General features: G+C 27.5%; 4 protein-coding genes across 19 annotated transcripts; 1 reads left to right on the top strand and 3 right to left on the bottom strand.

Moving 5' to 3' along the window:
• Positions 1 to 1,232: 1,232 nt before the first annotated feature.
• Positions 1,233 to 33,318, bottom strand: Unc-115a (actin binding LIM protein Uncoordinated 115a). Of its 11 annotated transcripts, none has more exons than XM_015520375.2 (21): positions 25,031 to 25,182; positions 23,510 to 24,136; positions 11,464 to 11,562; positions 10,615 to 10,798; positions 10,422 to 10,549; positions 10,207 to 10,333; positions 9,811 to 9,904; positions 9,643 to 9,733; positions 9,330 to 9,395; positions 9,140 to 9,222; positions 8,670 to 8,750; positions 8,374 to 8,560; positions 8,056 to 8,313; positions 7,891 to 7,994; positions 7,637 to 7,823; positions 7,328 to 7,441; positions 5,894 to 5,997; positions 5,413 to 5,482; positions 4,041 to 4,081; positions 3,654 to 3,839; positions 1,233 to 3,379 (listed from the first exon to the last, which is right to left on the bottom strand). In XM_015520375.2, the coding sequence occupies exons 2-21, from the start codon at positions 23,970 to 23,972 to the stop codon at positions 3,266 to 3,268; spliced, it is 2,781 nt and encodes a 926-aa protein (XP_015375861.1). In that variant the 5' UTR covers positions 23,973 to 24,136; positions 25,031 to 25,182; the 3' UTR covers positions 1,233 to 3,265. The 11 variants fall into 11 exon arrangements, with proteins under 11 accessions (XP_015375861.1, XP_015375862.1, XP_015375863.1 ...); XM_015520376.2 differs by lacking the exon at positions 5,894 to 5,997 and adding an exon at positions 5,752 to 5,852; XM_015520377.2 differs by having other exon boundaries at positions 8,056 to 8,304.
• A 5,366-nt stretch (positions 33,319 to 38,684) lies between these two features.
• Positions 38,685 to 50,522, bottom strand: DCTN1-p150 (dynactin subunit 1). Of its 5 annotated transcripts, none has more exons than XM_015520387.2 (25): positions 50,249 to 50,522; positions 49,881 to 50,120; positions 49,603 to 49,736; positions 49,475 to 49,501; positions 49,156 to 49,414; positions 48,646 to 48,768; positions 45,571 to 45,739; positions 45,095 to 45,506; positions 44,851 to 45,010; positions 44,584 to 44,790; positions 44,340 to 44,522; positions 44,142 to 44,274; positions 43,288 to 43,478; positions 42,760 to 42,897; positions 42,518 to 42,703; positions 42,219 to 42,426; positions 41,963 to 42,162; positions 41,501 to 41,728; positions 41,247 to 41,424; positions 40,997 to 41,160; positions 40,302 to 40,376; positions 40,075 to 40,230; positions 39,909 to 39,998; positions 39,690 to 39,850; positions 38,685 to 39,460 (listed from the first exon to the last, which is right to left on the bottom strand). In XM_015520387.2, the coding sequence occupies exons 2-25, from the start codon at positions 50,064 to 50,066 to the stop codon at positions 39,415 to 39,417; spliced, it is 4,014 nt and encodes a 1,337-aa protein (XP_015375873.1). In that variant the 5' UTR covers positions 50,067 to 50,120; positions 50,249 to 50,522; the 3' UTR covers positions 38,685 to 39,414. The 5 variants fall into 5 exon arrangements, with proteins under 5 accessions (XP_015375873.1, XP_015375872.1, XP_015375875.1 ...); XM_015520386.2 differs by having other exon boundaries at positions 50,281 to 50,522; XM_015520389.2 differs by lacking the exon at positions 48,646 to 48,768 and having other exon boundaries at positions 50,281 to 50,522.
• A 3,241-nt stretch (positions 50,523 to 53,763) lies between these two features.
• trbd (ubiquitin thioesterase trabid) lies at positions 53,764 to 60,593 on the top strand. 2 transcript variants are annotated; one of them, XM_015520372.2, is made up of 11 exons: positions 53,764 to 53,984; positions 54,259 to 54,495; positions 54,562 to 54,780; positions 54,869 to 55,013; positions 55,983 to 56,201; positions 56,523 to 56,728; positions 56,798 to 57,074; positions 57,133 to 57,377; positions 57,613 to 57,803; positions 57,878 to 58,026; positions 58,091 to 60,593. In XM_015520372.2, the coding sequence occupies exons 2-11, from the start codon at positions 54,321 to 54,323 to the stop codon at positions 58,167 to 58,169; spliced, it is 1,905 nt and encodes a 634-aa protein (XP_015375858.2). In that variant the 5' UTR covers positions 53,764 to 53,984; positions 54,259 to 54,320; the 3' UTR covers positions 58,170 to 60,593. The 2 variants fall into 2 exon arrangements, with proteins under 2 accessions (XP_015375858.2, XP_015375859.2); XM_015520373.2 differs by lacking the exon at positions 53,764 to 53,984 and adding an exon at positions 54,049 to 54,070.
• Positions 60,594 to 62,386: 1,793 nt separating this feature from the next.
• Positions 62,387 to 85,256, bottom strand: LOC107170298 (clarin-3). Its single transcript, XM_089228635.1, has 5 exons — positions 84,948 to 85,256; positions 67,675 to 67,921; positions 64,239 to 64,427; positions 64,032 to 64,167; positions 62,387 to 62,604 (listed from the first exon to the last, which is right to left on the bottom strand). The coding sequence occupies exons 2-5, from the start codon at positions 67,892 to 67,894 to the stop codon at positions 62,472 to 62,474; spliced, it is 678 nt and encodes a 225-aa protein (XP_089084761.1). The 5' UTR covers positions 67,895 to 67,921; positions 84,948 to 85,256; the 3' UTR covers positions 62,387 to 62,471.
• Between the last annotated feature and the right edge of the window lie 36,640 nt (positions 85,257 to 121,896).

The following is a 121,896-nucleotide window of genomic DNA, read 5'->3' as shown; positions in this document are numbered from 1 at the left end:
ATGCTATTTAATGTGTTGTCGAAGAGCGGGGGGCCCCTATTGATCCATAATAACATCTATATTTATATGTAAAACTGTTAGTGAAAGTATTGGTAATTTAGTGACAGAATAAATTGGTAAATAATATGTATGTACTAAATACACTTATATAATTGTGGATATTAGAATATAAAATATTGATAACAATTTTGCAAATTGTACAAAAGTACCTATGGTATTGTTTGTTTAATATTTTTAGGGGGGCTTTAACTTCAAATTATTTATTTTGAGGGAGCTAAGCCCCCGTAAGCCCCCCCCCTCCCGGTCACCGCCGATGAACGTTTTAACAATTATTTCATACATTTTATTATTTTAGCTAATTCTATTTATGATGATTCTGAATATTCTGATAAAACTGTTAGTGAAAGCAGTGGCGGCCTGGGTTCATTTTTTTTAGTCGGCTAGAATTTAAAGAGGCCCCTGACCAATAAGACTAATAGCAAATGTGCAAATGCAAATGGCTATGGGCCTTTTTACAGTTTTACATTTTTAAAGATACCTAATCATTTTGAAGTCCTACTACCCCCCCTCTTCCAAAAAAATGTATAATATGTAACTATTTTTGTAAGTACCTTATTTAGGTTTCAATAAACTTTACCCCTTTGGCTAATACGACTATCTAACACGATTTAAGATAATATCTACAAACTAAGTTATTTATGAACATTTAAAATAATATAATCTCAATTGAGTAATGGCTCTGGCTGTAAGGGCCCATTTAGCCAAAGGCCTAGTCGGCGATCGCCGACTCGCCGACTTGGCCAGGCCGCCACTGAGTGAAAGTATTGGTAATTTAATGACAGAATCAATATTATAATGCAATTTATATTTATAATAAAGAAACAAACACTAAAAGTGTTGTTATATTTTAATAACAAGACACCAGTCACTGGGTGGTGGTGGGCCTTCGCATTTTATTTTTAGGTTTTTAAAAAAAAAATACAATCATTATTTATTTTGTATTGGTAACCTATAAAAAAATGTATACATAAGCCTCAGGGCCCCATACATTGACTGTGTCCGGGGCCCCAAGAATCCTAGTTGCGGCACTGGCAACAGTGCCATAGCCAGGACAGTAGCATGAGTTCTTGGATTTTTTATAGGTACTTAATATTATAACTTGAACTGGTTTATCTTATTTTTTAAATATTCGATTTCATTTTAAAATGTTTAAAATAAATAAAATGCCACCCTTCCTTTAACTTTTCTTTTCATTTATTAAGCCTGACAATAAAAGTATAATTAAAAAAATAAATGTTATAAATAATTAATAAACTTAAGTTTGCTTAATTGTTAAGACAAGCATTTTTGTTTTTAGTGATTTATCCTCGTCTGTGTTATCAATTAATATTACTAACTGCATGTACCATAATTAATTTATTCTTGAAATGAAATAGATAATCAAATCCACCATTGTATTTAAGCAATGAAAACTCAGATAAATCACTTTTGTGTTCGAATAAAATAAATAAAACTAAAGTTTACATGTATAATAGTACATTAGAATCATAAATATGTTTATCTATGTTATGTCCTTAGACTGTGACTCGATTAAAGACTAGCACCAATCACATTTAAACATTAAACTGAATTGATACATTAAAAAAATGTTTAATGAAAATGATTGTAATTTGTGTGTATAAAGAAAATTTAATAGAGTACATATTATAAAATAAATAATTTAAAAAAAAAATATTTAAATTGCATAGTGAATAATATGTAAAATGTCAATAACATTTTTTTTTTTTTTAATGCCATTACACTTTTACTCTTGAGTACTATAATAAAATATATATTATAAATATAAATGATTGTAACAAATTTTATTTGTACAAATATAGTTAATTTAACTTAAAAATTGTACGAATTCAGTGTTGTTGGCAAAAAATTTCCTTAAATATGTAATGCTACATCAAGCTTTAATATGCTTACAAAAATATAATAATATACACATACATAAATATAATTTTATATAGATTATAATTCATTATTACAATAGAAGTTTGAAATAATTTCCTAAATAAAAGTGCATATTGTATCAAATGCAAAATAATATTTACCTTGAATAAGGTAAAAGCAAATAAAGCTGCACTAGAGTAACAAAAGCTGGGCAAATTGGATATTTTTTTCACCAAGTAAAAATACTTTAATACAAAATGTAATTAAGTTTGGACATAAGTTGATTTTTGAAACTTCCAATTTTTCATAGTGTAAAATTTAAGTTTAAAATCAATTGGTTATTCGTGTAAAGTATTCTATTCTATTAAGAGAATGTGAGCGCAATGTTTTTTTTCCCTCCCGGGCCCAAGCGCAATATAGATAAAATGCTTTCACCATAAAACAAATAAAATATAACCACTAGCGCCGATATAGTGTGTGCACACCTTGCACTCCATTTAAACCGTTAAAAGCAAGAAATATAATATGATAAAAATGTATATATTATCTATTAACACAAAATAATATCTAACAACTATTATTTACTATATCCAGTATCTAGTTAACTATTTAGCAGTAACAAATGTTACAGACCATTGGGATTTTCACAGTTAAAAACTAATTTTTGTCTATAATATAGAATATATATTTTATGAATTAAAACCAACTTAAGTACTAAGGAAGTAACATTTCAGCTTAACTTAAAAATTAACTAGTGCCCAGCTTTGAGATTAGGGTAGGTTTAGTTTGCTGAATATTTTGAATGACAAACATTTTTACATAAAACGTTGGTTTAATGGTAGATTAAATTGTTATGTTTATATTTAGAATGAAAATGATAAATGTAGTTTACGGATTATATTGTATCAAGACAACAACATTTATGACAATCAAACAATTATACCAATTGGCTAGTTTAAATAATATAAATATATATTAAGTGTAAATAGTGTCTAATAATACTAAAATTATTACAAGTAAATCACAAAAACAATATAAGCCATTAAAGATATTTACAGTTACTAAGTATACACTTTTTTTTATTACTAAAATTTTAAAACTTTGAGGTGTCTATAAACAAAAAATTAAATATTGTCACAAATAAACTTTAAAATAAAATTAGGAATAAAGTAATTTTTTTTAAATTAAAATATAGAAAAATTTGGTACGTAACTGATATTACAATATAATTGTCATAATAATTTAGCTGTTAAAGATAAAGTTGATAACCAAGAAGCTTAATAATTGTTTGCCTTTTTCTAATACAAGGCAGCAAGTGAATGTAAAGTTAAAACAGGCGTGCCCTACGCTTCAATTCGTTGCGGCGCCATTTGGGCAGCTGATAGAACTCAGCTTGCGACATTTGGAAAACTGCTTCAAATTCTGTGGGCGATAAGTGACGCTGTGAACCAATATAAATTGATTATTCAAAATTATTTCTAGCCTTCTAGGATATTAAATATTTGTAATACACACACAACCAAATTGTTCGCTTATGGCGCTAATCAATACTCTTACACCATCACTGAATTAATATTTACATTTAATTTGCACAACTTAAACTATTTTACTGAGTACTGATTGTACAACCAATTTACTCAAAATATCACATTTAATTTTTATTTGATTATACAAGATCCAATCCAATTTAGAAACAATAATTTTAAACAACTTACATCAAGGTTACATCTATCAACGTCTGAGGGCAGCCTGTAATTTGTGATGAGTAACAAGTGATAGGGATAAATTTTAGGAGGTTCAGAACTGTGATGCGACGAAGACATGTTGGGTAGTGAACGATGAATATTGGTGACATAGCGCAATGATCCAGTAAATGTAGATGATGCTGGTATTTCAGAACACTACACATAATTATAAATAGTTAATTACATATTTTATATAAAATATTTTTTATAGGTTTCAAGATAATGAAACATACTTAGGGAAAAATAGCAAGCATTATTTGATAAGCTTAAGAATTCTAGTTTTTATAGTATCGATATAAATACATTTTTTTTTGAAAAACCCATTAAAATTTAAATCCACATTTTAAGTCTACGTACCGTGTTGCCTTGATCCACTTCAGATATAGATCCGGCAGAAACTACACCAAAACAGACAAGCAAGATTAGTATAAGCGCGCATTTATTTTTACCTAAAGGTCAACTGGCAGCATAATAATAAATCATTTACTGTTTGCTAATGCAATTTTAATAAGTATATTATATTAAAATGAAATAAAAAACAATCCACATATTTAGGAAACAAGTATATCTTTTACATATATTATATTGTATAATAATGGTTAAAATTAAACATTCAAAATGAAAATTACAATGTAATTTTAAAAAATCAATACATTCATCACTTCGTTCAGAATCTAAAAAATTAATAATTGTAGTTTTTTCAATTTATATTTTTTTAGTTAATAAAAAATAGAAATAAAATTAAGAAACAAATAATTGCTTTGCATGTAAATGGAATTTAACTTTTAAATCAATTATTTCTACAGTAGATAGTTCAAATATATTTTTTTTTCCAAAAATTGTAATCCAATATAACTACAATTAAAATTAAATTATTTGAGTACATGAAAAAAATAAGTATACAAAACGTCATTGAATATCTTATATACTAGATGTTGAAAATTATGATTTAGATATCAAATTATCAAAGAAACAATAAAATTATTTAGATATTTAATTAAAATTTCAAATGCAAACAGTAAGTTGTAATATTTGTATACATACTTATGGAATCATGTTAAATAAGGGGTAAAAGCTTTGTGTTTCATACTAATCAATGACATGGCGAAGAAGATATCTGAGTTGAATATATTTTGTTGTCTACCTCACATTTCTTTTATAACCATTTGTTTAAATGGATGTTTAAAAAATTTAAGGAATCAGATTTTACAATGGGTATAAATAAATCTCAATAGACATTTTTATTCGCCATACCATTACTACTAATAATTATATATTCCCTATTTCATTTAATATCACTAAACCTTCATGTATATATGTATATATTTTTTTTATTACATAAATAAAAGACGCAAAGATAATATTAAAGCCTAACCTTGACTAGCTTAGCTTATATTGTACCTATATTAAAATAAAATGTATATTTTGTAATGAACAAAATTATAATTTTAGCTTAAAGTGATATTATAAATATTGAAGGAAAAAGCTTTTACTAATATTATATGCTTTTGCTCACATGCACTGAGTTTTGCATAAGCTTATAGTAAGCCAGTAGATTTGGGAAAAAAAAAATACTTAAATGAAACATTTTCTAAAATTAAAAATTAAAAAGAAAATATCAAACAGTTGTCTAATACAATATCAAGTTATCACCTCAAATAACTATATACACCAAAATAATAAAAATCAAGTGTGAAATTAAATATTAATAAACTAATAAAGCACTTACCGTCAGACCTAGCGCAGTTAAAATCTGTGCTAAGTGTTTTATTGTCTAAGCCGTTTATGGAAAACCCATCCTAAAAATATAAAATAAAATTAGATAATGTTTGTTTAGAAATGAGAAAGTTAAATTTGAAATCTATATGATAAATATTTGATTGATAAATTGATTTCAAGATGAATAATGTAAATAGGTAAATGAAAATATTGTTATCTTGTAAACTTGATATTGAAAAAGTTGCAAATTTGGTAATAGCAATTTTGATCACATCACATTAGATGACTGGAAATTATTGAGTGTGACATCTGAGTCATAATACAAACTACAAAAAATTGCTCATCATACCGATGGGTTTTTGACGCAGTACGCAGAGCTGAAAGTGTTTGACCGTCGACTAGGCGCCAAGCCATAGCCAGGTTTGGGTACATGACGTAGTGCACTTACGACTGTGAACATAACAGAAAAACAATGGCTACGTATTACTTACCCTGATATAATTTCCAGGGCCACCGTGGAAGCCGGCCGGAAGAGTGCACGACTTGCGGGCGCCCCTTGTCATTATAGCCGACCCATGCTGACCATGATAGTATGCTACAAACAAATAACACACCATGCAACAAAACAAATACAAATTCCAAGCAACACATAATAAACTTATTAAAAAAAGTGAATTAAACGCAAGTGTTTTGTACAAATAAGACACACATTAAAAATGCAATATAAGTGAAGACAACTACAGAAGGTAAATACAATATATAAATATTATTTAGGTGCTTCTAAATAATCTAAAACGAGAAACATAAAATAAATTAAAACTGTACTTATAATTATAACTTTGTATACTTTTTACTTTTTTTATTATTATTCACATATAGATTAAGTAAGAATTTACTATTATGGACATGTAATTATCTTTTAGCTATTTTCTGAAGCAAATGAAATGTAAATAATTTGCTCCTCAATTAGAAACTCGTATACTGCAGAAGTACAATCCTATCATCTTGGCGGTGCCAGATAAATTTTGTCTTGATGCTCTTTTACTGCTGCCACTGCAGTGTGTGTAAATAATAAAATGTATCAGAAGTACTGTGATTAGCTAGAAATTTTCCAGTTGTACTATAGATATCTACTTTTTATAAGTGCAACAAATAATTAAACCCTTTAGATGATTTAATTTAATTATGATGTTATTAAGCATAACATAAATTAGTTCTAATTTAAAAATGTATTAATTCCTATAAATTGTTTCTATACAAATAATTTTTACTTTTTAGTTAAAGATTATAAATACTATCTAAATTATTTAGATAAAATTTTTTTGTTATAAACATCTTGAAATATTTAAGTGTTACAAGAAAATTTAAAATATTCAAAACTTCTAACACATAAAATAAAATATTCACTAACTATATAACAAATACAATACCAATGTACAAAAAAGCAAAACAAAAAATACTGCCAAGAACATGAATAATATTAGTAATAATTTTAAGGAAATAATAATAATAAATGTAACTGACATAACTCTAGGGGAAGCAAATAAGGAGCAAAATGAATAAAAATTAGAGATGACAAAATATTCAAGTTTATTACAAAATTTATTTTTAAAAAAAGGTATAGTTAATGTTAAGTACCAAAATTGAAATAAGAAATGGTTTACATTTGCATTTGAAATATAAATTAGACATTTGTATTTAATATTTTAATAAAAAAATAAAAAAAGGTGATAATAATAATAAAAAATAATAAAAGAACAAAAGTATAATAAATAAATTATAAAATAATATTGCTGTTTATTATAGTCAGAAGGTCGGCTTTAATTGAAAAAAATTATTATTATAAGTCAATAGATTTGATTAAATTTCCATAACTTTGGCTATGTAGATAGGAAAAAGTGAATATTTTCACAGTAAAAACTTACTGTTGTAACTGGGAATGGCACCAGTAGATTGTCCAACTGATGATCTATAACTCGAGTCTAAATAACCACCTTCTTCTTCCCACGGTCTTTGATGGTCCAAATTTCGGGATGGTGCTGTATATAATTAACAGTAAACACACATATTATATATTAATAAGTATTTGTCTATAACATAAAATAATATCTATACAAAAGTTTGAAAATAATACATAAATATAACATGGCATTATTTATACAAAAAATGCATATAGCAAAATGTATAAAAATGATGAACCATTTCCAAAAACAGACTAGTTACATTTTACTTACAAGCATTTATTGGTGATTGGTATCTAAGACGATAAGTTGGTTCCCGTGCAGCAGAAGGACATCTTGAAGCATTACGAGGATCCATATGTGAAACTTTCCACTTTTGATGTTTTTCGCGTTCACGAACTTCTTGCAAAAATACTTTTCCAATTCCTGATCCTAATTTACTTAGTTCTTCTTCTTCTTTCTATCAAATAAAATTTACAAGTAAAATTAACTCTTCACAAAGCTATATGGACTGATAAATAATATACCTTTAGTTTAGGATCTATTGCCTTATCACCACTAATTTTTTGATCAACTTCATCTTCGTCATCTGATATACCTTTATAATTTTCAAACCATGTTTTACGTTTTTCTAAGCAAAATAAAAATTGTTAAAACAGAACTTATTTGTATTGAGTAATAATTATATAAACCTGGATCAGTATATGGACAAGGAGGAGCAGGAAAATCATCCCTTTCGATTTTTGGTTTTTCACCAGGTGCTGGTGGTTTAGCAGCAGGGTAGTGAGCCAATTCTATAGGTTCTTCATTGTTCATACTATGAGGTGATTTTGGTCTAGGAGTCTCTGATCTAATACTGTCCACCAAAGCTTTCATACCAGAACGACTACCAGCTGAACGTAAAGTAGAACACTTACTACTTCCACGTACGCTACCACAAGCTGGAAAAACTATTCATATAAAACATAATATCTAAATAATTGTTTTTCAATATTATTAATGTATCTTACATGTTGGTCTATGGAAATGTGGCGATGTTGGCTGCTTATCATATGGATCAATTGGGCGTTTCAAATATCCTTGAGTAGGCTCTTCAGTCAAGTAGCTATAAGTGTAGATACGACTTATAGGCACATTGGGCGTTTTATATTCTCGCAGCAATAGCCCTGGACTCCCAGGTATATCACGATAATAGTGCTGTTAAAGTTTAAAAAATGTAAATATTTTAATATAATATATAATAAAAATTTGGTTCATGAAATATTTCTTCGTAATACATGTTGCAAATTAAGTTTACTGTACTAACCTTTCTACTCATGCTATTACATGAACCATTATAACATGAACCATTAAAGCTTGAAGCACGAGATCGAGATCGTAATGAAAACTGGAAATACACAAACTAAGTAAAAAGCATCTAAAAAATCTACTAAACAATAAATTAAATACAAAACATTACTTTGAAAAATTAAAATTTGAGGGTAATTAAAATAAAAAAAATAATATATCAAATAATATAAAGATCATAATGATAAATATCTGAAAATATATCAACAGATCAAATAATAATTTATAATATGCACTACTTAATTTAAGAACATATAATGCAAATGCATACAGATTAGAAAAATAAAATATAAGAGTGCAATTCAAAAAATTCATAATTGTTTAACTTGTACGATGAAAACTACAATAAAAATGTGTAGAATAAGTTGATAAAAAAAAACTCAGCTGCAAATAATAAATAATGCTCTTAAAAAAATATATATATAATACCTGTGTTTCACTAGCAGCTGAGCAACTGATTCGATCATACTCTTCAGGGTCATTGCAATGTCCGTTGAGCATGGCACTCGATCCTATGATAATATATACAACATATAGTGAGGAACATAATATTATACAATAGAAATACTGAATTTTTGATAGAAATAAGATATGATAATTGTTTATACTGAACAATTACCTCCATTTATTATGGTGCCATTTTCAGTTGGACTGGGCCCACAGCGTGGATGCCAAATTGCTCCACCTATAAAATATTTGAATTTAGTAGTCACATATTATAATATATTTGAGATATATAGCAGATACAAATTAAACTTTTTTTATATTAAAAGTATACATAGCTATATAAGTATTGGTACTTTGTGATATACCTACAAAATAATTTGAAATTTATACGTGTGAATTTATATTTAATTTTATTATAATATCAGTTTATATTTCATTTAATGTAAGATAATTAACTATTATAATTATCATTATCATTATATTACCTTGTAAATACATTTCTTCACCATCCCCAAATGGATCACCACACTTAGCACATCTTGCACATGTTGGATGAAAGTGATGATTATCACCAGCCTTACATAATTTTGATATTAATATAACATAGAATAGAAAATAAATAATTGAATTGCCTAGATAATAATAATTCATACTTGTAAGACTTTTCCAGATATAAATCTACTACAGTATGTACATTTGACCCCAAAGAGTTTCTGATAATCTTTTTCACAATAAGGAACACCATCCCTAAAGCATAACATTTTAAAAGTTCTTTATTATTTTACATTTTTTTTTCAAGTCTAAATGATTAAAAGAATAAATATTGACTTATTACTAGTACAATTAATTAATGTTTATACACTAATACTATAAACTGATAAATTAATATTACATTTATACCAATATTGTAATGTTATAATATTATTACAACTTTTAGTATTTAATTAAAGTACTTGGAATACTATTGGCGAAAAAAGTATTTCACTAGTTTGATGATGTTATGTTTTCAATAAAATTGAGGAATACACTTATAATAAATACATACATACCGTCCCATATATTCACCATGAAGCACAGCAGAACATTCATGGCATTTAAAGCAATAAATATGCCACTGTCTGTCTAAAGCATAAAGTGCTTGTCCATTCCTAAGGTCATCGCCACATTCAGCACAATCTAAATATTTAATTATAAACACCAATTTGTATTTTAATACCTTTTTAAGTATTCTTTTATTTACTTCATTAAATTTATTTAAACATACCTGTTTCATTAGTGCTATTTTGTTTAGATTGTGCAGATGCTGGCCGTTTAACAGGAATTTCCTTGCACTTAGAGCAAAGAATAGAATTTCCTACATATGTGACTAGATCTCCTTTTGGACAAGGTTGTCTGAAATAATAGTTTTCATTTTAGATACATGTATTACTATTAATATGATGTTAGAAAATTATTACCTGCAATGAGAACATGTGAAACACTGCTGATGATATGTTCGTTCCAATACAATAACCAATTCATCTTTAATATAATCATTGCAGACAGTGCATTTTTTACCAAATAGTTTTTGATAATCATCAGGACAATACCAGCTACCTTCTTCAGAAAAAAACAGCCCTTGCACTAATGAATGACAACAAACTAAAAAAACAATGAGTTAATAAGAGATTTTTAACCTGTTTTAAATTGTATAGATAAATACTCTGGTTTCATGATACAAATGGAATTTCATAACAATTCTGTATGCCTGACAACAATAAGCCTACTCGTGTCATTGTACCCTTCACTGATAGCAATAGTGGAATTATTGCAGTATGCATACATTGTGATGTGTCAGCCATAGCCAATTGCTTTAAAACTGACTTGATGACGTATTATTACATATCTATTATCCTATTATTCAATATAATACATTACATAAAGTAATAAATCATAAAAGAGAAAAATTATTTTGCTTAGAGGCATAAATACATCATCACATACAAATGGAAGGTGTTTTGATAATTTATTTATAAAGAATGTCTGGAGCCCAAGTAAAGTAATGTATCAAAATAATAAAACTTTGAAATTAATCATTAACAACAAAAAATGAAAATAAATATACATATACAGGAATAATAATGATAGTAAAATATATATGTTTAGGTGCAGAAATTGTTTTTGTATAAAGTGAACGTTTACTTTATAAATATTCAATGTCCAAACTTATAAGTCAATTTCATTTAGTGGATTTGTGAAATCATACATCATAGGTATCTATATAATATTAATTAATTATAGATTAAATTGTATTTGATCAAACTTACTTTTGCATTTGAAGCAGTCCTTGTGGAAGTATTTATCACCTTTTATTTTTAGTACTTCGCCAGAACATTTTTTCTTGCAACCGCTGCAGTAAGTTTTACCTATAAACCAACAATAAATCAATTTAGTTAGGTACTATTGGTACTAATAATTAATAGGTAATGAACTAATGAATAATGATATTTTTTTAATTTGTATCATATCAAAAAATTTCCCAAAACAATAAAAAAAATGTATTTAACTCTAATCATTCGACCAAATAGGTATACGACGTCATCTTTTGAAACATAGCCAACATTCCTAGCAGTAAGTATATTTGGAAAAATAAAATAAATTTTTATAATTTGGCTAGTGTAAAATGATTAGCATTCTATAGTATTTTGTTTGTAAGACATGTAAATTAAAACGAGAATATTAAAAATATAGGTATCTATTATATTATATAGTAATATATAATTCCATAATTAGTTTTTAAACATTCAACGGGATTAGAAGTATACACACGTAAATATTGTCGTGGAGCAATGAACTATGAAAGAGAATACGAGACTAATATTTAAATTTCACTAGCAGTGTTTTATTTTTAAAGAAGAAAAAGTGTAGTTAGTATTTAGTCGGTAGGATTCTCTCGCACTCATATTTAGGCAAACGCAATGATCTAAGATATCTTTAGCCTGTGCTTGGGTTGAGTTCCGGAGAGTAATTTTCCCCCTCACATTAGACGCTTACACATCTGATTCGTCGGTTTATAAATTTAATGCAGTTAATAGTGGAATTATTGTTAACTATATTATGCTTGATAAAATAATCAACAACGGAAGAACTATACAAACATTCTGTTGTTGTATATGCCGTTAACACCATAACATAATATATACTATATTATTAAGTAATTAATATTATTCTTGGGAGTAAAGAGTAGATACGTGATTGGTATAAATAAAATAATTACACGACTACACGAGTAAAAAAATGTATATATTTATACAATATAGTTGTAACCGTACGGGAGTAGAAGTGTCACATTCATATAACAGTAATTCAACCGTTGAATGAAGAAAAAATAAATACAAACGTTGCATATTAGTATTATGTACACAAATCCGGATAACAACCTTGAAACGTAATTGCTAAAATAAATAAATCACATCCAATTTGAACACCGGAAGTGGCACTTTTTAATAGCTTCCAGGTGTGGAAGTTTATTATTAAAAAAAAAAAAACAATAGCTAATTAAAATAAAAAATATCTACTGCTCAATAGTTGATAAACCGATTGGATATTAATAATAAGTAATAACTTATTCTAAAGACGTTTAAATTATAGAGAAAACTGGATAATATTCGTATTCTATTCACAAATCTTAAAATCTTAAGTTCCATAAGCCATATCTAAATCTAATATATATTTATAAAGTAAATTTAAATAATTCCTATTTAAAGTATTCGTGTCACATAGAAGAGGATATCTTAAAAGTGGTCAAATATTTTAATGGCTCCTTTCAAATATTTAAGTTTTTCTTAAATACGTTTAATGGAAACCGTATTACATATATTGTTCACATAATTTAAACATTTACCAGTAATAAACATAAATGATATAGCAAAATTAAATTGGATAATCATAAATATTCATTATTCAAATCATAAAAAATGTTAGCACCGAGAATATCTATACCTAACAAAAACTTTCACATCAACCGATATCTGCCTTATTATAACTATGACTCATAGTAGTAGGAAATGCGTACAATATAACTTTATATTGTGTAATTTATGAATAAAACTAGACATCTGGAATCTAGATAGTACAAAATCATTTCAAATGTTCAAAACAAACAACCAATTATCAAATATTTTTTGACCATTTTTAAGCTTCTAAACAACTTATTTGAAAATTGTGTAAATAATAATTATTATGTTAATTACTAATTCAAAATGTAAATATTTTAAAATATTACAATTTGTACAACGAATATCTCAAATATATATTTTATGTTAATTAGTAATTACTAAACGTGATATTATTTTTAATGTCTAATGGTAATAGGTAAAACTAAAAATCTTATCTGACGAACGAAACTACTATCATATTATTTAAACATTTAACTAAAAAACATTAAATGCATTAAAAATTAAAATATTATAAATAGGATTAAATCCAATAAAATCTAGAGCTCTAGAAAATATACAAACGTATTCCATGATTCATTTTAATGTTTGCCATTAATGGCTTAATGTTTTCATTATTTTTAAATGCGATGTGGTGAAAAAAAAATATTTAGCATTCCTTTTTTTAAATGTCACAGAAATACTGAATCTATCAGCAACTGAAATAAAATAGTAATTGTAATTTATTGAAATGCAACGAAGTCATTGAACACGTTTATTATTTTGCCTTTCTCGACGATTAGGAGTTAGGACCCGTCACCCGTATGGCATATAATACAAATATTATATTATGGTACGTTGCGTACCCACATCGATCGCATTGCTGCTGCCACAATTAAGAAAGTAGAAAAACGAAATAATTATAACTCGTTCGCGTGTAAGTGTAATATGTAATAACGGTACACGTTATAATCAGGCCATAGCCGACTTAGGGACAGGGGAATGTTTATCATAATAACATACAACAGACTCACAGATATTCCTGTATTACAAATTTACAACGTACAAGAGTGCATTTTAAACGCATCCAAACACAATAATGTACACCCAAGCGTCGTTGCCCTGTCGTTGAACGGCCGTCTAGATAGATAATCGCGACGGAGGACGGCACGTCGCCTCCTCGGCGAGGCAATTATTGTTAGTCCACGGCGAGCCGACCAGTCGGTCGGCCGTGACCGAAACACACAGTTTAGAAGAAAAATAAGAAAAAAACACTATTACTAATATATACCTGTAATACATATAATATCCTGTTGCGTTCAGTATAATATATACTATGTATACAGAGTGTAACAGAAATAAGAGATAGACGACGTAGTTATAACTAACTATAATATAGGTATTAACATTTATTCTAAAAAATTAAAATCATTTTAAAATATTTATAAGAAAAAATTTGTTACAAAAATATTATACCTAGTATACCTAGGTCAATTATATTTTTCAATATTACTTCTGTTACACTCTGTACAGAACCTCCAATATAGGGTGTTTCAGGTGAGAGTGCCTTCTTACATAATATATATTTTCCCCTACATATACTAAGGAGGTTAGGTTAGGTATCTAAACACGACTACCAAAGTCCAATTTTTTTTATCTAATAACACAATACAAATACTAAAATAGCGTATAATTGATTAAATGATTTTAAAATAGTAAAAAAATCGTTCCAATATTTAGTACAACTTATAAATACTAATTAATACCTATAAATATTTTTTGGGGGCTTTGGGAATTATTTGAGAAGGATACACTCAGCCAGCTCTATGAGCTCTATCAAGACTTAATGCAATTCAGACTTTTAAGCAACTCATAAATAAATATTTTAATTCTCTTATTTGGAGTTTGAGTAAAAATAAAAGGTGTGATTTAAAGTATAAACTACATATTATAATAGGTATAACGATTGTGAGATATGCTTTTCTCTAATTGCCTAAAATTTTACATCTTCAAATAAATCAGAAAATAAAGGTATTGACCGTGGGTTCAAGCGTAGTGATAAAACACTCTGTATGTAGTTTCAAGTGCAACGGTCAGTGAACATAATATTATAAGTATTAGTACGCTGTGTCCGTTTTATACGCATACCATAAATTTATAAATAATACCACACTACTAATACCTATATAATACGAAATACATAATATTGTCGACGATATTCTATGTATTGTACTCCGGCAAACGATCCGGTTTTTGGACGTCTCACAGTAGACTAGTAGAAATTATTCATATGCATAATACAAATACAATACGCGGTTTTGGCCTTAACACACTGCTGCAACATTGTTTATTACGTTACGATACGATAGCGTGGGGAGCGGTAAAGGGAGGTTGGGGTGGGGCGCCGTAGAGTCATTTGTTCGGTCTGCACAAGTCGTGCATAACGACTCTGTGTACCTATATACAAATACCGTGTAATACGTATACCGCAACTGACCTTCACAGCCACACTCAAAAAATCGTTGTAGATGGCATCAGGCGCAACTGCAGAGATTGGGGAAAATTGTACGTCACCGTAAAAAATCGTTCATAATACATGGGTAGGTAAACGTTTCACGAACGACGATAAAATAATATAACTATGGATTCGTCAATTCGTGCACTATATTGCCGGAATGATACACAAGTGCAGAACGTGCATCGTACCACGACTGTTATTATTTATTATAATAAAAGAACGTTATTTTTCCTACCCGCCATCGGTAAAATACTGAAAACAATGCCAATCATCGTACAGGGCAGATATCGAAAAACCTACTAGACGTAGTCCGGTAGTCGTGATATATTATACACCGATTGGCGATTATACTACTAATGTAGTAAGTATAATTCCACGGTGGGCAATAAATCAAAATCAGTTCAAAGAAAAAAGACTGACGGGTTGGGCGTAAACTTCATGTGCGCGATATGGGCCAGGAAGAACAGGTCATCATCGTTTTCAGATTCATTTGGCAAATTGCCTTGCCGACTGTTTCAGTTACTTTTTTTTGTTCAACGGTTCCCAAGGTGATTAATGCCGTTTATTTTTTAGGGAAAAACATGCATATTTTAAATACAAGCAATATCTGACGGTCGGCGATACTGTTTTTGTTCTGCCATTATATCGTCGGCTCGTCGCATCTGGCTTTCATGCCGCGTCGATTAGTTATTATTACGTGTGGAAGCATCGACGGCAGCGGACACAGCTTAAATGCGTTTAATGAAACGCGCCAATGAGGATAATTGCTACGGACTTAGGGGTCTCTAAAGTGACCTCGTTTATAATCAGTAGTAACTATCGTAATCGTAATCGTCACTTCGTCAGAATTGTATAACCTACGGAACGTTCACGAGAATACATTTTTGACTATTATTGTATACACAACTGCAACCTACATAATATAATTTAGTACAATTACCAAATTTTACCCACGCAGTATTAACAATATATATAATTAAATAACTCTAGTTTCAAACAGTATTTTTGTATATTATGTAAGAATACCTTCGTATATTCAATTTTTTTAAATGTGATTATTTATTAGTTATTATTAATAAGATAGGTATAGCCGGTATAGGTACCTACCTAATAATTGATACTAAAATTTACTGTAATATCAGCGATATATTATAGTAAGATTTACAATCTATTTTATAAACACTTCACCGTCCTTGACACAAACACTATAAAATATACCGATAGTGCACGAAACTATTTTTTTAGTAGCCTTAATAATTTAATTTAACTTTATTATTGTACTTAATGTTAACTAAAATGTAAATGTATTGTAAAATACTAAACCTATTATTTTAATTAAAAACTGATGACTGTTAAGGAATTTGGATAAAATATAAGGGTATTTTATCAACAAATATGCACGTTTTAATAATTTATGTGACTTGTAAACTTGAATTCAGTGTTTAAAAGTCAGCTTAAAAACATTAAGTATTTAATCAATGATATTGTTATAATATTAAGTCAATGTTTAAAAAATAACCACTTAAATAGATTTATAAGTTTAACAAGTTAAGTTGAAAAATGAAATATATGTAGCAAATAATTGATAGTTATTCAATTGTATGTGCATAATATTAAAAATATTATTAGAGCAGGTATGCAGTATACCACGATGTATATATGTACATAATTATATATATGTATTATAATTATTTAATCGTTTAAATAGTGTATATTATATACAGAAAATTAACAGTCATTAAAACAACGTCCATATTAAATTATATTTTAGTATGATTGCGTTTAAAACTATGAAATATTAATAATTCATGAAAGAAGTTTAAGGTACTCCACCGTAATTGCCACATTATATTCATTATATTAGTACTAATTTTTAATATTTCGTATTGAAAATAAGCGTGGGTAGAACACTAAATGTTCAAGACTAATTGTATATGTTTTGTTGAACACATCTCATTTCTTGCCGTAAAAAACTTAAATCACAAAACTTGATACTGATCGTCAATTGATAATATTTGGTTTGGCACTATAGTGGGCTATGACCAATGTCTAATACCTATAAGTGTCGTCACTCATTAATACAATGTGTTAAAACTGGCTATAGATACGTGACTATTTAGCAACTTAAATGAATAGTGAATACACAATAGTGGCAGGATATCCGTTAACTTGCATAATAAAATCCGTACGAAGTCCTGTCGGCTGTTCGGACCCCGTTTGGTACACACTGTCGCCATTACCTATATATTTATAGAAGAGACAACAACACAAACAAACACAGGATGGTCGAGGGGTGTATTATTTTTAGAGAAGGCGTCGACCACAGCCTACAGCGACGACGCAACACCGTATACTTGAGCCAAATTTTATTTCGAAGCCAAGTACGAAACAATTTGTACGCCATAATAAAACATAATATGCTGCAGAAACGATTTTCCCCAGGTATTTAACACTCCTATTAAAATTACGTTAATATAAAATATATTTATTTATTTATTGTTAAGAAAAATGTTTTCTTGTTTACAATTTAGAAAGCTATAAGGCATTTGAACTTTTACTGACAACCTCCATAAATATTGAAAAACCAATTCTAAATATTTATTATTATATACCATTGGCTTCATGTATTTAATACCCACAAAAGTACAAACAATCAATTATAAATATTATACGTACACTCAGAATATGCAAACACTACTATCAGTATGCATATGCATACCAATATTTTTATTGTACATTAAAAAGAATGTGATATACATAAAAAATACATAATATTTAATACCGGTTATAAGTCGTATAACAATTGATATGTCTCACTTAAAAAAAATCGTTAAATAAATAGCATATTATTAAGATTATATTAACACAATATAGGTCACGAAAAGTATTGCCGGGAAATTTATTTAGCCAAACTTCAACACGATGTACATAAAAACTCTAGACTTTTTCGTCTATATTATTTCATGCTTTGCAGGAATAAAAGTACCGATAATAGAAATTCAATATGGGTCAAAATGTACGTAAAAAATAACTTATGAGACACACAAATACGTACAAATATAAAGATATACCTATAGTATAATATATAGGTAATCTAGTAATGGTATGAAAATATATTAACAACAAATTACTTGATAGACCTATTTTAAAATTCAAGTATTTCTTCCTAAATTATTGGCAGATATAGCATACTAACGTAATAAAATAGATGATGTTATATTTTAGCAATAACTCATTTGTCTACAACATTATTACATCAGAATAATATATGTGCAAACTCACTGATGTTGCATATGTGTAAGTTGCCTGGTACATCCACACTAGCATGACGTAATTACCAATGGTTGATCACTATGTAAATGTACGTTGTACACACAAAAGTAAAATAGCAATGCATCCAACTTAAAATATTAGCATCAGTTCAATAATAATATGTTTATTATTTTATAGATTTCTATAAACTGTAGAGACAAATAATGTAACCTTGGAAAAAAGAAATCTTAAAAATTAAAAATGTCATGAATAGGTACTACTAAATACTAATACTAGTTTAATGTCAAACATTACTACCTACTAAATTATTATTACACTATTCGTTTGCATTAATCGATTATTAATATAATTTATAAATATAAATTAATTTTAATAAGACTACTTAACGATTCACTCAGATATTAAGTTTTTCAATAATGAAAATTAAAAAGTAATAACATAAGTTATTACTTATTATATATTTTAAGATACATCGTATTTTGTATCAGATAATAGTTATATACGAGTCTATAGTTAGCTTATTATAATTGGAAGTAAAATATAATAACTATTAATGCATTAAGTAAATTTACGATAGTTATATTTATATCCGTTTACATATCAATATAAAAAATAATGAATGAATAAGTTGGTAAAGAAAATATACTACATAAATACTACGTTTGACCCATATATACTAATGTTATAATCTTAAACAACAAAAGATAACCTAAACAAATCATGATTTATTGAACCTTTTTAAAATATTTTTTTACCGCATGTATTTAATAAAACTTATAAATTAACAGTAATTGATTCAATTTTAAAATAATTAAACGTAAAAATTGCTACTTATCAGTTATTAATGACAAAACAAATAACAGATTTAAGAATTATAGTTGAAATTAATCAAACGTCTAATTGCCTGTCAATATTAATGAACGGATTTACGGATTTATAGTTTATACATAACCATTAAAATTATAAACGACGATAAATTAGCTTAAAATTAAAAATATCATATAATACGTTTATTTTTTAAATACATTATTACATAATCCTTAAAAACTATAAAAATGCTGCAAAAACCAAATTTAAAATGTTTAAATATAATACATTCTGTTAATACTTTATCATTATCAAAAATTGTTATGTAGGTAGTTTGTAATATGTTTGAATCTATCTGGGTAAGTGATACTTATGAGTATGATGTTATGTAGTATATTGTATTATATAAATAGCGGGCCTACTAATTATTTATCAAGATAATGAAATATCGTATCAAGTGATACGTTTTACAAGTAATTGTTATTAAATATTTTATTAAACTTCTTTAACACAGATTAAATGTAATTTTAATACAAGAACAGAACAATTTAAATGTATATAATTATTTTAAATAAAAAAATTAACAACTTGCAACATAATTAGTAAAAAAAATACTGAATTGTGATTTAAATTTAAATGTTTGATAAGATAAATTTCAATAGCGACGACCTTGTTCATTATGAGAATGAGAGGTGCACTACAGGTGAAACGCAAACACAAAAATGCCGCCCATTATTAACATTATGCGATACATGTAATGATAACAAATAATTTGACCTCATAAAATAAAAATAATTTTAATCCATTTGGTACGTTATTCACGTTTTCATTCAGTGAGTACAAATGCATAATAATAATAAAAATATTAGAAAATATTTCTAGAAAGGTATTTAAGTAATAGCTGGATAATAACTGATTATAAACAAGTTAACTTTTTTTTTTCGAGAAAAAACACAATAAAATTATGATATTACAAAAGTAAAATACATATCTAATCTGTAACTTAAAATTATTATTATTTATTATCATTAATCAATATTCAATATTGAAATATAACCATGATATAGTTAACATTAACCTAGAATATTTTTCATAATATTATCGTTATTTTGAATGCATACAATTCACAAGCTTAAAAGTTTAATATAAAAGATATTTTATTAATATTATAGGTAAACTAAAATAATTGATTTCATTCAAACATTATTAAATTTTAACTTATTTAACACTAACAATAAAGACAATAATTAATCGGTAAAAAATCATAGATTAATATCATAGAATAATATGATGGAGTTAATAAGTTATATTATTGCATTGTATTACCTGAATAAACTTTTATTTTTATTAATAATACACAAACAACGGTCGAGTAATCCATATTTTATAGTAAGTTTTTAACAATTGCAATATTGTACATAATAATAATATGTAATACTGCGGGTTTTCAAATGTTGATTAAATATAATATTTATAAAGTTGGAGGATTTCAATTAGGTAATAAATTGAATACGATTTAATTTTATATATTATATTATTTTGTTTAAACATGTGAAAATTTTCTCAATAATATAACTATAAAAAAACATTGCTCCGTAACAAATTATTTTTATTCGACATAATATTGTCCTTGACACAAACTAGGCATATATCATACCTATATACAAGCTAATTATTTACAAAAAATAATATAGACTAGAGAATTAAGTGCGAGTTAAATTTTAAAAAATGTCCTTCAGACACAAAGAAAATCTTAAAACTAAACAAAACTAAGAACCACAACAAAAACATTTTTCAATCATTATTGTAATATTTAAAGATTAAAATATTTCATTCAAAACAAATAAAACCAATTAGGTATATATAGGTAGATTTTTAGAATTTTTTGGTATTAATCACTATATTAATAGTTATCTAAATATAAAGTATTTTAATGATTAACATATTATCATATTCATGATATTACCTAAATAAATAAATCGTATCTATATAATTGTACCTATAAATTGCATTGTAAAATTTATTGAATTTTAGTTAACTATTTTCACTGATACAACAAGGGAATACATTGACTAAGATAACATTACTCGGCACCTCCCTAAAAGGAACGAAGAACACTACCTATACAAACAACTTTCACTCCGGAAATCCGAATATTAGGTATGGTTAATATTCAATAAGGTGGGAAAAACACCAAGGGATCATTTTTGAAACCAAACAAGTACATAATGTAAATTAATACTGAACAATACATACAACACATTTAATCTGATAATATACAAGAATAATGAAAAAATGATAATTCTAGAATACATTTCCAAGTAGCAGTTGACTATTAAACTCCACAAAAATTTAAAAACTAAAATAGTAATTCATTATTTTAAGGAATATGTTGATGTTAACAAAAGTGAAATCTATAATATTTTACATTTCTAGCAAATCATTAAATAAAATACATGTACCTTAATGTAATATAATATATATTTAGTCAACGCAATAGAATCGAAAGCTATTAACTGAACTCATTTAATTTAATTCTTTATTTATAATTTTTTTCAACTTGAGTATAATAATTATAATTATTTAAAAAAAGCCATTAAGTAGTCCGCCATTTTAGCGTTATAATTAATAACTATCGTGAACGATCGAGAAGCCATGTGTTTTCGTTTAATTTAAAACACGTCTTTATTCCACTGTTATCGAATAATTCAATAAAATCCCATACTAAATAGAAAATTGTATACATTAAGAATTAAAAGTACATACATTTTATTATAATATATTAGTTCCTGAAACCAAGTTTACTTCATCAAATACATTACTTCTACTACTAATTTAGTACTACTGCATGTGTATAAATTATCATACTATTTTTTTAAAATTCATTTGGAAATAAAATATATTCAAAATATGAGTGTATTATTGTCGGCTTTTTCTGAAACGATTGCATTTCATACGTAAGGAACCGTTTAAAGTTTTAAATACTCTAATATGAATATCAATGGATTCATTGTTTTGAAATCATCTATTCATAATTAGGTATCATCTGACATCACACGCGTTAAGATATTTATGTCTAAGTTTATTAGATTATGTTATTGTTCGCGGTTTAGAGCATGTGCGATGTGCAACGCATTAACATTTTACTATAGCGTTATTGCCGATTAAATATCGACAGAATACAATAAGACTATCACTACTACGAGGTTCGTTCAACTTATGAGCTCAGCAATTGGGTTTAGTGATGGTGAAATACTCAAATGCTCTGTAATTTAGTTATTGCATTGGGTAAAATATCTCTAAGACTACGACGTCTTAGACATACGTTTAAACATTACAATATTTAGTATACAAATAAATCATTTATTCAAATTTTTAATAAATAAAAAACAAAAATATATATAGATAGGTTAGTAAGAACAATTAATTATATTTAATAATATTATATTCACTTATGTTTCTATTAGTAAAATTAATTAATGTTCGACTATCACTATACCGACCAGAGGCGACGTATATGTAATATATTATTTTTAAATTTGTTAAGCGATTTATTATTATTTTAATATACATAAAATTAATGATCTAAAACGAGTAAAACGTGAGATTAAGGTATTTATGTATTGTGAAATGGATAAAAAACCATTCATAAGTTAATAAGAACAAAATACCGTTTCGTAACAAGACGATGTCATTAAATAAAATGAAAAATACTAACTATTACGACATAATATAGGTCGGACCTATAAATTGCTTTCCCGTTCAATAATACAAAACACATATAATGTAATGATGAGGGGATTGTTCAAATCAAAATAAATCAATGGAAAATTCAGTTACCTCTTTTTGTCACGGCTTTTTTCTTGTCGTCCGCCGCAGTTTTCTTGTCGTCCGCTGCCGTTTTCTTCTTGTCGGTTTGTTGTTGTTTACTTTCCACGACCTTCGGTTGTTGGACTGCCACCGGGGGTCCTTTTTTTATGTCCACTGCGGACTCTTTTTTTTGCAACGGTGGCTTTTTATCGTTCACGGCGTGTTGCAGTTCAGCGACGGCGATACTTTTACCGTTTTCGATAGCCTTTCCACTATCCGTAACACTGACGCCGTTCTTGTTGTTACCGTTGAATACCACGTTTTCGTTAATAATTATAGTGTCATTGATTTTTATGTCGGATGTCCGGCGACGGCGAAACGAACCGCTGAAGAAACCGCGCTTTTTGGAAGTCGGCGTCTGGGCTACGACGTTCCCGTCCATTTTGTTGCCGCCGTGTTCGACGAGCACCGGCGACAAACCACCTTTTGTCATTTTCTCCGAGTAAAACGAAAAACAGAGGGCGACGACTTTATTGATGATTTTCTTGGCGTTAATGTAAACTGAGGCAGCACGTTATTTCAATCCACTTCTAATTCTTAAGTAATTATATGTCTACGATTCGAATAATATTATAGAATATCAACAAACCGCCATACCTATATAGCAAATTAGAACACACCACGACCATCATGAACAAATTTAAAACATAAATAAAAATAATAAATAATAATCAAGACCTATCCAAAAACTAAATAATATGGACAAGCACAGTTTATGCAGATATAAGATATTAATTGGTTTAAGTTATAGTTGTTATTACAAATCTGAATGCTATAAGATAATTATGTAATAAAATATATTCTCATCACTCAGACGCGATTTTAACAATTTTTACTTCGAAAATACACTATAAAATCCAATGTTGGGTAGGTAGGAATAATATTATAAATTTATGTAGGTATATGATGGTATATAATGGCCTTGGTAATTCTTCTATTAGAGCTGTTAATAAATGTACTTTTTTAAATGATCATTCTTTTTTATCGATATTAGGTATTTAACGACATATTTTAACACTTTAAGATTTTAATGGTGATCGTATCACATCAGGTAATAATAATTAACAATATAGCACCGTTTATAACATTTTATGTAGCAACATAAAACTAAGTAAATATTAACAAGAGAATCTTGTCCCGTAAAGAAAATTATAAAAACAGACAAACACGGTGAAGTGTAAATTTTAAAAATTATTAATTAATCACGTCTTTAATTTGCGTACCAAATGTATAATTAAGTTCTCGCTAAGTTTGAAACTTAAAATTACAATTTATAATCATTAATCAATTAAATTAATTGGTTTGCCTATGCACATATTTATTATATATAGCCATATAAGTATATAATAATAATTGAGTTTTTTCATAAAAACAAATGTTTAAGAAATATTTAATTTAATATTTATACATCAAATAGTAAATGTTTTTGGACAGATCAAAAAAATTATTATTTTCTTATTGTTTCATATACGCATAGACTATAACACATACCGATTTTAAAACGAATCACGACAAATGCACAAGCGTTAACTAAACATCGACCGACCGCGGTTACTCGACGATTGAAAGAAGAGCCTATTCCTATAGCATCGGCGCCGATGTTCAGACGGGAGTGGGATCGCGTAGTTTAATAGCTTTGAATATACACTATAGATAGATGGTGGGAAGTAGGCAGGGAATAATATGCCGGCTCTGGTGCAGCTGACGGGGGAATAACATTAGTATGAGTGTACGCTAAAAGTATTCACTTTTTGGTTTCTATAACGATGTATGGCCCTGTTAAACAAACGTAATGGTCACATGCACAAAGTCAAACATTATAGTATTTTTGTATTAAAAATTGCATCAATATTATAATACTATAATGATTGCAGTATTTGATATTTATATTTATACTCATATAACTTATATTATATTTATTTTATTTTACTAGATAAATTTATTATTTAGTTTAAATAAATTTAAGCTAACCAAACAATAAAAAAACTTCTTTACAGAATATCATCTTAATCGTAAGGTTAGGTCCTTAATGGACTCAAGTAGGATTGCAAATATTTCTTCAAGGTGTTATTAAACCACTTATAAAAAAAACCAGGGTAGAAATAGTTATTTAAAGAATATGACTTGACAGCCCTAGTTTATAGATTTGCTGTATTTACCAATTTAGTAAAAAGATCCGGACAGTGAAATAACACAGTTCTTTTCAAAAATATATATGCGAATACCAAATTAATATTTATATGTAAATGTAATAAATAATAATTGAGATGAGTGAAAATTTTAAATGCATGATCATAGTGAATGTGTATACTGCAATACCCAATACAACTCAACTCAAGTACACAATAGTATTAATAACAAGAGTTGTGGCTTATATTACCGTTATATATGTGCAGCAGATCGGAAACAATTTTAAGCGGTTTATTTCTCTTACCATACTGCAGTGAATAGAAAATTTTCTTTACACATTCAAACATGTAATCATTTTCTTCTACTTGAGTGTTTAATACTTAAATTAGAAAATAGTTTAGGACCAACAATTATTGAATTGTTATATATTAAATGATTAAGAACAGAAAAATCATCTGTATTTGAACAAATGTCAACTGGTTTATCTTACGACCGAAAAACAAATTGAGTTACAACACTAAACACTAATAGGTACGTTGTACAATTATGCTATACACTATGTGCACTCATATTTATTAGTATTATTAACGGTCTATATATATAGGCTATATAATATAGCTTACAGTATTAAAGTATATAGTATACTATATAGGCTAAAATTTAGAACATTTTAAACAATACATAGTATTTCATATGATGCCACAGGGTTTGTACAAATGCATGGAAAAAATGGGAAGATTGGGTATGATTTAAAAACTTACGAAGGTGACAGAGCGTTAAATCTACATGTGTCGTCTGCGTCTTACTAAAGCATGATGTACAAAATGTACGTATAGTGATTACAATTTTATGTTGTTAACCATGACTAAACAGATCTATTTAATTATTATGTTAACATTAGATTTAAAAATTTGAGTGTATTGACTTATTATTGAATCAAAATACAAACTACAGAAAAGGAGTGATTATCATTTAAAAATATGAAATTATTATTGCTTCAGGAATATATACTCCATAAATAATATAAAAATTAAGTACAAATTTGAAAATATGAAATTCAAGCTATATGTATACTGTATACACCAATTTAAAAGTTCTAAAAATCAGTTTATAAATTCTTAATTCAAAGAAAAATTGGGAGTTAGCATGATTTGTGAATTATTCTGTATGCTATACAAAATATTATATAGATTATATTAATTACAATAAGGACTGAAATGTATCAGGTACTAGATAGTAAATTTTAGCATCAGACATTTGAAAAAAATTATTTATTGATACCTAATGGCTAATAGTTAATAGTCTTAATACACAGATACACAGTCAATGTGATTTCGACCTAATCGATCAATAATTAACATCATTAGGTCACTTTAGCATTAATCATAGACTAACATATAATACTACTTATCTAATTGTAAACGATAAAATATCACATACCTGCATACATATTATTTTACGGTTAAAGTGATCAATAAATAACGAATCCATACATTTAAAACACTTAAAGATCTTAAAATACATTCTCCCAATAAATTCTTATTTTAACAAGAATTATTAATTGCTAACTATATTATACGAATTCTATACATATATGCCTTGATTTATTAACACTTAGATGATAGATATAGTCTCATTTTTTAAATCAACACTTGAATCATGTGACGTATTATCAAATCGATTGAATTTGTATAACTTACTAAAAATAATTGTTATGAATTATAAGGTAATTATGATAGAAAAAATAAAAAAATAAACATAATATACATATGTACATTGTACATACATATATGTTTTTAAAACTATAAATTATTTGATAAGTACATCATTATAATTTTTATATGAATTGCGCTATTACGTACTTCATTTTTTTTTTAATATGTGTGTTGTGTGTATAAATTCAAAAAGCTTTACCGGAACAATATTTTTTTCACAATGCATTACGTAAATCAGAATGGTAAAGAAATATTTTAAATGAAAGTTCCATATCCCATATGTTAACAGATTCACTTTTTAAATCAGAAATAATAATAATTTATAAAACGCAAACAATCATATTTTATTCATTTCATAGTGTGAAGAATTATTTTGATATGGCGGAATTTTTATTTGGGCAGTCATACCGTAGGTTTCTCTTATCCCCAGTTTGGGATTCAAACTTCAAAGTAGTGAAGATGACGATGCGCATATTGGAACCACACTACATAAAGGCGACTTACCTAGCACTAGTGCACCACTCATGTCTGTAATTGCCTACTCAATCACCATAATAAAGTGCATTGTAATTTTTATTATCATCGATTATAAATAATATATATATTTATTATCAATGATATTACACTATTACACAAAATAATTTTTCAATGAAATTAAATAGACAAAAAAATATTAAAAGTGTATACAGTAGAACCTCGATTATCCGTGTTTGCGATTAACCGTGCTCACTCTTCCAAAAATTTAAAAATAAGTATGGACTGTAGATATATATGTAGTTATAATCGAACATTTTATATTACATAATACACGATATCGACAATTATTATATTAATGACATTTTTGACGATATTAATATGAAGATAAGCAATATTGTACATCGATTATTATATTTATCCTATATTTCATTATTATAAAATTGTACCTATGTATTTCTAATTAAAATTAAATAAAAAATTTCATTATTATAAAAAGTCTCGATTAACCGTGATTTTCATTTATCCGTGTGACCCCCTCCCCATCATTACCCCGGATAATCGAGGTTCCACTGTACTGTTTAAACTGAAAAATTATACGTCATAAACTCGTAGATGACTATTTGTTTTTACAATTAATACATTAGGTTATATACAATCCGAGATAAACAGACTAATACAAAATAACCAATAATAACACATACAAAATAAATACAATAGTCAATATTAGGTACAAGGTATACTTACAACTTATTTTTTTGTTTTATAAAAATACGAGTATAATAAAAGTCTAAAATATATACAGTATATACACAGAAAAGTGTCATAAGTATTATAATATTGTTATTATTTAATGTATTTATTTTATAGATACGTCTTCAAATATATCTAGATTGTATAATTTGCGTGACTTGATATAATAATCATAATAATTAATTTTATGAAACGAATAAACCTAACCATGAACTAAGTGATAATTGATTGCAAATCAATTATCACGCAATAAAATACAGTAGGTACCTATCGCAAACATTTAACTTTTTTTGTGTAAATTAAAAGTGAATTCCAAAAAATCTAAGCTAAACCATTTAAGTCTAAATTAATAAATATGTACCGATATATACCAATCAAAATTTAAATAATTTGAAATTATGTTATAAATAGATAAGTAAGTAGATACTAAAAGTAACATTATGAAATACAGTAAAAGTAATAGGTACCTATCGTATCTGAGAGTGAATATATACATTTATATACATACTTATGATTTATAGCTTAATCCTAATGCCTACAAATGGTTTAGTAAATATAATATACCGTAATATACAAAATAAATTTTATTTCGTCAGGTAAATCATTTATAATAATTATAGTTCTAATTCGATTTTTGATTGTGTATCACTACGTATTGTTCCTATTATCTAATTATATGTACCGAATTTTTTCACCGTGGATTCTTTATGCCTTGAACTTATTAACCACGAATTTTTTGGTACCTAGTCTAGCGCAACCCAGAAATTTAGTATTCATTAAATAACTGTTTATAAGTGATCATTACACCTACAAACCTAACATAATATTAAAAATGACAGTGTTAGAGGTATTAAAATTATTTATAAGGTAACCAAGGAATTGTTTTCTATACAAAAAGTATACCAAAGTATCGTAACACGGAATAGCTCGCAGAATAATTTTATAATGTTTTATTGCAGAACTTTCTCCGATATTTCAGTTCAATGGCATCCTAATGGATGAGGAAATGCAGTAGTCTAACATCAAAAAAGGACAATCTGGTATTGAACTTGTTCATAGGTTTGTCATCCATTGCCTATTAATTATAAAGTGTACATAGAACATACCTACGTACAATATAATACACTATGGGCAATAAATTATATTAAATAGGTATATGCATGTATAGCATATACAATTTTCAATCACGTTCCCATTTCTCATAAAATCGAGGACAGTGTTCAACATTAATGTTCATAGATATGAATACGATCAGTGGCGCCGATCTTAATTTTACCAGAGATTTTACTTATATATCTATATACCTAACCTACACCAAAATATTTCGGGGTAGGTCACCAATATGTAACATGTAAACGTAAACGTAAAAAATAACAAAACAATTAGGTAACTGTAATAATGGATGTTCTATTTTTACGGTATTGAGTAGGTATTATAAATATATAAATATATATATAATATTAATAGACGTTCAGTGGTTAGGCCTGCTTCACACTACTAGGGCTGGGGGCAGTCAGCATCGATTCACCAATTGTTCAAGATTATTTCACTGATAAAGTAACGAATGAGACCCGCATAAATATTATACAATTTGTAGAGGTCCCTTCCCTCAAATAAAAAAAAACACGGGGAGGCCTACAGTATAAAGATAGATAAATACATTTTAGAATATTTGAGACATTTCAAGGTTATGTGTTATAATTTATAATAGGTAATTATTATTATTTTAAATTATTTAGAAAGACAACTTTTTACAGTGTAAAATAATTACTAATAAAATATGATCACGTGAACGTACATGATAAGTAATGTTGGCTGACTATTAATTATTTACATGATTATATCAAATGTAATTTGCCACAATCTTTTTAACCTCGTTTTTAGTGCATAAGTAGGTATTAATAATAATTATTTACAAATAAATAATAATAGTCATAAGGGGTCGAGTAAAAAATAAGTCGCAAAATTTAACAGATAATATAGGTACCTCATTGGATGAAAAAAAATTGGTAATGATACCAAGTGATCAAAATAAATGTTCGTCAAAATATTTACTAATAATTAACCAGCTTAGGATAGTGGTAGGTTGTAATTTAAAGCCATGTAAGACAAATGACGAATATGATTAAAAAAAACAATCTCAAAAAGTAGTGTTACAAATACATAACATTTATAAACACTTTTTATAATTTTATATCAATAAATTCCTGTGCACTGTGACACAAAACTAGTTTATTTAATATAAATCATACATTTTAGGATTTTGTGAAAGCCTAGCTGTTGTTGATCTCTATGTAATATAACTTATAAGTACTCATGAAGACAATAAGTCAATAACACATGAATAGTCAAAACATTCAGGATTTCTATTCTATGGAGTTATGTGAAAAGTAGTATAATAAACTATAAAGCTAATATGTATAAAATTATAACTTGCAACATACTTAACTCATAAGTATAAATATGTAAAAGGTTAGTGGTCAAATAGTCACAATATTATTTATATAATATTAATATTTTATATTTACCAACATTATTATCTATACTTTGGTCAGTCTAAAGACTTTACATGTACCTATGCCGAAGAATATTAGATACTTATTTAAAATATGATATAATAATAATATAGAAGCAAAAGGTATTATTATGACTTTATGAGTAATAATTAATATATTAACATATTTTTTTATAAATAATTAAAAATAATCTACCTAGAGATACTAGTAACTATTATTAGTGATTATTGTAGTAATAATTAAGAAATAAATTATACTTGCATTTGTCCAATTACATATTCTAAACAGCGAGTAATCAGAATTTTTTAGGAATTGTTGACTTACATAATTTGAATATTCTTATTTGGTAGAGTAAAACAAGGTATACATTTAAAAATAACAATATTTTAGGAATCTACCTATAGGTATATAATGGTTTTTTTTTTAATTTACCCTAGTTGATCTAAAATTAATCATTTTTAATCTTCAGATTTGTTGATTAAAAATGTTTAACATATTATGTATTAAATATATATAATTTTTATAATGATACATTATTAAATGTTTAGGTGATTTGTTTCGATCATTCTAAAGTTCAAATATATATAGTGCATCTCTTTAGGTCAAAATCTACATATTAAAAATAAAATAATAGATTGATATTAGATAACTGATTTAAGTCATGTCTGACAATAGAATAATATATATTTTAATAGATACTTATATAATCTTAAACCAGTTTATCAATCAATTCACTACTATCAAGTGTCAAGACTGATCAGCTGTTTAAAAGAATATCATTTTTAAATTAACTGAAAAAACACTGATAGACGATAGTGTTACCTAACCATTAGTGTTCATATTTTAATTATAGGTACCTACCTAAATTTTTTACGATTTTTTACTTGTATTATTGAAGAACATAATTTTATTTTATTATAAAATTTATATAGGTAGGTACTTTAGTTTTACAATAAGCATATAAGTAGCCATATTATAGGTATTGTACTAGAATAAAATTGTATTATAGACAATTGAAAAATACATCTTAGCCTTTAGGTAGATCAGATTTTAATATTTGGTTAGCACTTATCCTTATATTTATACTTTTATCTTAGAGATACTTAAAATAATAAATTTAACACGAATACCTACTAAAATATTTAACCTAACCGAGTAGGTAATTAAAAAAACAGAATTTATAGAAAGTTGAATAACTTGAAAGCAACTATATCTTGCAAGTACATCTAGGTATATCTAAATTTAAAAAAAAAATGTGCCTGTAAATATTATTGAGATTATAAATTACTTTGAATAAAATTAATAGATAACATGATTTTTTAGTATTTAAATGAAAAAAATTCTATTTGAGACTCAGATTTCTAATTAGTAGTAGATATCAAAATCTAACACAATTTATGGGATATTGTTGATCAAACATTTGAACATAGAATTTGTACTGTCACACTGAACAATGTAATTGGAAGTAAATCTAGTTAAATAGCAGGACAATATCAAATCTAATGTAGACAACCTATTAATACTACACACTTAAAATTCATCATCAATAATCAAATCATCAGTTCAGATTGTAAATTACTGCTAGTGCAACATGAAATAGGTTCTTAATAATTTATATATTCCAGTCCTCAGACAGTAAACAAGGCAAGTCTCGTTTAACACCTAAGAATAAGATAATACATATCAGTGGCCAACAAGAAAGTAGGTATCAAAAATTATTTGCGTTGGCATATCAAAGGGGACTAGTGCTGATCTCTATAGAGGTTGCGAAATCGTTTTTCGACAACACGACCTTTGGCAACTTATATGTTCTTTACTTGTACGTTTGGCCGACAAAATATAACAGTCGAAATCATCCCCCCAACTGCTAAATGCTTAATACTTAACATTGACGAAATCCAAAGTCTGCCTACCTTTATCCTTCGTTTCCATGGCACGTACAAGGTATCCACTTTCAACTTCAACCGGCAGCGGTTCGTGTTCGTTTGACGGATGTGAACGCAAAAAGTTTTATCACTTTTGCAGAACGATATACGGCACAAGTTGGAGACGTAAAACGAATAAACAAGCAAAACGCGACGTTTTTAGATTTGTCGCGTCAACACTCAAACCTCCCTCTTTTGGCGACTGACGAGACTAATTTAGTGGCGATATTAGGAACGGTGACGACTGGCGAGTGGCGACTGGCGAGATGATAATGCCAATGGGGAAACCCTCCTGGTGGACGGGATGTCTAGTCGTCCGCGGTGGGCAAGGGGTTGTAAATACGCAGTGCAGCAAACGTGACGGCGGCATATCGCAAAACGCCACCGGGGGAAGAGCGAAATCGAATACACCCGCGCAACGATAAACTGTGTGTTGACGCCGCGGTGGTGGTGCCGTCGCGGCGATGACCTTCGGACGGTAATATATTATAATATTATACATCGTTCCTTGTCTAATGTCTACAGAAACTAATACGTCATGCGAAGGGTAACTCTTATTCGATATTATTAGAATATAATATTATGTGATTTGCGCGCGCAGCAGCACCGTACACAATATTATAAGCGGATTATTATATTAGCCAGTTAACCCGATGCGGGTTACAACACTGACCTTGTTTTTACTGTTGCACAAATTAAACGGAATCGCAACAAACATCACAGCTTAATAATAGCATGAGCCCAGAAGTGTGAGCACCGGAACTGGATTAGTCAATTAGTGGATTGGTTAAATCCGTTCACTTTTTTTCGTATGAACGACACGAAAGACGAAAGTGTTTTAAATCCTCCTGTAGTCCTACATGCATTACTATATATACTTTACCTATGAAAAATAATATATTAACTATGTAGGTAAATTGCTTTTATCACGATCTATGAAATAAATTGGAAATTCAATGTGATATTTACTTAGTATCTTTACCTCATACCTAAACTATTATTATATACTAGGGCTATGAATTAAATGCGCTAAAAAACCTTCAAAATCCATTTAAAATGTCAACAATTATAATGAATAATCCTCTAAAAATGGTTTTTAATTAACCATTTATATTTATATTGATATAAGTATATAATATGCAAAAAAACGTATTTATTTAATAAAGAAAAAAATTATAAAATATTGATTGAATTTAAAAATTATTTAGCAATTACCTTATTTTATTTACCTTTTTTTATTATTTTAAAGTGTTTCTGACATACAAGGTCATCGAACTTATTGATATAATAAAAATATTTTTAACATCATGAAGTTGTTAAGCGTAAATCAATTATATTTTTATTTACCTAACTCAACCCATACAACACAGCTTGTGTAAAATAATTAATTTATAAAGACGTAAAACAAAAAATAGGTTTTCAAATAATTCAATTGATAGAATTTAATAAAGAAAAAATACCGGAAATGAACTAAAATAGAAACGTCTAAAAATTCAAAACAAAAAATTTTATAATATGTTGCCTTAATAAGGTTTAAGCCCAATGGCCCATAATGTTGCCAAGGGTACATTATATAAAATTAAAAAGAAAAAAGTTATATAAATGGATTTTTTGTTACATAATTCAAATTATGTACTTACAAAGTTTTACAATCACCAAAAAATATAGTTTTCTACAAATATCTCAGCCGTAATTATAACTAACCGTTCAACAACTGTTCATGTTTCGTTGATTGAAATTTGAGCTATATAGTATTGATATCCATTCTGAAAGAGCAGACACATATAGTCAGGATTTTTTTAAGGAACATGTTTTAATTTTATATTAAAATATAACTTGTGGAAAGAGCGCTTATTACACACTATATTGTAGTTATCAATCTTCATATTTTTTTTTATTTAACTCTCGGCCCTCGAGGTTTTGGGCATTATTTTTTTCTATAATTATTAATCTTTATAGGTTATATGTTTAGTATAAATATATTTATATATGGGTAAAATAATATTTATAATGTAGAAATTTGAGGCATATAACAAATATATATTTTTCATAAATACAATATTGAAATGGTAAGGGGTGTTTCAACTTCTAAAACACTGACTGTTACCACGACTCGACTGTTCGAAACAGATTATTTTAATCTCTAAATCGATGTGGCGTTACGACGAATAATATACATACCTACATATTATTATATTACCTATATGTAGGTACGGTACCTACTAAGTATATTTTATATTATGAATGTGATAAATTGAAATTTACTCACAAATATGTACAAACGCATGCACATCGACATCATACTTACAAAATTAGGTACCTACCTATATTATAGTCAACAGTCATAACTCATAAGATAATATAACTTGTATGTTATAAGGTATGCATATAATACTATACTACATAGCATAGGTATAATGTATAGGTATCTAGTATAATATAATTGATACATACAATCAGTGGCGTACCCAGCGGAGGGGCTTAGGGGGGTTCAGCCCCTCCCATTGGCCATGTTTTGGAATACATTTTATATTATAAAAGACAAAGTACAAACCATGATATTTCTAAAAAACGGTATTGAATACAACGTATTATCTTTAGTAACAATGACCTAGTCTAAGCAAAGCATAAACGTTATGTTTATTATGGTACCGAATACCGATATAGATTTAGCCCCCCCCCCATTCGAAAATCCTGGGTACGCCACTGCATACAATCAAATATTATATTACATTATAGTCATTACTCATTATTATAGGTAGTAAGTAGGTACTAAGAAAATTGTACTGAAAATTAAAATAATATATTAATGCAAATAAGTAAAATAACCATTAGTTATATTTTCATAAATAAGGATCAACGATGTCAGTCTTACGTACAACCTAACAACCAACGTCATATCATATTAGTATTTAGTAAATACTATTTACATTACCTATATCTATGTATGACTAAATAGCATATGCATACGGAGATATGCTGCAACAGCGCATTACACTATGTAATTTAATATTAAATATTAATATATATATATAGGTTAGCATGATCCCCCTTCCTCTATAACATAATTATTAAGCCACCTCTCCCATAAATATCTATTTTTTTAATTTTCTAGTTAAATACTAACGATTTATAAAACTAAAAAAAAAAATGTTAAATAGGGATTTTTTTGTTTATTATTTATTGCGAAATAGAAAACATATACGATAAATGGATCATAAATAATTAAAACATTGATATTTGAAATACTAAGATAGTAGGATATCACCTAAACAAGTAGGTGCGAGGTGCCATGGGAGATTTTTTTATATCGTTTGCCTATTATATAAATATATTATGCTTTATTTTAAAAATGTAAGTTTCCCTCTTACTTTTCTAGTAAACTTCGATCACAACTACAACCATTTCAATCAGCTTTTATAACTGTCTGTAAGGTATTTTTTTTTTCATTAACTAGGTACTTTCAAAAGTCCTCCTGCTTGTGAGAAAGTCTCTGTGTATAATATGAGATAAGTATTAAACGTTGCACGCAATTAAGCTTCTAGTAAGTATAAAATACGACGTAAATAGTATTCTGTATTTCACTCATGTTTAATCATAACTCGTAATGTTATGCGGTCATATTGTTTATTAGCTCATGGCTCAAATAATAAAGTAACAAATTAGCAAGAATAAAAACTGAATCAATTGTGACTTATTAAAATATTTTAGTCTTTGACCTTTATAAACAAGATATAGGTAGGTAAGCATGTGTTCACACGTCTATAACTAACTAATGTTGGTTATATTATATATTATATATTTATATGTACTGTTGATAAACAATAATTTTCTTAGTCTATATCTATACGACGGTGTGCCAAATATTTTCTTTTGCACATCTTCTAAATTCGCCTGATTTATGTAGGATAATAATAAAATACACTGAATTAACATAAAAGCATATTCTTACATGTTACATTTTATCTCCGTGACGACGTTTAAATTAATTTAATGTATTTTTACGGTGGTCGGTGGCATGATGGCTTCTATATTTTATTGATATTGTAAATTTATGAATTGTGATGTTTATCAATACTTTAAAATTTTTATAGAAAATCAATTTTGTGTAAAACATTAAACAAATAAATTTTAACTACGAATAGAGCATAGATGTACAATAAATACACAATTCACCATATAGGTGGATATCGATTTATATTGTCTGGGCAGATAATTGAATTTTTAATATAAACAACTATATAAGATAGTGGTTTATAAAAAAATTGTTTTTTAATAAATGTAAAAATAAAATACTTATCATATCGTGGAAATATCAGTAACTTTTGCTCAATGCTTACTAGTAATTATAATATAATTATCACATATTATAATTTAATTTAATACATACAGGTACATCGTACATGCAAGATGCAACTATTGCAAATTTAGAATAATGAAAATCAATATGAGATGAAATTAAAATGGTTACTGACTAAATTTTACTATGCAGGATTTACAAATTATCAATTCTAAGACGTTGTAAACCTAACACTATAATATTATTAAATTTATATTACAATTTAAGAGGAAAACCCACGCGCTACACTGATAAAAATGCATTCATGTAAAATTGATTTTTGAGCTATCTTAAAGCAGTGGCGCGCAGACAAGACACAAATGGGGCCTAGCCGCCTAGGCCCCACTTGAAAGTGGGGTGGGTGTGGGTTTTTTTAATTTTTTTTTTTTATTTAATAGATATTGTGTTTTCATATTTGTAACTTTTAGTAATAGGTGGGTGGTGGGTGTAAAAAAAATTTGCTTTGCCCCACATGGAAAAAGGGATCTGCACGCCACTGTCTTAAAGTAAAATAAGTTATTAAAAAAATTACAAGTTATAATATAATTGAGGGTTTAATTTATTGGTTTAATATTTTATTATTATTTGAAATTAAAAATATAAATAAACATTTAAAAAATTCAAACGCATTTAAAAAAATTAATTTTAAAATGTTTAGAGTCAATATTTAGATAAATTTATATGTCATACCTTCAAAAATACTTTTCTTAATTTATTTTTGAATGGGGGATTTACTATAAGACTACTCAAACAATTATTGCGTAATTCCATTTTGCCTATGTTGAGCTTGAGCCATGGTCAGAGGGAGGAAATAAACTTCCTTTTATTTAAACACCTGTCGGCTGTCACCTGTTATATTTATTTTTGTAAAAGTATTTAATTTAGAGTTAATATATGCATTTAGCCTAATTTTATTACCTAATTTATTTGTATATACTTTATTAGTTTAGTCCCTCTCTGTCTTTTTCTACCGAATTTTTTTTAATTTTTCACTTGTGCATATCTGTTAAACATATTTTTGAAATGATCACCTGAAACAGGCCACAAAATTGTACCTATTGTATCTACTTTTTTATTTTCTACTCAGACTAGTTAGACTCGTATGTCCATGGTAGATAGGTTTTATCAAAATATTATTATGTTAAAATGATGATAATATTAGTTACAAACCAGAATTTATGAATCTACATAATGTATTAAAAAGAGGACATATATCTTCTATCAAAATTTAACAAAACAAAATCATATATGTATATAATAGTAATATATCAATAAAAAAAAAAAAAAACATAATTCCAAATAAATAATATTTTATTTAATCAAAATTTAATTAGCAGTTTAAAGCTTTAGATAACAATGTACTTATCATATAGAAAAATATCAATAATTCTACTGTATTAGTCACAGTCTTTTCTCAAGTAATTTTTATTACATTTTCTGGTTTTGTATAATTTGAGTCTATTTGTTGAAATAGTATTATTGATGTCATTTTGTTTTAAGTGAATCTAGGACAATCTCCGACCAGAAAATCCCCCCTCAAACTATATAACCAGTTATGGGTAATTAAATTCACTAATATTAATATTTGTGTAAATATATGATAAGTACTGTATATGATTGAATACACAAAAATGTTCCAATGTGTAACAAGTCATTTCATAGTTAATTATATTTGTCAGACATTTCTGTTATACCCTATATATTAAAAGTAATATTATTTTTTTACATGCATACAACAATTTACAAACATTTCATTAGAAAATTACATTATTATTACAGAAAGCTGTTATCAGAATTATCTAAAATAGGTAATTTTTTAGTATGGAAATTAAACTAAATTTTTTAAATTTAAATTTATGGTTTACAAATATTATTAATTAAATAATATAAGATACAAAATAAGTATATTGTTAGTGTACAGTATCACATTAAAATAAAACATAAATATCATATCCAGTAAAATTGTATTATAATAATTTAATATAAAAACAATATACCTAAACTTGGTATCTAGTACAGCTATTCAATTAGTTCCAAGTAGTTCTTCAGTCGTATAAGCAAAATTGTAACTGAAAGACAATAAAACATATTTTTTAAATTTAATGTTGACGACCAAATTTATGGTTTATTTATTTATGTAATTTTGTATACTACATCTTAAAAAAATTAGTTTTGAGTTATTTGGGAAATTAACAGTTGAGTGAGTGTATGTGTAGAAACTAGAAAGGTGGTAACTTAATACAAATTAGTATTTTAGCTTGGTAATTGTAAACAAATGGAATTTTTATAACTACATACCGAACACGAGGATTTATTTGAGCAGCATTAGTAACTTGATTTTGTAATGAAGCTAAGACTTTAGTATCCATTTCAACTTTTATATTTGTTGGTCCAGACCAGTTTGGAGGTTTTGGTATTACAAACTCAGCAGCTAATACAGGTTCTTCTTCTTCTAATGCCTATGATTAAAAATTAAATTGAAAATATCTATCATAATGTATAAATTATTTTTTAAACCTTTTTTAAAGCTGGTGTTGGGAAAGTAGTCATTTCTGTTTCAACACATCCAAAATGTTGCCTTTTAATTATTTCTTTGTTATAATTATCCTGTTAAAATAAAGATAAAACAAAATGAAATAATACTATTAATGACTTCTGAATTAGTAAACGTTAATATTGTTACTTGTAAAACATCCAATCTCTTTTGTAATTGTTTCCATTTCAAATTGTGGTCTAGAACTTGTTTAGCTGATATATTCTCATCTGATGCGAGTTTTCTTCCTGGTACACGTTTAGTTACATCCAGAACATTTATGTTTGTTAATGTTTTATGAAAATCCTAAACATAGATTTGCATAATTATAAATAAGGTAATACAATAGTCAATAATTATTAAAAATGATCACTTACATTTAATAATTCATTGCCTAATTTCTTTAATTCAACTACTCTATGTTTTTCTTCATCTGACGGTTCCCTAGGCACCTAAAAACAATCATAATAACTATTACTTTTCAGTGAATTAATGACGAGTGTGATCATAAATTATAAATATTTTGAACTAAGTAGGCAATTATTCATTGCTGTCTTAACAAGGAAATAATTAGACATGCACATTTTAAAAATTGTCTAGAGAAAAGTTGAAAACAGATTCAATATTGATGACTTGATATATATACTAATTAAATATATAATTTAAAGTAATAATATTTTAATTACTATTATTATTAATTGACTGAGTATGTACTGAGTTCATTCAAGATTATACAATTCTAATGTTATAAATAGTTACAATATTCAAGCAATTCAACTATTATAACAATGATAAATAGTACCATCTTAACATTAAATATTAATCTAAAAGTATTTATTTTTATTTTTCCCAATAGTTAATGGTAAATAACCCTTATGTATAATGCTAAGATAAATTGAAGAATAGTATGAAATTAAAAGGCAATCCGAATGAACTAGAAATCAAAATTGGGAACTTCAATATTGAAGACCGTTTTAAATAGTAAAATATAATGATTATTATGTTGCAACAAGCTTATTAGCATAATTATATTATTGTTGCTAAATAAATAAAAATAAGTTTATCAACTTACAGGCAATGGTTTTAATTGAGAAAATAATTGTTCACAGTAATTATTTTCAAGCTTGGCTCTTTGGTCTATTTCATGTTTTAATGCCATTTTAGTTAATTTTAATTCATTAAGTAAGAATGGAGACTCTTGATATGGTTTATTGCTATCATTCCCTGTAGCAGTCACTAAAAATAAAAATAATAAGTATGCAATTCAAATTTAAAAACTATATTTTAATTACAGACATACAGCTTAAAAATATAAAACTCACTTGATGCAGATTTGTTTATACCCTCAATGAGTATTTTTTTAGAGAAATTTTTAAGTTTATTTTTAAGTTCTCCTTTTTCGGTTTCTAGTGAATCAATATCAGCTTGCAAATGATCCATTGTTTCTTCATATTCTTTTGATTTTCTTTTTAATTGTTGTTGTGTTTCATCCAATTTCCTCTAAAAAAATTAATACATTATTTACATATCATTAAAAATAATTATTCTTCAATAATTTACTATTTAGAATTAATACCTGTAGTTTTTCAATAGACATTTCTGATTCATGTATTGTAGTTGATAGTTTTTTTTCAGCTAATTCTTTCCTAACATTGAGTTCACCGATTTCTTCTTGTTTGGATCGAAGAGCCATTTTTAACTCAAGTATATCATTTTCTTTAGATTTAATTGTATTTCTTAAAGCTTTAGTTTCCTCTAGTTCACTTTTAATTTGTTTTGCCCGTTCAGTGATAGGTGGAATATTCTAAAAATATTATCTTTTTTAAATAATGCTATTTATAAATTAGTTATTGATTATTTTTATAATCAACTTATTACAATGGGTAAGGATTGTTTGTTGAACAACCGTCAATAATATAACACATAAAATAAATTAAATTAAATTAAGTTATAAATATAAATTTTTAATCAATCTAAACTTAGGATAAGATATTTAGTTGAAAATTCAAACCCCAGTCTGATTAAATAATGATTTTACTTTAGATTTATCAGAAGTGGGTAATGTCATATCAGCTTCTAGAATAACTTGAGCAGCATTAGCAATTTCTCCAGCAAGAGTCGAAATACACATTTTCAAGCATATTGCCACTCCTTTACTTGATTCTTCTTTTTCAAATACTTTTTCAACTGAATTGTTCATTACTTGCATAATACTTTCAATGTTTATTTTTTTATCATCTAAAATATTTATATTATAAGGTTAATAAGTAAATTTATGGTTAGTTTAAGATTACCTAGTGAGATTTGACTGACTGCACATTTAGCTGTCTCTCTCAATACAGTTATTAATTTTTCTGCATACTGTATGGAAGAACTCAAATCTATTTTTGTAGTGCTATTGATATCTGCACGTTTTTTAATTTGTTTTAAATGTTGATGAATTACTTCGCAAGCAACTGATACATCATCACACAATTTTAGAACATTAGAAGAACTATCACACTAAAATAAATACACATGAAATTATTAATACAAAAAAATAACTAACATAATATTAATAGTTTTATTTATTTGGAATTTCTATAAAAATTACTTGTATGACACATTTTATTATATTAGCATCCGTTTGAATGGTATTACATGCAGCTGATAAAACCGATACATTGTCTAATAATAAATGTTCATAATGTGGATTGAAATCTTGTATAATAGGTACATACACATGTTTAAAATAAGCAACACATCGTTCCAAGTTTTCAGTATTGACATTTTCATCCAACTACACATAATCAATATATTGTAAGTATAACACAATTATGAGAAACACAAAATCACCTGATCAATTTTCAACATTTCAATATATCCATTTAAAACTTTTTCTTGAATTGTCATATCTGGATATGATTCACCAATTTTGATTAATGTTTCTGGTGTTGTTGTATTCATTCCATGAACAAATTGTCTTAATGCAGCCTGAGAATGAATTTGATTATTTACATTGCACAGTAGTCTCGCTGATCCAGTTATAGCTAGTCTGGATATCCAGATTATCCAAACGATTTATATTTTGTACTATAATACTTATGTATATATATATATATATATATTATAAAAAAATGATTTATATCAATATCTATTGTTATCTACTATACAGCGTATATTAATTAATGAATACATATATTTTTAGGTTCATATTATGTGTTTATAACATGATTTTTTTGAAAAATATTTATTAGTAAGTTGAAAAAAAGTCATTCCATTCAATCTGGATTTTCAATAATTCGAATAGAATCTGGTCCCATCTAGCCTAAATAAGCAAAACTCTACTGTACTAAAAATATTATAGAAAATATAAATATAAACCTGCAAACTATATAAGTAAAATGACAAACGAGAACGAGTAGCAAATTGTTCTGCAGAATGGTCTTTAATAAGAATTTCTTTAGTAATTTCTTGAACATCAGGATATTTATCACGGACATGTGTCATGAGTATTTCACTTTTCCAAATCATGCGTGGCAATAATAAAAGTGATAGTATAGCATCATAATCACCTAATAAAACATCAAATATAATTTAATATTAAATAACTGATGTGCTTTAACAGTATTATAATTAACCAATGCAGCATTATTAGAGGACAATGAGGACATCACATGCACACAATATGTTTTCATCTTACAAACAGACAACATGACAAATTTGCATTTAGCAGTTTCAAATTTATGTTATTAGGCATTAGGTATAACATAATAAATAAGTTAGAAAAACTGCGCATACTCGGAATGGTAGAACTGCTGTTGTTGGCCGGTAACCAGCAAGACTGCAAATGTTCAAACTGCAATGCGTTTTAATATGAATTTTTCCCAAATTTATTTGAAGTAGAGTATAGAGAGAATTAATTTAATGTCATTGATAAATCTTTAAAGTAGGAACATTAACTATGATTTCTTGTTGATTATTTATATTTTAATTATTAAGCGTTTCATGACAATTTTTAAATATTAAAAACCAAAGAGAAAATACAGGTAATGTTTAAGCATTTAAGTTTAATAATACACTCCAATATTTAAATCAACAACAAAAAATACATGATAAATAATTTTAAGAAAATGTATATTTTAGTAACGCTTAAATAATATACTAAGTTTTTAAATTGTTGTCAGAAGATATCCATGAACATAAAAAAATTATAAAGTTAGCAGAAGCAAACTTACCTCCAACAGACAAGAATGAATCTGGCATATATGCTAATAAATACTGTATATGTTGCTGAGCTTCTTGTGTTTCCATTCTACGTAGTTCCAAATCAATTGCTCGACTATGAGCTTTAGTTTCAGCAAACATTTTCTAATAAAAAATACATATTCATATTTTTTTTTTTCAAATAATAAATATTTTAACTTATAGTTAACCTTAAAGTCAAGCATTTCTGGTATTGATGATCGGACTTCATCTTTTGATGCAGATTCTCTCATTAATTGAGTTTGTAAATCTTGATTTTGTTCTCGTAGTTCATTAACCAGATCTCTAAACTTTACAATAACTAAACTTCGATCAGCTAAACTTTCCAATGCTCGTTCTTTTTCTTTGATACACTAAAATAAATATAACTTATAAATAAAAAAAAAAATGATTACTATTAATACAATTCAAAACCTCTCTAATATTAGCATTGGCCAAATCTAATTCTTCACGTAATTGCATTTCCAACTCTCTACTATCCTCTTGAAGTTGATCATTTATATCTTGTATCGCTTCTAGATCAGTCACTGCTTCTTCTAATTCTACAACTTTATCTTCCAAATTCAATTTTTGTTGACCCAGAAGTTCAACTAATTCTTCTGCTCCTAAAGCTGCATCCACCTATTAATATTATAATATATTAATTCAGTTAAACTCTCTATTTAAAAATTAATATAAAACCTGTTCATGTAAATCATTGACTTGAGATACAAGTTCTTCAACTCTAGCTGTTAACTTTTCATTAGACTTTTGCAAATCATTACATTGTTTGGTCTTTTCTTCAATCTCTCTTTGTAAGTTTTGTGTTTGGTGTTTCTCATGGGCCGATAAGTCTCGTAATCTAAAGATTAAATAAGTTTAAAGTGTTTAAACTAAATAGGAAACAATCAATTTTAGATAATGATAGAAAAATAAGAATGTTTACTTGACAAGGGTGTCTCTAAGACGTAAATTTTGTTGTTCAAGTTGCTTGACTTTAAAAGAATTGGCACCATCTCCTCCTTCTTCTTTTTCATTTCCTTTTTCAAACTCAGCTTTTAAGAGTTCTAAGTCTACTGTTAATTCCTCAATGCGCTCTTTTGCTTGGTCTAATTCTAATTGCAGTGTTTCTGCTTTAACTTCAGCCATTTCTTTATCAAGAGTTGCCATTTCTAAAGTTTCAGCCATTTCATTATACTCGTCTTTTCCTTCTAATGCATCTTGTTTCTCCATTTTAACTCTTTCTAATTCCTTTTTTAATGCTGAATGAGATTCCATAATTTTAATTTTAAATTCTGATGCTTGGTCTAGCTGCAATTTCATCATATCAATATCATGAGATTTTTCTTTTAGCCTTGCTATAAAACAAAAATAATAGGCATATTAACACAAATTAGCCACCTAAAAATGATCTGTTTTTACTTTTGACTACGTCTAACTTTTCAGCATAATCTTGTAATTGATCCTTTAGATTTTGGATTTCAACCGCATCAGCCATATTTGAAGATGGTCTTTGTGTAGGGGTGGTTGAACTTGGTGTCACAGATGATCCAGGTGTATAATGTGGTTTGAGAGCTTCAACAAATTCAGTCTATTAAATAATAAAAATATATATATATATAAAAGATACAATGGATATTGAATTATATGATATTATTAGATTATTGCCATCATAGTATAAGGAATAAGAAGTATGCATAATTATAAGAATGCAAATATTTTTTTAATAGTCAATATATCATTTATATTTGCAATCAACAATAAACACAAGGTGACATGTATATATCTCATCTTAAGCATATGATGCAGAAATAAAAGGCGATTCACATGCGCGAACCAGGGGCGAACGCAGGGGGGGTAGGGATTTAAACACCCCCCGAAATAGTATGTACAAAAAATAAATTATCTGACCTACAAATGTATTAGTGTATTACTAATAACATTTCAAAAAAATTAAAATATATTATTAGTTATTAAAAAGTTTCCCTTCTCCCGTGGTTTGTAAATTAATGGATACAGTAAAATCACCAATAAAATGTATGATAATGCAGTTTCGAAGTGAGTATGACAGTATGTTATAACTTATTTATAACTGATCGACATCGATGGCTGCCAATCCGATGATGTACGTAATGTAGACAGACAACGAGTGTAATTGCCGTCTACTGGAAATTCCTACAACTAACCTACACTAACCTACAAATTGTAATAATTAGTTACCTATTAATTATTATCTATGATATTATATTATTATGTAATATGTATATTATATATGTATTCAGTGGTTGAATTGGAAAAAAAAAATAAAGGTGGACTCTAAATGAAGTTGAATAATTAAGCAATTTAATAGTAACCCTATTCCTTGATGAATATAATAAAGGGGTACGCTATAATTTGAAGAAAAATGAAGAGTAGCTCAGTCCCCCTGCGTCCTCCCCCAATTCAACCACTGTATGTATTATGTATTTATGTATATAGTATAAGTGACTAAAATAAAATATAGAAAAGTGTAATACAGACATACAGTATGAATAATATGATATTTATGAATACCTACTTTAAATTTTTCACCCCCCCCCCCCCCCCGAAATTTTTTCCTGCGTTCGCCCCTGGCACGAACTAGGACAAAAACATGAATCAAGTTGAGTATACTCCTTATTCCTAATGCTATAATTACCATAAGAATCAATATTGAATGACACAAAAGCAAACGTGCAAATTCACAATAACGACAAATATTAAATAATATTGATATTTTAAAAAATATTCTAATATCCATTCTGTACATATTAGATTAACATATAAATCATATAATACATGCAAAATTGCAAACATAGATAAAATAAAAACTTACAGTACCTACAATAAATGTGAAAATTAGATAATATATAGATATGGATTGTTTTTTGAAAGTAAATAAATTCATATTTAAACTTTAATTAAACTAGAATGAAACAAATTACAATGTAATGAAGTTAAAAAAGAAATGTTTCCTCCAGAATCCAAAAAAAAATTATTCGAGACCATCATTTGCTATTAAATAAGAAACTAAATAACATTTTAAATGATAACCTTATTTCTTTTTTTTTTTTTGGAATATTCCTTCTATATTCAAAATAATGCAACTATAAAACCATAACCGTATAACTATAAACACCATGTTTTGTTAAACAACTTTCTTTATAAAATATTTGAGGTAATTACAAATATTAATTTAAAAATAATTTATAGCTCAAAAAGTTGATAAGTAACATATCAACTAATAAATAATAACTAAATATAAATCAATTAATCATCATATAATCATCTAAATAATATATATAATACTAATATCACAAATTACAATGAATATTTGAAACATTTCGAGTTTAGGTGAAAATAATGAGCATTTGATCTTATTCATAAATTATTTTAATGTGATAAATTAAATGATATATAAAATATGTTATTTGATTAATCGAAACAATTATATAAATTAATACAACTAGATTTTAAATTGATAAATAATTAAACAGTCTTATAATTAGAGATAGCTCACATAAACTAAATCAAAGAATTTTTTTAACTAAACTATAATTAAATAAGTTATACTATAATACTTAAATACTGTTTATCTATTAAAGTGTATGAACCAAATGAGTATCACTTAATCTTCCAACTAATCCAATAACTTCATTTTTAAATAATATTTTTAAGTATTATATTGAGTTTGAAGATTAATTATTTTATTATTGTTATTTATTAAGCTGAAAAGATGTGCAATAATTATTTTAGTGCAGCGCTATAATATAACCATGATTAAATATTTTTTAATTAAATTCACCAAACCTTTTCCACAACCGAACAGTTTATATTAAAATAAAGTTTTAAGTTATAACTTATAATGAATGGAATAAAAAATGTATAAAACCACAAATGGTTAATAACCATACAGGAAAAATTTAATTTATAATTAAGTATAATATATTGTTCTGAGTGATTGTTTTCACATAGGACATTTATTATTACAGTCAAATTTGTATAGATTATGGATCATCTAAATTCCAATGTAGAATAATATTAAATTTGTATTATAAGGATATTTATTGTTGAAATAAGATTTTTTTGTTTAATATTAATCTACAGTGTATACGAGTAGAGCTCAATTTTATGGGATATATTTTATCACAACTCACATCAAAATTTTAAATTTAAACTCAAATAAATATTTTTACAATAGTATTCTAGTTCAGAATGTGGATAAGAAATATGATGAACAGATTAAAATATACATCAAAAACAAAGATTGTTCTGCGTTAAAAGGGTTATCCAAAATATTTGCATTTAAAGATATTTTATCATAATATAATATTTTATAAATATTTTTGAATATTTTTATAAAGCCCTAAAAATATATTAAATTCATTGTATTCACAAAGCAGAATAAATTAATATTAAACCAAAAGCCATATAGAACATTTACAATTTCCTTTTTGTTTTTACAAAAATAAAAATTACTTCAGAGTTAGATACATCTTTTAATGATGTCAATGATTTTGTCATTGGCGTTTTAACAGCCGATTTCACTTTTGGCGATATAAGTTTAGACATTCGACTTGTCTTTTCGTTGATGGGTGTACGCTGAAAACATAATTTATTTCAAAATACTTAAGGTTCCTAAAGATTACAATTAAATAAAAATATTTCAAACGACTATTCAAAATATTTAATAAAGAATTGTATTACTTCTTAAAACTTACCATTACATAAGAAAGAACACAAATTATCTAATAATTAAATAATGAAATATATAAAAATACGTGTATATTTTTACTACACAATTATGTAATGTGATATCTATTAATTGTCAATCGGTCACACGTATATCAAAATAAAACAAGGCGAACATCTATGATAAAATGAATATGAATATGTTCAATATAAAAAAGTGCATTTTAAAATGTTATTCATTTAACACTACAATATTATTAAAGAATTATTAAAAAAATATTTAAAATTGTAAAATACCTCAACAAAAGAAGAACGTTTAGGTGTTGAATCCATTCCAGCAAGAGATGTTTGTGACAATGTACGTGATGGTGCAGGCATTGAAGACTGTGATGAGGTACGAGAAGGAAGAGCAATTGATGATTGTGATGGAGTACGGCTTGTACCAACCAATGATGACTGAGAAGAAGTGCGAGAAACAGGTGAAGTAAATGTATCATCTTTATTTTTAGGGGCAATCAAGCTTAATCTACTTGAACCAGATAATGACTGCCTAGAACTAAAAGAATATGTTATAAAGACCTACATAAATATTCAAAAATATTTAGAACAAACTTACGCATTAGTATCAATTTTTTTTCGCAGGCTAAATGGTATTTAAACCATACAAATTAAAATAAGTAAATAGGTAACAATAATATGTCTACACTTTTAAAACTTATTTTAAAAACAAAGAATTTATTTTACCTGCTTATCCGAGACTTGACAGATGATTTTGCAGCCAAAGATTCTGTGCTAGCAGACATATCAAAACGTGCTCCTGTTTCATCAATAAGAGTAAGATGAGATTGACGTACAAATATACCATGATTTTCTTCACACTGGTAGACAAAAATGGATTAAATTAATTTTAATTTCTTAATACCCTATTACTGGTTAGAGATTTTAAGTTATACAATCATTAACAATGCACTAAAATAGTAAATAAAAATGTACAAAAGTTAAACATTAAATTGAACTTTTACTTCAAAATAAGTTTTTGAAACGCCTTGACGATTTTTGACCGAACCATTATTTTTTCCTTTAGGTTCATCTAAAATGATGCCAACCCAAGTTCCTGTTTCAAATTGTGTCTGTCCAATAAAGGCTATTTTGCCTTGTAAATTTTTTCCAGTTAACTCAACTCTGCATCCCAATTCCAATTTAGGCATTTTGACTTTTTCTTTGAAATATTTTGTTGAAATTAGAATACTTAATTCTCCAACCTGAATTATCAATGATAGATAGGTAAACACAATAAGCAACTATTATTTACACACAGTTTTGAATTTCACAAAATTAAGGTACCAAACACTGTACAATATGTAATTAAGTAGTATAGGTTTAAACTTACTAATGCAGTAATGCTTATAAGTTAAAACTTACTGTAAAACTCTTTCACGAGTAGTAATTAAAACATTAATAAAGAATTATTAAAAGCACATAAATTCTGGAATTCCCAAAAATGACGAAAACGCTTAAAATTTAAATCTCTAATCAGTAGCCTCTAATTTAGTAAAGTAGAGTATAACATGAGAATCTATTCTTAAGAATTTAGAAACAAAACAATTACTATTCTGTCAAGATATTCAAGATTCAAGACTCCAAACTAGTTATAAAATTAATTATTTATAAATTTATCAGTAAAATCAAATTGATAACACGATTATCATGAAGACTAGAGAAAGTAAACCTAATTGATACGGTCGCCCACTCGAAAAAAACAGGCCGTATATGACTCGGTTTATATACGTTTGAAATTCTACGTCTCTACGATGTTGGATATTCACTAATAAATTAACAGATTTTCATCTATTAATTTATAAAATGTTGTTGTAATTCATAACCGTAGTTCAACACTCGAAGTTTTCATCCAATGTTAAGATGACTATTTTGCATTTGCATGTTAAAATGTTCTAACTATATTGACTCTTTTTGAAATATTTACAATCATGAGAATTTTTTCAAATTTTGTAAATTATTTTTCAATAATAAATTCATTAAAGTTTTTCTTTCTATTGCTTACATTAAAAATGTTAATAGAATAATCCACAAAAATTCTTCTACCTATTAGCTTTCTCCAAGAAAAAAAGTTCAACGCAAGTCTACACTATTTATAGCCAAGAGAAAATGAAATATTTTTGATTTTTATTAATATGTTAAGATTCAAATCTAAAAATGGTATTTAAGTTAATGATTAGATTTTAAACATTTTTTCTTATAAAACTATTGGGAGTTGAGACGACGTAGAATATTTATTAGATTTTGTAATTATATTCTCATAATTACCATTTACCATAGGTAGGTAGGTACATAAGTGGACAACCGGGCATTTCCCGGTGGGCCCCCTTCGTATTTCAGTAATGGGGCCTTTTAATATCATATATTATTAATTTTTTTTTATGTGGAGGCCCCTTTTTAAAATTTTCCGGTAGGCCAAAATTGGCCTATCCGCCCATGGGTAGGTACTAGGTAGATAACCATATCATAATATAATATTGCTGTAAAATCTCAATTTTTAATTACAATAATAACTATGATTTTAATACAATTTATATGCGCTTATAGGTTGTTAAAAAGGTACTTAAATATGGCTAAAAATATTACATACTAAATAAATTCAGGCGGGACTGCAATATACTAAAAAAAAAAAAAATAATTTACTACTGTCTGCTAAATCACCATGTATTAGACAAAGGACAACGAAAAATAAAAACATATCTACCTATATTGTAACATCTCATAATTATTTCTATATTATTATTTATTTCATACGCCGTATGCCTAATAACTAAATATTAATTCTACTATAATAGTATAGTCATATCGTCATATGCACAATTGGGAGGGGGAGGCATTGGACACTTTGTAACGATTAGTTCCTCCGGTTTTATCGGTAGCCTTCGGTTATTTGAAATAATATTTTAGTTTAAAATATCAATTATTATGGTCTGTTTTGCACTTCTGCTGATACAATTTTGGCCACCTAGAAAAATTTCTCTAGTTGCACTTATGTTACTATATAGGTACTCAATATAGTAGCTAAATAGCTGTTATAGTGCTACAGTAGTCACTCGATAATTCGAAATTCAAGGGACTGAGTTAAAAATTTGATTTATAGAAGTTTAAGATTTACTGAGTCTGAGTGTTTGAATAATCGAGAGGAAAAAATTAATTCAAATTAAAAAGAGGTGAGTAATTGCATGCACATATACATATTACATTTATTTATTATAAATACATATTATTATATATTACATGTTAAAGAAATCTGTTTTTTTTTTTTTTTTGTGATAAATTGCTGAACACAATCTGGTCAATAGAGTTGTCTAACTTCCTGATAGCAAGATTTTGATTCAAATCATAGAGGTTCGTGGAATAAAAATTAGAATTATAGAATGTGCCCCACGTCCCACTGAGGAACCGACTGACCTTTCGAATTATCGAGGGGACCGGAATACATCATGTATTTTCTTCTAATTATAGAGGTTTTCTCAGGGGACTTTGCGTTTAGTTCGATTTATGAAGTTTTTCGAATTTATCGAGTGACTACTGTATTAACTTATAAGTTATTAGTTTATTACCTAACCGTGGGAATGTGTAAATATTAAATAGATTGTTTTTATAAAACAAAATGGTGTATTGGTGTAAATATGAAATCAGTTTGTTTTTATAAAACAAAATTATTAAAAAAATATATTGCTTCGGAATATGGAATTAAACATATAAATTGTCATTCAAAAAAGTAACTAACTTAAATTAAATATGATAAAAGATATATTATTTTCAAATATGTCTTCAATTAATTCATATAATCTGAAAAAAAAATATTTTGCGTTCCAGTCACAATCTATTGATTTATTTATCGTACAATAGAACATCACTTGTGTAGAACGACCATAAAATTTATATTACTGTTTTGAAATTTCGTAATTTCCGCAAATATATAAATTAAAAAAAAAAAAAAAAACAGTGTAATAATGACAGCAACGCAACTACACAACAAATACACGTCATGGAAGTTACTTTAAATTAAGTTATATTGGGTAAGTATGATGTTTAAATTACTCAAATCAAAATTATTAAATATAAATTGACTTATGTCGAGATATATTATAATAAATTAATAAGTGGTCAAATGGATCACTAACTTTGCTCCCCCTCCCCACGAAAAAAAAGCAAGTACCAGAACGAAAGCCAACAATAAAAATCTAACCTACCAACTGAATATCTACTAATGTAGTGCAGAAAGGTGAAGTATTGAGGAGTGAAGTACCTACTAGTGTTATACACTCATACCGTTATGGCGTTATGCGTTGTACAAAATCGACAATAATGTGGGTAAGGTCATCATGATGCATAGTGGGTTTGTTATTAGTGGGTACTATTGTTCTGTGTGATTACTTATTAGTTATTTCTGTAGCAGTATTGTAGTACAACTGCAGTACTGCTATAATTACTGTACTACCATCACAAAATGACAAAATATTTAAATATACATATTATGTTAAAATAATCATATATCATGTAACTGCGAGTACACTGTAGGTTGGAAAGCTTAAATGCTTAATATTATGCACTTGTGTACTAAGAATTTTAATAAAGTACTAACTACTAAGTAAAAAATTGAAAATAAAAAATAATAATAATATGCACAAATAGTTGTAGCGAGTTATTACGATTTATTACGAAACACGAATACGATACGGCATCAGCTGTTGGCACGTTCCTAACATCTAGTGCGTAATGACGACACGGCCAATTATTGCTTTGTACCTTTTTTCCCATTTTACCATGTAGACTAATTGTGAACAAAAACATCTTATCACCGTCCACCGTAATCATATTCGTCTTTCTCTTTTTATTTTTATTCAGAATTTTTCCCGTGCTCCGACTGCAGCTCCGTAGGTGATGGTTGTTAGTGAATTTGTTTTTGTTTTTTAGTTTTAATTGTCGTTATTATTATTATTAATTATATATTATTATTAAAGTATTGCGGTGATACATTTTAAATGCATAATCATTATAACTTTTGTCCGTATAGACTACGATCCTGACATTAAACCATTGCTTATCCAGTTATACTACAAGTAAGTGCTATGGATCATTGTGTGTCATTCTTCTTTTCCGCTATGTCACAAGAACGATATTATTAAGTCGCAAAATTTTGACGGCGGTGAGCCAAACCTTCAACTTGATTTTGAAATTAGTAGTATATTTTAGCTAGGTTGTAATTACTGACCAGAATATTTTTTTTGTTTAATATAGGCCACCACTTGACATGAAATGAAAAAAATAAATATTTTCTATACTCAATACTTATGTTTTGTATTTCGCCATTAACTTGTTTATCGTAAATTACAGTGTTATGAATAAATACTAGTTTTGAATCTAAATAATACAAATTGGAAGATTCAAAACCAACAATGACTACCCAAATTAATTCTAAATGGTCTTGTGATGTTTGCACTTATGATAATTACCATTCATCGCTGAAATGTGTCATGTGTAGAAGACCCAAACTGCAGTTGTCCCAAGCTCAGGACATATATAGTCTTAGAGATGAACTTCCTGTTGAACCTCAACCTCAACTTATTGAAGGTAAAATTTAGTTATATTTATCATTATTAACCATTTATTGATTAATTATTGTTGTCATGAATTTAGCGTCTGGGGAAATTGATAACTGTGATAAAATAATAGATAGCAATCTAGTTGATGCACTTAACGAACAATTCAACACTGATTTGAAAATCAGTGATAGAGCTAATTCACCAGAAAATGAAGAGGCTTCTTCAAGTTTAGAAACACTAGCACTTTGCAAATGGTCTTGTGCTGCTTGTACATATCAAAATTGGCCTAAAAGTTCTAAATGTATCATGTGTGGTAAGATTTATAATTTTATTATTTTATAAATAAACAACATTTTTTATTGTTTGTTAAAACTTAATGTATGACTAAATCTATTTAATAGGAACAAGAGGACCTCGTAAAACAACACCATCACCCGATAATTCGTTATGTGAACCTCCTACTATCATTACAAAACGAGTTAAGTCACCAGAGAAGGACTTAGCAGCAACCATTAATACAGATTCAAATATTTGTACATTAAAAAGGTCAGTTTATTTTTTATGATTTTACATAATGCCATTTTATGCTTATCTAAAATATATAATTTTTTTTTTTTTTGTTTTGCATGTAATTTATTTAATTTATAGTATGACAATTTTTCACTAGTAATGAATAGTATTATAAAAATACTTGTATAATATCCTTCTACCTATTGCAATATCTCCTGAAATAATGGAAATATTAAAATTCTGGTTTTGTAATAAGACTTACAGTGATAAGAACTACAATTATTTCATATTTTAATATATTTTAATGTTTTATTAAAAAATATTTTTTTTTGTTTGATTATTTTCAAAAAAATTAAAGATTATAAGTTTATTTTCTGAAAATATTGACGTTTCAAAATTTTATTTTAATTAATTTTCTGATTTTTAATTTAAAGAAAAATTGCAAATTATTTAACACCAAAGTGTTATCAAACATAAGACCTGCCCTGCCTCGCGTGTGCTTGTACATCCGGCAGAACACTTTCAGTATACCTAGTAACTATTCGTATTTTATTTCTTCAAAACTAGAAAAAATATTATTATAAATCAAGAAATTAATGAAAATAAAATTTTGAAACTTAAATATTTTCAGAAAAATAAACTCTACAAAATGGCTATCTTTTTTTTTAAATAATTAAATAAAAAAATATATTTTTTACATTTTTTACCAAAACATTAAAATAAATTAAAAAACAAAATAATTATAATTCTTATCCCTGTAAGTCTTGTTACAAAACCAAAATTTTGATATCTCCATTATTTCGTGAGATATCAGAATGGTTTAACCCTCGTGGGACATTGTATAATTAAATGTTAATGTGTCAGCTCTTACAAAACTGATTCATTTTAATTGTTAGTTAAAAATATGTTTTCAATTCAAATTTATTAAATATAAATTGATACTTAATTGATGTAATCATTAAATTTTTAATTAATAAACACAAATAAATTTTGAATTCTTTGTAGATCTTCATCAAGACGTCGTTTGGATGACATTAATAGTAACTATGATAGAGCCTGGCTTGCTGCTTGTGTAGGCGTAGTTCAAGGTGATTGGAGTCCTATTGCTGCTTATTTACACGCGGGTGGTGATCCAACCAGGTCATTGACATCAACTGAAGTAACATTACTTAATAGACCATCAGCGTTTGATACTGGACACACATTAGTTCACCTTGCTGTTAGGTACAGTATTATTTATATTTTAAAATATTATAATTTATAATGGGTTTGTTTACAAGTAAATTATATATAATATTATGTTGGTACCTACTACCTATTACTTGTATTGCTATTTTAAAATTTTTATTTCTGTTGTAATTTTTTTTATGTTTATAATTATTATAGGTTGTTTTTTATTTAAAAATAAATAATTATACCTATTGGTAGTAGTGTTATAGATTAAATGTTAAACATTTATTATTACCTTTTTCTATATTATTCATGAAATATTACTTTTAAATTATAATAAGCCATGATTTTAATTTTTTTTTATATTTTACATAGATTTCATCGTGAAGAAATTTTATCAAATCTTTTGAATGGAATAAATGCTACTAGTAGTTCAACAACTGTAAAACGAGTACCTTCACATGTTGCACATCAACTAGCTGATGAGATTGGAAAACATTTTCTTTCCACAATACGTGTAAGAAAATCCTTAATGCCGTGTCCATTTGTTACAGAATTTGCAACATTCTCCCTACCTTTTGGTAAATTAATTATATATAATGTTAAGGTAACAAATTATTAAATTTTAAATAATATTTTTCAACTTCTAGAAATTGAAGAACTTCCAAGACCAGTTCAAAGACAACTACTCGATGAACTACTTGATCGTAATGTTCAACAAGAATTGGAAATTGAGGAAGTCCCACCTGTAATTAATTGGTCATCTGAAGTCTGTGATGGATTATGTTCTAGACTATATGCATTATGGAATCGTTCAGCTGGTGATTGTTTACTGGATTCCTTAATGCAGTCTACCTGGGGTATTTTTGATAAAGACAATATACTAAGGAAAGCTTTAGCCGATTGTTTACATGAAAGCAACATGATGTGAGTACCTTATATATTATTTATGAGTCTTTTAACTTATGGTTTTTAATGTATGTAGGTTTTATCCAAGATGGAAAGAGTATGAAGCATGGCAAGCAAAACAGTTAGAATTTTGTTTAGATGAGTATCAATGGGCTGAAGATTGGGCTGCATTAGTATCTCAAGCTGAAAGACCTGGGTCAAGTTTAGCTCAACTGCATGTATTTGCATTAGCTCATGTGCTGCGTCGACCAATTATTGTATATGCTGTTAAATATGTGAAAAATTATCGTGGAGACCGTTTAGGTTATACAAATTTTGAAGGTAATAAATTGAATATTTATAGTAAATATTATAGTTGTAGTGTGTTAGTTATTGAAATATTAAGTATATCAAAATGAATACAGCTGTGTATTGTTGTATTATTATATTATTGTAAATATTTTCAGATGATCATTTTAAGTGAACTTTTTACTAACACTGTTTTATCTATTCTAGAATATATAATTATTTAAAATGTTTTAGATATTGATTTTGAACATTTTTTGGGGGGTTTTAGGTGTTTACTTACCACTTCTATGGGAATCAAGTTTTTGTATTAAATCTCCAATAACCTTGGCTTATACACGAGGACATTTTTCTTCACTGGTGCCTGTTGAACCATTACCTCGGGGAAAGAGTACTACATACTTGCCACTTGTTGATCATGATCACAAATTATTACCAATACATTTTGTTACCAAATCTGAAGTAAAATGTTTTTATATTTTTAATTTATTGTTATTTTGTATTTTTTATTCATCTTTAAAATTTTTGTTTTATAGATGGGACATGAAGAGAATATTTTAAAACAATGGTTAGATGTTTGTTTAACAGAAAACGGTTTGTTATTAGCTCGGCAGCGTTTGCATAAACGACCATTGTTGGTTGCTCAAATGCTTGAAGAATGGTTGAATTATTATAGAAAGCAAGCGTAAGAATAATTTAAATACAATTTTTAGGCAGAAAATAGTATATTTCCATATTTTATTTTATAGTCAAATGACAATCACGCCATTTTCACGGCCTATTTCAATACAAGACTATTCAAGCGAAGGAGAATCTGAACAAGAATAATTTATGCTTTTACAGTGTAGTGAGTTTCCTATATTTCAATATTTCATGATGTACAAATAAATCTTTAAATCTCAATATTTTTATTATTAATTATGCTTGTCACTATATTAGAATTTTTTTTTATGAGAGTCATACTATAAAACTGTTATGTTTGATATGTACCTTAACAGGGTTCAAAGAAATTATTGATATTTATTTGAGCTGCTCTATTTATTATATATAAAATACATAAGATTATTCATTAGGAATTTTAATTTAAATAAATTTCCCAAAAATTTGAATATTATTAAGTAAATAAGCATGAACTTATAAATTAATTTGTGCATTAAATATTTATAACCACACTAAAATATTAAAAAATATTGTTTCATGATTATTAATAAATAGATTATGTATTATTAATATTGTTAATATAAAAAAATGAAAAGATATCAAATATAATATAGGTTAGGTTTATTTTTATAGTATAAAAATAAATTTGTAACATATATAAATGAAAAAATCTTGCATGTAGAGTTTAAATAATAAATAATTATTATATTAATAATAAATATTCGTGATAATTTAATACATACTTTATATGTTATGTAATATATAATTTGTGTGTATTTGATAAATTTTTAAAACTGTTTTGTTATAATTTTGAAATTTTCGTTCTTAATTAAATTTGCTTGCGTATCTAATCATAATTCACAAGTTTATTATAATTTAAATCAAAATATTAAAACTATATTTCATTTATTTATTTAACTACGTTTAGAGTTTTTAAACAGACTATTCTAATTCTAGTCAAGTTTTTCTTATTATTTTAATATGACGTTTATTTATTTTTATTTTTATTGACAAAACATTGACATAAGACTCAAGTGGCTTAGTTTATTGTATTCAAAAATTATGAACTGTTAAATATCTTTATTTTAAAACATTTAAGATGTCTTTTAACTAAGAACCTTTTTTAATAATTACTATATATCCACAATTTAGTTGTTGGCTTTCAATTCTTTATTTTTATTACAATTCATGTCTAAAAAAATATTCTGATTATTGCAATGATTGGTTACAAACTGGCTGATGGTTACACTATTTCCCAACTTATATTAAGCACTGCCAGTAATTCAATACTTTATACAAATTTATATTAATACATTTTGTACTAAAATTGTATTTTCACTCTAAATTTAATTAATAAGTTGAAATTAGATTTATTGTACTTAAAATATATAATTTTAGCTCAAAAATTAAATAGTTTAATTATTTCTAATGTACAGATTTTAACTATAATTAACATATTTTAATTATTTCTTAGATGGTTAATTATTTATCATGGGTTTATTAATATACTCATTTATAATTTGGGAAAAATAAATTAAATTATTGAACAATATTCATTTTTATATTTAAATTCATGTATTTATGTTAAACTTGAATGTTGGAAATATTAGACTGTTCATTGATTGTACCAAATACAAAAACAAAATATTTGATTAAATGTGTAACTATTAACTGATTGAAATGGGGACAAAAATGTATTTACTTATTGAATTATTGTTGTGTTACTTTTGTTAACAAAAAAATAAGGAATTTATTTTGTTAGGTTTATGATTATATGTTGATATGCATATTTGTCAGTTTTTAATGGACATGGAATTGTAAAGCCACTACTGTATGTATTAAATATTATATTATAAAAGTGCTGTTTCTTTTAATAAAATATATATTCTGGATGCTGTATGTGTCAATTGATAAATTTAGATTTTTAAATAAACTAACATACACAATGATTTCATAATACCAGAATGTGTGATACATATTTAAAGATTAATTTGTAATTACATATACCTAATAAGTTAGAATATAAGATAGTAGATGTATTATAATTTATAATTATCAAAGGCTGTAGATGGGCAATTACAAAATTGTGCTGTTTGTCTCTTCATATTTTTCAGGTCCCATGTTTAAAACAATTACATCATGTATACTGTGTAGTGCCCTCCTAATTATAATTTTGGAAGCCTACTATATTATGAACAATAAAAATAAAATTATTTCTTTAATTGTTATAAGGAAATTTACTATAGTTCTTTTAATGATATTATGTTTTAATTTGACAAAAAATATGTCAAATATGTCTCGATAATACTTATAGTTAGTTATTAAGATAATATAGTTAATGAATAATTAAATTAAGTTTTCACGTACAAACAGTATAATGTGTATTGTGTATAGATCGTCTTTCCTTTAACACATAGTCAATAGGTATTTACTATTTTTTGAAATTTTTTCTTTTATTAATAATTTGTTGTATATTTAACTTTTGGGTTAGACTTGTTGGTGGCACTTGTCATTAAATTAATAGTCGGGTTTTTTGTTAAAATTATATTTTTAATTTGTTGAAATAAAATAAAATGTCAAATGTTTATGTAATCATGTTTTTATTTTTTGCTGTCCTTAGAATGATTTACATTATATTTGCTCTTTAGAGAAATTATACCAATTATTATATTATTTATATTATATAAAATATAATGTTATGAGTTTCATGTAATGCTATATTATACCTAATAATAATATTACTTTAGGTACAAAAACTGAACTTGAGAAAATATATAATAAATTAACAGAAACAAGCATTATAAGTAGTAGAGTCCAGATTATATGTAAAAACATATTTTTAACGGGCGTATGCTGTTTGGTTGAAATAAGAAATTTTTGCATTTCATAATCTATAAAATCTATCAAAATAAGTTTTTTTTTTCATATTAGTATATATTCTGATCTTAGAGATTATTATTCATTCAATTTAAAGAGGTATACATTCAGTGTCCTTGAGCACTATGAGAATATGTGATAAGTGAGCATTTATAACATGAAGCAACATGAGAGAAGACACCATCCAGTAAAAGCACTGATCTTAGAGAATATCTATTAAAGAATAATTTAACATATTATTATTATTATTATTTAACATATTTTTTTCAAGGTTTTAGTTTAGTTTAAATTTTTAGTCATAAATTCTGTAATTTTCTGTGATAAATAAATTGTTATTAATCATAAATCATAATTCATAAAATCTAGCTACATGTCATTGCATCATGTCTATTATTTTTACAATTATTATTATGATAATATTATTGGGATGCCAACCAGTATAGCCACAGACCTCAAATAATCTCCTATTACATGTGTATATGTTGAAAGATTATTCAGCGTATATAAGACAACAGTCACAGACTAACCAAACTTCAGAAATACTATTTTTACTCCTTAAAATATGACACAACATATTATTGTACATTTAATTTAACAAAATATCAAATAATAAAATATTTAAGAAATTTTCATTATTTTTATTATTATTATTTTGCTTATAATTATACGTTTTTGAATTATGACTAAAAAAATAAATAACAATCAAATGATTTTTATTTTAGAATATTTTTGAACTATTTCATTATTTTTTTTATTTAGTTGACCCTCGGAAACATAGGCCATTGGGTGTAGAGTTTTTAAAGTTGGGTAGGTTTTTGGTTCATGTGTGTGTGTGTGTGTGTTTTTGACAGAATTTCTAGTGAACACTCGTAGGTTTCTGCCATGCCGGTGGGGGGAGGGGTGGCCGGCGGCTTCTCACTTCAGACAGTGTGAACTGCCCCCAGAAAGTGATGCCACCCATGACTGGATTCGAACCGGCAACGATGCATGTCGCGACCGACGCCTAAATCTGCCCGGCTATTACGCCCCTCATTAATTTTTGCTGCATATAAATATTATGTTTCAAACTTTTTAACAAATATAAATCTAAACTTTATGAGTCATGACTTCATGAGTTATTGATTTAAAAACAATGGACTAATGCATGTAGTACATTATATTATAAAAGTATGTAACTAAAAATTTAATAAGTCCTTAAAGTTCTGATTATACCATCTATATTATAGACTGTATAATATCTAAACTTCTAAACCTTATATATATATATATATTATATTATATAAAAAAATTTAATTGGGATGGTTCCAAGGTAGAATCAATTTGTTTTAATCTACTGTTTGTAGTTTGGGTAAAATTAACAAAATGCAATGGCAAACATTTCATTGACCACTATATTTAATCCACCTAGAATATGTTTGTAATTACAATTCTTTCAGAGTGTAAACTGATAACATATCTGGAGTTGACTAAGTACTAAATTCTAATAACTTAACTTTAAAAAAAATATGTCAGTATAAAAAAGACAATTTATTTACATTTAAATACATTTATAAATTATTATTGAAATTGATGGCAATTATACAGTGTTAAATTTTAATACAGCATGATTGCTCCGTTGGTTTTTTCTTCAATGATTGGCGATGGTGACTTTCTTGAGCGATTACTGGTTGCCCAGAACACAATGAAAATATTCAGCATGTGCAAAATGGATGCAAGAATTATAAACCTGAACAATCAAAATATTATTTTAGAGTTTTTAACTAAAGCTTGACTCTTAGTTAATGTTGAAAGTTACTACAGTAGTTTTAAATTTCAAGTATTAACTATTAAATTCCTAAATATTCATTTTGAACAGCCATATTCCCCATATTCATATTTTGGCATAAACTAGAAAACTTGGTTGCTTTACTAATAATGTAAATTAAGTGGTTTAATGGTATGTATATTCCTTTTGTATACTTCAAGTTAGGTATGTTCCTATGATTTTTAATTATTCTTGTTGACTAGGTACTGATTGTGAGCAGCCATTTTCATGATACACTTCCCAAAATTACTTATAGGATCTTTTAACGAAAACTAAATGACACATAAGAATAATTTGTTGAAAAGAGGTTATGATATATTTTTATTACAACCCAGTCAAATTGTGTCACACCTTACTTTCCTGATTTTAATTCTCATTTCTATACAGGTTAGGTTATTGGGCCACAACTATTCCATAAAATGTGATGTTCTCCGTCTCATATAGAACTATCTACATTAAGTGATCACCCCAACGCCTGCAAACTATGTGTTGCCCATTTTTAACTTTTCAATACTTATCATTTTTCTCTTTTACTCTCCTCCCAGTAACAAAATACATTATTCTTTTATAATCTTTCTTCAAGCATAGGTAGGATGATGGCATGAAGTGTGATCTCTGTGAATTGTGTCATAATGATCATATAGTTATCCCGCTCAAGTAGTGTTGGTCGTTGGTATGCTATGGATGAGCAGAGGTACAAACGAAATTTATATCTTTTCTTTAATTCAACTTAGAAATTAGACAGAACGTACTAGAGACGCGGATGGCCAGACAAGGTTGAATAATGTACAGTTTATTTCGCAATCGGAATGATTGTAAAATGAACACAATACTATCCAAAAATGAATTAAACGGACAATGATCGTGGAACGTTGTCGTTGCAAATAAAATGAATTACATTTAAACAACAACAAATAAGAAGGTGAACTGTGTCATTGTGAGACTATAGATATATAGTATTCTTAGGAATTATTATAGACGTGGTAAAAAAGAGACAGAACAGAGAAGCCTTTGCCTCTAAGAGTAACCTCGTGATCTCGAAAGGTGAAAAAGTCGACGGAGTCGCGCTTTTTGTGTCTTGTAGGTGGTTATGGCGAATAAAAGGAAAAGCGTGGGTGGTACTCAATCGATGCGGCTGCAGTGCTTGTACAGTTGTAATTTGTACTTGTGACTGCTGCGGACGACGACAACGAATCTCGTCTTTATTATAGGTATTGCATTTTTGTAAACTCATATTTTTGTTATAAATATCATTACTCATAACCTACCGGCTACCACCCCACCTAATTGTCGAGAATAATTATTGTAGCGCAGTTAAAATAGAAAAATGAAAAAGCAATGGAACACACCAGAATGAGAGTCCCAGTGAAGCGTTTCCTTCTGACGTCCATTTATTTCGTCGGTCGTCTTTATTCATTACATTGTACTGCAGTCTCTGGAAATATTGGCCCACCCATAAGCTGCCTGCTAACAGTTGAAAAAACACTGAAAAAAAATAAATGCAAAAACCGTCAGAAAAGACAAAACTCCATAACGGTAGAGGGGAGGTAATTTACTTGCACTGATGTTCCAAAAGTAAAGACCGGGTATGCCAGCTAGCGCAGATATAGGAGTGATGGCTGAATTTATGACTGCGAACACTGCTGCAGCCACGGCCATTATGAGTCCGGCAAATACCCCGATAACGGTCAATGCCCATAAGCTGTACACCATGATATCCGGATCCATTTTCATCATTTCGATCACTATTAAACATTAAATAATTCATAATTAGATGAATACTAGGTGATTTATATATTTAATTAAAAATGTATTTTAGTATAGGCGTATAACTGCATTGGTTGTGCGTTAGTTTCTATTATTTTAACAGTTTAACATCCGTATTATTCGTGATTAAGTGATGGCAATTAAAAAACAAAAAAAACCGTAAAGTCGCTCAGTTGTATATTTGTTGTCGAGTGTCTCTCATATTCATGACATCGAGTACCTATATTAGGCCACTGAAATCGTCAATAGATGCGTATTGATTTTGATAAATAATTATTCAATGCATAATATGAAAAATGATTCTGAGGGGTTATATGATCTGATATATAATATATATTATAGAGTATTTTCCTAAGTAATAATTTATTACTTATATAATATTATTTATGTTTCTTTAAGAGATAATTATTTTTTATTATGATAGGTAAACGGTACCTATAGATTAAACTAATTTTTGTCTAAAACAAATTCATTATATATTATAGTACGACCCACCTAATTACTAATTTTATAAAATTATGCAATTATACATCATATTATCATGTTATGTTATTGTTATTATAAACTTTTAAGTCAATAAACCGACAACCGACGTACCGTAGATCGATTTTGAATAGGTTCCATAGTACAAATAGTTTAAAACTATTTAAATATTTTGAAAGCGTAAATTTTTATAATAAATAATAAAAGCGCAGTAATTTCAAGTTTTGAGTCCCCACAAATATTTATTTTTTTTTAACTATAACGAACAACAAATCGATATTTTTAACTGTCTGGGTGCGCTCGAGTTAGCTCTCGACTTTCACAATAAAATTGTCACCGAGTACCTCTTCCAATTTTTACAGGCTTATATGACTGTGAGCTTGTTAGTAATAACAAATAATAATAATAATTAATAAACTCAATTTAAAATGGAATGCTGGAATCGTAATAATATAGTCTGAAGCAAATTTTCTTCAAATATTTTAATTATGTAAGTGTCCCATTAACGTAGTCCATCGACCATCATACAGTTTTTCATGTATGATTTAATATTGCAATAATAATCTTTAAATAGTTACAATATATTAATGTATAATATATTTTTAATATTAATATTGGTTAAATGACAACACTAAACACAAACGGAAACCAATTCAGCTCACCTAAATAAAATACCTTTTTTTTTAACGTGAACCAAATTGCGAACATGGTAAGATGAGTTCGCTGATCAATTTTGTATAATACTAATAATCCTAATACAAAATGTTTTAGGAAGATAGGTACTATACGATAAATGGGTAGCAACTATGTATTTATAAGTTACCTTTAAAAGTAGGTTCCAATGTCTTATTATATAGTTATTTATAATACCTGCGAGCTGCAATAGCATCATTCTAACACTAACACATTATTATTTGGAACCTATTCAAATATACCTATTAGCAATTTAATATCTCTATATATAGTTATTAATTCACTATTATACAATTTATTGAAATACGCCGTGTAATATCATATAGCTAAGTTGTAACTTGTAACCATATATTATGTATTTCTATACATCACGCACATTCATAAATCGTGCATTATCATCATGTATACGTATACACGAGAATAGCTCAAAAACATTAAAAACCGTACAGTTTTTACCTTTTTATGCATAGAATCGTCCAGACGCATTCTCTAGTTCCTAATTGACTTGCCGACTTTCGTGAGACGGCTGTTGTAGCCAGGTAATTGTTGTCTAATGGATGTAAGCGCATAATACCTATACTCGTATATGTACTTATTATACATTATACTTAGGTATATACACACAATGATTTGGTAGCATATAAACTCTCTCAACCCGTGTAATCGTGTATCCACTAGGTGTCAGGACATTTGCACGGAATTCATTGTGGAACGAGTGCGTGAGCGTTTAGAGTGAAACGTACCTACAAATCTTACGGGCTTCATTCATTCGTGAAGCACCTGCAATCTCGCATGTCTAATTATGGATCTCGAATTCGTGTGTTGTGCGTGGGCTATGCGAAAGGCTATATACGCCAATGCGAGAGAACTATATAGGTTTTATATAGTTGTTCTACTTTCGTTAGATAATTTTTAAGCCTTCACAATGAAATTTGCTTTTTTTTTACACACGAGTAAAACAAGTGCTGAAGTATGTATAGATGTCTACACACAAATATGTATCTATATACATCTGCCCATATGGCCGCCTACAGGTTGTAAGTATATAATATGACATTATATTACTATTAGGTAGTAGGTACGCGAATATGTCCCAAGTTAATAGGCACATACTATACAACTAGACATTATATATAGACAACTCGTATATTTCGAAACTTGTTAATTGTTCAGAATACAATATATATTATATATATATATAATATAATATAATATAAAATTTTAAAAGGTGTTACAGAGTGACTTGACAGATTTTTTTATATAATTTATAGACGGTTGCGCAACAAGTATCGTATACCATTTAAAATATAGTTTATTTTTTAATACTGAAAATTGTAAATTTTAAACAAAACATTTTTTTTTTTGGAACAATGCTAAATAAAAAATTTGCGAATCTAATTAAAAAATAAATATTTTTTCGAATTAAATAATTCATAGCGTAATAACTTATTTCAAGATATTCTTTATGAGTATTTAACATTTTAACTTAACATAAGTAGGCAGGTACCTACATCTAAAATTATTTAATATCCCTATAATTTTCATAATTTTTTTTATATACGTTTAACTATAGTATCAATTTTTATTTTTCATTTGTGGACATAAACGAGTGTGATACACCAAAAACATGATACGACTATACAAATATTTACATTTTAAATACCTAGGTATAGGTTATGTTTAAAATTTAAAATTCAAAAATATTTATTTTTTTTTGCTAATTTTAATGAATCTAGTCTAATTAAGATAAAATAATATTATTTTAATAACATTTTGTTATTTTTTTCGTGAATATATAAACAATGATAGATATAACGATCTAATCAAATTTAGATGATTACATTTTAATAATTAATATTATTTTTATAACAATAGCTATGCGAAAATGTTCTATATATATACGTCCAACGTATGCCCTACATTACATTGTGTTTGTGAAAAACAGTGGGCTAAAGCAAAATAAAAATGTTTTACTTTTAAATAACTGATTTTCAACCCCCCCCCCCCCCCCCCCCCCGGAAACTTTTTCCCGCGTCCGTCACTGCTTACCATCGACGCTGTACGTCCGTAGTCCATAGCCGATATTTAAGTACTTATCGCCGTAGAACAGCCCTAAGTTTACTTGGCCCACAGACTCTGTGGTATTGGATGTGCGCCGAGCCGACGCCACGACCCATCGTTTGGAGCCCAGGCCAGCGCCAATGAGACCGATGGCGGCGCACGAGTAAATAAACGTGCAGAATATCAGCCGACGCTTGTTCAAGTTCATCGTTCGCAGCGACGCCAAACCATTCACCTGCGAATCAACAGCATAACACACACATTTTAGTAAATAGTATTTAATAGATTGATAATATATCACAAGTCAGGTGTAATAAATTAATCTACATTATAAACATAGTAATATATACGCACGGTCGACTTCCACTGCGATCAAAAACCTACGTAAGTAGTAAATTATAATATATATTTATGCGCACCAACATCAAACCTTGTACCTGGAGTGTGGTACCTATACACGCATACTCTATATAATATATGCCATATTCAATATTGTATATATAGAACACATTTCCAGGTCGAATTGACCGATATAATATATACACACAATATGAGCTTATAGTAGGTACCTATTATAATATATTATATTATTATAACAGAAAATTAAAATACCTACCTACCTATTCACAAATTAAATTAGGTATTAGCCGAGTATACACGTTTAAATCGTTGACGAATAAAATACAATACAACCGCCACGGTATTATCTGTGATAACTCATTATATAATAAACGTCTAGCCGATTTCATGATGTATACCTACATTCATTATAGTAGAAAATCGATCTCTCAAACCGGGATGTTTGCGACTCCATCATTGACAATGGTTCATATTTTACCGGTCTATGATAATATGAGGATAATTTTACACCGATTTTGAACGACAAATTTGTAATTAGACGCCTTCTATGTAATTATTATACATTATATGTATATTGCACCTGTGTTATAGACAAAAATATCGTGTATTGTTCGAAGTTCAACGTCAATAAGACGCTTAGTCATTTTAATTTCCTCTAGACAAATGACAATAAACGATATATACCTATACGTACCTACCTACGTGAATATAATTATAACATTTTAGTGCATCTCATCCCATTATACATTTCAGCACGTGCAACTGTATAATATACAATATATATATATGTCTATATGGCGTCTGCATTATGCAGCAGTGTTCATTAAAAATGTTTTTGGTGATGCGTAAAAGAGGTTGAGAAAAAGCAAAAAATCAAAATGTATTTAAATGACGTACGCATCTATTTAAGTACGTATGCCGAGTATAAATGTATAATCTATACAATTTGCGAATACTTCGCGAAAAAAAAAACAGACATCCCGTGGTAGAAATCGACCATGTATATATTATTACTATTTGAAGACCGAGGAAGTCACAGAAACCAATTAAACGTCCGGTGCAGCGTGGAAAAACGATTTCGCTCCTTGGTGACTTTCACTGTACGACAAATTGAACGAAAAAACGTCATAAGCACTTATCTGTCGTCAGTTAAAATAAATAAATTCGGTCATCTTTACATATATGGACATAAAATAACACGGTAGGTTGTAGATATTGAAATTCACACAAATTGCTCGATATTTGCTTAGTATTGAGATCTGAGATAATATTATTACACTGATAATTATCAACTATTATCAATAAGGTATCAGCTGATATGTATAATATCAGGCATAAGGGTCCAACGTTTTTTTCCAATAAATATTTTTATTTATTTATAAATTATATATTTTTAAATCCAAAACAAATTCAAGGTATGATATTAAATTGTTGCCAGTTATCCTCGCAAAGACATAGGCAGAAGTAGTGCAGATTGTTCCGATCTACCTATATACGTTGATTGAAATCCGATGATTATTAATCGTTTTTTAATTGATTTTCTATTTCTCCACTCGTTTTAAATTGTTATTTAGTCTCAAATACGACACTTAATCAAGTTTCGTGGTTACTAAGGTAATGAAAAATGATCAAATGTTTCTACTTTCTAGCCACGAATTATTCCTTAAAAATGTGAAAACAACACTTTGAGTATTTTATACATTTATTATTTTGTAAGGTTTGTATCTCCAGGTTAAATTGTTGTTTTTTTGTAAGAACCATCAGAGAACCGAGAAAATGTCAAGAATTCAAAAGTGTATTCTGATATTTAGAGTATATACCTATATAGAAGTATACCTATATAAATAAACTAACTTTCTTAATACTTTTGCTGTAATTAACTTAAATAAAATAATATGTTAAATGTCAGTATAATAGAGCGGAAATCAACATATATCAAATTAGTTGAGAACCTATATAGTATTGGTAGGCAGTAGGTACCTATAAAGTTACCTACTAAGTAATTTCCCTCCCCCCTCGGCTTCATCACGAGGACGCCCGCCCTCTGTACTAATTATTAAAGCAAATTATAAAATCCGGAGAAAAAATACATTCACGTGCTGCACAAACAAACTATATAAATGGTCCAGTTATTAAGTAGCACTTGACTAATGGATGCAGGTTTGGTCTTGACACCTAATGTAGTATATATCCATTGACCTTGTACACTCCGTTTGTATTTATGTTTATTTATGAATTATATTCCTACACAAGTGCACGATGAAGAACGGTTATATTTTTTCTCTACAATAGGGTGCATGATTTATTACAATAATTTTTATTCGATCAAACCTTATTATTATAAAATAATAATAAAAAATTATAATAATATATTATCTACCTTCAAGACGCACATTATAAAATTTAAAAAACGTTTTAAAAAAATTGTATTTTATTTTCACAAAAGAATGATTTAATTATACAAACCAGACTAAACGCTAGCTTATAAAATAACATTTATAACGTTTTAATACGTTTAAAATTTAAATAATGATGAAGACGTATAATTAACGAAAGAAAATAAATTATTCCAATTGTATTTATAGAAGAATTGTGTATTATTATTAACGTACATTTTAAAGGATGGTATTTGATATTTTTAATTTTAATTTTAATATCTCGAAAAGAACATTATTATTTATTTTTTTTACCCGCCAAGTGCATTAAAATAATACTGATTTAAAAAGATTTATTATTAAACATTTTACAACAAAAATACATGTTGCAGTTTCATTGCGCAAAACCCTACTTAAGTATAATATACTTATTTATTTGATATTTATTAATTTTGTTCAACTGCGGAATTTCCATAATTTAATACAAAATCCATATACAATTTAAAAGTATCCGCTTAATGTATATTTATAGTTATTATATATTATACTATATGTCTATATACCTACCAGCTACATGTTATAATATATACCTAGTAAAATTATTTTTTTCGTTTATTGTTATTAAAATGTTTCAACACGTTAGAGTAAAATTATAAATAAATAACCTCCAAAAAGTTCTCAAGACATTTTCGTATTATTATTTCGACTATGCGTATTATGTGTCAGGAGCTCTCATATTTCACACATAATATTACTATTATAGATATAGGTATATACCTACCTAAATATTATAAACCACTGTGCAGATTTTCAAACTACGGCTTTGACAAAGTATATAATATATTATAGTATATAATATATAATAAGTATATAATATTTTTTATTTTATTTATGATGTAGGTATGAGGTTTCTGAAGCCTTTCTGTAAGAATACTCAAACGTATATATTGATGCTTTCATCGTGTATAATATTACAAAATCATCTGCGTGGGTAGATCGTAATTTTGAACCCGCAAAAACTGGGTTAAGTACTGATATATGTACATAAATAAGAAATAATAAGGTACTTAATAGTTTCACAGGAATAACGATTAAAAAATTGGACTATAAAAAGTGGCACATCAAACCCTTTCCTTTGTTTGATAAGACATGAGTTTACTTATTTTTATTTCATATCAGCCTTTTTTCAGTGCATATAGTGCATATTTATATATATATAAAATGGATATGCTATACAATTAAATTTTAAGTCAAGTCCATACCTACCTAAATAATATAGGTACGTTGTATACTTCTTATTATCATATTATAAATTATGATTCTTTCAATTTATTATTTCTGCTTTTTCAATCAAACATTAAAAACCGTTTACAAGTAAACCTATTACCTAGATAGGTACTTATATTGAGTCACTTATATGGTTCAAAGCACATAATTATGTTTAATTTAAAATTTCAGCTTTCAGATGGCTATTTTTCCTTACCTAATTTATGTGTAAGTATAGGTACAAATAATGATTTTTTAATCATATTTTTGCATTACCTAAATGCAAAGTAATTTACAATATAGATTTATTATGTGAATAATATAATATAACTTTAATACCATTTATACAGTACTTATTAAACTTAATATTTTCATTGCTTTCCTATACGAAATTATTACCAAATAATTAACTCAAGTCCTTGTTTTGTTGTTAATCGAATTGAGCTGCGGCGGATGTACCTACACAATAATAATATATAACTACTAGAAAATTAGCCATGGCCCGAAAAGTAATTAACACAGTGACCTGACCATAGCGAAGGCTGAAATGTCCTCAATGTTATATTTTAACATGTTTACAAAGAACTTATAGGTAATCTAGAATATACCTATATAATCCATATATGTTCTATGTGATATAATAATAAGAGTAGTCGGGTATGTACACGAAAGGAATCGTTAACCGTGTTCAAGTCATTATTCGTTCGTGTTATTATTATTAGACATTTTTAAAAAAAATAAACATAATATACAAATTTGTAAAAAGTGGTATCGGAAAAAAATAATAGTATACATTACTGTTATGTTATACGGATTGTATTATATTATATTTATTATTCGCGGTTATTTGAAATTTTTACCAAGACCACACTGTTTGGATTCTGAAAAATTCATATTTTACCGTATGCATTTCACTAAATAATATAGATGATTATTATATTTTTTATCGATTTGATCCGGATGTCATAAATATACAACACACGTACCTATCGTATATTGCCGTAGTTCCAATATATCACTATACTATCTTAATAATTACATTTTGCTGAGAATTTTGTAATAAATAACAAAATACACGTAAGTACGTCATATTAATTTAAAATATATAATTACAGAAACATTTTTATAAAAAAAACTTTGTCGAAACCTATTGATATATTAATATTTTATTTTTTTAGATTATTTTACACAACACCTATATATAATATATATATAGTCCTAAATATAAATAGAAGCGCGTGCAGCTGGAGATCGAGGGGAATTATTGACATGCTCCAATGATTACTGTAGTGTATGATTATTATATGAAAGTATACGGAATATACGGTTATATATACATTATACATGTTATTATTATTGGCTTTCACGTGTGCAATATCAACACCATTTTACCAATAATACCACGACACAATGATTGCGATCAAAATATCAAATTATTTTAATATAAATATAATATCGGTAGGTGCACCGAATTTTCACTTTCCCTATGCATATAAACGCTAATTATTCCGACAAAATTGGGTCAAGGTTACTCAAATATGAAATATATGCGTGCTAATATTAAAATGACAAAATCAAGTATGAAAATATACCTATGCCTACAGAAATAATAATCTATATGCGTATTATATAATGTTTTATAATACATATAGGACATAACGTATGTATATTAATATGCATAATTGTTTAAGTTTAATAATTATCTTCACAGATTTTTGAATTATTTATTTTTTGTTGATACATGCGTGTATATTATATGTTATATTACATTGTATATTGGTCACTACATGCAGTCGTATTATAATTTCGTATATAAAATATATAATATTAAATAGTGCACGAGTTCATGTCTTGCATATTAAATTTGATGCCCACGTGAGTAGGGTCATTGGACCGCTCTCCGGACCATGGGTTTGGCCGACTAAACTGGCTTACGGCGTGATCGGAGAGATGATTCGATAAGATCGTATGAAGAAAAAAAAAGAAAAACGAAAAACATAGGTACTAAACAAAAACGATTTTGTACACAATGCGTAAAACTGTAGGTTTTATATAAATAAATGCATTAAGTAGGTCGAATACGATCAAGAGTCGACAACCAACTCGCGATGCCGCGATGTATTTATTGCTTCGAGTAGGTACCTAAATGTAAATACCTTAATATAAATTATAAAGAAAAAATCGCAGGCGTTAAAGTCTCCGTTCAACACCATTATCACGCGCACAAATACCAGTCATAACATGATAATAGTTTTAAATGGATAATGTGTCGTAATGTCGACTATTGTCTATTTATTATGGGTAGGAACCCGCAGGGGTTCACTTATTTTTATTTACAAGTTTGACGCTATTGCCTCTCAATATCATGATTCAATTTTAAATAAAATTATTTCCCGGTAAACCATTTTTTTCAAACTTTCACAGACGCATGGTATTAGTTAATTTGTAATACAAATTATCTACGTATATATATAATATTATCGTGATTAAAAAACATATATTTATTACTACTTGTATTAAGTATTGTACATACAGCATATAAATTATAAATATAATATAAATAGTAATAATGATTGATTTTTTCGTTTAACTTTGACTAAGTTTTTAAGCCGCTGTAATAAACAAATTGCTATTCTCTTATGTTTATTTTAATATATGTGTACAAATTTTACTTAGATAATTATTTAAATAAAACAAAAAAAATTTTGATTTATTAATTACCTATAATTATACTATACTATATCAGTATACGGTGGATTAGTGATGGAACTTTGATGACTCAAACGTTTAATTTTCGATATGGAAAACATTCCTTATACATTTTTCTGAATTCAAATTAGTTTTTGCCCTCGAAAATTAGAATTACTGAGGTTCCACTGTATTAATACATAGATAGTTACTATAATTACTTGTAGGTTTTAAACCTCGGATGTGTATCTACCACTAATATATATTATGTAATTACTATAGATAGGTAAGTTGTAGGTAGGTCTGTATATGTATGTACCTATACTGCTTATATATAATACCATTGAATTTAAATTTATAATCAACTCTATAGTATACCTAACACGATGTATATTAAAATTATTTATACATGTTAAAAGTATGTATAGTTATAAAATGTTAATTAAATATATATATATATATATATATATATATATATATATATATAGGTGCATAGTATACATACCTATCGGCAATCTGCATAATAGATTATTTGCGCATTAAACAATTTTACAAAGATGAATACATTTAATATTCATATAAATCATTTGTTTTTAAGAATAGATTGTTGATTTAAAAATAATTAAGCGGTTTTATTATAGTATAGGAATTTATTATAGTAGGATCATTGATTTTATAATATACAATATTAAAAAATCAATGGTAGGATGCAAATCCACATCCTCACATTCTGCAAAAATGAGTGCAATGACGCATCGAATAAACCTTAACTTTCAAATACAGTGTAACTCTATTTTGTAAGTATCATAAAAATCTAGGAATAATATTGTTCACACAGAGCCTCCTCTGTTGCCGGTTTAACAGGAAAAATAGTATACCTTAAAAATGCCACATGAAAGACTTTTTTTACTATATGTCTGTATCATGATTTATACATTTTAATCATTTCACGCGTTATGTTATATAATATTCCACTTAGAGAATAGTTTATTGTTTCTGTTTATTATAAATTATAATATAATACTAGTATATATATATATACGAGTAATACTAGGTAGTAGGTACTGAACTTATGCATATATAATATAGTCCCTGCAGATTCATATTGTGTATATTGTATAAAAAGTAAAAATAAATTATTATAATAATAATATAATGAGCTACACAGTATAGATTTTATAAATAAAGATTTCAGATATCATATACATAGGTGTTATTAAACCTGCAGATAAACAAGATATATTTATTTTAAAAATACTATACAGTAGGTATAGATTCTTAACATGAGTATGTCGAACGTCGCTATCTGGAATTTTTCGTTATCTCGAACTACTTTGAATTCCTCTTGAAACTACTATTACACTTAATAGTGTTTTTCTCATGATAACTCGATATAAAATTAATCGTTTTTCGTTATACCGAGTTCACAAATAATTATTGTCCAGTACATTCAGTATAGCGATTGTGATTTTATGATTTTGTGACAAAATTTTATCAGAAACCATCGAAAATACCAGTGAGAGTGAAGACGAACCACAAAATGAGGAGGAAGTCATTTTTGAAGTTACAATTCCACAAGCTTAACATGCTTTAAAAACACTAAGAAATTTTGTTGAGACTACTACTACAGGTATGAAAGATAAGGCTTTTTCTGCATTATCTAATTTGGAAGACATCGTGGCAGAAATAAGTAATATTATACAGATTAAAAAAAAAAAATATTTATTCAGTAATTTCAGTACTTTCTTTAAGTATTCAAATAATGTATTTTAGGCATTATTATTATTATCATTATATTGGTATTATTTATCATTTAAATACATTATACAACATAAATTTATATTATTATTTTTTAATTTTTTAATAAAACTCAATATTTCGAACTTTTCTCTGTTCCCTTTGAGATTCGACATAATGAGAATCTACTGTACTTTATAATTTGTATATTATTATTTTAAGCCTTTAACATTCAAAATGTGTTAATCATACATTACACATCTAATAAAAGAATATCAGATATATATTTGAAAGTATACAAACAGTATTGACAAATTTGTTATAATCTAATCTTAATGTACTAGATTGGACACTATTATGCGATTTTTATAAAATTAATTTATAATACCCATAAAGCATTTAACAGTTTATTAAGTAGTAAGTACTATTTGTAATCAACTATTCTCCAGCTGAAATGGAATCTAATATATGTATTTATTCGTTATTCAGTACATGCATGGGAACATTTCTTTTTTCTTTTTTAATTAAACATACTCACACATTTTTAAATTATACATATAGGTATGTATATATAATTGATTTCAATATAAAGGCTTTCGTATCTTATTTATGTAAGGTTTAATAATAAAAGTAATATAAAGTATAAATTATAATTTAATATTTTCATAGTCAAACCCGTTATTTTGTTAGATATATCTATAGTTTAATATTATATGCATTAGTACCTATAATACCTATTCATCATTATTATAATCGTTATTTTCGAATGCTCGAATAAATCTATTGTCTGAAAAAACAATCACAAATTCACAAATATCATTAATAGGTAGGTACTTACAATTTACATATAGTATAATGCGTTATGATTAATATAGTTTATTTCCAGCATTAATTTTATTTTATACAGTTAATTTCATATGCGCATATGGCATATCTATAGGTAGGTATGTGGGTAGATATACCTACTTGTTAAATTTGTTATTTTATAGTTCAAAATATATCTTTGTGTATACATGTATAATACATTATAATAATAAAATTAATAAATATGTACGCTAACCATATTGTTTATATAAATTAAATCTATAACATATACTACACATATACTTATAAACTATAGTCAAAATCTCTCTCAAACTCAGATAAGATTATTAATATATATATATTATACATATATCTTTACGTCTAACAATCGAAATTTTAAAATATTTTAATAAAGTAAGCTTTGGTAGTAGAGATATACTTACTACCTATCGTTTATTTCATTAATAATTGTATGCATATATGTTTTATATAACGTAATTTTATAGGTAACGTTTAAGCTATAACCACTAATCCGCAAAAAAAAAAAATAATACATACGACGTGACGTACAGAGGTATATACTTCCTGTACCTATTATAATGTATTAAATCTCGGTAGGATTGTCTGGAATGTCTATACAATATATTATTATATAGTTGGTACACACGTAATATCACATTTTTCAGCATATTATGTAAAATCTAATTGATAGAAAACGAACCTATTATAATATATTAATATTGTATAGAAAACGAATACTATTAGTATAGTCTAGCCTTGGATACTTTTATAAACTCTAAGATGTGGAACTTAACACTGAAACGTCACTATACACGTTAACGTAATATAGTATATTATTATAAATCGCGTATTGTCGTGATAATTGTATTGTTTTGAATTTGAACGCGAACCAATGAACACTGTGATGGCTGGTCAAGTTTAATTTATTATAACAATGCACCTATATATACCTATAATCTGCAGTATACATTTATTTTAAAATCAAACGCATCGGTGAGCACGTCGATTTGAACGAAATACGCGTCGTGTATTGTAAGTCTGCAGTATATAGGTTCTATATTTATATTATGCTTGACGGAGACCATACGGTACTATACATAACTGAAACTTCATAGCATAATCCGACCATCGGTACCTACTTTATAAACGCATTTATCGATGATTATGTGCGTGTGATGTAAAATGGGAACGTCATCGTGCACTACTACAGTACATAGTATCAAAATAATAATAAATAATATATTGTATTATTGCTATACCTAGCTATATAAGAGGTGGTGGCAGCCTTATATAGAGGAATATGAAGAGTGTAGATATTATGACGACTGACGATCGCTGCGATCATCTGACCATTATTATATGGCATATTGATTGTATACCGATATTATTGATATATATATATGTATAGATCTGTATTGTAGGTGCATATATATGTATAGCTGTGCGATACGGTTTGGTGCAGATCTCTAGTGATCGGATGAAAATAAAATATCCTACATATTGGATATATTACTATAGGGACGTCATCGGACGAAAGGCAGACATTGTTACATCATGAAATTATAACATATATATTATATATATAGGCACCCAAGTGTTTTTTTTACTCCAGACTTTTTCGTTTACAATACAGGCATTATTAACTCCACGGTTTAAAAAGCAACCGTGCACATGAAAATGTATTTTTTTACACGCTACTGCACCGACGTATGGTCTGAGAATGCATCGAGTTCCGTTCTCATATTACTATTATTTTAATATCCGTAAAACGTCAATGGAAGTATAGATATAAATGTACGTAATATGGAATATGGTACTACAATAGCAGTTGCAGCTTACTATAATATACTACTGCAGCTTAATTATTATAAAATTTTATATATATATATATATGTTTTCCCTTCGGTTAAAACCTGCAGGGATCGCAGTCATTGCGGCAGGTGCACGTCGAAAAAGGAGCATGGTTTGCTGCACAATATAACGATATTATAATATTATTTTACTGTATATTATTGTACAATATACATCGAACACGATGTGTTTTTTACATCACAACAGCCGCTTGCACTTAACAACAATTTCGGCCAACCCCAACGCTGAACGAGACACTCTGCAGCTGTTGTATGGGTGTACTTATATGGCTATATATATATACATAGATCGATCTTATAAAATGAGTCGAAATATTTTCTACTGCAGACTATGTATATAATATGCTAACATATAATATAATATATAACCAGTTTTACAGTTACGATATATTATATATTATATGCTTTTATATAGAGACCACTATTTTTTTTTTTATGTAGCAACCAGTGTCCCGATAGATATATCATCCTAAGTACTTCTAGTAAAATATATTATTTAAAAAACTCACTGTCGGAAATAAAAACACATAATATATTAATATCCATATAAACCGGCATGATATAATAGAAATGTGCAGTTTACGAGTGTAGACAATAGCAGGCATAATATATTATATTTTATCGTGTTACAAGGTATGATGGTGGTATTGATCGCGTTCAAGTCGTTTGGAAAAGAAGAATTTCAACAAATATTTACCAAATAAAATTAGAATATACACGTGCAAAATGCGAAATGCGATTACTATATATAATAATACGAGAGCTCGGTTTGGTACAAATCGCGATCCACAGACTATATGTCCCGACATTTTTCTACAATTTGTGTCGTAACCTGATTTTTTAAAACGTGAACGAGCACTAATTAACTTTGCCCTAGAGATCAGAGAATGCTGTGCCAAATCCTATACGCGTCTGATGGTTTGCTCAGTGCACTTTAATCACTCGCGGATAATGAAATCATCACGCGTAGTCGTTATAACGACGACTCGGCGCATGATTTGTTTTTTCGTGTAACCTTCAGATAATTTTTTCAATTATCTACCGAAGATTATCCTTAAAATAATTTATTATGATGATTATCGTGTTAATATCAATTATCGAGCTGGCCCTAAACAATTTTGAATTGAGGCCATGATTTAAAGAAGTCGAGAAAGATTGTTTTGTACTATGTATAGGTAATAAATAATTATATTATATTATATATATTATTTACTTATTGTTTTATTATATTACAGATTGTAAATATATTTATTTATAAAAAAAAAAAAATATATATATATTATCTACTATTATATAAGACGGTTAATATATTTTATCAATTATTATAGTATATACAAGTTTTGGAGATTTTTACTTCATATATTATTCATAACTCCACAATTATTACTGTATGCAGTGGTCTGTTGGAGGGAATACGCGGGTATACGGCGAGTTCACCAGTTTACTGATTTAGCGTATACCCTGTAAAATTACTAAAGATACGCAGGTACGCAGGTTACGTTTACCTTCAACAATTTTTTATTGAATTACCAATTTTCTTATAGTTATAATCATTAGAAAAAATGTAAAAGATCAATTTTTTTACCGCATACATGGCAAACAGAACGAAATTATGTGATAAAAAATAATGTATTGTTTGGTAATTATAATAATCTTTGTCCATACACTCGGACTACGACTACGAGTTGCGACCCTTCACGAGACGGACTGTTGGCGTTATTATTATACATACACACAACGGCGGTCAAGGTTGTTTCTATTGTGTATCAAGCGTATATACACAACAATACTGTCGCCTGTCATAGTGTCGTCTCGCGTCCGTAGTCAAGCTCGAATGCAACCAGTATCTACCCAGTGTACGTCTACCTAGCTACTGTTAAGTTTTTAATAATATTATGTAGAATGTAAATATATTGTATCCTATGTACCACTACAGGCGACTTAAAATATAATAATGGAATACATTACGCCTTTAATTTCAAAGACATATGCGTCCTACACGGATTGTTGTTTATTGAATACGGATGCGCATCATACTCATACACATTGCCACATTGGTAATTCTCGATATTATATTATTGTAAAATGTATTGAAAAAATGTAAAGTACCTCTTATAGTCTATACTAGTATACTATTTAATACACTTTATAACTTTGTTTTTGAACCAAAACTAAAATGTTCAAACGGAAAAATCTAGGTACCCACCTAATATAATAAAAATAATTAACGGTTAAACGGTAGGTATATATAACTGCAGTTGTTCGCAATTGTGTACGCGCCGTTAAATTTTAAACACAACAATAACTCAGTCTCAAAGACTTATGACTGTTATAAAATCGGAATTATATGAGAAGTGGACACCGATGCCTGTACAATATACCTAGGTATAGGTATTATAGGTATATTAGCCCGTGGAAACTACGTTCGTAGCAGTCCGTCATTATATTATTATATATAGACACGAACAATTACTGCGGCGCGCATCTCTTTGAATAATTTACAAATCGAAGGCGAAAGTGCATCCGTGTAGTACACTCGCAGAATACCTGAATAGCTATACATTACCTATATTATTGTGACTGGTGCAGTGTTGTAAACCGTAAAATGTCGTCGAGCTGCAATATTGGCGCTAATAACCGTTATTACTTATTATTTCGTACAGAAGCGCGCGATCGCTACAGCAGCAAGCTCATCGTCGCCCACATAATAATAATAAATAATGATATAATAGTTGTAGTATAATATAATACCATAACAATAGGCATAGCGTAGGTACGTATTATCGATAATCTTTTTTTTCGATTTCAAAGAAAATAATATATTGAGATATAGTTGTAAAACATAGTCCCATAGATATTGTATAATAATAACTGTTTTAAGTAAGTAAACGGGGTAATTATTTTATCGAAGAACACACACGGTTGTCTCCAACCAAAAAAAAGTTTTTGAAATATGTGTTTTCTTACACATTTGTAAGTCGTTAATATAAAATTAAAAACTTTTAACCATTTTTTTATCGTTATAACTTCTTACTTTTTTTTAATCAAACCTACATTATCATTATAATCCGTTGTTGCAATCAATAAATTTTTTTGAATTTCTTCGATTCTTAGAAATCCTATCAATCTTATTATAATTTTAGACTAGTACCTATAATTAATGAAACATTTTTATAATGATATAGGTATTAAAAATATAATTAATATTTTCATTGGTACAACAAGAGGGTACGGTGCAAAATATGTGTTCACTACTCCACTCGCATAATTATACTTATAGTTTATAAGTCTTATAACAATATAAAACTCTCTATTTACTATTCTAAAATTTGATTTTTATACGTTAAAATACTCCGAATAGTAATATTTTGCTCAGGAATATGAAATATATCTTTGTAAAGCTATGGAATTGTCAGTGCCGTAGAATTGCAGCGAACTATAAACACCGTCCTTCGGGGTCTAAAACAATGAAATTCGCTTTTCGTTTCGAATAACCACGAGGTCGTATCCGTGACGTTTTGCTCCGTACGATCATCATAGCACGTACAATATAGTATTATTTATATAATAAAATTAAACGCGTGCGACTGCCTGCGCTGCAATCCAGCCGTTTTCCCCTCATTTCTTATAAGCGTCTTTCTCGAAACGATCCGATCGAACGGCAATATTGCATAACTATGACACTACCACGGTACCTATATACGATACCCCGAAGTCGGGATCACGATGCTCACCTATATATAGGCGCATTCATATAATATATAGGAGGTAGGTACCTACATCGTGGGAAACGTTGCTGCAGCGGATAATCGTCGCGGAGCGGAATCTTCGAGCGGATTCCTATCACGAATATCATAATATCGTATAAATAAATATAAAATGCGAACAAATCGCAAATAATATGCGAGGTAATATATTATGTGGTAATACCGAGGCGACGTATTGTTGAAATAATAATATTAAAATATTTATTATAATAATATCATATCATGTGTCTCGTATAAACAGCTGCAGTCGCTATATGTCTACATTGTAAGCGAATGAATTACGTGATTACCTGAGGGTACCCGTCAATCCTATTTTGGTACAAGGTATACCTCGGTACAGTACCAATTACAGGATGACGTCACTCACACGATACGCGAAAAAGTCAACTCCACTAGCCGTCGCAATTTTTTATGTCAACGTCGTGCGTATACACTATACATGTATAGGTACACGTGCGGACGTGTGGTCAAATACGTAGTTTAGTCTCGTTAGCTTTAATCTCCAATAAAAATTAATTCTACTTATGCGTATTTTTCGAGTTATACACGACTTAGAAACACTCCGAGGGGTAAAAAAAAGTGAGATATCGATCGAAGTTAGAAAAAAAATTGGTTATATAGTACCTAAATAGTTGAATAATTATCAGTTGGCGTAACGATTTCATTGAGAGTACTAAAATTAGTAGTTGGTGCATCAATTTATTTTAAAGTAGGTAATTTCGACTACATATTAACAAAAAAAAGTGTCTCAAATTTAACCATATAAAACCTCGCAAGTTTCGAGTATAGAAACGATAAGAAAGAAGAAACCCAATCAAAAGTTCATATTATTATCATACTTTATAAGCAACATGTATATAATATAGGTAAGTACACGACGAGTTTGATAATTTTAGCTGATACATAATAATAATAAATTACGATAGATAAAACTGGGTTTGTGGTACGCGACTGCCCAACTGTATATTATGTTGCATGGATTGGCGAACCTTGTAAAGATATTATACACGGACTCGATCGATAAGGTTCATTATTCTGTGGATATTATACGTGCGTACTATCGTTATAGGTAAATGTATATGTAAACAAACTAAAAAAAAAAAAAAAACGTTCGCGAATTGCAGAGAAAAACGCTGTATATATAGGACGTGATGCGCGCGCATACTATTATTTGTATACTGAAAAAAATTATGTAAAAAAACTTAACATAGATACAAATAAATTTAAAAAATAAAAATATTTTTGTAAAATGTATATTAATTCAACTGATCTAAATAATTTTGATTTTATATAAATCAATAAATCCTATCTCATATAAGTTGTAACACTATTGTAGGTATGATTGTATAACAAGTAGGTATTAATTTGTATACGTATATATATGATAAATACTGCATTTTAGCTTATATACGAATTCATATTGAAATTATCTTGAATGAAAATTTAAAAAAACATTAATTGAATAATGTTTATCCTTACGAAAAAACATCAAATATAATATAATAATAATAATAATAATAATATATTATATTTTATATATTGATACAAATTTGCAATTTTCACAATATACATATAGAAAGACAATTCCTCATAATAATAATATTTGAACATTTAACTTTTATGTCACATATTACACAAAAAACATAACCTAACCTAACCTAACCGACATAAAATCAGTTATAGAAAATTGTAATTACTACGAGCGCAATTATTAGGGGCAATGGGGAATACAATATATACATATAAGGCCTATAAACAAATTTCATTCTCTTGCATCTAGAAGTACTTAATAAAATAAGGGTAACTATAAGAAGGTTTTAATTTTAGAGTTACATAAAATGAACGAAAACAATTTGTGTGACTTTAAAGCAGACAAAACCTAACCAATTAAAAATATATGCAATCGGGTTTAAACATCGATGATCGATTTATTGTTATTTCGTATAATTATTATTGAATATATTCAAATGCTTAAATAATTATGCTCCTTAAAACCTTCCATCTCAATATATATTACCTAATTGTAATTATATCGGTAAATTGTAATCTACTTCAATATTATCACTAAAAACGATATATATATATATATATATATATAATTATGCATATAATATATGTATACTATTTTTTACAATAATTTTAAGCCGTCATGACTGGATCAATTTACATAAATAAAAAACGAGAATTAAAATTTTTAATATAACTGGTATCTGCAGCAGCTTTTATGTAAGTAAAACTAAAACATGTTATAATTATAATAACTTTACTAAATATATATAATTCGTTAAATACAGTTACTTACAAGTTTTTCAAAAATGTAACGATAAAATCATGGGATGTAATAATATTATGTGTAAAATATATGTACTCACATGATAAGAATTCCGCAAGAATAATAATATTATTATTGAAACGTTGAGGCGATTATACAAATTGCCTGTCCTGCAGCCGAATGTCGACGGTAATCACTTTTCACGCGTAAGTACAGTATATTATAATATAAGTACACACGGGAATCGACCGATAAGTGAAAAAAAAAAAAACCTATTTTTAATATTTTATTATATTCACCGGCTTGACTATTTTCGATGAGAAAAATACATTGTTGTACACGAACCTGCAGCGGTGCGAATTGAATAAACGAGGACAAATCGCGACGGGTCCAACATAAACTGACGGTGTGTCCGTAGTCGAGTTCCGCTCGTTCCGTGCCGACCGGGTATCATCTCCCCACTCACATTATTTATATTTTATGCTGTGGGTAACACTAAATACCTATCTACACCGAAAACTACATGATGTACCTACACACCGTTTAATATTAGGTATAACTGGTACGGGCGAAGGCGGCTCCGGTGCACGGTGAATTTTTCTTCTTATTTTTCCACATCAGTAGATATACGGCAGGATATATATAAAATAAATGTCGTTTCCTCTTGCGGAAATCATAGAGAAACTATTGTCTATACCTCGCGGTTATACAAAACCAAAAAATAAATTCGACGTGTCCCATTCAGCGCGTCTGCCGCGAGGCGTCAAGCGATGTATGCTTTATAAACGATGCACAGATTAGCAGCTATATATTATGGATGCGATATTATTCCAATGTACAATATGAGTGAATTCTAAATTTTTTTTTTTGAACGATTTATCGACATTTTTTTTATTTCAATTTAACCAGTCACTTTATTACAGTGCATACATATATATACATAATTCTTGCACGCTAAAATCATTAAGTCTTAATGAAGCCTTGTTATTGGTAACAATTTCCACATTGTATACCGTTAGTAAATAACCAACCAAGTCCGGACCTGTCTACTTTTTACACTCTTAAAATCGTGACCGAGGCAAGCCCATTAACATATAATAATTACATTAACATAATAATCGGATATATACGATACTTATAGGTATCTCGTTCAAAGTCATTCAGACAAAAATGTGTTGTAGTCAGTAGGTGGAATAAAATCAAGTTCAAAATAATTTGAATAACACTAAAATACTCTTAATTATATGATTTTGACTTTATTTATCTAAAAACTTTAGGTGCAAATTCTAAATTACATATTTATGAAAAATGCAAAGAATGAATATAATAGGTATATCGATACCCAATAGGTAATAGGTACACACTAATTTCACTGATTGAGTATACTTAATCAATGTTAATATTAAACATTTATGATAAAGTGTTATAAGATATTAATTTAAATTTAAATATAATATGTACAAGTTAAAAATAATTTTGTATATATTTATACTTGTTTTAATTTGGTGAATCTATAGGTATCAGTTTCTATTTTTTTTTTTATATTACGACTATTACGTTTAAGTGTCTAATTAATTATTGTATAATCGATCATTGAACACTGAACAAGTACCTAAAATTTGTTACTCATTAATTGTACAAAAAAATCTATACAGCTGTATAATAGTATAATTTACAGCAAATAATTAACGCTAATTATTGTGTTATGTAATTGTCGTTCCGCAGTCTGAGATACCATGATTATACCATGCCGATAAAGTCATCATAAAAAGGCCAAAAAGAAGTCATGACGTAAAGTTTGTTCCAATTTAAATCCATCGATTCACATCATAGAATTCTGCGAAGCCGATAAATGATGTATTTAAAGTTTTATAGACAAAGCGTATCACGCATCATGTCGCTATACAGAGTGATTCTTTTAAGTGGGTACTCTAATTATCTCGAAAAGTATTTACTTTTTTCAAAATATTTTTTTACATGGTTTCGAGATAATTTTATTAGTGTACCCACTTAAAAGAATCATTCTGTAAATAACTAAAATATCAGCCTGCTATCTGATATCTGCAATTAGGTTTAAGGTTTCTCAACTTCTTTCGATTAATTAATATAATATCTATACTCTTCGTACATGCTTGAGGCCCAGGGGTGGCCTTGGAATTTATAGGTTCCTATGTAATCTTTGACGAATTGTAATATGCAACTGCCAACTATAATTTACAAACAATGCATTATTTAATGACGATTGCTTATACGAAATTCGTACAAAATAACTTAAACGTCACGTCCCTCGCTCCGGCTTCCGGTTTGGACAGGATTTCATCTATAGTTCCAGAATATATATCATATTTTTATCAGAATATCTCATGATAACGTATGCACTGAGGGACAAACTCGGCGACTTCTGTAATAACCAACCTATTTCACATTTTCAGGTGATTTATATTTAGATATAGGTACAACTATATGAAATACAAGGTAAAAGTATTGTTTTTATTTATAACGTCAAAATATATAAATTAAGGTAAAGATATAACTGTAATAGAATATCATATATTTATTATATTTTATACTTTATGGCCTCATGTATAATATTGGTTGTAATTGATAGTCGATACTAATATTGCAAGACCTTGTATCACCTATCGTTATCGACTTTTTGTTTTACTGTAATACTGTATGTTTCTAGGTTAATTCTACAAATTTCCTTCAGCAAAGTTTCTGAATTTTTTGTAATTTATTTTACTGTTAGTAGTAATGTAATTTACAATAATAGGCTGAATTCAATTTTGCCAAAAATATTATTGCTTTTGAAAAATGTAATAAATTGTGTGTATAAAATATATTTAGTGAACATTACTATGATACTAAATAAAAGTTGTGTGATTATAAAAAAAAAATACTTTTTTTTTTTTTTTTTTGGGGGGGGGGGTGCTATTTTGTATTTCCCAGTCATATTATACGAGTGCATAAATACCGTTATTTTTCTTATGAATTATGACGTATAATTTATATAGTTTAAGTAGATAGTATAGGTATTTACATAGGTAGGTACATAAATATTAATTATTAGAAACAAACTTATTCAAGCCGATTTCTGATACCTATATGAGCTATTATATAATATATTGTGCACATTATAAAAACCATCGTCTAAATTCGTATAACGTAGGATTTTTATATTATATTCACAATGTTCATTTATGCAAATTGCAAATACAAATTTTAAGATTAGTTAGCGGTCATTGCTAGCTAATGAAATTCAATACTCAGTAGGTAATCATAAATTGTAACTCTGACTTTCGTAATTTTTACAGTTCATATATTAAGGTTTCTTATTGCATTAATGACAATCAAACTTATCAGCGAAACTTCACATACGAGAAGTGACTATTTATTGAGTGTTTTCAGACATTGGATTTTTCATTTTAGGCATGTACCAACACATAATGATATCATATTAACTTAATTTTAATAAATAATAAAAATCTATGAATATAAAAATCATAAAAGTTATATGTACCTATATGAATTTCAATTTTATAAGTTTAAGTAAATGCGCAGCCTTACTATTAGTTTTTTTTTCATTTATTTATGTACAAGTAAAGATCTCTTTTTTTATTTTTTAATATTTATTAGAAAAATAAACAATCTATACAAGAAATGTACAATAAGCTTATGTGTTAAGAGAATACATGGCATGAAAAAATGAGTAAGAAGCCACCCACTGGTAACACTTAGCATAAAGATCTCTTAAAAGATATAACAGTAGTAACAATAATAAGAGATAGGTTAAATCATTTACATAGAAACCAGGTACGTATAAAAGTTTAAATGCATATTATATATTTCTACATAGTGGCGTGTAACCTAGGGTCCAAGTGTTGCTCAAGCAACACCTTAAATATGGGTGGGTGGGTATTGCTAGAAGGACAATATTATTACAATAATAAACTAATTAAGTGTTTATAGAAAAACACAATATAAATATAATTATAGTATTTGAGTAGTGAGTAGTGTCATAGTGAGCAAATAAATTGGTTAATTTGGAATAAGAATGGCGTGAATCTAATTTATATATATAAAAATTAAATTTCTATCTCGTACCTATATTAAAAAAGAAGTATTTGCTTTAAAACCCTAGCCCTACTTATTATAATTGTCATGACCTTATGATTAACAATTATATTATTATGCTACGAGCCTACGAAGATGTGTTTAATTAGATTGTGGTGGCACATGATTGGCATATTGGTGGCTTTTGCCGTAGATAATTAATTTATTATAATAAATAACAAATTTGTAATTAATTAGGTATTAGTTTCGGATTCGAAGAAAACTTTTGACTTGGAATTTTACAAACTAGCTGTCGCCCGACATGGTCGGTACGGACAATTAATGGGTACACTGTATAACTTAATTTTAACTTAAAAAAGCAGTAATCACATTTATTTAAATCAACATTTTTATTTAATAGTTCATAAAAAAATATATTTTAGTAAAAATATGTATGTGCTTCTAAAATTTAAACACCATCTTAAATATTCTTAATCGATAATCAAATAAATAAATTTTAAAAAAATAATTAAAATAATACCAAGGTACCTACTTTATTTTGTTATACATAATTTTAATTTAAAGTTATGAATTATTTCGGTATAGTTATCTCATTTCATTATTACCCGATGCCCTGCAATGAACAGATTGTATACAAGGACATCGTGTCATCGTTGATATAAAAGTAGTATTATAATATATACCTAGGTATCTATGGATTTCTCTTATTGATTTAGTACAATATAATCCATGGCGATTGTCAAAGTCGTTGCGGAGGACGCAGTCTATTAAAGATTCTAACATTTCAATTAGGTAGCAAAGTAGACATGAACGAAAAACATCCTGTTTTCCGTTTAATCTTTTTTTTCATAAATCACAATATTTTTAGACTTGAATTCAGCAGTATCTGATGCGTTTCCATTTCAACATCGGAGTGCATACACGTCGCGGACTCTAACAAAGCTCAAAATAATTGATATTTAAGGTAAGTTTGTTTTAATACCAATTTTTTTGCGGCTTAATATTATAAAATAATTGAGGTGCACGTTCGTACACTTTTACAATGGTGATGTTTGCAAAGAGTTCTTCACCTATATGCATTTGAAACTAAAAACTACAATAAGCTTTTTAAACATACTTTATATTGTGACTTTTTCAAATATAATAAAATATTCCCTTGAACCCAAAAAGTCAGACTTATTATGGACTTTTACAATTTTTTAAGTAAATGCGAGACTGTCATATTTTGATATGTGGCTGTATTGCATACAGAAATTGATTTTCAGATATACCAAAATATGGCAGTATTGAATTTAAGCTATGTTTATTTTTGTGTCATATATCCAATTATGGCAGTATTGAACTTTAAATTATTGATGAATAATAAAATATTATTAACTGTTAGTTTTTTTGAAATTTGATTAAAATTGTTGTGTTATAATTTATAATTGTACAGGTAATATAATATATAAGGATGAAAATTAATCATTTAATAGTTGTAGGTATGTAATCAATATCTTTAAAAATAATTTACTATAATTACAAAATAAAAAATAAAATACTACTTGTCTTTAAGTCAATAATCCTTATTTTTATGTATCAAAGTAACAAATAATATGACAAATTAAAAAAAAATATATTCTAAACTGATACTGACTATAAAATTATCAAATGCTTTTGAACAACAAGAGTACAAGACTATAACATTATGTACGAATTTGAATAATTTATTATTATTTTAATAATATAGGTAGGTAATACTTGTTTGAAATACAATGTAAAAAAAATGTTACTCACTATAATTATCATGGCCTTATGTTTAATAATATTATGCTACATATGGCTTTGCAAATAAATAAATATTATGTCTAATTGTATTATATAAATTAATCACCATCTTCATAGTTTTTTATTATTATTATTATTTTATTAGTATTTGTTATAAGTATTATCAATTTCAGATATTTTATTATACTATCATCAAAATCTTCATTATCAAAATCTGTAAACAGAATAAAAACTGTGTTGTAACATAAAGTTCATATAAACACGAGATCATTGAGATCAACATAAAATTATTATTTATTATTAGAGTCAGTTATTTAATCACACTAAGTTTCCATTGGCACCTACTAGCTCAATGAAATTTTGTAAACTTTCATTTGATTTGTTTGAATGTGTCATGTGTGTTTTCAATGGTAAATCGTCTAAAAAAATATTATAATAATATAGCTTGTAAAAAATTGCAACTGTGTAGCTGCTAAGTACCTACTTACTGTTCTCATATTCATGTACTTATCACTGAAGGTGTAGTATTTAACCATCCAATATTACTTTATTTGTAATATTAAATTCTGCATTTTTAATAGTTGTTAATATTTTCATAGAATAATAACACAATTAAATTAAAATTTATGGTTGATAAGGTTTTGTACATTAGAAATTATCAGAAAATGATTAATATAATGAATTGCATTCGGTATTTATTAGGGTATATAATATTATACAAAATATATACAATAAGCCAACAACTGACATATTATATTAATATATTATTACCTATTTTTACATTATATTTAAAATTCATATTGCTTAAACTATTTAAAATTAAATTAAATTTTTACAGATTTATAAACAATTTTATATATATATTTTTTTTTTATTGAGCATATTCAATTCGACAATAAAGGCCATTAGTTACACATATAAACATATTTACAATAATGATATAAAATATAATATAATATGTAGGTACTGATACAATGGTAAGTTATTTAATTAGGATAAAACATTTTTTTTTATATATAAGATTGAACAATTTTGTTTTTCTTAAAAAATTAATTATGTCTAGGTTTTTTTAGGCACCTAATTCAATAATTTATTAAAATTGCATTTATTATTTATTTTCTAAAAAAAAAAACACAATATATCAAAAATTCATAAAATAATAAATTGGAAAAATATTTTTAAATTATCGAAGTAAAATAAATAAACATTAATACAAGTAATTATAATTATTAATCTTTACGTTATTAAAATAAAAACGAACCGGTAGGTATCCGAGTTTTAGTAGATAACTTGTTGTGGTTAGTGAACTAGTGAAGAAATAATAAGGTCTTGAATAAAAAAAATAAATTAACACATTATAACTAGGTCGGAAGATAAAAATTAAACATTAATCGGATTATTCTAGATATATAATACCTGTAATGCATAAAAGAAGCATGATCGTTTTATATATCGTAAATTTAAAATTACAAATATTTTTTGGTTATTGTTGTATCACATTTAATTATTTAAATAAACATTATTCATAAACGTGACCTCCTTGGTAATAGAAGTTTTTTTGAAATATTACATATCTTTGGATTTATCCTATTAGCGTAACATAATATAATCTGTGGCAATTGTCTTTTCAGAATCAGAAGTGGCAGTCGATTAAAGATTCTAAAATTATAATTTCAATGAGCACTAGAGCACACATGAACTAAAAATATTCTGTATTCCGTATAATTTTAATTTCATAATTAATAATATTTTCAGACTTCAATTAAGTATCTGATGCGTTCTTACGTCGGTATCGGAATGTACCCATACAACGTCTCGGATTTCACCAAAACGCCGAAAAAGAGTCGATGTTTGAGGTAAGTTTATTTTCATATTCTTTTGAGACTTGAATTTTATGTTAGGCTTTAAATAAATATTTAACGTCACGAAAAATATATTCCCAAGTTCCAAGTATCGTTGACGCATATTTTATTTCTAAGCGCGAAATTAAGAAATACGCGAGATCGAATAATATAAACGCACTGCGTCGTTTTTCAGGTTGCCAGACGTATAATAATTATAATTTCATAATTATAACCTAGGAATGTGAATGTAATCGAAATTTTTCAATTTTTGTTTAGTTAGTTAATTGTAATATCCGTTTTAACTGATAACTCCAGTCTCCAAAACTCATAGGGATCGATTTTAATTCGTAAATGGTAATTTGTTCCAAATCCAACGTTAGAAGTCAGGAATTTAGAATCAAATATATTTTATTGCGATAAATTATGTATATTATAGATATTTATAGTTATTTATAATCTTTATTCTTTATCTTATATCTAATATCATAGGTACTTATTAAGTTATTACATTGTAGGTACACCTATAAAGCCCTATGACCTAAAGACTAAAAGATTATCTGTAATGATAAAAAAAAAGTGGGTAAGTGGATGTCGCTCTGCTATACAGGTTAGGGGGTGGGGTGGACCTCTGACAAGGGAAGGTTAAATTTGAATTCAATGATAGGTATCATTGTATACGAAAAACGATTCTGAGCGGAGATGATTTTTCAGTCTAGGATATATTATATTTAAATATTATCATATTATATTCTATTTTGAAACAAATATTATTTTTTAAATTAAGACGTATTTTGCATAAGGCATGGTTAATCAATTTTTCCAAAAACATTGCATATAGTTATCATAATTCATAATACCTTGTATTATCATAGATATACATATACCCGGTTTGAGGATAAATCGTTATCATTACGCGATTTCATAAAAATTTAAAACTCTAACGCTCAAAACATTTTTCATATAATGACGCTTCAAATTTCTCTATAGCTATTTGAAACAAAACTTATGGAAAACTTAGTGTATTATGCGAATTCAAATGCTAATAAAAATTTAATTTGAATTTCCGGGAGACATTTATTTGTGATAAAGATTGACAAATTTGTAAGGAATCTTGTATTAAATTTTCAAATCTTAGATTTAAAAAGAAAATTTTTATGAATTTCTAGCTTAAAACAATTAGCGAATTTTTGTGATTTTTACGTATTTTGTCAAAATTTAAAATTTGAATGCTTATAAAAAAAATTGTGACTATGAATTTATTTAATTTTTCAACTGCTATTGTAACAATATGTTAAGAGTCTTGTATTACATTTTCAAGATTTTCTACCCAAAAAATGAATTTTTATTGATATTAATTTAAAAAAAAAACTAATAATGATCGAAAATTGCATATACCTATGAATAGTTCAACTTAAGTCAAACATTTTTGAAAATTTTATTATGGTTAGAATATACTTATATAAACATTCGGTGAAAATTTCATGTATCAATTATCATTTGTTTTAAAGTTACATCAAAACTCAAAATCGATTTTGTCAAAAACTGATTGTGCGTAAAATTTCCCGTTTTTCCCTTAATTTTTAGTTTGTCTATCCCGATTATTTACAAAAATATTAAGAACACTTTTGACCACCAAAGTACCAACTAGATTCACTTTCTCCTCGAATAACGTACTGAAGTCAAAAATCGAAGCACTTTTACTGCCCCAAAACGTGACGACAGACACAAAAAAAAATATATTCATGGTTTTGACGAATTTTTGTCAATATTTGAACTTCAAATGCTAATAAAAAAAATTGTGCCTAGGTATTCTTATAATTTTTTAATCACTATAAGAATAACCTACGAGAAAATTTATATTAAAATTTCTAGTATTTTGATAGGGCCAAAAAAAATTATAAAGAAAATGCTAATCTAAATAACTGGTAAAATTTTCAAGTATCTACGACTTATACTTTTTAAATGATAACAAACATTTAAAATCGTTTGAGGATAAATCGTTATCGTTACACTATTTCGTAAAAATTTAAAATTCAAACGCACTTAAAATTTTTCCTATAATGATGCTTCGAGTTTTCTCTATAGCTACTTGAGGGAAAACGTATGGAAAACTTAGAGTTGTATTTTTAATCCTTAGTTATAAACACAAACATTTTTTGATTCTTCAACTTCAAATTTGCTTGCAAATTTTCGCGTTTTCGACAGATTTCGTAAAAATTTGAACTATAAACGCTTATAAAAAAAATTGTGCCCATGTATTCTTATAATTTTTTTTAATCACTATAAGAATAATTTATGAGAAACTTTGTATTCAATTTTCAAGTTTTTTTATATGGCCAAAAAAGTTTTATCGACACTTCAAAAAAAATTTTCAAAAAATCTAAAATTTCAGTGTTCTATAAATAACTCTAAAATTGAACTGTATATAGATTACACTAACATTAACATTTGGTGAAAATTTCAAGTATTTACAGTGATTAGTTTTTGAATTACAACCATATAAAAAAATCGATTTGATCGAAAACTGGTTTTGCGTAAACATTCCGTTTTTGTTTTTCTCGATTTTTTTGAAAACTAGTGGAAAATGTTTACTTTTGACCTCTATAATGCACCAAGGATATTCACTTTTACATCGGAAACCACCCCCAAAGTTTGAAATTGAACCATTATTTCGACTAGTTATGCTGTACAGACACACAAAAAATAAACACACACACAAACATCATTGTAAAATCAATGAATAGGTCAGAAAATATTGTTGAATATTTTATTGAAATTTCAGAGATGGTATTCGTCAGTGAAGATTTGCCAACTAAATATCATATTCGTTGTGAAGCCTGTGTGAAATATATTAACAATGCTTCGAAGATGAAGTTTTATAGTAGATTCAGATATTGGGTAAGTGATTTTCTATTTTTCAGTAGGTTTATTTTTATTTTATTAATTTATTAATTGATCAGGGGATAGATTACTTGCAATTTTTAAATTATTCGTTTCTAACCACTGGTATAACACTATTCAAGTTATCAATAAAATCGTGATAAAAATTAGGAAATTGATCAGGTATAATATTTAAAATTTTTTTTTTTAATAATTTCCTCAATGATATTTAAATATTTTTCCAATTATCAGGTACGATGACCTGTAGGTACTATAGGGACTGGGAGTGTGAGAGTGGGGGCAGATAAGGATAAAGAGATAGGGGGGGGTGGAGAGAGAGAGATAGTGAGAAGTAGTGCAGAGTGATGGTAGAGAAGCAGAAGAAAAATTGAGAGAAAAAGGGTGAGAAAGAAAAGGAGAGATAGATAGTGTGAGGTTAGGTTAGGTAAGGTAGGTACTATAGTGACTTGTAAAGAGAGGGCGAGAGAAAGATAGTGTGAGAGGGAGTGAGAGAGCTACCTAACCTATGAGGGGGTACAAGTGTGAGAAAAACGGGTAGATGGGGAATGTCAGACGAGTGAGTGTGAGAGAGATAGGTGAGGGGATGGTTTGAAAGTGATAGGGTGAGAGAGAGGTAGTTTCAAAGGGAGATGATAAGGTTAGGTGGGGGAACAGAACAAAAAGCGAGAGAGAATTGTGAGAGGTTGTGAGAGACAGTGAGATAGGTGAAGGGGAGGGCGTGATAGTGATAGGAAGAAAGGGAGGTAGTGGCAGAGAGAGAGGATTAGGTTAGGTGGGGGGAAGGGGAATAGTTAGGTAGAATGGTTATGTTAACAATTCTGAATATGTAGGAAAGGATCTTAAATTGCATAGGTCACTCGACCCTTTGAGTGATACTACCAGGTTAGGTAAGGTTTACAAACTTCGACTTATGGGATAGAATAAAAAGAGAAGGTTGGTTAGGCCGATTAAGAGGATGTCGGTGGAATTTTTTTGTCCGACTCATGCGCAATATATCAAATTTTTTGTTCACAATAATCTTAATAATTTCTAAAATTAGAGAAAAATTAATGGTTCAATTTTTCTAGGGCATATCATAGGCTTATTATATTTTAATTATTAATTGAGTTATGAGTATTTTAAAGTATTCATAACTCGCTTCAAATATAGCCTATAAGATGCTCTAGGTATTAATAATAAGTATCTTAAAATTCTAAAAGAGGCCATTTCACTCTAATTTTAGAAATTATTATGATCATAGTGAACGTAATATTTGCTATGTTGTGCGTGGGTCAGAGAGAAAAAAAAGAAATGCATTGACATCCTCTTAGGTGTTATCAAGTCAAAAAAGCTCTTGATTGTTGATTGTTTACATTATTATAAGTCTTGTAAAAAGTATGAAGCTTAATTTTACATTAGAATTTAATTCTGATATTTATTTATTATTTTTAAATTGGCCTCTGTGTTTTTGTGCTAATTTATGTGTTTTTCCTATTTGTTAAAATGGAGATTTTATTAATTCTTGGTCACCTGGGTTAAAGCTAACTATTCCGTGACTTTTGTCTAAATAATATTTTCGTTTAATTTGTGCCCTTTTTTTTAGTATTTGTGGAATTTCATTCCTTATTTCGTTTAGTTCCTTTAATAATTTTTATATGTTGTAAGGCATGCTTTTTCTGCTATTAGTATAATATCTATTGGAAAATAAGGTTCAAAATCATGCATTAGGAAAAAAAAATGCTATAATTGGTATAATATATGTATCGTTGATAATATAATATGTTATTTATTATGACAAATTGTCGTGAATTCCTTAATATGTTTTTATTTATATTTTCTTTGGGTTCATTAATCGCTTTTGTTGTAAATGCAAAATTGATCTTTGGAATATGATGTATTTATGTCGTACATTCGCACCTAATTAAATGATTTGTCGATTCCAATGTTTTTATCGTTTTTATCGTTTGTATTTATGTTATTGTATTATAGCCCGTTTGATACTCTGTTTTCTTTACCATTTTTATGTGATATATCAAAGGTGAAATCTTATAGTTTGATATTATTTTTGAAAAGAAACATTTCTTTGATATTATTGAAAAATGCATTTTGTTCATGATTATGAACACTTTTTTTTTCTTTTTTTTTTTTCCGTTTTAACCGACGACGCCGTTTGCTTTCGCATTGCTTTCGCGGCGCCGCCATCGTTTATTGACAGTATCAAATATTAATTACATTACAAGTTTTACTTGACTTCTTCCTGTCCTTCTCGGGCTGACCGGGGTCCGCCGCCCTTGAATTCGCGTGCCTGTCATCCGATTGGTGAGCCGACCGGAGTCCACCACTCTGGATGTTTCGTTCTCCATCATCCTGTGCCCTTCGCAAGGCCTCTTCCTCGCGTCCATCCTTTTCCTTGGTCGACAGAATCGTCTCGACCATGCGGATGAACTCCAGGTGATTAGTTTCGAACTGTTTAATAATTCTCCTTCGGGCTTGGGCATCTTCTGGCAAGTCATGTGACAGGGGACCACACAGGATTTCCTCAACGTCGCCCGCGTTCAGAGGTCGCCTCATAATCTCAGTCATTCGAACGCGGTCGTCAATCCATCTCGGGCAGGTAAAAACCTTGTGCTCAGCAGTGTCGTCGGGGTTGACGCAGTATATACGCAATAACTGTCGTCCGCCCGATTAAACCTCTTCAGGTAGCTCCGGAAGCACCCGTGCCCCGAAAGCACCAGTGTCAGTCGGAAAGTCAGGGTTAGCGGTGGCTTTGTTAACCAGCGCCCAACGTCAGGGAGGAGCCGGTATGTCCATCTACCTTTATCAGACCGGTCCCACCGAGCTTGCCAAGCTGTAATACTGATTATTCTCTATTGGTTTTTAACGGTGTTCGGGACGACGTCAGTCTGGTCGTCCAGGCGAACCCGAACTCTAGCCCTTTCTGTTGCTAACAGGTCTGCAGGTAGCATTGAGGCCAATACTGACGAAGCGTCGGCCGAGACTGTCCTGAAGGCACGTGTTATGCGGAGTGCGACGGCCCTCTGCGCTCTTGCCAATTCTGCGCGATTCTTAGCCGTTTTTGTCTCGCGGACGGCCCAGGTCGGCAAGATGATTATGAACACTTATGTTAGGTAAACTTTGTTGTTTGTTTCAGTTATTTGATCGTTGTTGTTATCTTTGGACATTTATTTTTTTATCATTATTTTTTTTCTTTTGTATTTAAAACAGAATTATTTGTTAAAAGTCTGCTATGAATTATATTCCCGATATTCTGCTATGGATTATGTTTTATTTATTGTTAGTCATCGTTTGGACTATAATCTTAATTTTATTTGAATTTTAACGACTGTGTGTTTAATTCATTTATAAAAAAAGTTTTAATTTTCTTTGGATTATATTTTATTTATTATTAGTCATCATTTGGACTATAATATACCTAGTTATAATATATTTTTATTTTATTTGAGTCTAAACATATCTGTGTTTAATTTATTTTTAAAAAATGTTTTAATTTTCTTTAGATTATATTTTCTTTATTATTAGTCATCATTTGGACTATAATATAGTTATAATATATTTTTATTTTATTTGAATCTAAACATCTCTGTGTTTAATTCTTTTATAAAAAATGTATTAATCTTCTTTGGATTATATTTTATTTATTATTAGTCATCCTTTGGACTATAATTTTTTCATTTTATTTGATATTATATTAATATATTTATTTGATCTTTATTTATTATTAGTCATCATTTGGACTATAATATAGTTATAATACATTTTTATTTTATTTGAACCTAAACATCTCTGTGTTTAATTCATTTATTTAAAATGTTTTAATTTTCTTTAGATTATATTTTATTTATTATTAGTCATCATTTGGACTATAATATAGTTATAATATATTTTTATTTTATTTGATTCTAAACATCTCTGTGTTTAATTCTTTTTAAAAAATGTGTTAATCTTCTTTGGATTATATTTTGTTTATTATTATTTAACGCTTTGACTATAATTTTAATTTAATTTGATATTGTATTAATATATTTATTTGATCTTTATTTATTATTCATCATCATTCGGACTATAATATAATTATAATATGTTTTTATTTTATTTGAATCTAAACAACTCTGTGTTTAATTCATTTATAAAAAATTTTTTAAATCTCTTTGGATTATATTTTATATATTATTAGTCATCCTTTGGACTATAACTATAATATTATTTGAATCTAAACATCTCTGTGTTTAATTCTTTTATAAAACATGTATTAATCTTCTTTGGATTATATTTTATTTATTATTAGTCATTGTTGGAACTATAACTTTAATTTTATTTGAATCTAAACATCTCCGTGTATAATTCTTTTAAAAAAATTGTGTTAATCCTCTTTGGATTATATTTTATTTATTATTATTCAACGCTTTGACTATAATTTTTTCATTTTATTTGATATTATATTAATATATTTATTTGATCTTTATTTATTATTAGTCATCATTTGGACTATAATTTAGTTATATTTTTATTTTATTTGAATCTAAACAACTCTGTTGTTAATTCATTTATAAATTTTTTTTTAATTTTCTTTGGATTATATTTTATTTATTGTTAGTCATCATTTGGACTATAATAAAGTTATAATATATTTTTATTTTATTTGAATCTAAAAATCTCTGTGCGATTATTTATATTTTATTTATACTTCTTAGTTTTTTGGTTTGGTTCCCAGTAAATTTGGTTTTTTTTATAGTGTACAATGGCATTATTTATTTTGTAAATTATTGAACATTAAATTTTTTTTTGTAGTCCGACATACTAGATTGGTATGATCAGATGATCTTCCTTGTATGAGAATTTCATGATATCCAAAATTGATATTTAAAATAGGGATTTCCATTTAAAAAATATGAAGAAATACATGACTTATAAGAATTTTAAGTCATATAGGAATTTATGAATGATTTGCTTAGTTTAATGTCCAACAAACAGAATTAAAGATACCTATTTACAGGTTAATGAGCAAAAAAGTGTACTCTCTGTTATTTTAGACACATGATATATTGTATATATTAAAAAAAAAAAAAAATTAAAGTGCTAGTAAAAATCTCAATTTTCTTTCATATTTAATATAATTATATTTTGATCCAAAAAATATTTACCTAAGTGCTTGATTTTCAATAAACTATCAAAAGATGCACTTAAAACATTTAGAATTTTATCGCATAAGTTTTTAAATATGCTGTGTACTACTAATAACTAAGAAATAAGCCTACAATAAAGCTTACAAAAAAGAAAAAAAATTTAAATGCATAAAAAGTCTTTGCTCTAGAAAACATAAAATGTTTTAAAATAAAAATTTGTAATAGTAATTTGTACAGATAAAAGAAAAACAACTTTTGAAGGTGATTATAAGAGTTAAAAGAATTTCATTATGAAATTGAAAGCAACCTATATTACTAATTTTTTTTAAAATTAATCCAAATCTCTAATGCTGGAAAGAAGAAATAAGATCTGGTGATAGGTAATTTTTCTGAGAAATACAATCATTTTTAAAGTATTATTTTAGTTGAGTGTTGGAATCTATACTAGTGTTAATCGTATACTTTTTTGAGTAAGTCTAATGGACTTTTTAAATATAAGATTTGAGAAATAAAAAAAAAATTATTGTTGTTCACGTATGTATTTATTACCTGGCATTCAATATTTTAAGTGACATACGTGTTGTTGTTATTATTAGCTATAAAAATTAAAAAAAATTCTTGAACTAGTACTAAACAAGTACTAATTATCTCATATAATAGATATGGTTTCTATATGTTAAAAAAAGTAAATTTTGGACCTAAAGGTCAACACATCGACTGTCATCGCTAGCTCCCGGATGGGCAACCACCTGGGTTCTTAGTGACGAATCCTCGTCTTATTTACATGTGTTTAAAACCAAACAGTAAAATCAGGTTATGCAGTTGATATCTTGAAATCAAAAAAATTGCCTCTGGCCTGGTATATGCACTGCACACTAGTCGTATACTGTTTTTTGGGGTATGGTGTGGCGCGGTGGTTTGCCGTGGTCAAACATCGCCTGGCGTCACTAGCTCCTGGATGGGTGACCACCTGGGTTCTTAGTGACGAATCCTTACCCCGCATACTCACGTGTTTCTAAACAAACTCACGCAATGTGGATATATAATTGCCGAAGGATTTGTTTAAAAAAAAAACATATAATATTATGTAAAAATAAAAATAATAATAAACCAATTGTACATTGTTTAAGTCTATATGAGATATTATACTTCATACTATAACTTTTTAATAATAATAATTAACAATAAGTATGTAATTTGAGATATTTTAGATGATTAAATTTTCTTCTGGACAATTGGTCTTTGTCACAAAAAATGTTCAGACACAGTGATGTAAAGATTACCAATCACACAGCAAAATGTTATGTTGAAATAATAAATAATAATAATTTATTGTAGAAATGATTGTGTAAACATTTATTTTAGATCGTTTCATTAAAAAAATATTCAAAATCGTAATAATTCAATTTCTGATGTCTAGGGTGGTTTTTATTAGGCACCATATAAAAATAAAAATAAAATATTTATTTTTACCATTATGGTACCACCAGATGTTTTTGGGCCCCGAAAAGCATGATAACTATAATTTTAGTGTGTTGGAAAATGGAAGGGGAAATAATTTAGTTATTACAACATTTATGTAATAATATTACAAAAGTTGTTTTGCTTTTATGAGGATGTTGCACTCTCATTCTCTTCAAGAGGACTTTTGTAAGTCGGAGACAATAAAAAAACATAAATCTTTAATAATTATGAGTTATTATTTGTACAATTTACATTCAATCATACTTGCGAGTTTAGATGACAATTTTTGATTAAGACTTGATAGAATGTAGGTACTATGGATGTGTTAACAACAGTTCCCCTCACGTATACTCATTTATGCACTAATCATGGCCAGACACTCGTGGTCATAAAAAAATATGTGCACCAAAAAAATGGACATGGCTGTACCAATAATATATTATCTAAGAAGCAGTTGCTATGAAGTCCTAAAAATCTAGTAGGGAGAAAAATATTTCAAGAGGCTCAACATCTTAATAATAAGAGCTATTTCTAAGAGGTTAACAATCAAGAGATCAACTTGATAAGTAAACACTTATATCGGAAATCAACTAAGGATCTTATTATTCAAAGTGTCCTAGTTAACCATCCGTTTGTCACGCGTTACCCAAATACCATTTATTTGTATACGATAATTTAGATTGATACTTATTAAACCCAGTGTCGTAGTCAGCCTTCCTGAGGGGTATTGAGTGTATAGTACTGTATACACTTTTCCCTCCCCAAATCCTAACCCTGGCTACGGCACTGCCTTCCCCGCGGACATGCAGATGGTTAATTAAGTCCTTAGGAGGTTTGTTTAGGTTAGGTACCTATCGACAATGGTAAGTTGAGCTCAAGTGATGATAGATGACTATCATCACTGGTCGTGACCTTTGCAAAGATCTTTTCTTACTAACTAACAAGGTATTCGAAATTGTTAACATAACAATGAAAAATATTTAAAAATTAACGAGGAAAATATTAATACTACATTTATACTAAAATATAATATTATAGTTATATATTAGTGAATTATACATACTTTTTTTTTAGCTTTTATAATAAATACTTAATACTTAAAATATTATATATACCTGATTAATATTGTCATAATTTGGATCACGGTTTTAAAACTAAACGAGTTTTAGTGTTATACTAGTATTTCAAATGAAATAATATCAATCACAGTAAATAATGCATCCTCTGACCATAATTTGTTCAACAATTTTCAACATTTTCAAACTTAAAAGCCACTTGCCACTAAAAAACATAATTTTATCTTGATTTAATTATCCTTCTCTTATTTTTCTTTGAAAACACATAGTGCAGTCTAGATTGTGTATTCCAAAACCCAATTTTTTTACTAAATTTCTTTTTTGACCCTTAAAAATCATTTGCCTGCGGGCGCCAATACCACCTTTCCATTTTTATTTTCAATTTATAGCATTAGTTTATGTTTTGTGAACACAATTTTTTTAACTTTATTAGCCACTCGCCACTAAAAAAACATAATTAAATCTTGATTTAATTATACTTCTTTTATTTTTCTTGGAGAATACATAGTGCAGTCTACATAGTGTATTCCAAGACCATAACTTTTTCCGAATTTCTTTTTTGATCTTTAAAAATCATTTGCCTGCGGGCACCAATACCCACTTTCCATTTTTATTTTCAAAATATAGATCAAGTTTATTTTTGTGGACACAATTTTTCAAACTTTTTTAACCATGTTTAACAGAAAAACATAATTTTATCATGATTTAATTATCCTTCATTTTTTATTTCATTTATTTTTTTAAAAAATACATAGTGCAGTCTACATAGTGTATTCCAAGACCATAACTATTTCCAAATTTCTTTTTTGATCTTTAAAAATCATTTGCCTGCGGGCGCCAATACCCCCCTTCCATTTTTATTTTCAATTTATAGCATTAGTTTATGTTTTGTGAACACAATTTTTTTAACTTTATTAGCCACTCGCCACTAAAAAAACATAATTTAATCTTGATTTAATTATCCTTCTTTTTTCTTCTTGAGAACAAATAGTGGAATCTTCAATGTGTAATCCAAGACCATAATTTTTTCCGAATTTTTTTTTTTGATTCTTAAAAATCATTTGCCTGCGGGCACCAATACCCCCTTTCCATTTTAATTTTCAAAATATAGATCCAGTTTATTTTTGTGGACAAAATTTTTCAAACTTTTTTAACCATGTTTAACTGAAAAACATAATTTTATCATGATTTAATTATCCTTCATTTTTTATTTCATTTATTTTTTTTAAAAATACATAGTGCAGTCTACATAGTGTATTCCAAGACCATAACTTTTTTCAAATTTCTTTTTTGATCTTTAAAAATCATTTGCCTGCGGGCGCCAATACCCCCCTTCCATTTTTATTTTCAATTTATAGCTCTAATTTGTTTTTACGGACACAATTTTTAAACTCTATTAACTTGTCTCCAAAAAACTTAATTTTATCTTGATTTAATTATCCTTCTTTTATTTTTCATGAGAACAAATAGTGGAGTATTCATTATGTATTCCAAGACCATAATTTTTTCCGAATTTTTTTTTGTTGCTTAAAAATCATTTGCTTGCGGGCGCCAATACCCCCCTTCCATTTTTTTTTTAGAATAAAGATCTAGTTTATGTTTGTGGACACAATTTTTCAAACTTTTTTAACCATGTTTAACTGAAAAACATAATTTTATCATGATTTAATTATCCTTCATTTTTTATTTCATTTATTTTTTTTAAAAATACATAGTGCAGTCTACATAGTATATTCCAAGACCATAACTATTTCCAAATTTCTTTTTTGATCTTTAAAAATCATTTGCCTGCGGGCGCCAATACCCCCCTTCCATTTTTATTTTCAATTTATAGCTCTAATTAGTTTTTACGGACACAATTTTTAAACTCTATTAACCACTTGTCACTAAAAAAACATAATATTATCTTGATTTAATTATCCTTCTTTTATTTTTCTTGGAGAATACATAGTGCAGTCTACATAGTGTATTCCAAAACCCAATTTTTTACCAAATTTCTTTTTTGATCCTCAAAAATCATTTGCCTGCGGGCGCCAATACCCTCTTTCCATTTTTATTTTCAATTTATACCATTAGTTTATGTTTTGTGAACACAATTTTTTTAACTTTATTAGCCACTCGCCACTAAAAAAACATAATTTAATCTTGATTTAATTATCCTTCTTTTTTCTTCTTCAGAACAAATAGTGGAATCTTCATTGTGTAATCCAAGACCATAATTTTTTCCGAATTTTTTTTTTTGATTCTTAAAAATCATTTGCCTGCGGGCACCAATACCCCCTTTCCATTTTAATTTTCAAAATATAGCTCTAGTTTATTTTTGTGGACACAATTTTTCAAACTTTTTTAACCATGTTTAACTGAAAAACATAATTTTATCATGATTTAATTATCCTTCATTTTTTATTTCATTTATTTTTTTAAAAAATACATAATGCAGTCTAGATTGTGTATTCCAAAACCCAATTTTTTACCAAATTTCTTTTTTGATCCTCAAAAATCATTTGCCTGCGGGCGCCAATACCCTCTTTCCATATTTATTTTCAATTTATACCATTAGTTTATGTTTTGTGAACACAATTTTTTTAACTTTATTAGCCACTCGCCACTAAAAAAACATAATTTAATCTTGATTTAATTATCCTTCTTTTTTCTTCTTGAGAACAAATAGTGGAATCTTCATTGTGTAATCCAAGACCATAATTTTTTCCGAATTTTTTTTTTTTATTCTTAAAAATCATTTGCCTGCGGGCACAAATACCCCCTTTCCATTTTAATTTTCAAAATATAGATCCAGTTTATTTTTGTGTACAAAATTTTTCAAACTTTTTTAACCATGTTTAACTGAAAAACATAATTTTATCATGATTAAATTATCCTTCATTTTTTATTTCATTTATTTTTTTTAAAAATACATAGTGCAGTCTACATAGTGTATTCCAAGACCATAACTTTTTCCAAATTTCTTTTTTGATCTTTAAAAATCATTTGCCTGCGGGCGCCAATACCCCCCTTCCATTTTTATTTTCAATTTATAGCTCTAATTTGTTTTTACGGACACAATTTTTAAACTCTATTAACCACTTGTCACTAAAAAAACATAATATTATCTTGATTTAATTATCCTTCTTTTATTTTTCTTGGAGAATACATAGTGCAGTCTACATAGTGTATTCCAAGACTATAATTTTTTCCCAATTACTTTTTTGATCCTCAAAAACCATTTGCCTGCGGGCGCCAATACCCCCTTTCCATTTTTATTTTCAAAATATAGCTCTAGTTTATTCTTGTGGACACAATTTTTAAAATTTATTAACCACTCGCCACTAAAAAAACATAATTTAATCTTGATTTAATTATCCTTATCTTATTTTTCTTTGAGAACACATAGTACAGTCTTCATTGTGTATTCCAAAACCCAATTTTTTACCAAATTTCTTTTTTGATCCTCAAAAATCATTTGCCTGCGGGCGCCAATACCCTCTTTCCATTTTTATTTTCAATTTATACCATTAGTTTATGTTTTGTGAACACAATTTTTTTAACTTTATTAGCCACTCGCCACTAAAAAAACATAATTTAATCTTGATTTAATTATCCTTCTTTTTTCTTCTTCAGAACAAATAGTGGAATCTTCATTGTGTAATCCAAGACCATAATTTTTTCCGAATTTTTTTTTTTGATTCTTAAAAATCATTTGCCTGCGGGCACCAATACCCCCTTTCCATTTTAATTTTCAAAATATAGCTCTAGTTTATTTTTGTGGACACAATTTTTCAAACTTTTTTAACCATGTTTAACTGAAAAACATAATTTTATCATGATTTAATTATCCTTCATTTTTTATTTCATTTATTTTTTTAAAAAATACATAATGCAGTCTAGATTGTGTATTCCAAAACCCAATTTTTTACCAAATTTCTTTTTTGATCCTCAAAAATCATTTGCCTGCGGGCGCCAATACCCTCTTTCCATATTTATTTTCAATTTATACCATTAGTTTATGTTTTGTGAACACAATTTTTTTAACTTTATTAGCCACTCGCCACTAAAAAAACATAATTTAATCTTGATTTAATTATCCTTCTTTTTTCTTCTTCAGAACAAATAGTGGAATCTTCATTGTGTAATCCAAGACCATAATTTTTTCCGAATTTTTTTTTTTGATTCTTAAAAATCATTTGCCTGCGGGCACCAATACCCCCTTTCCATTTTAATTTTCAAAATATAGCTCTAGTTTATTTTTGTGGACACAATTTTTCAAACTTTTTTAACCATGTTTAACTGAAAAACATAATTTTATCATGATTTAATTATCCTTCATTTTTTATTTCATTTATTTTTTTAAAAAATACATAATGCAGTCTAGATTGTGTATTCCAAAACCCAATTTTTTACCAAATTTCTTTTTTGATCCTCAAAAATCATTTGCCTGCGGGCGCCAATACCCTCTTTCCATATTTATTTTCAATTTATACCATTAGTTTATGTTTTGTGAACACAATTTTTTTAACTTTATTAGCCACTCGCCACTAAAAAAACATAATTTAATCTTGATTTAATTATCCTTCTTTTTTCTTCTTGAGAACAAATAGTGGAATCTTCATTGTGTAATCCAAGACCATAATTTTTTCCGAATTTTTTTTTTTTATTCTTAAAAATCATTTGCCTGCGGGCACAAATACCCCCTTTCCATTTTAATTTTCAAAATATAGATCCAGTTTATTTTTGTGTACAAAATTTTTCAAACTTTTTTAACCATGTTTAACTGAAAAACATAATTTTATCATGATTAAATTATCCTTCATTTTTTATTTCATTTATTTTTTTTAAAAATACATAGTGCAGTCTACATAGTGTATTCCAAGACCATAACTTTTTCCAAATTTCTTTTTTGATCTTTAAAAATCATTTGCCTGCGGGCGCCAATACCCCCCTTCCATTTTTATTTTCAATTTATAGCTCTAATTTGTTTTTACGGACACAATTTTTAAACTCTATTAACCACTTGTCACTAAAAAAACATAATATTATCTTGATTTAATTATCCTTCTTTTATTTTTCTTGGAGAATACATAGTGCAGTCTACATAGTGTATTCCAAGACTATAATTTTTTCCCAATTACTTTTTTGATCCTCAAAAACCATTTGCCTGCGGGCGCCAATACCCCCTTTCCATTTTTATTTTCAAAATATAGCTCTAGTTTATTCTTGTGGACACAATTTTTAAAATTTATTAACCACGTGTCTCCAAAAAACATAATTTTATCTTGATTTAATTATCCTTATCTTATTTTTCTTTGAGAACACATAGTACAGTCTTCATTGTGTATTCCAAAACCCAATTTTTTACCAAATTTCTTTTTTGATCCTCAAAAATCATTTGCCTGCGGGCGCCAATACCCTCTTTCCATTTTTATTTTCAATTTATACCATTAGTTTATGTTTTGTGAACACAATTTTTTTAACTTTATTAGCCACTCGCCACTAAAAAAACATAATTTAATCTTGATTTAATTATCCTTCTTTTTTCTTCTTCAGAACAAATAGTGGAATCTTCATTGTGTAATCCAAGACCATAATTTTTTCCGAATTTTTTTTTTTGATTCTTAAAAATCATTTGCCTGCGGGCACCAATACCCCCTTTCCATTTTAATTTTCAAAATATAGCTCTAGTTTATTTTTGTGGACACAATTTTTCAAACTTTTTTAACCATGTTTAACTGAAAAACATAATTTTATCATGATTTAATTATCCTTCATTTTTTATTTCATTTATTTTTTTAAAAAATACATAATGCAGTCTAGATTGTGTATTCCAAAACCCAATTTTTTACCAAATTTCTTTTTTGATCCTCAAAAATCATTTGCCTGCGGGCGCCAATACCCTCTTTCCATATTTATTTTCAATTTATACCATTAGTTTATGTTTTGTGAACACAATTTTTTTAACTTTATTAGCCACTCGCCACTAAAAAAACAAAATTTAATCTTGATTTAATTATCCTTCTTTTTTCTTCTTGAGAACAAATAGTGGAATCTTCATTGTGTAATCCAAGACCATAATTTTTTCCGAATTTTTTTTTTTTATTCTTAAAAATCATTTGCCTGCGGGCACAAATACCCCCTTTCCATTTTAATTTTCAAAATATAGATCCAGTTTATTTTTGTGTACAAAATTTTTCAAACTTTTTTAACCATGTTTAACTGAAAAACATAATTTTATCATGATTAAATTATCCTTCATTTTTTATTTCATTTATTTTTTTTAAAAATACATAGTGCAGTCTACATAGTGTATTCCAAGACCATAACTTTTTCCAAATTTCTTTTTTGATCTTTAAAAATCATTTGCCTGCGGGCGCCAATACCCCCCTTCCATTTTTATTTTCAATTTATAGCTCTAATTTGTTTTTACGGACACAATTTTTAAACTCTATTAACCACTTGTCACTAAAAAAACATAATATTATCTTGATTTAATTATCCTTCTTTTATTTTTCTTGGAGAATACATAGTGCAGTCTACATAGTGTATTCCAAGACCATAACTTTTTCCAAATTTCTTTTTTGATCTTTAAAAATCATTTGCCTGCGGGAGCCAAAACCCCCTTTCCATTTTTATTTTCAAAATATAGCTCTAGTTTATTTTTGTGGACACAATTTTTAAAATTTATTAACCACTTGTCTCCAAAAAACATAATTTTATCTTGATTTAATTATCCTTCTTTTATTTTTCATGAGAACATTTAGTGGAGTCTTCATTATGTATTCCAAGACCATAATTTTTTCCGAATTTTTGGATTGTTGCTTAAAAATCATTTGCCTGCGGGCGCCAATACCCCCTTTCCATTTTTTTTTTTCAAAATATAGATCTAGTTTATGTTTGTGGACACAATTTTTCAAACTTTTTTAACCATGTTTAACTGAAAAACATAATTTAATCTTGATTTAATTATCCTTCTTTTTTCTTCTTGAGAACAAATAGTGGAGTCTTCATTGTGTATTCCAAGACCATAACTTTTTCCATATTTCTTTTGGATCTTTAAAAATCATTTGCTCTCGGGCGCCAATACCTACCTTCCATTTTTATATTCAAAATAAAGCTGTAGTATATTTTTATGGACACAATTTTTCAAACTTTTTTAACCATGTTTAACAGAAAAAGATAATTTTATCATGATTAAATTATCCTTCATTTTTTATTTCATTTATTTTTTTAAAAAATACATAATGCAGTCTAGATTGTGTATTCCAAAACCCAATTTTTTACCAAATTTCTTTTTTGATCCTCAAAAATCATTTGCCTGCGGGCGCCAATACCCTCTTTCCATATTTATTTTCAATTTATACCATTAGTTTATGTTTTGTGAACACAATTTTTTTAACTTTATTAGCCACTCGCCACTAAAAAAACATAATTTAATCTTGATTTAATTATCCTTCTTTTTTCTTCTTGAGAACAAATAGTGGAATCTTCATTGTGTAATCCAAGACCATAATTTTTTCCGAATTTTTTTTTTTTATTCTTAAAAATCATTTGCCTGCGGGCACAAATACCCCCTTTCCATTTTAATTTTCAAAATATAGATCCAGTTTATTTTTGTGTACAAAATTTTTCAAACTTTTTTAACCATGTTTAACTGAAAAACATAATTTTATCATGATTAAATTATCCTTCATTTTTTATTTCATTTATTTTTTTTAAAAATACATAGTGCAGTCTACATAGTGTATTCCAAGACCATAACTTTTTCCAAATTTCTTTTTTGATCTTTAAAAATCATTTGCCTGCGGGCGCCAATACCCCCCTTCCATTTTTATTTTCAATTTATAGCTCTAATTTGTTTTTACGGACACAATTTTTAAACTCTATTAACCACTTGTCACTAAAAAAACATAATATTATCTTGATTTAATTATCCTTCTTTTATTTTTCTTGGAGAATACATAGTGCAGTCTACATAGTGTATTCCAAGACTATAATTTTTTCCCAATTACTTTTTTGATCCTCAAAAACCATTTGCCTGCGGGCGCCAATACCCCCTTTCCATATTTATTTTCAAAATATAGCTCTAGTTTATTCTTGTGGACACAATTTTTAAAATTTATTAACCACTCGCCACTAAAAAAACATAATTTAATCTTGATTTAATTATCCTTATCTTATTTTTCTTTGAGAACACATAGTACAGTCTTCATTGTGTATTCCAAAACCCAATTTTTTACCAAATTTCTTTTTTGATCCTCAAAAATCATTTGCCTGCGGGCGCCAATACCCTCTTTCCATTTTTATTTTCAATTTATACCATTAGTTTATGTTTTGTGAACACAATTTTTTTAACTTTATTAGCCACTCGCCACTAAAAAAACATAATTTAATCTTGATTTAATTATCCTTCTTTTTTCTTCTTCAGAACAAATAGTGGAATCTTCATTGTGTAATCCAAGACCATAATTTTTTCCGAATTTTTTTTTTTGATTCTTAAAAATCATTTGCCTGCGGGCACCAATACCCCCTTTCCATTTTAATTTTCAAAATATAGCTCTAGTTTATTTTTGTGGACACAATTTTTCAAACTTTTTTAACCATGTTTAACTGAAAAACATAATTTTATCATGATTTAATTATCCTTCATTTTTTATTTCATTTATTTTTTTAAAAAATACATAATGCAGTCTAGATTGTGTATTCCAAAACCCAATTTTTTACCAAATTTCTTTTTTGATCCTCAAAAATCATTTGCCTGCGGGCGCCAATACCCTCTTTCCATATTTATTTTCAATTTATACCATTAGTTTATGTTTTGTGAACACAATTTTTTTAACTTTATTAGCCACTCGCCACTAAAAAAACATAATTTAATCTTGATTTAATTATCCTTCTTTTTTCTTCTTGAGAACAAATAGTGGAATCTTCATTGTGTAATCCAAGACCATAATTTTTTCCGAATTTTTTTTTTTTATTCTTAAAAATCATTTGCCTGCGGGCACAAATACCCCCTTTCCATTTTAATTTTCAAAATATAGATCCAGTTTATTTTTGTGTACAAAATTTTTCAAACTTTTTTAACCATGTTTAACTGAAAAACATAATTTTATCATGATTAAATTATCCTTCATTTTTTATTTCATTTATTTTTTTTAAAAATACATAGTGCAGTCTACATAGTGTATTCCAAGACCATAACTTTTTCCAAATTTCTTTTTTGATCTTTAAAAATCATTTGCCTGCGGGCGCCAATACCCCCCTTCCATTTTTATTTTCAATTTATAGCTCTAATTTGTTTTTACGGACACAATTTTTAAACTCTATTAACCACTTGTCACTAAAAAAACATAATATTATCTTGATTTAATTATCCTTCTTTTATTTTTCTTGGAGAATACATAGTGCAGTCTACATAGTGTATTCCAAGACTATAATTTTTTCCCAATTACTTTTTTGATCCTCAAAAACCATTTGCCTGCGGGCGCCAATACCCCCTTTCCATTTTTATTTTCAAAATATAGCTCTAGTTTATTCTTGTGGACACAATTTTTAAAATTTATTAACCACTCGCCACTAAAAAAACATAATTTAATCTTGATTTAATTATCCTTATCTTATTTTTCTTTGAGAACACATAGTACAGTCTTCATTGTGTATTCCAAAACCCAATTTTTTACCAAATTTCTTTTTTGATCCTCAAAAATCATTTGCCTGCGGGCGCCAATACCCTCTTTCCATTTTTATTTTCAATTTATACCATTAGTTTATGTTTTGTGAACACAATTTTTTTAACTTTATTAGCCACTCGCCACTAAAAAAACATAATTTAATCTTGATTTAATTATCCTTCTTTTTTCTTCTTCAGAACAAATAGTGGAATCTTCATTGTGTAATCCAAGACCATAATTTTTTCCGAATTTTTTTTTTTGATTCTTAAAAATCATTTGCCTGCGGGCACCAATACCCCCTTTCCATTTTAATTTTCAAAATATAGCTCTAGTTTATTTTTGTGGACACAATTTTTCAAACTTTTTTAACCATGTTTAACTGAAAAACATAATTTTATCATGATTTAATTATCCTTCATTTTTTATTTCATTTATTTTTTTAAAAAATACATAATGCAGTCTAGATTGTGTATTCCAAAACCCAATTTTTTACCAAATTTCTTTTTTGATCCTCAAAAATCATTTGCCTGCGGGCGCCAATACCCTCTTTCCATATTTATTTTCAATTTATACCATTAGTTTATGTTTTGTGAACACAATTTTTTTAACTTTATTAGCCACTCGCCACTAAAAAAACATAATTTAATCTTGATTTAATTATCCTTCTTTTTTCTTCTTCAGAACAAATAGTGGAATCTTCATTGTGTAATCCAAGACCATAATTTTTTCCGAATTTTTTTTTTTGATTCTTAAAAATCATTTGCCTGCGGGCACCAATACCCCCTTTCCATTTTAATTTTCAAAATATAGCTCTAGTTTATTTTTGTGGACACAATTTTTCAAACTTTTTTAACCATGTTTAACTGAAAAACATAATTTTATCATGATTTAATTATCCTTCATTTTTTATTTCATTTATTTTTTTAAAAAATACATAATGCAGTCTAGATTGTGTATTCCAAAACCCAATTTTTTACCAAATTTCTTTTTTGATCCTCAAAAATCATTTGCCTGCGGGCGCCAATACCCTCTTTCCATATTTATTTTCAATTTATACCATTAGTTTATGTTTTGTGAACACAATTTTTTTAACTTTATTAGCCACTCGCCACTAAAAAAACATAATTTAATCTTGATTTAATTATCCTTCTTTTTTCTTCTTGAGAACAAATAGTGGAATCTTCATTGTGTAATCCAAGACCATAATTTTTTCCGAATTTTTTTTTTTATTCTTAAAAATCATTTGCCTGCGGGCACAAATACCCCCTTTCCATTTTAATTTTCAAAATATAGATCCAGTTTATTTTTGTGTACAAAATTTTTCAAACTTTTTTAACCATGTTTAACTGAAAAACATAATTTTATCATGATTAAATTATCCTTCATTTTTTATTTCATTTATTTTTTTTAAAAATACATAGTGCAGTCTACATAGTGTATTCCAAGACCATAACTTTTTCCAAATTTCTTTTTTGATCTTTAAAAATCATTTGCCTGCGGGCGCCAATACCCCCCTTCCATTTTTATTTTCAATTTATAGCTCTAATTTGTTTTTACGGACACAATTTTTAAACTCTATTAACCACTTGTCACTAAAAAAACATAATATTATCTTGATTTAATTATCCTTCTTTTATTTTTCTTGGAGAATACATAGTGCAGTCTACATAGTGTATTCCAAGACTATAATTTTTTCCCAATTACTTTTTTGATCCTCAAAAACCATTTGCCTGCGGGCGCCAATACCCCCTTTCCATTTTTATTTTCAAAATATAGCTCTAGTTTATTCTTGTGGACACAATTTTTAAAATTTATTAACCACTCGCCACTAAAAAAACATAATTTAATCTTGATTTAATTATCCTTATCTTATTTTTCTTTGAGAACACATAGTACAGTCTTCATTGTGTATTCCAAAACCCAATTTTTTACCAAATTTCTTTTTTGATCCTCAAAAATCATTTGCCTGCGGGCGCCAATACCCTCTTTCCATTTTTATTTTCAATTTATAGCATTAGTTTATGTTTTGTGAACACAATTTTTTTAACTTTATTAGCCACTCGCCACTAAAAAAACATAATTTAATCTTGATTTAATTATCCTTCTTTTTTCTTCTTAAGAACAAATAGTGGAATCTTCATTGTGTAATCCAAGACCATAATTTTTTCCGAATTTTTTTTTTTGATTCTTAAAAATCATTTGCCTGCGGGCACCAATACCCCCTTTCCATTTTAATTTTCAAAATATAGCTCTAGTTTATTTTTGTGGACACAATTTTTCAAACTTTTTTAACCATGTTTAACTGAAAAACATAATTTTATCATGATTTAATTATCCTTCATTTTTTATTTCATTTATTTTTTTAAAAAATACATAATGCAGTCTAGATTGTGTATTCCAAAACCCAATTTTTTACCAAATTTCTTTTTTGATCCTCAAAAATCATTTGCCTGCGGGCGCCAATACCCTCTTTCCATATTTATTTTCAATTTATACCATTAGTTTATGTTTTGTGAACACAATTTTTTTAACTTTATTAGCCACTCGCCACTAAAAAAACATAATTTAATCTTGATTTAATTATCCTTCTTTTTTCTTCTTGAGAACAAATAGTGGAATCTTCATTGTGTAATCCAAGACCATAATTTTTTCCGAATTTTTTTTTTTTATTCTTAAAAATCATTTGCCTGCGGGCACAAATACCCCCTTTCCATTTTAATTTTCAAAATATAGATCCAGTTTATTTTTGTGTACAAAATTTTTCAAACTTTTTTAACCATGTTTAACTGAAAAACATAATTTTATCATGATTAAATTATCCTTCATTTTTTATTTCATTTATTTTTTTTAAAAATACATAGTGCAGTCTACATAGTGTATTCCAAGACCATAACTTTTTCCAAATTTCTTTTTTGATCTTTAAAAATCATTTGCCTGCGGGCGCCAATACCCCCCTTCCATTTTTATTTTCAATTTATAGCTCTAATTTGTTTTTACGGACACAATTTTTAAACTCTATTAACCACTTGTCACTAAAAAAACATAATATTATCTTGATTTAATTATCCTTCTTTTATTTTTCTTGGAGAATACATAGTGCAGTCTACATAGTGTATTCCAAGACTATAATTTTTTCCCAATTACTTTTTTGATCCTCAAAAACCATTTGCCTGCGGGCGCCAATACCCCCTTTCCATTTTTATTTTCAAAATATAGCTCTAGTTTATTCTTGTGGACACAATTTTTAAAATTTATTAACCACTCGCCACTAAAAAAACATAATTTAATCTTGATTTAATTATCCTTATCTTATTTTTCTTTGAGAACACATAGTACAGTCTTCATTGTGTATTCCAAAACCCAATTTTTTACCAAATTTCTTTTTTGATCCTCAAAAATCATTTGCCTGCGGGCGCCAATACCCTCTTTCCATTTTTATTTTCAATTTATACCATTAGTTTATGTTTTGTGAACACAATTTTTTTAACTTTATTAGCCACTCGCCACTAAAAAAACATAATTTAATCTTGATTTAATTATCCTTCTTTTTTCTTCTTAAGAACAAATAGTGGAATCTTCATTGTGTAATCCAAGACCATAATTTTTTCCGAATTTTTTTTTTTGATTCTTAAAAATCATTTGCCTGCGGGCACCAATACCCCCTTTCCATTTTAATTTTCAAAATATAGCTCTAGTTTATTTTTGTGGACACAATTTTTCAAACTTTTTTAACCATGTTTAACTGAAAAACATAATTTTATCATGATTTAATTATCCTTCATTTTTTATTTCATTTATTTTTTTAAAAAATACATAATGCAGTCTAGATTGTGTATTCCAAAACCCAATTTTTTACCAAATTTCTTTTTTGATCCTCAAAAATCATTTGCCTGCGGGCGCCAATACCCTCTTTCCATATTTATTTTCAATTTATACCATTAGTTTATGTTTTGTGAACACAATTTTTTTAACTTTATTAGCCACTCGCCACTAAAAAAACATAATTTAATCTTGATTTAATTATCCTTCTTTTTTCTTCTTGAGAACAAATAGTGGAATCTTCATTGTGTAATCCAAGACCATAATTTTTTCCGAATTTTTTTTTTTTATTCTTAAAAATCATTTGCCTGCGGGCACAAATACCCCCTTTCCATTTTAATTTTCAAAATATAGATCCAGTTTATTTTTGTGTACAAAATTTTTCAAACTTTTTTAACCATGTTTAACTGAAAAATATAATTTTATCATGATTAAATTATCCTTCATTTTTTATTTCATTTATTTTTTTTAAAAATACATAGTGCAGTCTACATAGTGTATTCCAAGACCATAACTTTTTCCAAATTTCTTTTTTGATCTTTAAAAATAATTTGCCTGCGGGCGCCAATACCCCCCTTCCATTTTTATTTTCAATTTATAGCTCTAATTTGTTTTTACGGACACAATTTTTAAACTCTATTAACCACTTGTCACTAAAAAAACATAATATTATCTTGATTTAATTATCCTTCTTTTATTTTTCTTGGAGAATACATAGTGCAGTCTACATAGTGTATTCCAAGACCATAACTTTTTCCAAATTTCTTTTTTGATCTTTAAAAATCATTTGCCTGCGGGAGCCAATACCCCCTTTCCATTTTTATTTTCAAAATATAGCTCTAGTTTATTTTTGTGGACACAATTTTTAAAATTTATTAACCACTTGTCTCCAAAAAACATAATTTTATCTTGATTTAATTATCCTTCTTTTATTTTTCATGAGAACATTTAGTGGAGTCTTCATTATGTATTCCAAGACCATAATTTTTTCCGAATTTTTGGATTGTTGCTTAAAAATCATTTGCCTGCGGGCGCCAATACCCCCTTTCCATTTTTTTTTTTCAAAATATAGATCTAGTTTATGTTTGTGGACACAATTTTTCAAACTTTTTTAACCATGTTTAACTGAAAAACATAATTTTATCATGATTTAATTATCCTTCATTTTTTATTTCATTTATTTTTTTTAAAAATACATAGTGCAGTCTACATAGTGTATTCCAAGACCATAACTTTTTCCAAATTTCTTTTTTGATCCTCAAAAATCATTTGCCTGTGGGCGCCAATACCCTCTTTCCATTTTTATTTTCAATTTATAGCTCTAATTTGTTTTTACGGACACAATTTTTCAAACTTTTTTAACCACTTGTCTCCAAAAAACATAATTTTATCTTGATTTAATTATCCTTCTTTTATTTTTCTTGGAGAATACATAGTGCAGTCTACATAGTGTATTCCAAGACCATAACTTTTTCCGAATTTCTTTTTTGATCTTTAAAAATCATTTGCCTGAGGGCGCCAATACCCCCCTTCCATTTTTATTTTCAATTTATAGCTCTAATTTGTTTTTACGGACACAATTTTTCAAACTTTTTTAACCATGTTTAACTGAAAAACATAATTTAATCTTGATTTAATTATCCTTCTTTTTTCTTCTTGAGAACAAATAGTGGAGTCTTCATTGTGTATTCCAAGACCATAACTTTTTCTTTTGGATCTTTAAAAATCATTTGCTCTCGGGCGCCAATACCTACCTTCCATTTTTATATTCAAAATAAAGCTGTAGTATATTTTTATGGACACAATTTTTCAAACTTTTTTAACCATGTTTAACAGAAAAAGATAATTTTATCATGATTTAATTATCCTTCATTTTTTATTTTATTTATTTTTTTTAAAAATACATAATGCAGTCTAGATTGTGTATTCCAAAACCCAATTTTTTACCAAATTTCTTTTTCGATCCTCAAAAATCATTTGCCTGCGGGCGCCAATACCCCCTTTCCATTTTTATTTTCAATTTATACCATTAGTTTATGTTTTGTGAACACAACTTTTTTAACTTTATTAGCCACTCGCCACTAAAAAAACATAATTTAATCTTGATTTAATTATCCTTCTTTTTTCTTCTTGAGAACAAATAGTGGAATCTTCATTGTGTAACCCAAGACCATAATTTTTTCCGAATTTTTTTTTTGATTCTTAAAAATCATTTGCCTGCGGGCACCAAAACCCCCTTTCCATTTTTATTTTCAAAATATAGCTCTAGTTTATTTTTGTGGACACAATTTTTAAAATTTATTAACCACTTGTCTCCAAAAAACATAATTTTATCTTGATTTAATTATCCTTCTTTTATTTTTCATGAGAACATTTAGTGGAGTCTTCATTATGTATTCCAAGACCATAATTTTTTCCGAATTTTTTGATTGTTGCTTAAAAATCATTTGCCTGCGGGCGCCAATACCCCCTTTCCATATTTATTTTCAATTTATAGCATTAGTTTATGTTTTGTGAACACAATTTTTTTAACTTTATTAGCCACTCGCCACTAAAAAAACATAATTTAATCTTGATTTAATTATACTTCTTTTATTTTTCTTGGAGAATACATAGTGCAGTCTACATAGTGTATTCCAAGACTATAATTTTTTCCCAATTACTTTTTTGATCCTCAAAAACCATTTGCCTGCGGGCGCCAATACCCCCTTTCCATTTTTATTTTCAAAATATAGCTCTAGTTTATTCTTGTGGACACAATTTTTAAATTATCCTTATCTTATTTTTCTTTGAGAACACATAGTACAGTCTTCATTGTGTATTCCAATACTGAAATTTTTTCCCTATTTCTTTTTTGATCCTCAAAAATCATTTGCCTGCGGGCGCCAATATCCCCTTTCCATTTTTATTTTAAAAATATAGCTCTAGTTAATTTTTGTGGACACAATTTTTAAAATTTATTAACCACTTTTGTCCAAAAAACATAATTTTATCTTGATTTAATTATCCTTCTTTTATTTTTCATGAGAACAAATAGTGGAGTCTTCATTATGTATTCCAAGACCATAATTTTTTCCGAATTTTTTTTTGTTGCTTAAAAATCATTTGCCTGCGGGCGCCAATACCCCCTTTCCATTTTTTTTTTAAAATATAGATCTAGATTTTTTTTGTGGACACAATTTTTCAAACTTTTTCAACCATGTTTAACTGAAAAACATAATTTTATCATGATTTAATTATCCTTCATTTTTTATTTCATTTATTTTTTTGAAAAATACATAATGCAGTCTAGATTGTGTATTCCAAAACCCAATTTTTTACCAAATTTCTTTTTTTATCCTCAAAAATCATTTGCCTGCGGGCGCCAATACCCTCTTTCCATTTTTATTTTCAATTTATACCATTAGTTTATGTTTTGTGAACACAATTTTTTTAACTTTATTAGCCACTCGCCACTAAAAAAACATAATTTAATCTTGATTTAATTATCCCTCTTTTTTCTTCTTGAGAACAAATAGTGGAATCTTCATTGTGTAATCCAAGACCATAATTTTTTCCGAATTTTTTTTTTTGATTCTTAAAAATCATTTGCCTGCTGGCACCAATACCCCCTTTTCATTTTAATTTTCAAAATATAGATCCAGTTTATTTTTGTGGACAAAATTTTTCAAACTTTTTTAACCATGTTTAACTGAAAAACATAATTTTATCATGATTTAATTATCCTTCATTTTGTATTTCATTTATTTTTTTTTAAAATACATAGTGCATTCTACATAGTGTATTCCAAGACCATAACTTTTTCCAAATTTCTTTTTTGATCTTTAAAAATCATTTGCCTGCGGGCGCCAATACCCCCCTTCCATTTTTATTTTCAATTTATAGCTCTAATTTGTTTTTACGGACACAATTTTTCAAACTTTTTTAACCATGTTTAACTGAAAAACATAATTTAATCTTGATTTAATTATCCTTCTTTTTTCTTCTTGAGAACAAATAGTGGAGTCTTCATTGTGTATTCCAAGACCATAACTTTTTCCATATTTCTTTTGGATCTTTAAAAATCATTTGCTCTCGGGCGCCAATACCTACCTTCCATTTTTATATTCAAAATAAAGCTGTAGTATATTTTTATGGACACAATTTTTCAAACTTTTTTAACCATGTTTAACAGAAAAAGATAATTTTATCATGATTTAATTATCCTTCATTTTTTATTTTATTTATTTTTTTTAAAAATACATAATGCAGTCTAGATTGTGTATTCCAAAACCCAATTTTTTACCAAATTTCTTTTTCGATCCTCAAAAATCATTTGCCTGCGGGCGCCAATACCCCCTTTCCATTTTTATTTTCAATTTATACCATTAGTTTATGTTTTGTGAACACAACTTTTTTAACTTTATTAGCCACTCGCCACTAAAAAAACATAATTTAATCTTGATTTAATTATCCTTCTTTTTTCTTCTTGAGAACAAATAGTGGAATCTTCATTGTGTAACCCAAGACCATAATTTTTTCCGAATTTTTTTTTTTGATTCTTAAAAATCATTTGCCTGCGGGCACCAAAACCCCCTTTCCATTTTTATTTTCAAAATATAGATCCAGTTTATTTTTGTGGACACAATTTTTCAAACTTTTTTAACCATATTTAACTGAAAAACATAATTTTATCATGATTTAATTATCCTTCATTTTTTATTTCATTTATTTTTTTTAAAAATACATAGTGCAGTCTACATAGTGTATTCCAAGACCATAACTTTTTCCAAATTTCTTTTTTGATCTTTAAAAATCATTTGCCTGCGGGCGCCAATACCCCCTTTCCATTTTTATTTTCAAAATATAGCTCTTGTTTATTTTTGTGGACACAATTTTTAAAATTTAATAACCACTTGTCTCCAAAAAACATAATTTTATCTTGATTTAATTATCCTTCTTTTATTTTTCATGAGAACATTTAGTGGAGTCTTCATTATGTATTCCAAGACCATAATTTTTTCCGAATTTTTTGATTGTTGCTTAAAAATCATTTGCCTGCGGGCGCCAATACCCCCTTTCCATTTTTTTTTTCAAAATAAAGATCTAGTTTATGTTTGTGGACACAATTTTTCAAACTTTTTTAACCATGTTTAACTGAAAAACATAATTTTATCATGATTTAATTATCCTTCATTTTTTATTTCATTTATTTTTTTTAAAAATACATAGTGCAGTCTACATAGTGTATTCCAAGACCATAACTTTTTCCAAATTTCTTTTTTGATCTTTAAAAATCATTTGCCTGCGGGCGCCAATACCCCCCTTCCATTTTTATTTTCA

Source organism: Diuraphis noxia, unplaced genomic scaffold (genome assembly GCF_037042655.1).
Source record: "Diuraphis noxia isolate RWA-SAM2 unplaced genomic scaffold, SU_Dnox_SAM2 contig0005, whole genome shotgun sequence".
Lineage (NCBI taxonomy): Eukaryota > Metazoa > Arthropoda > Insecta > Hemiptera > Aphididae > Diuraphis > Diuraphis noxia.
Note: the sequence above shows the minus strand (reverse complement) of the source record. Positions and strands in the feature narration are given on the sequence as shown.

Excerpts from the sequence above, each read along its gene's own strand:
- Unc-115a (XM_015520375.2), bottom strand. The coding sequence starts at position 23,972 with ATGACAAAAGGTGGTTTGTCGCCGGTGCTCGTCGAACACGGCGGCAAC. Across the intron at positions 8,314-8,373 it reads ACATTTCCATAGACCAACAT|TTTTTCCAGCTTGTGGTAGC; the intron begins GTAAGATACATT and ends TTATATGAATAG. Across the intron at positions 7,442-7,636 it reads CCAATCACCAATAAATGCTT|CACCATCCCGAAATTTGGAC; the intron begins GTAAGTAAAATG and ends AATTATATACAG.
- trbd (XM_015520372.2), top strand. The coding sequence starts at position 54,321 with ATGACTACCCAAATTAATTCTAAATGGTCTTGTGATGTTTGCACTTAT. Across the intron at positions 54,781-54,868 it reads TTCTAAATGTATCATGTGTG|GAACAAGAGGACCTCGTAAA; the intron begins GTAAGATTTATA and ends TCTATTTAATAG. Across the intron at positions 56,729-56,797 it reads AACATTCTCCCTACCTTTTG|AAATTGAAGAACTTCCAAGA; the intron begins GTAAATTAATTA and ends TTCAACTTCTAG.
- DCTN1-p150 (XM_015520387.2), bottom strand. The coding sequence starts at position 50,066 with ATGCCTAAATTGGAATTGGGATGCAGAGTTGAGTTAACTGGAAAAAAT. Across the intron at positions 48,769-49,155 it reads AACGTTCTTCTTTTGTTGAG|CGTACACCCATCAACGAAAA; the intron begins GTATTTTACAAT and ends TTATGTTTTCAG. Across the intron at positions 44,523-44,583 it reads CCAATGCTAATATTAGAGAG|TGTATCAAAGAAAAAGAACG; the intron begins GTTTTGAATTGT and ends TATTTATTTTAG.
- LOC107170298 (XM_089228635.1), bottom strand. The coding sequence starts at position 67,894 with ATGAACTTGAACAAGCGTCGGCTGATATTCTGCACGTTTATTTACTCG. Across the intron at positions 64,428-67,674 it reads ACGGACGTACAGCGTCGATG|TGATCGAAATGATGAAAATG; the intron begins GTAAGCAGTGAC and ends AATGTTTAATAG. Across the intron at positions 64,168-64,238 it reads CTTTTGGAACATCAGTGCAA|TGTTTTTTCAACTGTTAGCA; the intron begins GTAAATTACCTC and ends ATTTTTTTTCAG.